The sequence below is a fragment of the Styela clava genome, chromosome 12 (assembly GCF_964204865.1).
Source record: "Styela clava chromosome 12, kaStyClav1.hap1.2, whole genome shotgun sequence".
NCBI lineage: Eukaryota > Metazoa > Chordata > Ascidiacea > Stolidobranchia > Styelidae > Styela > Styela clava.
The window spans coordinates 13,495,873-13,640,051 of NC_135261.1; the positions used below are offsets into that span (position 1 = coordinate 13,495,873).

Genomic DNA, 144,179 nt, shown 5'->3' on the forward strand with positions numbered 1-144,179 from the left:
GGGAGAAAAACCTACTTATCGTCAATACAATTGATATATGGACTGTTACTTTTAGAGGTCGGGATAGCCTCTGAAGATAAATGACCAGTTTAACAGAGTAATAAATCTGTTATGTTTGATAAGACCACACGATGAATAGACAGAGGTAAATTAACAAAAAGATGGCAGCGATAATACGTCCTCGAATATTTTTGATGATTCTTGGAGAACTCGTATTATTATTATGCAACTAATATCTGAAACCAACGTTTCCAGTTTAAGGATTGGCCTATCCATTTTTCGATACTATAAACCCTTATGGCATGAAATGTGAAACTTCGCTCTGTTTGATCCAGTTTGATCCAGTCAAAACGATAAATTACCTCTTTGTAGTCAAAAACCATCTGATGAAATAACATGTTAATATTTGCTGACTCTGGTAAAGGAAACATCATCGACGGCGTAAATAAAGTACAGGAATACATGCCGAATATATGCCCCAACGTTGCAGAAATCTTGAGTTAAAACGTATAAATTGAAAATTGCCATTCAAATTTATTGTCACATCGACTTTAAACGAATTCATTGCAAAAAAAAAACGTTTTTATAACATTGTGTATTTTACAACAGGATTTTGATAGCTAGTTTTACTAATAAGACAGTGGCACTCAGGTATTAGTATACGCTTTGTGACGCAAAGAGATTGGAATTGCTTTCACGTACCAGTTTAACTAAACTAAAAACTCGTTCCGCGGGCACACATTCAAAATTGTCACTGATACGCGGGCCGCAAAATTTTTCTTTGCGGGCCGCAGTTTGCACACCCCTGTTTTAGATAACTGCACAGTCTGGTATTGATTTTCAAAAAAATATTTGTAAAATTGAATCGACAAAACCAAAGCTTGATTTTATTTGGACAGTAGGATAATAAATTTCTAGATGACATTGCGAGCTAAATTGTTGCGGAATGTGTCAAAAGTTAATATTTCTACTGAGATTCTTGGTCTAGGCATTAAATTCCACCAATTTGTATTGGCGATACCGACGGCTATACACGCCATGGCTGACAGCGAGGAAAAAGTAGCAACAGCATAAGGTACAATATTCAGTCAAATATGCTGTATGCTACACAATATGTTGCTGTTGTTGGACACGTATGTGGACATAACGATCGTTTTTCATTTTATGCTGGCACTCTTCTCCTTCTTCTTATTTGAATACTTTTTGGTATCGTTATGAAAAAACCGCTTTTCTCATTGATTACTGGACCATTTGCTTTAAAATTTTCAGTGGTTGAAGATGGAAATTTTCCCTAGAACGCTATCACTTTTATTTATTTTAAATATTTCCGTGAGCTGCACGGAATTCCATTTTTAGTGTTATGACGTCATCCGAACTTGCCACTAGAGGACGCTACGTGTCCATATGTTTGAGCGTAGCTCTCTTGTTAATATTTTTACGCTGCAAGAATTTTCATGTTTTTGATGCCCGATCAAGTGTGATATCAAGACAATGACAATTATCCAACGCATTTCAAGGCAATCGCTCGAACGTCACCTAATTAATGACTAAATAAATATGCCTCCAGACTGTTGCGGCCTGAAAGAACAATAAGAACAATGTTTCCTGTTTGCTAACGTGAATTATTGTGATGCATGCCATATTTTGTGGAAAAAAAAAATTTGGTTCAAATAAACTCAAAATGGTTAATATTGAAAATTATGTAGAATGCAGATGAGTAGAAAATCTTCACTAAAGTATAGTTGTTCTGAAATGTTATTTGTATTACCCATCTAAACACACACACGCATATGACAGTGTACTTCTAGTAACGTTGAGAATTGTATATGATTTATTAATTATTAATATCTTTGATCATTCTTTTTGTAGCAAACTTATGTTCTTTTGAGTAGATCGTAAAACGAAAACTTTCACAGATTAGAATTTAAATTCAATTTAATATATTTTTTTTTGAAGATTTACGTATTAGAGTCGCCACCGATCCTAATAACCACTATAATTAATCAAAGCTTTCTACATCTTTCACGACCCACTAAGATTCCTTTTGCGACCCACCAGTGGATCGCGACACATAGTTTGGCAACCGCTGCCTTAGATTATGATGTTTCAACTATCGCCTTTGGAAAATATTTGGTTACAACGAAGATATTTATATTTATTAGAATAGTTTGTACTTGGAAAATATTATCTTTAAATAAGTAACGATGAATACCTGAAATCAGCAAAGATTAGGACTACATGTGTGTAAAACCAATATAAACAATAATGACATATCGAAACCATGCCATGCAGAGGAATTTTGTATATCTAAGTTTGTTAAAATATTCTATCTAAAAACCATGTGTATATTTCGTGTGTCTCTTGGTGGTCTACATGGGATAAGAACCTACTTATCGTCAATACAATTGATATATGGACTGTTACTTTTAGAGGTCGGGATAGCCTCTGATGATAAATGACCAGTTTGACATAGCAATAAAATTGTTATGTTTGATACGACCACACGGTGAATAGACAGAGGTAAATTAACAAGAAGATACCAGCGATAATACGTCCTCGCATGTTTTTGATGATTCTTGGATAACTCGTATTAATATTATGCAACTAATATCTGAAACCAACGTTTCCAGTTCAATGATTGACCTATCCATTTTCTGATACTATAAACCCTTATGACATGAAATGTCAAACTTCGCTCTGCTTGAAACCATGTGGTGAGGTAACATGTTAATGTTTGCTGACTCTGGTAAAGGAAACATCATCGACGGTGTAAATAAAGTTCCGTAATGCATGCCGAATATATGTCCCAACGTTGCAGAAATCTTGAGTTAAAACGTATAAGTTGAAAACTGCTATTCAAATTTATTGTCACATCGACTTTAAACGAATTGCTTGCAAAAAACGTTTTTATAACATTGTGTATTTTACAACAGGATTTTGCTAGCTAGTTTTACTGATAAGACAGTGGCACTCAGGTATTAGTATACGTTTTGTGACGCAAAGAGATTGAAATTGCTTTCACGTACCAGACTACCAGTATAACTAAACTGAAAACTCGTTTCGCGGGCACACATTCAAAATTGTCACTGCTACGCGGGCCGCAAAATTTTTCTTTGCGGGCCGCAGTTTGCACACCCTTGTTTTAGATAACTGCACAGTCTGGTATTGATTTTCAAAAAACTATTTGTAAAATCGAATCGACAAAACTAAAGCTTTGATTTTATTTGGACAGTAGGATAATAAATTTCTAGATGAAAGTGCGAGCTAAATTGTTGCGGAATGTGTCAAAAGTTAATATTTCTACGTAGATTCTTGGTCTAGGCATCAAATTCCACCAATTTGTATTGGCGATACCGACGGCTATACACGCCATCGCTGAGAGCGAGTAAGAAGTAGCGACAACAAGAGGTACAATATTCAGTCAAATATGCTGTATGCTACACAATATGTTGCTGTTATTTGACACGTAAGTGGACATAACGATGGTTTTACATTTTATGCTGCCACTCTTCTTCTTCTTATTTGAATACTTCTTGGTATCGTTATGAATAAACCGCTTTTCTCATTGATTACTGGACTATTTGCTTCAAAATTTTTAGTAGTTGAAGATGAAAATTTTCCCTAGAAAGCTATCACTTTTATTTATTTTAAATATTTCGGTGAGCTGCATGGAATTCCTTTTTTAAGTGTGATGACGTCATCCGCACTTGCCACTAGATGACGCTACGTGTTCATATGTTTGAGCATAGCTCTCTTTTTAATATTTTTATGCTGGAATAATTTTCATGTTTTGATGCCCGATCAAGTGTGATACCAAGGCAATGACAAGTATCCACCGATTTTCAAAGCAATCGCCCGAACGTCACCTAATGACTGAATGAATATGCCTCCAGACTGTTGCGGTCTGAAAGAACAACAATAAAAACAATGTTTCCTGTTTGCTAACGTGAATTATTGTGATGCATGCCATATTTTGTTGAAAAAATATGGTTCAAATATACTCAAAACGGTTATTATTAAAAATTATTTCGAATGCAGATGAGTAGAAAATCTTCACTAAAGTATAGTTGTTCTGAAATGTTATTTGTATTACCCATCTAAACACACACACGCATATGACAGTGTACTCCTAGTAACGTTGAGAATTGTATATAATTTATCAATTATTAATAACTTTGAAGAAAGAGTATGGCAAAAATTTAGAGTGAGTGGCATTATCTAAATAATTGTATCAAAGAAAACAAGTTCAGAGTAGGACGAGAGGAAACATTGAAATCGCCAACATTTTTTGTCGATAATGCAGACATTTATTGATATCAGCTTATAGATATAGATAGAAGTTAGTTTTGTAATTACCTCTGATATTGCTTGTCAAATCCTTTGTTCTGGTTTATAATAGCTGTAGATACCCCCCAAAAACCTGCTAATTTTACTTCTTTAAATAGTAATCATAAGGAAATAAAAACGATAGGGAATATGCTTCAAATACACAAGTCCTTAGGTATAATTTAAAATGTACAACACAGTAGCGTTATCATGTTATTATAAGTACTTATCCGGAGAACAAAATATATATATAAATTGAATTAATTCAGTCTTAACATTTGGGAGCAGGTTTTGAATTTTCATTTTTCCAACTAAATCACAAGCGAGTTATAACCTATAGGCGTGATAGTTTCCGCAATGTAGGCTGAACTGAAATACTAAATTTTTCGAGATATTACTTGAGCACTTTGATCGAGAACCCTTTTGTCAAATTTTAACATTTTCTATATGATCTGATATGAACACGTAAACATGTTTTAAAACTTTGTACAAATATAGTTGCACAGAAAAGTCTGGAGTTGAATTAGAATGAATTATAATGGAAAAATGTGATGTCAAAATGCATGACACAACTTTTCAGATTTTTAGTTTTTGATGAAAGTCAAATATTGTGAGCTGAAGTGAAATGAAGAAACCAAAGTTAATTTTCATTATGACACTTGTTTTAATAATATCAGATTTTTATTCATGCAAGCATTAAAAATTAAATTAAAATTTGCAACATCAATATATAATTTTAGAGATTCGTGTATTCAGAGACTTTCAAGCCCATCGACTTAATTAGACTTTCCTGATCAAAATTTAGCTAACATTAGTATTCTCTTTACTTATATGCGAATACATTGGTTTAATTTCGTTAGACAAAACCTAATCAAAAAATTTGCACTCAATGATGGAAATTATTACTCATTTCAAATTAAGACGAGCAATCTCTGGTAAATAAGGGGCACTATTTTGAAAAGGACCGAAATCTTCCCAATTTATTACGCCCTGCATTACGTAGAGGACATGAGTTATAAAAGGATATCTGCAACGATTTAAGTTTTTTCTATATGAGTGAAATCATAAAATTATTCATTTCACAAATTTGAGCAAACAGGCGAAATTTGGAAACAGCTAAGAACCATACTCAAAAAAATCTCAACTAAAAATAACCAAGCAGAGGTATTACGTAATATTTTATAGCTACTATTTGACTACTGGAGAAATTGCGTGAAAGATATTATATATATACATATTTTTACTAAATAGTTTTAATCTAACTATGTTCCAAACGATCTGGGTTGTGTTTTTGTGCAACCCTAAAAACTAAATAATAGCCATGAAAATAGTTATGTGATTGAACTAGTTAGATTTGAAAATAAATCAAGTCTCATTGGATATTCTTTGTCTAATAATATCTGATACCAAGTATATTCAGGATTAGTTCTTGACAAGTTTTATTGTGAATAGCTTGATCGTTCAATTTATACTGAGCAATTTTTATTACACATTGATTGAACATCTTATATTTATGTTTCGTAGATTCTTTTTTTGTCGTCTATGTTGGGCCAATACAAAAACTGGTAACGTCCTTTTTTATGGTCTGAAACATTTCTAAATCCTTTTTCAGCATTGATCTTCCATATTGTTTGACTCGGTGCCAGATTGTTTTAATGAAATGCTTGTACACAGCAACATCAGCTTTATTCCACTGATATATTGGGTCGATGTCCCTCGACATCGAACGTCCCACCGTATCCTTTTCTCTCTCCTTTAAAAGACAGATAGACAATATCAATCATTTCCCAGTCAAGAAGATCTTTTAGTAATAACAGAGAAATATCAAAATATTCGGCAATCAAAACTAAATCAAACTTCTTTTCTATTATTGAGATTAATTCCGATATATAATCGTTGTCATCAGAGAGGCTGTTGAATCCAAAATCGAAAAATACATTATTCTCTCCGAAGCCCCAGAATTGCCCATCACTGGGTCCTTCGCAATATCTAAAATAAAATTACAGTAAGATATTCTATTAACAAGATAGAATGATCGTTTTTTGGGAACCGCAATGGGAATATTGAATAAGGAAATTAATAATCGCATTCATTCGCACCGCATCAAAAAACAATCGCTCGAACGTCATTAAATTAATGACTAAATCAATTTGCCTCCAGATCGTTTGCGGCCTGAAAGAACAATAAGAACAATGTTTCCTGTTTGCTAACGTGAATTATTGTGATGCATGCCATATTTTGTGGAAAGAATATGGTTCAAATGAACTCAAAATTGTTATTATTGAAAATTATGTAGAAGGCAGATGAGTAGAAAATCTTCACTAAAGTATAGTTGTTCCGAAATATTAGTTGTATTACCCATCTAAACACACACGCATATTGCAGTGTACTCCTAGTAACGTTGAGAATTGTATATAATTCAATAATTATTAATATCTTTGACTATGAAGAGTATGGCAAAAATTTAGAGTGAGTGGCATTATCTAAAAAATTGTATCAAAGAAAACAAGTTCAGAGTAGGACGAGAGGAAATATTGGAATCGCCAACATTTTTCGTCAATAATGCAGGCATTTATTGATATCAGCTCATAGTTAGAAGTTAGTTTTGTTTTTACCTCTGATATTGCTTTTCAAATCCTTCGGTATGGTTTTTATTAGCTGTAGATACCCCCCAAAAAAAACTGCAAATTTTACTCCTTCAAATAGTAATCATAATGTAATAAAAACGATAGGGAATATGCTTTAAATACACAAGTCATTAGGTATAATGTAAAATGTACAAAACAGTAGCGTCATGATGTAATTATAAGTACAGAAGTACTTATCCGGAGAAAAAAAAATATATAAATTGAATTAAGTCAGTCTTAACATTTGGGAGAACCCTTTTGTCAAATCTTAACATTTTCTATTTGGTCTGATATGGCACGTAAACAAGTTTTAAATCTTTGTAAAAAAATGTTGCATAAAGTTGCAAGTCTGGAGTTGAATTAGAATGAATTATAATGGAAAAATATGATGTCAAAAAGCATGACACAACTTTTCAGATTTTTAGTCTTTGATAAAAGTCAAATATTGTGAGCTGAAGTGAAATGAAGAAACCAAAGTTAATTTTCATTATGACAATTGTTTTAATAATATCAGATTTTTATTCATGCAAGCAATAAAAATTAAATTGAAATTTGCAACATCAATATCTAATTCTAGAGATTCGTGTATTCAGAGACTTTCAAGCACATCGACTTTATTAGACTTTCCTGATAAAAATTTAGCTAACATTAGTATTCTCTTTACTTATATGCGAATACATTTGTTTGATTTTGTTAGACAAAACCTAATCGGAAAATTTTCACTTAGTGATGGAAATTTTAACTCATTTCAAATTAAGACGAGCAATCTCTGGTAAATAAGTGGCACTATTTTGGAAAGGACCGAAATTCTCCTAATTTATTACGCCCTGCATTACGTAGAGGACATGAGTTATAAAAGGATATCTGCAACGATTCATGTTTTTTCTATATGAGTGAAATCATAAAATTATTCATTTCACAAATTTGAGCAAACAGGCAAAATTTGAAAAAAGCTAAGATTCATATTCAAAATTTTTTTTACCTAAAAATAACCAAGCAGAGGTATTGCGCAAAATTTTATAGCTACTATTTGACTACTGTTCTGTATTTAAAAATTGCGTGAAAGATATTATATATATACATATTTTTACTAAATAGTTTTAATCTAACCCATCTGATGATGAATAATCAGAAACATTTTCTACTAAATATTTCGATTTTAACATTGTTTATAATTTCGTTGATTACTACTGAAAAAATGAAGAATCTGTATGATCACCCTTCCAACAGGTAGGTTGTGAAAAAAGTAGGAATAAAAAATTGTACTTTTTGATGAATAAGATAATTTATGTATATATAACTCTATATATACCTATTATAAATAATTTGAATATTGTATTTGTAATATAAGTACTCAATTAATTTTTAATGTATATGTTCTAATTTTGTCATGTTACTTGTCACAAAGGTTACACATTTGTTAAATTGTGGGAGAACATTTGTAAGCTTTCCAATTATAGAAGAAGTGTAAAGATTCAAAGTGTTGTTTATTCATTCAACAAGTACGGATTGTCGTTCTGAGGTTGTTTCATTTGTGAGCAACAAAATTACGTTTGTAGAAAAAAAATGGAAATTTTATATAAAAAACTATTAAAGCTAAAAACATGAATACTTGCACTCAATACGATGCACTATGACGAACATTTTTCTAGTTTAGAGATCAAAGAGAATATTTTTGTTTATCTGTTTTGTACTGCATTACGTTGTATAGCTTACAGAACAGCTTCAATATTTTCAGAGAAACTATTTGCAATCCAGCATGTCAAATGCAATCGTCCAAATCAAATAAAACGAAGCAAAACGTGATGTTTTTGAAAACTCATAAAACAGGGAGCTCTACTCTACAGAACATACTTATTCGTTATGCGTACAAAAATGATCGCTTTGTTGGTCTTCCACAGTTGGGACATATATTCGGCATGTATTCCGGATCTTCATTTACGCCGTCGATGATGTTTCCTTTACCAGAGTCAACAAATATGAACATGTTACTTCATCACATGGTTTTTGACTACACAGAGGTAATTCATCGTTTTGATTGATTATAGGTTCAAACAGAGCGAAGTTGACAGTATTACTGGTCAAGCATTAAACTGAAAACGTTGGTTCCAAATATTAGTTGCATAATATTAATACGAGTTTTCCAAGAGTCATCAGTACGTGATACCGCTGGCGTCTTCTTATCAATTTACAGGCTTGTCCATAGGACATCTTTTTCTGCCCCATTCCCATCCCACGGGATTCCCATTGAAATACAATTCAGTAAAAATTGGTAAATTTAGGTTTAGCGTCTACTAAATAGGACCACATGTACGAAGATACATGCAAAACAACAAAATTTACGGATCTTAATAACCCTATATTCATATATATATATGTGTCCATCAGCCCCTCCTCGAAGTATATTGTTAATACTGAATATATTTTGCTCTTCATAACTATCAAGAGAGCTATGCTCAAATATATGGACACGAAACCTATAACGAAATGTTTTACTAACATTTTTCCCAAAATCATACGGTTTTCGTTTTCCACGTGTCCCATGGAAAATACAAATGTGTGCTGTCCCATCCCATCTTATGGGACGTTTATTGCAAAATTGCAGAAGCATTGTTCAACTTTCAGTCGCGACTAGTTTCAAGATACTAAACCTAGGAGTAATAATATGTATATTTAACTGGCGACACAAGACTATGATATATAAAATTCTAGCGACTTAGTAAGGAATGCGAATGCATCTTCGTTGTAACCAAATAATTTACAAAGGCGATGGATGAAACATCATAATCTAAGCAAAGTCAATTTTTTTTTGGCATTGCAGCCCGGTCGCATGAACTTTTCAAATCAAAATTTTTCTGTTTTAGGTTTCTTCAGTTTTACCACCTGATTCGGTGTTCATCACGATTCTCAGAGAACCCGCAACACAATTTGAATCCGCGTTCCATTATTATAAACATAAAAATGCTGCATTTGGTAGAGTAAACGATAAACACGGAATGAAAGAATATTTATCAAATCCTTCAAGGTAATTGCTAGTCATATTGCAAACAATGCAGATGCCGAATTCAAGTTTAGCACTAAACAAACTTTGAAATCTCTCTTTTGAGAGGAAATACAACAAATCGCTCCAATTTTCTGGCTTTCATATAAATATTTTAAATGTAGCAGAAATTTAATATTTTCCTAATCATTATTCACATTGCGGAAACAAACAAAAAAACTATCATTCGATCTTGTTAATAGAAAATCTTACTGTAATTTTATTTTAGATATTACAAAGGACCCAAGGATGGGCAATTCTGGGGCTTCGGAAAGAATAATGTATTTTTCGATTTGGGATTCAACAGTCTATCTGATGACAACGAATACGTATCGGAATCAATCTCAATAATAGAAAAGCAATTTGACTTAGTTTTGATTGCCGAATATTTTGATATTTCTCTGCTATTACTTAAAGATCTTCTTGGCTGGAAAATGGAGGATATTGTCTATCTGTCTCTGAACGCAAGAGAAAAGGATACGGTGGGACGCTTGACCTCGGAGGACATCGAACTAATATATCAGTGGAATAAAGCTGATGTTGCTGTGTACAAGCATTTCAATAAAACAATCTGGCATCGAGTCAAACAATATGGAAGATCAAGGATGAGAAAGGATTTAGAAATGTTTCAGACCTTAAAAAGGAACGTTACCAGTTTTTGTATTGAACCCCACATACGTGACAGAAAAGAATCTACGGAAAACAAATTTAAGATGTTCAATCCACGTGGAGTAAAAATTGCTCAGTATAAATTGAACGATCAAGCTATTCACAATAAAACTTGTCAAGAACTAGTCTATCCTGAATATACTTGGTATCAGATGTTATTAGACAAAGAATATCCAATGAGACTTGATTTATTTTCAAGACTAACTAGTTCATTCATATAGACTTTTCGTGATTATTATATAGTTTTTTGAGCTACACATAAAAAACAGAACCCATATAATTTATAACATATTCTGGAGAGAATATAACTTTTCCTCTGTAACGACGCACATTAGGTTGTTTACGACTTGCTGTGCCCATTATGGACGGCAATTATTCCATTCGTTCCTTTTAAAGCTTTTATGCAGTAGTAGTTAGGGCGTCACGCCATCAAATCGTCAAGTGAAGTATTGATTTTAAAATTTACGTAAATACAATTGTGAATTTCTCGTAACAATTTTAGCTATAAAATGGTTGTGATATTGTTCCGTTGGTAAATAACAAAAAAAATGATATCATTAAAATTATTTAGTTAAACTTGGTGCTTAACTTTTTACCAGACACAATAAAACTCAAGTTTAGTTTTTTTTTTCTACGATATTTTGGGCATCAGATCGCGTATCTAAAATATCATTCGGTATTCGCATTTTAGCGTCCACTCGCGGAAATGAATTCGCTTTTAAAAAGTCATGAGTGGCGTTTCTGGGCCTAATGGTTCACAAAGAAAAATAATTGAAAGTGACCATACAAAATAACCTTATGAAACTCGGATTTATAGCGCTTCAAGTCACTACCATCATTCACTAATGTTATTTCAGATTTATGTAGTCGTTAATTTGAGTAGCCTACTTTTATTCTTCCTTGTGCGTAATTTACAGATGTTGTAATGAGCTGAACGTTTATGAACGTTCGGCACTTGTTCCTCGAAAAAAAATTTTTATTCCTCAAAATCGGTTGGACTGGCACCATCTGTCTGTCGTTTCACAGCGCCCAAACCCCAATGTCTGGAAGTTTAATTAAAAGCTTGAAAATTGTTTCAAAAAAATTCTAAACTTTAAATATTATATGTAAAATTATATCTCAATAACGAACAGAACGACATTTCCTGAGATCATTAGAAATTGTCACAAAAATAAACTAATTTTTTATGTTCAAGATCGATGCTCTATCAGAAGTTGCGAAAGCAGTGAAGGCAGATGTAAGGTTTACTTGTACGGCGAAATTCGCAAAGGAACTGACTCTCTGAGCGCAAAAGCAGTTTTTGTTGGTAGACAAATATTATGGGGTCTAGCACTTGCTGGAATTTTGTGATTTTTGTGACGGGAAAAACTACCAACATGCGTGTTTTCGCATTTCTTATGATTTAGTGAGACAAGTTGTGTCCGACACATAGCGCATATGAATTTGGATCTCAAAAAACAAATCAGGAATTTTCATGTCAAAATTAAAGTCAAACTGATTATTTCATCCTACCATTACAGGGGAAAAATGTTATAGTGTGATAAAGGTACTGGGAATATTAATAGATGAACTAGTGAATCTATTGGGTAACATTCCAGTTCAAGATGTGGAACATGTTTAAAAAGGTCAACCATTTGGGTACCAACTATAACTAACACAAAATTACAAAAGTACAAAATTACTGTCAAGATTGTAAAAAATTCTAATTGCGTATATAAACATATATTTCATTTTACAAGGCTCAAGTCGCTAGAAAAATTAAGAACAACACCCAATGTGCTGGTGCACAAATCATATTTATCTTACAAATTATGAAAAACGACTAAAAGCGTATTAACTCTGGCAAAAGATGAATATTTTTGATCTCTCTATGTGGCGATATCCTTTTTTTGTTCATTGTTTCGTATGGACTTCTATGACATTTACATCTATACAAGCTGCAATGGGACGAAGACATTGAAATAAAGAGAAAAACTAAAAAAAGCAAAAGTTTAAGTAATAGGATTTAGAAAACATAGTTGTATTATTATTTTTGAAATTTTATTTTGACGGTTAAAGCATATTTCTCAATTCTATATACTTCGCGCTATACTAAAATACGTTATTGCTCGTATTATCGCATCGTTGCTACTTTGAGACCTTGTTGGCGTGTATTCGTCCCATGTCTGGTTTAGCGCATTTTTAATTATTATGCCATTTTTGGGCTTTTTGAAAAAAAAAACGCATGAGTACAATTTTTGTTCGGCGAGCTTATTTAATCACCGTGTTATTGTCGATTTTGTGTATATTTTAAACAGAGAATCGTTTAAATCTTCTAAATCTATTTAATCGAAAAAGTTATATATATAATAACCGACAATTTTTTAATTATTATAAATCTCTAGGAGGGCATTTGAAAAAAAGCATTCAAATATGTTATTCTCAATGAGTTCATAATAATTGTGCGCCGAATTTTAAACTCTGTAGAAATAGAAAAACAATTATACTCCAAGAAAGGAAAATGGATAAGGAGTGTCTGTTTCAATGAGAAGAAAAACCTGTAGACAAGTAGAACGAAATCATGAATCATATTTTTTCATTAGGAGTTCGTGCATTTACCTATTTCCTGCGGGTAATTCGTTTGTTATGTATTTTTATGTCATCATTTTGGTCGGCTTTGATTCGATTTTTCACCTTATGTAATATGTTTTTGTAACGAGTTCATTTTATTTGTTGGTCAGGCGTATAATCATCATTTTATAGTTTTCTAGAGTCCGTGCCCTTTACTGTCTCGTGATATTGTTTTTGATCTGTCAATCCAGGTTTGTCAGCAATTTTTTCCTTCCGTCAGCGTTGTTGTTAGTTAATTTGCACATTGACTCCTCGCTACAATTCTTCTTGGTTTGGCAGTAATTGTTTGGAGCTGTCGGAAGATAGGAAAACTATAAGATTACCAATTATTAAGATCTATAATTGAAAGGAAAGCGATCTTATGCGTCCCCTCTTTTGTCAATCTTGTTGATTGAATTGATGAAATTGTTGCATGTGCCAGTATTTTAAGTATAAATCAGTCTATTTTGACTCCATAATCAGCATGTTGTTGATGATTATCTGAGCAAAATATGTATATAGGTCTTTGCACAATCTTACCTCCGCTCAGAGGTTGTTGTTCTTTGCCTGCGTTACCAAAACTTGCAGGGTTTAGATCTTACAAGGCTTTATCCCGAACTCGTAAACCGATTCCGTTCCAACTATCACTGTCCGTAGGTTAGTCCCAACGTTACTGGGTAGACGATATAACACTCTTATAGATTTGTATTGTAGAGTATTGTATCTTAAGAACAAGAGAACTACGCACAAATATATGGACACGTTAGACCAGAGCGAATCAGTCCTTATCGGTACCTTTGACGCTACCGGTACCCTCAAAAAAGTTCTGAATTTCCAGTAGCAAGAATTTTGCAGAATCAAAACGTACAGCCAGTCATGACACTGACTAAAATCCCTGTTCCCATGGATAAAAAATAATACAGCAAAATTTTAGACGAAATATCAAATTTCATAGAATTCACGCAAAATTTTGAAATAAATAAAAGTAATAGCCTTCTAGCGAAAAAATTAATCTTTAACCACTGAAAATTTCAAAGCAATTGGTCCAGTATTCGAAGAGAAAAGCGACTTTTTAAAAACGTGTCAAAGAACAAGAACAACAACAACAACAACAACATAATATTGAAACGATCGTTATGGCCACTAAACGTGTCCAAAAACAAACGTGATCTCGTGACTCACGCCATCAATAGTATCGTAACAAGAGAGCTGTGCTCGAATATATGGACACGTCACAAGGTGTCGCTATTTTTTATTCTGATACATGAAAAACGAATCACTTGAAGTCCACAGAAATTTTTAAAATAAGTAAAAGTAATATCCTTCTGGCAAAAAATCAATCTTTAACCACTAAAAGTTCCAAAGCAATTGGTTCAGTATTCGATGAGAAAAGCGATTTCATCATGACGAATGAGAAGAATACTAACAAGAACAAGAACAACAAAAAAAATATTGAAACGATCGTTATGTACACTGACGTGTCCAATTATGAGGTATTTAAATGAGTGGTACCGCATGGAACGTAGCTCTAATTAGGTTTTATCTGTGCGACCAGTGAATCTCTGGACAAAAAACATGCTTCTTATTAAAACTTAAATTGAAAAACTGGTTTTATTGTTTTTGTGGATGACGTCATTATAGTTATTTATTTATTTCTTAAATTTTATAGCCATATGAAGTTGAGTAATACCGAAGTTCGAAGCTCGGTACTGGTACCTGATTTCTAAGATGTCTTTAGGGGAATCCCCAGGATTGCAGTGCTCGTCGGTATTGTGCATTTGGCAAAAAGGATAGAGAAATGTGATTACATTCGATTTCAAGGTTGTGTTGCTTGGTAAATTGTATTCAATTATAGTCCTTTCTATGATTCTAGGATTTTGAATGCATAAATAAATAAAATAGCGATTTATTTTCTATTTACATTGCCTGCATTGTTTTTTCGCATGCCCGTTACAATTACATTAGTTCTATAGGTACGGTAGTTTTGCATGGGAATTTGTCTCATCAGACGTGAGACGTTCAGACGTGAGAGGTTGGTCACATTCTAGCGTCATTGTCGTATCAATAATCTATCTTGCTGTCGCAATTTTATTTTTCGGTCACAAACATCTGATTTTTCCAAGTTTATCATCGGCCAATAGTTCAAAAATAGTTATGCTTAGTTTTTGCCAATATCTTGCTTCGTTGTAATTTCGATTTCGAAAGACCCTCCAGCCTTTTTAGATTGCAGACTCATCACAGGTCTGCAGATTATTCTGTTACATTTCTGGTTTTGGAATGGATCTAAGCCAACTAAATATTAAACGTTTTGGATTTGAGGTTTGTTTTCAGATTTGTTTATTAGTATGAGTTCGGAGCTAATATGCATTGCCGATTTTGCAAAAGAGGCGAGGCAGAAACTGTCCCCCGAAGGCTGGGGATACTATGCCTCTGCAGCCATTGGCGAAACAACAGCACAAGAAAATTGTGAAGCATATAAAAAGTGAGTTAATTCACTTCTGTTATTTATACTAAGCTATACTGCTATACAGCTATATGCATAGGTCAAACATCTGAACATTGCCAGGCCCAGCTTGGGACAAATTTATCAAACCAACAACAGCAGTCAAGCATGGCGGAATGAAAAATAGTTAAATTAGTCCATTAGGTGGAGAAAAGAAATAGGAATGAGGAATTTTCCCCCTAACAACATCAATCATGCCAACAAGAATTTAGCAAAGCAAGTGTTATGTCAGTATGTAGGATACGCTTTGTACCCAATACAGCAATAATGGGCTATGTATTAGTTGGCCTACTCCACCATTGTATTGTTGTACTCAAAGGAAAAAATCAAGTGTTGGAGTGTTATGCAGCTTGCTTTACACTGAAGTGTTATTGGACATTAATTAAGTGAACCCAGGGATCATTTTGCCAAATTGTTTAGTTTGTAAAAAAATGGAGCAATCGATTCCAACTTTTCAATACCTAAAGATGGAAGAAATCACTATAAATGGCTATTATTTTTTATTTGCAAGCTTTATCAAGTTTACGGGCTATTATTGCACCCCTTTAATTTACAGGTACAACTTTAAATGGCATTTGGTATGATTTTTTCAACATGTCACATAACAATTGCTAAAATTCTTGTAACAATTTGCCAAAAGAGCTGATATAATGCATATTTATTATTTCTTGAAAAATAATTTTATGCAATAATCATTGCATCTGAGAAACCATGGCGACAGGAAAAAATTAACAAGCATGTTATGAATTTTTATAGATGGAGGTTTCGACCAGGTTTGCTTAAGAATGTTTCGGATGTCGATATGTCAACAACCGTACTTGGTTCAAACCTACCTTTTCCGATCTGCATCGCACCAACAGCTCATCATGCTATTGGTTGTGCGGAGGGTGAAGTTGCAACAGCTAAAGGTTGTATGTCTAATATTTTCTACTAAAATGACTGAAAGCCATGAAAATATAGAAAAAAACTTTGCTGTGCATACCAGGGCTGCAGCCAGAAATTTTTCAAAGGGGGAGAAAGGTTTTCCTTTAAAAAGGGAGGGGGGTCAACCACCAACCCCTCTCCGCCTGCTATGCCCCTGGCCCTGGTATATACTATATATACCTTGTGAATTCAGTTTTGCTCAAAATCATTAGCGTAAGCAGTTGTTTTGAAACATATTGTTTGTAGGTATATACATTCCTTGGGATGTTCTGGGTTAAAATGAAAACTTCATGTAAGTTCATTCATTATGAAAAAGTTGGTTTGCGCATGAAACTTTGTCGTTAAAAACACATCAACCTGTGTACACCATAATTGGGATTCAACTTTTGATTTGTGATGCTCGAGAAATTTTGTGTTAAAGTTTGCTGCATTTTAACTATATATTTGCTCTGCATTTCAACCGAGAGTTAATCTTGAGTCGTTATATTTCACAGCTGCAGAGTCTTTGGGTGCAGGGATGGCGTTGAGTCTCTTCAGTAACTTTACTATGGAAGAAGTAGCTCAAAAGTCACCCAACTGCATTAGGTGGTGTCATGTTCAAATTGTTCAGGTATATTACTGCTCTAAAGTTAATTTATGTCAATTAACTTTAACAATTAACAATTAATTCATTATCAAATTAACTTGTTCGAATATGAACAACAGTATACATACGAGGTGCGGCTAAAAAGAAACGGGACTGACGTCACAGATTGCGCAACACGATTAAATATCGGTAATCAACACTTTTGCAGTGTTGCATAATATGTGTTCTTTGTTTAACAGCTGTTTTGACACAATATCGCAATTATTTTTGCTTTTCAGGATCCATAAGTGAATGTGATAAATTTCTTGTTGAAAAAAATGCTTTGCGAGGTCTGATTGAGTTTTTTGGCGATAGGGGGTTCAATTGAAGAATGACGATTGAGCAAAGAATTAACATTAAATTTTGTGTCAAACTTGGAAAAATGCATGTCAACTCGGCATGCATTCAATCGTTGAGCTTTCTGCTCCTCAGTCAACTCAAGAGCCTTTGGCATCATTTTGGCACACACCTTTCGCATTCCCAAAGTGTCAACCAAAATGGTTTCTTTGTCTATCCCAATTTCGTTGGCAATGACGCGAATTGTTAAGCGACGGTCACTGCGAACCAACTGTCAAACCTATTCGATGTTGGTATCAGTAGTGGAAGTGCAAGGCCTCCCTGACCTCGGATCATCCTCCACATCCTCCCTGCCTTCCACAAATCGCTTGTGCCATTCAAAAACTCTTGTTCTGGACATGAAAGAATCTCCATAAACATCACGCAACATCTGCAAAGTCTCAGTCGCCGTTTTTCCAAGTTTGACACAAAATTTAATTTTAATTCTTTGCTCAGTCGTCATTCTTTAATTGAACCCCCTATCGCCAAAAAACTCCATCAGACCTCGCACAGCATTTTTTTTTCAACAAGAAATTTATCACATTCACTTATGGATCCTGAAAAGCAAAAATAATTGCGATATTGTGTCCAAACAGCTGTTGAACATAGAACACATATTACGCCACACTGCAAAAGTGTTGATTACCGATGGTTAATCGTGTTGCGCAATCTGTGACGTCAGTCCCGTTTCTTTTTAGCCTTACCTCGTACGTCATAATCTTTGTGTAAAATATGATAACAGCGACTTTAAATTTATTATACAGGGGGTCTCAAAAATAAGTATACACTTTAATTTTCTTTTCAGGTACTCATCATAGAGAGTTCATTTCTTCAGTAAACATAGTATGGATAAGTAGTAAAATCTAGTTATTGTTTGCATTTTGCATCAACCCACCAAATGACAAGGAGATAAACCTAAGAAATGAGATGGAAAATTGCTGTTTGGCAAGAAGCGTATAAATCAGTAATGCAAACCCAGCACCTCTTTAACAGAGAATTTAGAATTACCGTAATTCGGCTCCTACATGACGAACAATTTATGCAATTCATCGTAAATTTATGGAAACTGGATTTGTAGTTTATACACAAAGATCAGGAAGACAAGGAGTGCAGGCTCCGGGGAAAACATTCAGAGTTGAATTAATTCCAAATTTCTTTGTTGGAGAGGAGTTTGCCTTACTGGTTATATGCATCTTGCCAAACATCAATTTTGCACCTAATTTCTTAAGTTAATCTCCTTGTCATTCTGGTTTTGATGAAAAATGCAAACCATACCTAAATTTTTTACTCATTCATACTATGGTTCCTGAAGAAATGAACGCTCCATGATGAGTACCTGAACCCTTACCGTGCGGTGGGCACGTATACGTACCAACGATAAACTCGCTAGATTGCGGCGGGTACTTTAAGTTACCCATTGTTTTATTTAGCAATCGGTCGCAAATTGTTGGTCTAGTTTTTCCGGGTTTTAGTTTATTGATAAGAAGTCTTCTTCAAGATTAACATAAGCACCGGTAAATCTCTCCTTCGTTTACGACATGAATTTTATTTGCGGCGGAACGAGAGAGTGTTTTTGAAATTTATGCAAATTTCTGTGTTTTTTGGGTGGTAATAGAAGACATATTATCCCTTCCATCTACCAAAGTATTTTGAGTTAGATCACGAAATTGCTACAGCAACATTATGCTATTGTTTGCCAACCACGAAGCGGTAACAGTAAAGGATTTAGCGAATCATTCTATTGTTTATCACGGTTTGAAGTTTCAACTCCCAAGAAAAAAAATGCCTTTTTTCTATCCGGTTCGTGACTCAGACCACCACTTTTAGAAAAACTTTTTTTTTCAATCGCCAATTGCAAGCTCTTTAAATAAGCTTTCCAATGAGCCGTCACTGGGCAGCAGAGGATCATTAGTTTTTCGTTAGTCGATCGATTAGTTATGGGGGTACAAATGCATAAAATCGGCGTAGCAAATACGAATATTTAATAAAAAATAAAAATCGCATGGAAAGGGTGAAAAGCAAATCAAGTGTCAATCAAGCCTCAAAAGAAGTGTGTACTTACTTTTGAGGCACCTTGTATATGTCTGTATAATATGGAAATTGCATTTGATACAGAAACAACTAGTATGTTAAAATCATTTCTCAAAATAATAACTTGTCAAATCAATGTCCCGTAGTTAAAATCCATTAGGCAAATTCCGAAGCCGGATCACATATCAATATAATATGATTACTAAATCCACAAGCTCAACAATATTACATTCAATGCATGAGTGATGATGATCATTAGTTCTACAGTATAACTAACTCTTCCCATGGAAAACTTTTGGGCCAATTTTTTTTTCAGGAATACTTGATATATTATGTGAAGAGTATGCCTGTTGGCGTAATTTTAACATGACATGTTCTGTTCAATGTAAACAATAATTATTTTAATTTTTTTTAGAATCCTGATGTCACAGAACATTATATGAAACGAGCAGAGAAAGCTGGATTTACTGGATTCATCGTAACGATTGATCGAGCGGTTTTAGGAAAACGATGTTATAAATATAAAGATGGAGAGCGTTTCACATTCATACCCAAGCATCCGTAAGCCATTGCACCCATGCTGATTCCATTAGTATCAATATATATACTGATAATTCAAAAGTTTTTTGGTGCATTAGGTACGGTTATTTTTTCAGTCTTTTTCATGTTTTTGATCTATGCTGTTCTTTGTTATTAGTTAGTAAGATATGTCATAATTTTTATTTTTTTTTCAATGACACCTTTTAATATACCACTGCGAGAAATTGAATGTAAGATTGCTTTCCACACTTATTCTCAAAAAGATGATGCCAGAAGGACGGCTAATTATAGTGGCAACATCAATCTTTCTTCCAGTTAGCAAGCGATGTTGTTCATAGGAAAAGCTGCAAAGTTTGACTTTGGTTGTACCAACTCTAGGAGCAATGTACTAGGTGTTATCGTACCAATTACACTACAATGTTTTCATAAACAAACTCTCATACAGATGCCCCAACCTCCGAGAGTCAATAAAACATTCAATGCCAAATATGAACGAAATAGAAGCATATCAACAAGTATCTAACAGCACAACAGAATGGGACAGCATAGACTGGCTAAAATCAAGGACTAAACTACCAGTGGCTGTAAAAGGGGTTCTGACAAGTAATATGGTACTGCTGTGAATAAACAATATGTTATGTGTGACTAATTTTTCTTTCAATGAAATTTAAACTGAAATTTACCTTTCCACATTTGACATGATTTATTTTATTTTATTCATGCGGTTAGAAAATGGCCATCTTTGTTTTTAGGAGAAATGGCTTTGAAAGCAATTGAGCATAAGGTGGACGGTATAATAGTATCTAATCATGGTGGTCGACAATTAGATGGAACTTTTGCCACGGTAAGGAGAATCCAATCAAGTTTTCACAAAGGTAGTCCCAGTTATTTATGTTACCGGGTCAGTGTTTTTATGCATCAAATATGCCATGTGGCTGTAGGATTTACATATTCATAAGCCGATAAGACGGCTTAACCATATGGCGAACTACGGCTTCTCGTCCGGTTACCATTCCATGTCGGGTATGGGATTAGTTAGGTATTTGTTTTCGGAAGCATGGACTTGATGGTGGAGGAAGCCGCAACTGACCAGTGGTTACGCGAACCACACCTAAAAAGATAAATAGCATATCTTCAGTTTATACATATTCCTTGAGCGAATCTTTCTTAGACCTTTCTAAATATGAATGAACAAAAATGCCATGCACCCCATTTATATAAGGAGGTATTATATGATACATGAGTCGATACTTCGAAAACCAGTTATTGTCGAAGAATAGGCTACCATTTTTTTTCCGTAGATGCATACCTCAAATTGTTTTTTTAGATTGATGCGCTCCCAGAGGTGGTCAAAGCAGTGAATGGCAGATGTGATGTATACCTAGATGGTGGAATCCGCAAAGGAACTGACATTGCGAAAGCAATTGCGCTTGGTGCAAAAGCAGTTTTTGTGGGAAGACCAATACTCTGGGGCCTGGCTTGTGGGGTATGAAATAACTTTGATATGGTGCTCCAGAAGTATGTGTACCAATATGGAGGTAACTAATTTTGTTCGCCTACTTTACATTAGGTTGTGTAAAGGGACGGAAGCCAATGGACAGGGGGTATATTCACTTGGCTATCACAAACAGTCCCCGAACTCCTAATAGAACTAAAATGAGGAGAATCTGAATAAAATCACGGCCTAACCTGGTACCCATACTACCGGAGTACCCTTTGATCAATGTAAACAGTAATTTGTTAATTAGCTTTCGGTGTGAACCTAGCCCTACATGGTGGTGAATTGTATATTTTTGGGAATGATGATGGTGAATATTCAGTGTTATCTTATTGTTGAAAATATCATGCATTCTTCCATAAATGGCAACTTAAGACAATACTTCGTATTTTAATGTCGATTTAAGGAAATTAGTAAATTGTACCAAATTTTCTGTATCTCGCAAACTTTAGAATGACAGCGACAGTCATTCGAAGAACTCGGCAGTGTATCTAGACTAGAAAGTAAGCATCAAGTTAATTCTCTCCATCATTCACTACTTCAAGAGTTCTGAAACATGAAGCTGTTCTTGTCCACAGTTAAGAAAACTCTGTTCTCTAAGCATTTTTTTGATTGCAGTTGTGATCCAATACGCACCAAATAATAACATAACTTTATGTGGCAGGGAACAGAGGGTGTGCAGAAAGTATTGGAAATTCTAAGAGATGAATTGATGAACACCATGCAGCTTTTAGGTGGGGATAATTTATTCTGCTCTATACTATGAATTTTGGCACTGATCTTTCTATGTTCTTAGTAGTTGTCAAGTTTCCCTCTAGGGTGCGCCATTGCGCAGTACAAACCAAAGTGACTATAAACCAAGTGAGGACATGCATTGGTAACGTTATGAGCGGTCGTGTGACGTCACACCAGCCATTTTGTGTCCAGAGTTCTATCGCGGTATGCTCCTAAGTGATTTAAACCTGCGATCGTTAAACAGATGAATAAAAAAAAAATACGATGCTCAATAATTCGGTCCAAACTTTCGCAGCGGCAAAACGAATGAACATTCCTTTGGAAAATTAATTATCCGCAGATGTTTCTCGGATAACTCGGCTCGGCGGTATTATATGGTCAGCATGTAACTATATACTGTCACCAACTTCACTCGATAAATCAACACCCAATATCCAATAAGACCAAAATATTAAACAAAAAGATACACGTTTTATTATAAAATTGAGTGATGCAAATGAGTTGATGTCATATTAGGTTAAAACAAGAACAAATCGAAGTTTTTGTTATTTAATTCAAAAGCTTTTCAAAAACATTTCACGCTTTTCAATTTTGCTGATTTTTGTATGATAATTGCGACATTTTATTTCCATCTCATAATTATAATTAGTCTCCTAGATTGTCTCTTAAACAATATAAAATCTGCATATAATATGATGTTCGTGAGATATGAGGTTTCAAAGTTGCATAACTCACACGGGATGATAAGATGACTATCGCAACTTTCACGAAACCGCACGATACCAGTATAATTCTACGAGGCAAATAGCAAAAGAAAAATAATGAAATCACCCGAATAAAATGCAAAACAGTAAAAAATCTTCAAACAAATTGACGAGCGAGACCTTCTGATGAAGCTAAAACAAACCGACGCTGCCGCGTTCCCCAGATTCGCTGGACACAAAATGGCGTCCGATATGCATCATTGCACTCGGTGTCTCCACTTGGTTTTTAGAGCAGTATAATCTCGTTCTCGCGCACTTGCGCAACACAAAGTTTCCAATGTGTGGGTCGGACAAATATTTTCTAACGTCAAGCTAGAATGTTCTTTCCATTTGATTGTTCATTGTGATGTCACATACGTGTCTGTTACATCCAAGTACCTTGATTTTTCTGAAATCATTTGAAACGGGCTAGTTTTATCCGAGCCTACAATGCCACGCGCATTCTGATAATATATTATATTATTGTAGCATTTCACATACTTTGTAAATCGATTAGGACTCTGCTCAGCTTTAAAATATTCATTCCCAACAAAACATATATTTGCTCAGTGTAACATTTTCATAGAGGGAACACTGGTAGTAGTTGTGTTCATTTTTACAACAATTATCACAGCATCAATATGACTACGCTGCTTGATTTTCGTTAATATATATATATCAGCTTTTTAATGATATATTTACAGGGGTCAGATCTCTACAAGAACTACAAACAACCCCAAACCTGGTAGTGCATGAATCGTATCTATTTTCAAAACTATGATGAAATTAATCGACGGGGATAATATTTCATTCACATCTGTTATCGCATCCTTTGGTTTACCGTGTAAACAGGAGGTGCTTTAGACTCATTTAGAGCAACTATACAACAGGAGGTAGATCGACATCTGAGCTGACATTGGCCTATCCGAGAAAGCTAAAAACAAATTACAATACAGTACTGTATATCGTACAGCAGGGGTGTCAAACTCGTGAGTTTCCGAAGGCCGCATTGCATTTTGGGAATTGTGCAAAGGGCCGCAAACAGTTTTTGATATATTTTGATAATGTATACTTAAAGCATATTTTTAGATAGGTGTAGTTCGTGACATATATTGTGATGCAATTGAACAGCCGAATGAAGTTTTGGTATTTTCTTAAATTTCAAATGCCATTTACACATTAATTTTTGCATTTTACTATTATTTTAATTTACTGCATTTATCGCAAAAAATCATAAACTTGTACAACTATCCAAAAAATTTTTGAACAGAGTTTCGATAAGCATAAGGAAACAATAATACATATACGGAAAATGACTTAATCCATATATATAGACCTAATATTTATAAGAATACTACAGATATACTCAATGTTTTTTTTTACTATTTATGTACTGACGTTTGGCATCTCTTTTGTGCCACCAGCTTACTAATATCAGGCTGAAATGATTTTACAGTACCAACTCTAATTAACGAGGTCACATGATCATCGGTTAATCTGGATCGTTGAGAATGTTTTATTTAATTACAGTAATGCAAAAATATTACGTTCATCATTTGTAAAATGACAACTTCCATACCAGAATGACTGACTTCCATACCAGACATTTCCTACCTTTACGTGGCATAAAATCGTTTGGGTTATGATAAATATTAATTTTTAGTAACTAGGTAGTTGTATAATTATGATAATATACAACACTTGAAAAATTTCAGTTCGAATTGTCTTAAAATTTGCCATATTGACTTCTGAGCTTATTCTGATAATGTCTACTTATATATATTGATTCTTTGTACTGATGGAAATGTGACAAATTAAACAATGTGCTTTAGAATTTTGAGAAATATTGCAACTCCCATTTTTCTTCAAAAATGCCATCTTCTCCATGTACTTTGCGTTTCATTTAAATCCTGAAGTTTTTTTTTTCAAGTATTCTTTTGCTAGTTTAAGGTGTATCCATAATTGGGTCAGATTGAAAACAAAAAAATTTTAATTTTTCAAATCTACTTTCAGTAAATTGTCGTTTTCTGTGTGAATAATCAATTTCACTTCAAAATGTTAGAAAAATGTATTACATTTGGATAATAAAAATACGTGCAAAATACTACAATTATTGTTGAGCGTTCGAGGGCCGCATTGGAAGCTCTCTGGGGCCGCATGCGCCCCGCGGGCCGCAAGTTTGACACCCCTGTCGTACAGTATATTTTATTTTTTTCAAAAATCTTATCTTGTCAATAAATCTTGTGATGAATATTCTTTTTTAACCCTAACGCAATATAATCAAAATTCCTATTCCTACTACAGTGCTGGCGTCAAAATTAACGAAAAAAGTTGGTTGGCATAAAAGCCAGTATACAGTTATGACGCGTATCGCTTTTGACGATCATTTTTGTCTTTTGGCCATGTAATAGCAAAGTTTGACACCCCTGTCGTACAGTATATTTTATTTTTTTCAAAAATCTTATCTTGTCAATAAATCTTGTGATGAATATTCTTTTTTAACCCTAACGCAATATAATCAAAATTCCTATCTACAGTGCTGGCGTCAAAATTAACGATAAAAAGTTGGTGGGCATAAAAGCCAGTATACAGTTAGGACGCGTATCGCTTTTGACGATCATTTCTGTCTTGTGGCCAAGTAAGAGCAAAAATATAGAACATGCTTCCTAAAATAGTTCAGGATCTTCGTTAGGCTAGAACGGTGAGTCTCCAACCCTTTGTTTTCAGCAGCACCATTGTGAAACATTAGGGATGCTGGAGGAACCCTGTACAATAGTTTAATTGTCTGTATTGTGTAAACTAAAAATATACACAAAAGTAAACCTAATACAGTACTGGTGAAACTCTGTTGGCAACCATTTGGGCTGGAAGGATGCGATCCACGAGCACATTGTTGCACAGCATTACAAAAACGTCCGATTTGCCCAATACGACAAACTAGTCCGCTCATCCATTTTTTCGTGCAATTACTCTGTTCATAGGCGGTGTGACGAGTCGTGCTCAGCGTTACGAATAAGCTTGCCACGACAGACGGCACCTTTGATTACATTGCGTCGGTTCGAATCCCGTGGGGATAATTATGGGAGAGAAGATGGCTGGACTCCTCGCCGTCGTAGGGTGGTCCACGTAAGCGCTGGTCGGTTATGGCTTTCTCCACCATCAAATCCATGCATCTGAAAACAACGTAGCTGGCTGACTAATCTCATACCCTACGCCAGGGTCGGCAACCTACGGCCCGCGGATCAGTATAATCCGGCCCGCGACGCTTCACTCAATTATGGTTACAAAACAGCTGTTTTGACGACTATATTCTTTACGTAACAGAATTCATTTTGAGATACGTGTAGACTAAATTATATTATATCCTAACAAGTATATAATTCACAATTGCGCGTTTAATCAATTTAATTATAGTTAGAAAAATGGCAGCAAAACGCAGAAAAGTTGATGCTGAGTGCAAATGGTTTAATAGCGCAGAAAATATTCAAATGGTCAGTCCTCGCGCGTTGCTTAAAATTTAACTTCTGATCTGTGTGAAAAAGTGTGATTCATCGCTCATCCGTTCGGTTTTTACCTTTATAAAAATATGTGCAGCCCGCCAATGACTTGCAACCTTTAGGTTTGGCCCGCGAGTGACAAAAGGTTGCCGACCCCTGCCCTACGCCTACATGGACCGGTAACCGGACGAGTGGCCGTGTTTCGCCATGTGAATAAACCCCTTATGCTTGATGATAGAAAGCAATTAAGCAGTCAAGCAATTAAGTCTTCTGCAACAGCTCTCAATTGAAACGTCTACGTCACAATTAGTTACTAAGTCCCATCCTGCAAAATCGAACATTTCACGATGTAAGTGTTGAATAGTGGCCGGGCTTGGGGCTTGTTTTTGTACTATGTCGACTGAAAATGGTTATATATATATGTATTGAAATGGTGTGAATGAAAAGAACTATCAAAGAGATTTACGAACAAAGCAGTTCGAATCGTAACTTATTACATCACCACGATGTGTGTGTGAAAAGCACACCCGTGAACGTACACAAAAACTCTCGAGTGAGTTTCATGAAGCCAAAACACCATTCATTACCAGCCCGGTTATGTAGAGCAGGGTTCCCAACCAGTAGTTCGCCTAACATGTTCTTGGGTCGCTTATTTGTTTTTTTGTTCAAAAAAAAATAAAAGTTATTAATTTTATTTTCTAGTAAATGCTATTGTTTATTTTATATTTGGTATCGAAGTGGTTGGTACGCAATAGGTATTGTATACGTGGGAAGTATCACAGCGTTAAAACAGCATTTGTTTTGCTTAAGTAAGACCACGCCACGATTTCAAAACCTCGCTGAGGGCAATCTAGCGCATCTTTTTTTATATTAGCCATTCAGTTTTGCGGTCATTAATGTACTAGCCTAAATGCCATTCAGTATTTAAGCATTTCCTCGAGTCGCGAGATTTTACAAAATTTATTTCTTAGAAAATTTGGGTCGCTTGAAATCTTTTTTTGAAACATTCCAATCATTATTAAATATTTTTTTGTTCTATAGTTTGGGAAAATCTGCTTCGCGCTCTCGGGAGCGTTCAAAAATATGTCGTTGAAGGAAGTCTTATAATAAATTGCCAGGACGTCATTTTCAACGTACAAAAAGTAGCCTATTATTTCGATTTGCATTAGTTTTCTCTTATTTGATCGCCACGGTATTTTAAAAATCCGACAGTCTCTGATCTGAATATTTGTTTTCACTTTCTGCTTGTATGTGTTTGTAGAAGCGTATATGATATAGCGTTCGAGTTAAGCTTGGTCAGCGGTATTGTTCTTACCGCTCACCTGAATAAATTCTTCAAAGTGGGTAATACCCGTATTTGAGAATATATTCACCATCGTGTCTCCGTTATAACAACATTCGATAGCTGAAGTATCCCAAAGAAGACTTTAGAAGCAAAAGGGTCAGTAACACTCTGAACTATATTGTTACTAAGGAAAGTATATGCGCGTTAATGAACGGTAACTGGGTAGTATATATCTAAATGAGAACAATTTAAGACATATAGGAAAACAAAATTACACAAGGGTTTGAATGGTAAATATGAACTTTTTAATGCATTGGCATAAAGAGATTTTAAAATGGGAATCGAGAAAGAACCAACAGTTCAGTTTATTCCAGTAGTCACACTTCTTAATACACTAATCAATCTCCCTTCTTCAAAATTTCATTCTAATCGGTGTCAATAGACGTTTGGAAATCTTTGGAAGGTAAGCCTACTTTCGAATTTGATCCAGACTGCGGTTGGTGAGTGATTCTGGACCATTAGTTCGGGCAGATTTGTCTTTGTTTATGACATTAATTACTCACAAAAACATAATATAAACTGACACGCTTATTGCCTGCAAATCGCTCATATGTTGAGTAAACTCCTACTGACTCATTTTGAGCGAGCGAGCGAACGACAGGAAATCAATCGGCATTTTCAAATAATGTCCTACAATCTAACTGCAACCTCGGCGAATTTGTAATGTAATATAATCAGTGAGTAGCAAGCATCCTTCCTACTTGTGTCGGTTGGTGAACACTAAATAATTGAACACGTCACTAAAAATAGAGAATATTGTTTGCTTGACGAAATTTCCGATATATTATTTCACTTTGTTGTGCCTCAGAATTGATTTGAGCACGTATTTGCAAGTTTTGATAAAATTTAGTTTTTTCTCATGATAGTTCATTTGTCATTTTATAGGGTAATAATCATTGTTATTAGTTGTTGGGGTTTATCATGAACCAGAGCAAAATTAGTATTTATATATGTGGTGCTCACTGTTCTGGGAAAACTACATTGCAACAAAGTTTGCAAAAACATCCAGAATTTAAGCGTTTTCATTTCAAAACCCAAGATGAAATTGCCAGGGCTCTGATGAAAAGAAAGGGATATACAAAGGTATGAAATAAATATTCACCATCCCAGTTTTTTATTTTGATAAAGTCACATCTTCGATTAAGCGAGACGGGTACGAAAGCGAGACTGGTAGTTATGGAAAGAAAGTAATTTGTATAGCTTATTTTCTCATTTGCAGGAAGACTTGAAAAACAAACATCTATACTTCAAATTTGAGCACGATTTATTGTATCTTCAAACGACAGCAGAACACAATGAGATTTCAGGTGAATTAAACAATAGGATAAATACTTCTGTAGAGCAGTCATCAAAATCTATCTTATCAATCATCATAAAAAGCCGATAGGGTAGTTCGTTTCGATCTGTTTGGTATCTCTATCCCATAGGTTATTAAAAAGTTTTGCTGACTTAACTGAGGCTAAGATAGCTTCAATGTAATATTTCCATGGGACTCGTATTTTTGTAAGCGACCTAATCCTATTCAAGACTTGGCTGTAAAGTCTTTTATTGCTCTATCAAAAATTTTATATATGATTTCTAATTTTGGTTAAACTTCAGTCAAGAATGACTTGTGATTTGACTCGACCAATAAGAATATATTATCATTGTTGCGACTATATCCGAGCTGAATTTGATATGATTCGATCATGTAAATGACTTTTCAGACAAGACTTGGGCTCCATAAATCGGTTCAAACCCCCACTGAATAAATGCAATATAAAGACGTAGTCAATGGAAATTGCCGTAAAATTTTCAGAATTTCTTCTATTAAAAATTACCCACACAAATTTTTTTTTGAATGTGACAGAGTGCAATGGTGAATATCGTCGCTTTTTGTGGGACCGAGGTGTAATAGATCCGATTGTATATATGAAAGAAATAATTGGCGAAGATGAAGCTACAAAATGTATGGAACTTCAATCTGTGACTGAAGCGTTAAAGAGGTGACGAATCAAATATTAGACCGTACTCAAACTTCGGAGATTTGATAAGTTTAATTCTCTTTCTAATGGATTAAACATTGACATGCAACACTCTGAATCTCAGCTTTTCAGACTATGCTGTCTACGATAGTTTTTTGGCTGTGAATCACTAAGATCGGGATCTCAAACTTTCATTTTTATGTATTTTGGACCTTCTTATACATGGGAGCATTTCTTTCACGTAGCGCGATTTCAATCTTCAATTAAACCTTTCCATTGGAAACTTAATAGCCTGACTCAAATTGTACGCAACCTTTCTACACCGAAAGACCGGTAATATTAAATAAAAGGTGCTCACGGACCAGAAACAAATAATCGAAATGAATGGATCAGAAAATAATCCCTGTGTTTACGGGATATAATGCGACGGTTTTGATCAGACTATACTTCTAGATTGAAACAAAAACTGTAAATGTAAAACTGTAAATCAAACACCTAAAAATGTTTAAAACAAGTCATTAAAATGGATCTGATACATTTTTACATTCACGTATTCGGGGAGAATTTGTGTGCAATTTTGAAATATTTGAATGCGAGCGGACGATGACGTTTTACTGGAGTTTCGAAATTCTCCACAGGATTTTGATTAAGCTTACAAATGTCTGTCCAAATGTCTGGCCAAAATCTGATGAGAGATAGAGTAAGCGGCGTCACCATGCAACCCAAGAATAATATATAGCCTATAAATGCGGAAGGCTTTTGTGAGACATTGATTCGATGAAATTTGAAAAAAAATAAACTCTTTGGTTTTCAGCTTTTGTTTGTATTCGAATGAAAGTTTATTTGCTTGCTTTATTTGCCACAAAACTTGCTTGTGCGTCTCTCATTTAAAGTTATATAATTTTGCCACTCAAATCGAACCAAAAAACAGCGACTGGGACATTTTTACCGCGTAACATTTTTTGTTATTAATCAAATTCTTCTGATCAGTACTGATAGGTGCAGCCGTTGCACAGTTTGCAACGATATATACTATTTGTGCCTACGCTCATTTGTTAATTTTTACCAATAACTGTCAGGTCATTATAATGTATATCAAGTTTAGTGACAACGTAGACTCTCTAATGATGGGATTTACAGTTTTGTTTACTGAAACCATACCAGTTTGTTAGTGTTCTGTAGTTCAAGAAAGAATTTGTATTACCCTAAGATCCAAAATTGCCTATATTTAAAATGTTTGGTTGTATTGTTAGTGAAGGTGGGCCAGAACTTGTCCAATATATAAAGCCACAAATGATTCTGGAATTGCTGCTATTTTAGAGCATTTATTTTGTTTTTTGAGCGGTGTTAGTCTTGCAAAATTGCATAGCTATTTATTTGTGGAGTCAAAACTTGTTACTGGCACTAGAAGTTTGGAAGGCAATTGCCTAAATATTGTGACAATAATATCTAATACAACCACATTATGTTTTTAGATGGAAATGTGGAAAAAACGTTCTTATTATTGTGACCAAACCTGATAAAACATTTTTGGAGGAAGATGATATCAGGATGGATGGTGATTTTGAAAGCATTATGAACATTCATGAATCGACAATAAATCTATTAAATGACATTGGTATTAGTCATAAAGTAATCAACGAACTAGACCTGAAAAAACGGACTCAAATCGTTGTGAATGAGGTTAAAGGAAAATGGCCTGAATTTTTCTTGTAATAATGATTGTGAAAGTTTTTATGTCTCTACTGTGATTTCGAAATAAAAAAACTAACTATGCTTTGTATATTGGTGAAAACACTTATATATATTTTCAAAACACTTATGAATATTTTCAAAGTTAAATAGATATATATATACAGAATTATGCAAAACAATCTTGATGATTTTTTTATATTTAAAATAAAATATGTTTGTATAAGAAAGATTAAATGTAATACAATCAGATGATTTCGAGTCAAACTTTATTATCATACCAATGTCGATAATTTAAGACAAATCCAGTGTTTCGATTGCAATTTGCCGAGTTTACTAGAAGGTATTAATGACTTTGTGATATACTAATAATGTGGTTGGTATTTTCTACCGATCGCCAACTCTTATTTCACACGCTCATCACGCGAGAAGATGGTCTAATTGTTCAAAAATGACGTCATCGGTACAGTAGTGTTTCCCTAATAACAACACCCCAACTCCAACAAAAACTATCACCCACAATTATTGAACACGATACTTGTCCGCTAATCCTTTCTACAAACTCGGTGCTATCAAATCAGAGCCATTATATAGCGATCAGGTCTTACGGTCGCTGTAGCCATATTCGTGCCCGTATATTTTAGCCTTGCACTCTTGTTGAAAGAAAGTACACGATCACAAAGAGATTGAGGTGCAATAGTTGTAGCGCAGGGGTCGGCAAACTACGGCCCGTGGGTGTTCAAGTGTTCAACGGCGCCAAAAATATTCAAATGAATTTTTTTGAAATGCAATGACGAAATAAATCTATATTTCATTCGAGAGATGTATCACTGCTTGATTTTTATCATAAAAAGTATCATTCGTTCGGTTTTCAACTTTCTAAAAATACGTGCGGCCCGCCAATGACTTGCTACCCTTAATTTTGGCCCGCGATCGACAAAAGGTTGCCGACCCTTGTATGTAGCGTATAAAATATGTGTGTTTCAGTTATGATTAGAGAGGAATGCTTTTTCTGTATATAAATAAATCTGGCCATAGCACCATTGAATTTATTCGAGAAATCGAGTAAACATAAACATGAAATGCATTGAAATTTCATTTTTCTAATAATAATACGCTCCAGTTTTGAGTATCCACATGAGTTCAAAAATTTTGACTCTTTGCACATCCACAATCATGCGCGGGGAAATTTGAAGTTTTGAAGTTTGTCGAAATAGCAAATTGGCGCGTGATCTGACTTCGGCATTGGCAAGGGCTCTAGGGGTAAAATGGTGCGGAGGATAAATATAATCTTTCTCTCATCTTCATGTCGTCTGGTATAGAAAAATGAGTTTAACTCCGGATTGGAAGGTTGGGAACGGAATGGATTTTGAGAGAGCTATTCGAAGACGACCAAAGAGATTTCGGTTAGTGCAGTACCGGTAGATTGGCCTCGTCTAGCCATCGCGTTACCGTAACTTTAGTCGGTTGTGGTTTTACCCACACCACGAGAAGACTAGCATAATAATCATCAAGACATGATTGATCGAATAAGCTAAATCGAACGTAAGGTTTCCATTGCTACTGTCAGTCTGCAGGCTAGATCGTGGTAAAATAGTGCCGTACGGTTCTACTACTGACTTGTAGGTAAAGATAGAGGATTAGCTTGTTTCCATCGCTAGAAAAATCGTGGTCTAACTTATTTACTCTAAATATGGAAGTGACCAAATGATCTAAGTTTCAATTCTATTCCAAATATCTTATGACATAAACCTGCAATGTTGTGTAAGTAGTCCAGCTTACTGTACTTTTGTTCCCGGTATTACTACTCTACTGACTTTATGATTATGTTTAACTTTTGTTAGATCAGTAGGCATGGAATATATAAAATTACGCAATTAGGCCTAGCCTACTTGTTTACCGGCATCTGCTGTAAAATGTTTACAAAACAAGACAACGTCAGAACGTAGTGCAGTAGTCGTGTCTTAGTGCGGCGGCGCGGCGGTGTGGCTCAACGGGCTAAGCGTTAGGAATACGCTCGCCACCGCACCTCTAACTACCATGCGTGGGTTCGCAGGTTCGAATCCCATGCAGGGATGGTTATGTGCGAGAGGATTGCTGGACTCCTCGCCGTCGTTGGGTGGTTCACGTAACCGCTGGTCGGTTACGGCTTCCTCCACCTCCAAGTCCATGCTTCCGAAAACAAACAATACAGTAAAACTAATCCCATACCCGACTTGGAATGGTAACCGGACGAGAGGCCGTGGTTCGCCATACAGATAAGCCGTCTTATCGGCTTTCCTCTCCCCCGGGATAAATATGTAAATCCTATCCTAGTGGATTTGAACCATTCTAGAACAGTCTATTATAAATAACGGATGTTCCCGACGCTTGTTCCCAAACTTTATTATTGCGGAAGCTTTGATGCTTATTTTATTTTGATCGTTTACGCGAGTTAGAACTTACAAACTGGTTTATCGTACTTGTTTCATATCGATCATTTTGATTCAAAATATTCATGTTACATGTCATTTAAAAAGACATACTAATCGCTAATTTCAGTCTACAGATGGCGCTATAGAGCAAAAAAATCGTCGCCATTAACATAAATCGGAATAAACTTCTGTTGTCGTAATATTAGATATTATTTTTGCAGATCAGAAAAACTATTGGAAGCAGAATCTCAATCCACTACATATCCGCTTGTTAAAAGATCAAAATCCATCACGCAACAATCATGTCTAATCGTCAAATGTGACGAAGTTGTCCGATTTTTCACACTTTTAGGTAATTTTGTCACATTTTAATGAAGCTGTATTTAAATGTGATCTACTCTTTGCCATATCAAAATCCTTGTCAATATCGATTAGAATTTAGATACCAGTTTCGAAACCCTGACATCGTTGTCAGCGGTTATGTTGAATCGTTCAGAGCTTATAAAAGATTCCTAGATATTTTGAAATCTAACTGCGGCTATGAAGCTGCATTGGCAATAACTTTATCACCGCTTCTGAGATAACGTAAATTCAACGGTGAAATTTTAGCGTTGGCTAACCTTGTTTTGAATTCTCTCATAATTTTTATTTTCTAGTGCGGCATTATGAAGCCGAATGCCACGAATTAAGAATTTCGACCTACAGCTCAACAGGCACGAATATATAATGTATTTTGTGCGTGTTTTTCTACATGGCTACCATATATATTTAATTTCTTCTTTCAACTACATTAATAAGCTATGTACTGCCAATCAATTCAAATGTCTATGAAAATAATTGTTCGTCATGAAATTCTCGTCTCCGATTCAACAATATTGCTTGGCATCGCACCATGCATATGGTTGCCATTCGAATTCTCAAAATCATTTTTTACGTTTTCCACAGATCAACAGTAATCGTGTCAATAATGATTTTACGTAACCTAATCCAAATTATGATTAAAGATTGTGAATAGTAGATAATGAATTTTGAAAGTTTTTTGTTTCTGATGCTGTATACGTCAATTACACACAGAAATAACTGTCATGAGATAGTCAGAAACTATTATCATTTATTGGGAGGAAATCCATTACCTGCTGAGATAAAAACACTCAAATGAATTTTTGACACAGCCGTTATTCAAGCCCATAGGTGGTAGTTACCGTACTTACAATAAGTAATAATCGTATCGTAATATTTTTTCAGACGATCCAATTATTCAAGATTTCTTGGTACACGACATATGTTATAGAGTTTCAGATAGATATCTTCTCGCAATGGTTTTTACATATTTTAAAAGAGCTCATTTATCAACTGATGAATATAACAGACATAATTTCTTTATTGCACTGTGAGTTGGTCTTTTTATTCGGTGACCATATTGTTTTAAAAGTAATATTATGCGATAGAAGTACTAGGTGTTGAATACCAATAAATGTGGTTATAAAGTCAGTCTCTCATTTTCAAAATTAATATTTCCACCAGACAATGCTTGTTTGATGTTTGGTCACAATTAATTCCAAACAAATTTATTTATCGCCATATTTAAATTGCATGATTGTTCTTTTCTTGTCTTTGTTGTAAACTGCGTGTCTGAGGAAGTCTGATTTTCGTCAGATGAAACGTAGCAGAAATATATTTGTGTTAGTGTGCAGCATGACTCTTGAATTGCATAAAACCATGGTTGTTGTAATTTAGACTTGCTCCTGCCTGTTACAAAAGTCTCTTGGGTATCCCTTTCTTGTCTCGAGCTCGATTAAAATTTATAGTATCCAATAATCGTTATTAATTATATAACTGTTAATTAAGATATGTATTGTACTAATAGTTATCTTGCTAACGACATGGAGGAAGACGAGGAAGATTTTAAATACGAAATATTTCCCTGGACACTGGGAAAAACATGGAGAGATCTGTTTCCTAACTTTTTGGCGAAACGAGACATATTTTGGTCGAGAATGAACTTCAGAGCAGCTGTCAGTAGGAAGTGTTGTGAAGAGGTACAACTTTTGTCAAGTATTTATAGAAGTCCGCTGCAAGCAAAATATTTCACTTTATACTACGATTTTTCGTGCATATCACTGGGAATACAGACCACAATCAGATACTATTTTTGACATGATCGGAATCCTTCTGATTAGGCCTTATCTACACAATTTATTACACCCGGAACAGTAAAATAGTTGAGTACATCAAGCTAGCCCAGTCCTCAACATATTTATCCTTGTGGACCCACTGATATGCTATTGGGTTCATCACGGAACCCCTATTAAGTATTAACCATTTGTTGAAAATACCCTCGCACATGCACACTACTCAAGCGACTTCTGTTTATATTATTAATGATTGTTAAAATAGAAAATACTGTTTCGCACGGTAGTAATGGTAAACCGACACACAATTGACACGGTTCACTCAAAGAGAAATTCTCACCGAATGCTACAGAATCTCCCAAACTCACGGAATCCAAATAAATGATTTGCATAACCCCGATTGAAAAATTTTTTCTAATAACCAATTTATTTGCGTTTTTATATGATATATTTATGTTTCGGTGATCATTTGGATCTCGCTCTGGGCCTCTGGCCATTTGGACACACAGACGAATGTTCGCCCGAAGATTTTAGCATCATACCATAAATAATTACTCAAATTTATAGGCGTAATAATTTTTAACGCACCAAGATTCGCATTATACTCTATGTATTTCCACTTAAAAAGTTAATTTTATTTTATTCAATTATTATTTATTTTGATAATTTATTTTACCATTGAAAAAATATTACATTTATTACTTATCGATCTTGATCGGTAAGTATGTTGTTAGGTTTTTGTCTGTTTGTTTGTCTGTTAGATATCGACGATATCTCACGAAAGCGAGATTGAATCTGCACCAAATTTTGCAAGTGCATTCATCATATCTCGGAACAGAAGCCTATTGACCTATTGATTTTGGATGAATTTTGTTGTATAATTAGCGAGCTATTCATTAATTAGTGATGGGACACACGGTGTCGCTATGGAGTAATAACTTTCGATCGATAAGTCTTCGGTCTCTGACCGATGTTCTCGTTTTATCATTGAAAGGTAATGCAGATTAAGCCAGATCATTACGCTTGGAAAAGAGAGAGAAGTCAGTATCACGCCGGTGCGTTGAGAAGTTATTTGAAAACACCTTCAGAAAAAGAACCTTTTCCTCGTGGACCCGGATCTTCCCCTATTCCATGTAATAAGTGTAGAAGAATGTTCATGAGCAGCGGGTGAGGCGAATCTCATAGAATTAATATTCACTTATATGCATTGACGGTAAAGACGATACTATTTGGTCGCTACTATTTTAAATACAAGAATGAAATTTGGTGCGAAAAGGAATATTTCTATTTAGAGTTAACGATGGATAAATATTTGTATAATTATTGCATGAACATTAAATAGAATTTTAAGCTTTCAATATGCTCCGTTAGCAATAAGCTCCCGTATAGTTATGTTTCTCCTACTCATTGCCCCAGAAATATTCTTTCCCACTTTACCGTTGCTAACTTATTTTTACCTATTTTGAGAGTTCGTTCACGAGTTAGTCTATCATCAAAACATCATCATAAAAACAAGCCAATATTTATACCCATGCTTGAAAATCTGATATAAAGTATTCAAGTTTTAATAGTTACATCATGTTAACTTGTTGCTGCGGTTGGTAATTGTTACGGATATATTCAGAGAAGTTGAATCCATTTGATTTTATAATTGGATATATCTTTTTGCCAATCTTACAAGCTAATTAAATCATATGCATGATTACTTTAGATACATTTCTGATGAGAGTGACGATACGACTGACTCGTATATGACTGTTTCACCACAAGAGAGTCCTTGTTCGAGCTCAGAGGTATTGTATTAACACAATAATAAAAGAGCAAATTTCCAAACAATACATTTCACTTGATTAGCAATATTTGTCTTGAATAGCTACCTAAAAATCAGACTCGCCGACTATATATAGTCCCAACATGTCCTATACGGAGGAGGCAATTCAAATGGCCACTGGCTCCCTATATTCATCAGTACGCTCATTTTATTATTGGACATGAGGTGGACCTATGTATCGTTTTGTTAATATGTTGTTGCTGAGAAAAAAAATCGCCTTTTTCTTGAAAAACTGGACCAATTGCGTTGAAATTTTCAGTGCTGAAAGCGTGTTGTTGTCGCTATTTTATTTCAACAATATTTGTGGGATATATTTTATATAGGATCTGTTTTTCACTTCGAAGTTTTGTGTGGTGACATCACCAAAATTTAAACTTGCGGGCCGTGGTTCCGTGATCACATCATAGTGATCTGATAGTCAGACTACCGCTAATGTAAAAGATTTGATAGAGGCCTACTACTTCGTTTTGCCATTCGTGTCTATATATTTGAGCTTTGCTGCCTTGTTTATTTTAAAATTTATATATGATTAAGTAAGCTGCCCATGCAATGTACTTTCGAGTTAATGTCTGTCGAAAACGAAATGATTTCTTCGCAGGATAGAGCATGCGAAACAGCTATGATTTTATACGAGAAGGAAGCCGAAAATAACACAGGTTCATTGGAAGTTGATGATACAGGAAATCATGACATGGAAGAGAGCGATTCTGATTCCAGCTTTGGCATGGAAGGTAATTGTTGTAGTTAAGCGATTAATCGATTAAATTTTGTTTGGTGTCAATGGCGCGAATGAGCGTTTTATAAAAAAAAACAAAAATTCCTGTGGAGAGTTTGTGATTAGTAGGCATAGTAGTTTTTTTTCACTTATTGCATATTGGATGGTAGTATCATCTCTTACCATATGCTTAGAACAACGTCCGTACCTCTGACTAAAAGTTGGTAAGTACTGATAGAAGAGTGGCGGGCAACTTCTAACGCGTCCATATTCTCATCTTGTGAGCCGAATACCTTGAAAATTGCCAGCCTGTTACTTATCAGTGACCGCTGATACAGAGCCTTAGTCGGAGTCACTGCGTAAACACACGGTATAAAAAATATGCATCGTGTAAGTAAGTCAATCCTATAAATAACAGCATCTTTTTATGTATATATTCCGAGCTTTGGTACATCGGTATCTTTTTAATAAATTTGCTTTCTGATTACACTTTACACAAAACTCTTAAATAGGTTTTTTCATCCATAAACTCAGTTATCTATTTCAAATTCTCAATATAATTTTTCGATAAATCTTTATTTAGGGTTCTTTCAAATCATGTTCACAACGATGTTTTACTATAGATTAGTAGATCACGACCATAAGTCTATTATGGTTCCATTACATTTGAACCCACGTACATTTGAACCCATGGCAATTGCACCTGTATGCTATTGCAGCTATGAAATTTTTTTTGTTTTTCGGATAGTTAAACCCATACTAACCCTAACCCATGGGTTTTAGCACCCGCATATAGATTGAACCCGTGGATATACACATGGGTTCAAATGTACGTGGGTTCAAATGTACGGTCACCGTCTATTATACTATGGGATTGGTGTAATATGTTATGGGGTTCCAATAGTTACACCTTAGTTCAATTTTTTTCGATTTTAGAGTTTTGGGAATCATTAAGCTGAAGAAATAAAAATGAACGCGGTTGTCAGTGTAAATCTTCACCCCCGAGGTTTGAGCTGGTATCACAGACCTAATTCACAATGTTCTATTCATGAAAGTCATGTCTTGTAAATAAGTTCCACTATCTTGTTTTTGCTGCATGGTTGTGTTCTGGCAATTTGTGGTATACGCAAGTTTGTTAGTTTATTTTATTCGATCTCAATATGGAGCGGTAAATGTGAGATTCAAGTCTTGATTTTTTCATCAGACCAGTCCCTGGTTTGTCTGAGGTTAACACTTCATACTGACCGTGCTTAACCAAACTTTTGTGAAACAAGAAAGTCTCCAGTTCTTGGTAATGAGATACCTCATTACACTCGAATGATGCTGAGACGAAATCTTTTCAAAAAAATCGCTTTAACAATATGAAATTTTGGATAGGCAATAAATAATTCGTTGGATGAATTTTTACCTCCCTCAATGTAGTTGTCATAGGGCAGTATTACTAAAATATACCTAGCTTATTGTCGTGGGAGCTGTAAAGACTATGTAGCTAGCGACTTTATATAGAATCTAATCAGTTCTGCCATTTTCTAATGAAATGTTTCTGCTTAAAGAAGTAGTGTGCTGTTCGTGGCGTGTCACAGTGATAATGATAGTTCCCAAACTTTCCTACGTAGAAAAGTTCGTTGTTCCATTGTGCTATTCTATCCTACTTCTCGTTGTTTATTCTTTTTTTCTCCCGTTTTTTTGGTTCAGTATATATTGATGAACAGAATGAATAAAAAAAATTTAACTTTGACTAATTAAAGTTAAATGCGAATATAGTAAAATCTGTTGTTATTTGACAGTATTCGACAGCCAATTTGTAACACTCGGTAGGCAGTTCGTTGTATTTTGTTTACAGTAAATCATTACCACAAAATGAATTTACATATGTGGCGTTCTTTTTATGGATACGGAAGGTTTAATTTTCAGTTGGACCGGTTGAATTTGTTACGTCACGTCACACAGTATTTCATTGTTCATTTATATGATGTTGTTGAGAAACGTGTAATTAATTATACGAAAATAAATAAACGAGCCTTCAAAGTTTCATAATATTATTTCAAGGAGCGAAAAGATATGCGTGGCCCCGGAATGTAGTATATGACACACAAGCCAGTAAGAAAAGTCGCGCACGTACAAAAAAGAATGATTTCAAAAACATGGTAACGCTGAAAATTTAACTTGAGCAGTCACTTGAAAACAGGTTTTATGAAGCTAGAGTTTCATTACCTAATGCTCTGAAGGATAGGCCACTAGGTAAAAATCAAATAAATATTTGTTCAATGCTTTTCGCTTCTATTCAAACTTTTTGAGTGTCTCAAAAATGTCGTGTCCACCGTGTGTCTCACTTGTCCCAGGGCAAGGAGGACACGACATTTTTCAGACACCGCTTTTTTATGTATTGTGTTTCTACAATTTGGACCGACTTTTCAGTAACCAACCCATTTCTTTATGAATATATATATTCCAAAGTTTCATAGCTTTTCCCTACTTGCAAACACTCCCGGGATGGTTTGAAAATAAATATAACACAACATTCGTAATCGCAATTTTTCTCCTATTATGGAGCACATGGTTGCGCTTGCACATAAATCGATTGACTATATGTGCATATATATAATACTTGTTTGCTTGACTGTATATGTGTGCCCATTCGGCTATATATGCATATCACGTTACCAAAAAGTTAATCTTGACCACAAACGAAATCCAGCCACAGAGTTTGTGAATATCACATTCACGTAATTTTTGGGTTAGTTTGCAAGTTTCTAGTTATGTTTCTCATATAAATCAAATAATTTAGATCTCATTTTGTCCTTGAGATAGGTTGAACCTGGTTGCAACAGAATGCCAAAAATATTCGCTCGCAATTTAGGGTAAAAATCTTACAATGCTATGATATGGCAAAGGGTCAAAGTTCAAGAAAATAGTCGATGAAACAGTGAAAAAAATTTCGTTCTTTTTGTTTGACACATAGGTCCGAAATACTTAACAATCGAATTATAGGTACTTCCTTGTCCCACTTTGAAATAATATGTGGATCGCTGACACATCATTTAAGGGTAATGTTCGGATTTAAAATTTGCGCACCTTGTGGCTGTTCCGCGAACGAATATCAGCGGAACTCGAATGCCGGCAAAAGTGCGAAGTTTTTAATAGGAAACAGTAGACTGCGGTACCAGATCTCGTAATACACAGGGCTGGGCATTTCGAATCGAATAGTAAATTATAATTTCGAATCGCCGCCATCTTTTTTTTTTCTTTCCACTAATGGTCGAGGTAAATTTCTCAATTTTTTTATTGGAGCCATATTTTTTCAACGCAATTATGACTCTTTTCTGTAGTGAGTTATTGATGAAAACGTGCTTTTTATTGCGTGTGAACGCTCAGCAATCTGCATGAGTGATTGATGTATTCTATGTTTGCACATCCCTAGTAATACAGAAGTGACTTGGATCAGTTGGTATTTCAATTCACGCTGAAACTGAATCATGTAGAATGAATCATTGTCTCAGGACCTGGAAAAGCTATGACAGTCCATGTACTGTTACCGGTACCCTGGGTAGTCGAGTTGTCTGCCTCCCGAGTTTTGCCCTCCATATCCACGTATTTGAGCATAGCTGTCATGTTTGAATTGAAATCCATATTTTTACTTCACTGGTTTTTGATTGTCGGATTGATTTTTCTACTTCATTTCTATGAACGGAAACTTGTAAACAAAATCAGGCAACATCATATTTTATACATATAAAACATTTATAAAATATTCAGTGCTACAAAGAAAAACTAATCAGTGCCGTATTTTTCACAATAAAGAAAATATAAAAATCAGTGTGAACATATACTAACATTAATACAAAAAACTACACTGAAATCATATATGTATATATTTTTTATATGTAGAGCGATATTTCATCCAAAGCCTATCGAAATATAATAATACGTGCAACATATTTGCTATACTAAGTGTGGTAAATTCACACGTGAAATAATGACTATTTTCACGATATCATAAAATGGAACTCATCTATGTTCGTTATAAAGATGTAATAGTATATTCCTTTGTGGCGAGATTACTCGCACCACACCTAAATGAATCAAATTTTCAACTCGGATAAAATTGCAACCAGTTTTGAACTCCTTACGGAAAAATACTGTACTCGTATACTTGTATAGACGAGAAGTAATAATTATTGTACAACACCCATAATACAATAATATTCAGCAGGAACTTAATATAATTAATTATAAAATAGCAATCACTTGAAAATTGAAGAAGTATAAAATACAGTAATGAAACAAAAAACATAGCCTAACATACAGTTGAAAACAAAATTTGTTTACATCGAACTCATCGTTGTTGACTTTTCTGTGGCATAACAGGTTACTTCATGCCGTTTTAACTGTCTAAGTGCCATGCAAAAGTGACCAACTCTCGTTCGTTTGAATGGTGATCGGAGGGCCTCAAGCCGTATTGATGTTTTTCACGGCACACAGCTTCAAAGCATATAACTTACTAGCAATTAAATTACAAAATTAAGAGCAAAAAAGGCAGGCGATTCGTATTGTTTATCCATAATTATTCAAACGAAACAAGTATTCTGCTGAAATATCACTTCAGGATCTGAGTGTTTTGCAACCAGTCGTGACTTTTTTGGAACTTTCTTATTCTATTATCTGTTTCCCTAAATAGCCTACTAGAAATTTTCTGCGAGAGCATGTTGCGGAGAATACTTCTTGAGCATTCCCTTCTTTCAAGCATTTCATTTCGGTTTCATGCCCAATGAAATTCTGACGTTTTGAAGGGCGCATTCCAAGTTCGAGTTGACTCTGTTTGATATATGAGGTATTCGATGAGCTGTCCAGCAAAGTCAATATGCTAAATTAGCGTCACAGATCTCTGGTTTCCCCATTTGGACCGTGGAATTGTGATGTTTCCGCGTATGTAATAGATGAATTTCCTACATTTGTTGTCATGGTGCTGCGGAAGCTCCGAGGTGGTTGAGTCTCCCGTTTCTTGAATATAAAAGTATTTTTATTCGAGTGAGATTCGGAAAATTGCAATAAATCTTTCTTAATAAAATAAGAAACAAGAAAATTTGAAAAGCATTCACACAATAGCCATGGATCGGAGAGGTAGTGACTAACGTACACAAGCAAAATTTTATATACCAAAAGTCCAAATACAGACGAATAAGGGGCATGAAACAGCTTTCTGAATGAAATTGGATAAATATTACACGAAAATGAATGTAGCAGTGATTCTCTCACATTACTTCCGCAAAAGAAAGCTTGCTTCAATTCTCCGAGTAGGTGTCCACTGAATCCCATATATACCCATGGATTCACGCACGAGTTGAGTGATGCCAGAATATGAATAACTTGACTGGTTATACCTGAAAGTTATTAAAATTATTCAGAACGCAGTCAATTTATAACAATATGTATACGATACGTAGGGAATGCCTAATTAAAAAAATAATGGCAAATATTATCAGAATATATTCATCGTAAAAATGTGCAAAAAATACGATATGAGGATAATATAAAAATTTCAATGCTTGTGTCTGTCCTGCTTCTAGTCGTGTTCGAGCTTAATCTTGATAAATTGGTTTGATTAAAATTTTGATCATATTTCAAGATTTAAAAATATTTTTCCGATTATGTCTACTGAGGATTCCGAATACCAGGAGGAACCGCATTTTTTCCCGCGTTATACGTGACATATGTGATGTTTTCTAAGTCATTCTGTTGACCGTTTTTGGCAACCCAACATTTCATAGAGGGAGCATGAATGAAGGTTAGTTTTAGTTGTTCTTGTTTGAAAATCCATATATATAAGGTATATTTTACCAAACAATAAGCCAATTAGTAAAAGATTAGTAGAACATGTCTTTTTAGAAGAGAATATACTATAAAATATTCGTAGGTTTTGTATATCCAACAATTTTTTGAAAAATATTCCAAATGAGATTCATTGCGACCCAACTATAAATCATACTTGGCAAAATCCTAAAAATAATCTTGGATTAGTGATGTGTTATCCTCAAAACAAAGCCCAAAATATATTGGTCCCCTGACTATATCAAATTGCTCTGAACATTACCTGTAATATAAATCAAGTTGGTTGATAAACAGTCGTTATTATCTTTTTAGGGGGTAAAAAGCTTCCTTGAAATTCATCGGCAGCGAATAGGCAAAAAAATTAGGCCCGGTCGATACCCTGACACTGACGTCTATTTTAGGCGCATTTGCCCGATTAAAAGACAGATTTGAATTTTTAAAAATGCGTCGCTGACGAAGTAATCGATATTATACCGACGCAAGTCTAGATTTTGGACAGATAATCCGATCGTAAATAAATAAGATTATTCTTTTCCTTCATCAGAGTTGGTCGGTAGAAAATTCAGTGATACTTCAATTTTTTAAAGCGTTTTTGGTTTAAATGATTCGACATATACGTAATTGAAATCTGGTAGTAAACAAATAGCTTTCCGTCGTCTTCGATCATATTTGCTTTTTTGAATGGCATCGTTCGAAACTAAATTGGCAGAATTTGCAAACGGTGGAGATAATTATCTTTTTAATTGGCAATTTGAATACTACGGAAATGGTAATAACCCAGAGAGGGTCGATACAACATTGTGCACACACAATACGGAATAAATCGAAGTACTTCACAGGAGGTAAATATATGAATTAATTGGCCCTTACACAACGCCAAATTGATTTTAACATATGTTAGTTGTTCATTTCAGTTGTATGGCGCCGTTGTTATTTATCGTTTTTTGTTCTGACAATTCAGCATGAAAAAATGTCGTGAATATGACCTTGAATATTTTTTAAAAATAAGGCGTTGTTGAACCAAGGAAATCATTGGTTGAAGACGATAAAACCACGGAAAACTTTGGTTTGGCATGTGTTAGTGAATCACAGTTTTCTGCATTAGTAAAGATGATTTAATATATTGAGGTGCGTATTACAAGTATAAATCGATATTTTCGAAAATTTTCCAGAGTTTCAGACACATTTTGACAATTGCACGTAGGTTCGTGATTGTGAAGAATGAAATTTTAATTTAATATCCACAATTTTTTCTGACTTGTAGATGATTTTTATTTTGTTGACATAACACGAGATTTTTATTTCCAATTTAAAGCAAGATCCTTGGGGATTAGAGCTCCGAAAACAGTATTGTCAGTTTTTCGTCAACGCTTTGTTATCGAAAAATTAAACATTTTCAGTGAGATGATGCAATCGTTGTGTTTAATTGTGTTCCATAGTTTATGATAAACTCTTCGTTGCCGACAGGCTTTTTTGGTAACATATTATGCTTATCTCCTTATTGTTATTATCGGGAGTTACGAAAAAAATGAAATTCAATTTTAAACCACGGAAATTTCTCAATTTCTTTGGTATGAAATGTACGAAATATACAAAACTTAAAAATAATAACTAAGAATTATGTGAATTTTACAATACATAAAACCAACAAAAAACATATTGTGGATCTGAATATTGAAAAAACACACTTAGAACACAAATATATATTTATTGAGAGTCATATGTTTTTAAATATGAGTTTTGCGTGCTCACCATTTCTGTTTATTAGATTCCATTGACTCAGAAGCTGAACTGTGAAAAACGGTGTGTAGCAGAGAGCAAATAATATTACAATTACAAATGTCATTTTCACTGTTTTTATTTTCGCTTGAGACACTATTTTTACGTTGCTGGCTCGAGGCGCAAATTCTGTATTAAGAAAAGACAAAATGAACAATATCTAAACTTTAGAAAATACAAAATAAGAAATTGGATTCTGAAAATTTTTCAAGGCCGATGAAGACCTTCGACTTTCGCCCAAATTCACGCCTCCAGTTTCCTTCTCCTACAGACCTACAGCGTTTACCTCCGTAGCGTATATACTTGATTATTTTATGGTATATTTTAACAACAAAAACATGTATTTTCCCAAGTACTTTTGAATAAAATCAAGATTTTATTATTTTGTCTGGGACTTGAATGCAATACTCGTTAAAATCTCATATTATATAAAAATTAAATTAGCTTACCTCCGTTCCCTCGTATCAAAGTTCTACTGTTCGGTGCTGCTGCTTTCCTTTTTTGACGCAAGTTTTTGAATATTATGAAAGCAATCATCCCATAGAAAAACGTCAGCAAAGTTACTGGCAGTGCCTGTCACAAAAATAATTAAGGATGTTCAGTAGCCATCTGTATTTTTTTGATATCAATAAAAAAATATAGTGCACGAGAAACATGCACATTATATAATTTGAAAAATGTTGACATGATAGTGATTCACCGTTCACTCCAACACGGAATTTTTATTTCAGTGAAAACACCTTTTTAAACAAAGTCCACTGATAAGTAGAAATATATTATTGAATCTGCTTTTACATTTTGAAAAGAAGTTTTGTTTTGGCATGGTCAACTCATTTTATAATAGCTCGGGCGACTTGACGAGCAATGTATTCAAACCCCTCATTTCATTCGGTGATTCTATTAATTAAGGCCAACGCGTTTACCACTATAAATGTCTTTACGACAAATGAAACCAGTTGAAAACGAAACATTTAATATGCTTTAACTTGTATATAACCGCATTACTGTTTAATATTTTTAGTCATCAGTGCAGATCGAAATAGATCTCGTCCAGTCAGATTACTAGGTCCCGACTTTTCTTGATGCCGTTGATAGATTGGCTACCTAATTTATTGCACACTTCGCAGCCAATATTGGACTTTATGTCATAATTGGATTACAATATTCCCGGCAGCTCGATGGCAAAATTTCAGGAAAATAAATGTTATATGCCTGTACATCATAGTGACCATATTGTGTAATCAGATAAATGAACCCCACCGGCAATTTTTCCTTTATTACTTTTTGCAACCCATGAATTGCCAGCATTAAATTAAAGTTTTGTTTGAAATTGCAACTCTTGAAGACATTTTAAATACCGGGAAATATTAGTAGACATACGTTTTTTACTATTTTACTCGGAATGTCCGGTCTAACCGGGACGTCTGATGAAAGAAGTGTAACGCTACAAATCTATACGGCTGTTGTTATGCATTGTTGCTTGTGATTCATACGAAGGTCATTCCGGTTATAAGAATAGCCTTTACAGTTTACACAATTGAACGTGTGCCAAACGTATGTCTACGAGTTATACAAAATGTATTAAAAGGATTAATTCGGCATCTCATAAAGTTAAAGGCTCATTTCTATACATTACGATCATTTGACAAATAGAAAAAATTTAAATTAGGAAATAGCCTACTGATGAGCACTATCTCGTTATCAGAGAACATAACTAAAAAGACTCATTTCGTGATAATCATTGGCCACTGCCACTAAAAAAAATGTTTTTCGTATGTGGGGGTGGGTATCTGTACTGTGCTATCGAATAAGTCAGAGCTAACAAGCCGTTATTATTTCTTCATCTCGATATTTCAATCTGTGAAAGGATTTTATACCACATGCAAAAAATATTTAAGAGTTAGGGTGGCTGAAGCACAACAAAAATAAGCAACATGATAATGCCGTATTTTTTCTTAGTACATATATTGGGAGATTCGAAATATCGAACATCAGTGACGCGTACTGGTTTACGTGCTGCTAGCTTTCATATATATTCGGCGCTGTGCATATCACAAATTTACTATAGTAGGTTGCGACATGTTTGCTTTTGAACTAACCACTAAGAGATAGGAGTAATTGAATCGAAGTCAAAGTCAATTCATCTTTAGTCTCTCGAGACTTTGCTCAAGTCATTCAATGGTATGAATACTTATTCTGATTTCAGATGCTGGCTCTTACAAAACAGTTCGTCCATTATTAAAAAGGGAAGCACATGATTATACTATGGAAGCCAAATTTTTTTTTTATCAGTAATGGTTTGCACCATTATAAGAAAATGACCTATTCGCGACAAATATAAATAGGCGCTACATTATACTCCGGGGACGTCTCAAAGTTGGCAATGACCAATGTGCCATAGACGTAAACACTTGGTGAAAAACGAACGAGTAGACGTCAAATATGAATGTTTTTGTATGAATGTGAATAAAACACGCTGTCCTGTCGCGATCTATAAATACATTTAATTATGTACCGACCAAAAATTTATAAAGGGAAAAGCATATTAAATGGGCAAAAATATGGTACTCGTAAACCCATAAAATGGGCAGAATTACAGGCCGAACTACAAGTAATATAATATTCGAGTATATACTAGTATTCCGTTTTAGTGAAGGGTATGCATGTAAGATAATAGTCTGGCTATTTTTTAATTCAATATCAGTACTGATAATTGACTCCGTGCACCTCTGAAATATTGATCACAACCGGGATGACCTTAACGTTTTAAAATATGTTTTATTTTTTTTATAGATTGACGTTAGCTTGTTAAAAGCTGTGTCGTTGCATTTGTTGTCATGGTTACCATATAGCTTTCGACCATAAACTATTGTGACATAACGCACGTACCATATGTCCTGATTCGATAATAAGTTATAAAAATCATAAAAATTGAAAAATCGTCTTTTTACAAACTATATTTGCGTTTGAACAAATATATTACTAAAGAATTATCCAATAACGACGAATATAAACCATATTATAAAAAATTAAAATGTCAAGGATCAACCAGCCCATCTGGGGATGTTTATTATCCGGCGGTGTTGGGTCACAATTAAAAAATCCGGTTAATAAAACGCAACCAGTAGGTAAATTGATTTTTTTTATATTCATTGCAAAAGGACCGCTTTTATTCGATGGGTATATTATATTTTCCCTTTTAATGTGGGAAATGCCATTGTCGAATACAATATCAGCTTAAATATTTTTTATTGTTTGCGGTGGCCCCAGAATGACGCATGAACATACTGTTGATTGGGGAAAGAAAAAATTAAATGGGATCAATATAAATATTTAGACATTTTGACAATATAATAATTTCAATTAAAAATTGTGGTGACCGACATCACATAACCAGATGAGCCACATCTTTTTACACGATACTCAAATGTTCCGTTTTAACCACCAGTATAATATTTACAATTCGCTCTAGTCTTCTCTATATCGCAATTCCTTTAATTCCCAGCAAGGCCACAAGTCAAGTTCGTAGTAAACACATAATTACATTAATTTGTATCATAATATTCGTGGTATCTATTCTGCTAAAATTCCCTCGAGAGAAAGTCGTGTAACGTCACATACGAAAGTGTACTATAAGCAATGTATATACCTGATATATATATATATATACCATCGGATATATAATTATTTAATTAGGAATTTTCCGTAATGGAAAGTTTCCATGTGAGTGTGTCACTGTTGATTGATGGAGCACATATATTACCGTTTGCTCGATTGGTCACAAGTAACTACCTGGTCACAACTTTTGAGATTTGAAATTCTAATTTCAGGTCTGTCTGGAAATAGCTAGGTGTTCGGTAACCCAATTTACGAGGATGCTTGTACAAAGCCCTCAAATTGTTATTAAGACTAAGAGAAAGCATGGCCGTCTAAGTCTCGAGATTTTCAGGACGGTTCTTCTGTGCCTTGACTACAAGAAATATCTCGTGACTATGGTTGTAATACGTGATCTAATTTTGGAGATGATAATATGAAAAATCATGGCGATGACAGTTACATGAAACGTGCCTTGTTGTTGGAATTTGCATATACGGTATGAATTCTAGTGGGAGAAAGTTCATGATGGACGATTGCTTATTAGCTTAAAAAATCTGATATATCAGATTACTCAATATATTTCGAGCGAATTAATAATTTGGGTTCTTATAAACTTCTTTTTGATTCAGTCAATTAATCACAAAACGCAATGACCACATGTCAATGAAAACAGTCGTGCGGAAACACAGGAAAGATTTGTGAAAATTGTATGCAAATGGTATTAAGATATATTCCGTTACGCCCGAGTATTCTGGCGACGACCGGTAAATACTATTGATTTAAAACCCGCCCTGTCACCGTATCCGAAGTTTATTATCCTGTATAGGGCGTTTCGAACTGAAGAATTACAGTGCCTTTAAAATCAAAACTGCTCTTTACATATTAGGTACTGATTGCTTTATTATTACTTTGTTGGGAGCGATGGCGTGGGAAACTGCAAAAATATTTATATACCTTAACAATTCAAACTCTAACGTTAGGCTACTGACCCTACCATAAATTTTTGTTGGCGATGTATATATAATTGATCAATTTTGGGCCAAACGAAAAAGGAATGCGAGCCTTAAATAAAGATCTATTCTATGGTTACCATTAACCAGTTAATTCTGATCACCTCATGTAGTAAGAAATTATCAAAAACATGCCTAAATCGGTAAGGTTTTAATTTTTCTCGTATTTTGACATTTTTTTTTAATTACTATTTATACCGTAATCTGGTATGTACTGGATATATTTAATTTAATTCTTCGTGATATTTCTGACAACATCATTTTCTACTCAATTAATTTAATAACTAATTAATTTTATATATTATTTTATAGATTACATTACTTTAAATCAATTTTTAAAAACGATTGGATAAGATCGTCGATTCAATTTTGTTATCCCATTTCCAAGGGAATTGCGAATTTGTTTCACCCATTTTAAATTCTATATTAGAATTGATTTTTTGTTTTCTGTTTACCTAAAATGCAATTTCGATTCTCAGTAAAAAAAAACTGATATTTCTATTCTTTCATTTTTACTCGCGGTCATAGAGCAGCTCAAAAACAAGGCCTAATTTAAATAAGAGAAAATCAGCTCCATTTATTTATATTTCCCCCAACAGCTGCATACCATAGATGATTATCTATTTGTGTTTTTTGTTTATACATCTGGCACTTTTCTTGCAAGTGATTCCCAATCTAAAAGTGATTGCAACTTACCAGTACCGATATAAAATACCAGGTGACATAGATTTTCTTGCCGACTGTTGATATTCCGTACATTCTGCAGTATGGAAGATGTTCGTCAATTCCGAAGAAAAACAACTGCGTAGAAAAATTTGAATTTATTATCAGTTTATTGATGCTCATCGGCATACTATTTAAATAATTCTATTTTCATATTTCAATAATGTATAATATTAGGCTTTGAAGTTTTCCATATTGGCTTTGCAGAACGGATTCAATATAGTAATTTCGGACTGGTAAGATCCGATTTTCACAATTCACAGGTGTTCCATGGCCGAACCCAGATCGGTCATAAAATATGCAAACAAAAATATAGCGCCAGAACTTCGATTGACAAAGTCTTGTTCCCAATGGTGTGACACAAACCCCGTAACAGCAATACAAAACTTTGTAAAGCTGTATTTTAAAAAATGGGTAGACATACGTTTGATGATTTTGATATAGTTGCCAAGGCGACCTATTAATGTTATTAAAACCTGAAAGATTCAATCTCCTAAACAAAATCATGAAAACTTGCTTATTTGCTGTTTAGCCATTCTATTTTGAATTGTGGCTTGAATGCCTTTCTTAGAAACAGCTAAACGGATAAGAAAATTAGATTATTTAGAGCTTGTATCTTGACGTTAATCGCCATCCACAATAAACAGACAAATTTAATCCTTTCTGCATAATCAAGCAAGGTGGATTAAAGTCAGTTATAAATTTTGTCGAATTTTTAATATAGAAAATTTCCCGACGGTGTTTACTGCAAAAAAACCTTCTTTTTTTAAATTATATTTTGATTTTCATAACAATAAACAAATATGTATAACTACATTCTATAAGCTGATAATGTGACTTGGCATTTCAAGCATTATGTAGATTAAAGGTTTAATTACCGCGAGAGACGTCTCATCTAGAGGTGTGGTTCACCTAGTTTTTGCCACGAAATCCGTGGTTCACACTCTATCGACATTTTCTCATTCCCTGGATAAGTATGAAAATCACATTTACCTGAGGTGTGCTGAGTATCATAGACAACAGCCAGGCCATGCAAATAGCGACATGAACTCTTTTTTTCGACTGCTTGAACGTTTGCATCGGATATCGAATAGCTAAATACCGATCCATGGCTGTACATACCAGAACATATGTACTGCCGTACATTCCAACAATCTGAAGATACTTCACCAACCTTTAAAAACGGATATTTTATGTCAGTATAGCCATGTTCTTGGATCAAAATAAATCTGGACGTTTTTAAGCCTTTATGGAATTATAATGAAGCTGCATTGAATTTAAATTGTGGCATACGAGACTTTAACCAATAATAACATCCCCCCACAAAAGCATTTGATGTGATAATACACCTCATCTTGTACTGCTTAAAAAGAAGAATCGTGCACGCATCCTTCTTACCATTAGAATTCAAGTTAAAATATACAATTTTTCTGCGTGCGCTAACCAAAAAAAGATTCGTTGATAAACACGCAGAATTTATTTTTACACAGCACTGTTATCACGTGTAAAATCGTTGGACTACATTCCACGCGGAATTAGGCTGACAACACGCATGTGTAAAAATAAATTGGTCCTGCAATCTCAGAATAAAATCTTCACCCATGGCTTATTCTCAAATATATATCATCGACAATATGCTAACTACCCAACCCAGGGTCTCAAGATTGAATTTTCATGCTCAATAAACGAGGGGAAAACGAATTAAATTTGTTTTGTCAATTTGTTTGGATCGATACTGAAAACGTTTTAAAACTATTAGCATTTAGAAAAGAACAAATTTTATTCATTTTTCGATTATTATTTCATACGAAATTCGGAAGATGATTAGTACGGTATTTATATCATCAGTTTTCATATTTTTGCCACTTATTTGAAACTAGTTAAACAAATTTAATGAATATTTTGAAATTTACCGGCAAGCTGCATCCCCTGCATGAAATCCACAAAGTAATCGCATCAAAATTTCAGGCAAAACCTGAAACAAGGCGACTATAATGTCCGCAACAGCAAGGTGAACAATGAACAGATGCATACGAGTGCTTTTTGCACGACGTCGATAAACAGCCAGCAAAACGCAGGAATTTCCAAACTGAAAATATTGAAAGTTTCAGTTATTCATGTAATTTCATCATTAATTTTTTTCATTGATATGATATTTTTTATATATAATCTTCTAAGTTGTGTCTTCCTTAATAAGTTTCCGTAGCCATTATCCTCAGTTGGCTATTAGCTACCATACTTTCACTGTCAGTGTACCAACCAGACGCAAAACAAGTAAACAACATGATAGATTTTTTTTCAATAACTTCAGATATATATAAGAAGTTCTCTACTTCCAAGCTGTTTTTTGGAATTCCTTGAACTGCGTTAAGCCTCGAGTTAATCAGTAATTACAACCACCTTAATTAACCGATATTTATATCTTCCACCGATTTTATAACCTCGGTAACACTATACACTTCAGTGGTCGTCTATACTTAGAGATCAAACATCTACTTTTGTGTGAGTGTTGGTGACCTCGCTTTGGTCAAATTTTATTATAGAAAATTTTTTCTATCTACATTTAAAATGCAATACATTTATTTATTATATGGTTTAGTGAGTATCAATGGGACATAATCCATGTGCAAATATGATCATGTTGCGCATAATACGAATTTTTTGTTGTGTGAATTTGATATTGCTCGTTATTATTTTTCGGTCATTTTTAGCATACAATTTATCGCAGGTTAGAGGTCACAGTTATGTGAATATTGTTACCACATAACTGTTCTCCCAATCATATTGACTTTTAAACCGCTTCAAGCCTGACGTCACACGATATTTACCAGTGTGTATGGATATGTTGAAAATCTAGAATGCAAAATTCTTCGTAAACAAACGTTAAACCTTTTAGTACTAGAATATTCATTATTTTTATCAAATTAAGGTGATTGATCAACTAACCATGCTCCAGGGACAAATTCTGAGTTGAACCCTTTGGTATGTAACCAATATTTCCCTTTTCAACCTTTAAATTCAATTTCATTCTTTTGTGTAAAACCGAATAAAATCTAGTCTTTGTCGAATATCAATCATATCCCTTTTAAATGCTATTTTGATTTCAAATTTTTTTTCAAACATATATCTCTTGGATATGAATAAAGAAAAATCTTATATATTGAAAAAGTATTTCCACCCATGCATGGTGCATTGATAACCTGTAACTTTGAAGCCGTGCTTTTCATTAAGACATGTTCGGCGGAGTGTAGTTTTTGTGGGCAAACCTGAGTTGTAATAAAATAACACATGAATAATTAAAGCAGGTCGCAGCGATGATTTATTGGCAATTAGAGCGGAACCAAACGAAAGTTTTCGAGTGAAATTAATTCAGCGAAAATAGAAATGTGACATAAAATGATTACTCGATGAAAAAAATCTTTCGACGAAAGAAAAATCCGATACTCTGTCCCGAGACAACATTTATCGATTTCCAGTTTTCTTTTTACCTCGCAATGCCGGAAACAAATTTTTGTGTTTAAACGCACGGATTTTGTTTTGTGGCCGATTGTTTTGAAAACAAAATAGCAAGAATTTGAAAACATTGCTTCTAATTAGGATATTGTATATTTCATATGAGTTGCACTTAACACCCGAATCCAACGTGGTAAAACAGTACAACCAAAATAGTATTAAAAAAGTTATTTTACAGCGATTAGAAAGTTGTCAAATTTGTCAAAACTTAGTGAAATTAGAGAAATTATACTGAAAAGTATATTCAAAAGCAATTAGGTTCTTATTCATTTTACGATTCGTTTAAAGAAAAAGAGATTCCCAAAATGAAGCCTAATCACAAAATGCTGGAAACAATTCAAACAACCTTTGTTAGCCTGACATAATGTTGGACTGTAAATCAAAATATACAGGAGCTTAATTTTTATTGAAAGACTCCGGTAAAATAGGTGGTTTTTAATCTGGATGATGCCATGATTAAAATTCAAGTAAAATCCAACGCATCGTTTATTGATTCACATTATTTCTGAAAAATATTTCGATATCCCTCAAGATTTTACTTCAAGATGATTTTCTCTTATTTTGACTGAGTGTGTCCGGTTGAATTGAGATCGTGAGAACAGTTAAGCCTTTCATTTGTTTTCGGGTTACACACTTTTGGTGACGTTATAGTAAATTATAAATAACCCTGCCGGCACTCCACAGTGCTGTCAGACGGACAAACTGAAAGCGTACTGTCAAAGACTAATTCAATAAACATGTATAAAGGTTCGTTTGCTTTTCAATTAATCATTTATTTATTTGAATGATTTTACGTAAATGATTTTATCATCGATTTTGGTTTTAGAGTTTCATGAAAAATTTGCCATCATCGAACACGCGCCACAATAAAGAGTCGTTTAGGGTTAAAAAGGATAATTAGATAAAAGAAAAAGTAGAAAAACATTTCAATAAAAATCGATATTGTATCTACGAAACGAACGCTCGAGTCATGTTTGAAGGGTCGTAAGTTACTTATAGTAACCATGACGTAGCCTAAACTTGAATGCAAGAATTGAACATTTTCAAGTAGCAAAACATCTCCATAGTTTATATAAATATCATCAATAGTTGTAACGTAGGATTAGTTTTGGCTGTTTGTTTTACACTTTTACTATTTTTTCTATTTCAACATATATGTGCTAAAGCTTATTAATGTTATTAAAATTGCTGGTCAGATTACAACATTATGTCTGTCTGTTCGGGCTATCCAAGCGAAAGAGAGACACTGATTAGGGCTTGTTTTAGACATAAGCACTTACAAACTAGAATAAATGTTTCAAATTTTTCGCCAGGATGAAGCCTATAAAATATTTGATCCAAAGTCTGGAAATGAGGGTGTAGTATGCATTTAATCAGTGAAACAATGGGAACATTGTTAATTGCTTTACATTAGATCGGTTAATTATCCAGTACAATTAGAAACCTTAAAAGCAGACAGGTAAATGAAGAAGGGAACTGAATTCGGAATGATCAAAATTTTATAGGTTTGTCCCAGAATGCCAAACTGTTCGCACTCTGCATTAATTAAACCGCCGATATGTTTTTTTTCTTTTTAAACGTTTACTTATATATCATTTAACAAAAAATCACAAAGAAAATTTCGCTTGTGTGACATATCGGTTTTGATGTTCACCGATTCTAAAACCTCATTTTGAAACTATGACATGATGAATACGAAAACCTATGAAACAATTGAATACAAAGCTAATAATAATAACGACTAACACATGGGATATGTTGTTCACCAATGTTCATTTCAGAATGTAAATTTTCAAATATTTTGAACTTGAGTCGATGAATAGGGCGAGCCGCCATACGTAAATATTTCTCGAAAGGACTCCTGTGACAAATAAACACTAAAAGGCCTCATCTAGTATAGGCATGATCCCAGCATGGAAATCGATAAAGCGACGTTAGCATAGCATTATTGGTAGTTACGATCCAATTATTTTTTATGGTAGAGGCGTCCAACTGGTATTATTATAGAGTCGAAATATTATACTAAAAAATAAGCGTATCGTTCTTTCACAATATCGAAACAGTAATTATTCGCGTGAAATACATCACCATGTTCCAACAGTCAACTCAAAAATCAATATTATGCAACCAAATCCCTTTTATGAAACGATGGTTATATGGTAAAGTGTTTTGTGATCATTTTAGGTAGAAATTATATTTATTTCAGCGTGGCTATCTGTATTTTTGTTTTCTGTAATACTGCGGGCATGATAGAAAGTTTATCTAGATAGGCGTTTTTGTTAGAATGAGATCCTCACAGGATCCTATTTCAGGCATGGAATTGAATGCAGCAAACAGAAGGGGGTTCAACGCATACTTGAAGACCGTCCCTGATATGAATTAAGACATGACTAATCACGTCAAAAATATGGATCAACTTTTTCGTTGTCGTTGCTTATCGGCGCACTTGATACTGCACGCAAAGTGTAGTCACTCGCACGCATGCCTTTATATCATAATGGAAATAAAAACACGAAACTAAGTAATAAACATTTGACGATTTTATTCAATTCAGAATAAATATAATTTATATACTTAAAACAAACGTCAGCTCTATTCATGTATATCCGTGGATCAATAGATTTTTAATTTGGTTCCGTTATTAGCATTTCCGAAGGTAATTATGCGTTTTCTAGTACTTTGGCTTTAATATTTCACTTGTTTGAAGATTTTAAAAAAACTTATTGAAATGAAATGAACATTAAACAGAAAATTTTACAATAAACTGATGACAATATTTTTTGGCGTGCCGGATAGTTTCAAAATTTTTGCTGGATATCCGTTTTCTTGATATTATCCAAAACTTGAAAAAAATAGTCATTTAATTAAAGTAGTTTGCATTGGAATTTTTTTTTTTCAATGGTTCTTTCGTTTGGTGACTATTTTATTGAAAATATTCCAGTTTACTAGAAAAATAATAAAAATACATACATAAATAAAATTTTGATTTAATAATGATTACTTGTTTAGAAGAGACAATCATTCATATTGAACTAATTACACGAAAACGTCAAGTGTGTAAGTGGATTACATGGCTTATACACGGTACAAAACTTGTAACATTAAATATTAATATATTTCGAAGATAATCTAGCCTTGAGATTGTTCCCTTAAAATTGAAGTACTTTCAAGTTTCTGTCTTTCTGATGGACGTGAACTAGAACTTGAATACCTGAATATGTCTTTTTAGACAGATATGACAGATATGTCTTTATGAATTACATAGTGAAATATTTTGTAAGACAAGGATCGAAATTCTTATATTCTTTTGATATTTAATTCAAACCAATCAAAGAATATGGTATAAAAGTAAAGCAGCCTAATAAGTGTCAATATTTTCAATAAATTAAGGTGTGTTTTCTAAGTCTTGCGTTTTGCATCTCCGTCATTGAAGTAAATGACTCATTTTATTGATTAATTAATATAATTCTTTTCAATGTTATCACTTCTTGTCTCTGGACAAGGTTCCAAAAAAGCATAAACACAAAATAAATATGAATGCCTATCGGCGGTCAGTCATGTCGTCATATCCAATGCTGTCATTGGCTTGAGAAGAAACACTCGCGGTTTTGCTTTGGGCAAGATTTCAAAAAAAAGTCCGTTTGATGTCGGTCATTGCTAAAAGGATCTTTATTTGCGATGTGAAATCAACAATTCTAAATCAATTATCATCGTGTGATTAGGTTGGGAGCATCACATTGCATTCCACCTCATTTACTCAGCATATTGTTCGCTTTGCGCAGTCTGCCGAATCAAGAAATTAAAAATCGACAATTTATGAACCGCGACCAGTACAACTTCAACGATTCAATTTTTTCAGAAATTCGATAACTAGTATTGACAGAATTCCGCCACGAAATAAGTTCAAAGCATTTTCAGCATAGAAATATACATGAGGAGGAATTGTCTTCCGCTGCAGTAATTTACCATATCCATCTCATTTTCTCAATACTGTACAACAAAATGAGAAATGATATCTAGTAAAAAATATTCGTTATTCGATAAAAATCTTCGATATTTCTATATTTTAACGCTTGTGCAAAATTTCACCTATGGCCCTGTTGGCGATTAAATTAATTATTGCACACAATAGACCTTTTTACACATACCATTGCACAAATGAAGATTGCAGTCAGTACAGCTATTTCTATGTAGTACGCTGTCAATACCCTCTGCGGCAATCCTGGAGGAGGACATGATTTTTGCTGGATCACCACAGGCGAGCTGGTTGAATCCAAATAGATTTCGTTGAATGTTGTGTTTGGTTCGACTTGAGACATTCTTTCATCAAACATTTCAGTATACGTTTGAATGGTAGCCATTGTTTGTGTGGCAACTTCCGACCAGAAAACGGATTGAAACTAAATTGAAATTGAACACAATAGAATGTGTACAACTTAGTATAATTCTGTGAAAAATTAAATTCATAAATAGTTAGTTGTTAGTTAGTCTTTATCAATAAAACGCTCAAAATACCGAGCTGCATTTAAATATTGTGGAGAACGCACAAGTTATAACAATCTGACTGATATAATGCATGCTATCAATATACATATGCATATATATCATTCGACTGTTATTCAAATATTACGGTAGTAAGCAATAATTGAATTAGGGTCCATAGCGTTTATGACTCAGGAATCAGAATCAGCCGTCTCAACTACCGTATGTTCAAAGAAAGATATCATGAATATTAATACCAACAGTCTCGTCTAAATCCATTATTGACTTAGATTTATTTGTGATTTTGGCAGCCCAACTATAGCACAATTTGAAGATAGCAACTTGAAACTGACTTTTTTATGCGGCTGCAAGTTGCAGTAGGTGGCAGCGCTTGGTATGGTCGGAATGCCACTGGGCGGTAATTAGCGGTATCAGTTCCGCCACTTTGTTTACGAAGGTCAGTTTACCGCCCTGGCTTTAGCAGCATTTTCTTCTGATTCCCATACAACATGCAGTTATTAGTCCATTTTGCGAAAATACCCGACTTTCGTGCTTCATAGTAATCAGATGAAGGAACTGGCAAAGTTGACTACCATCAATATAAAGAAAGACACAACCTAAAACCGGTCAGCAAGAATCTCTCTTCCATATTCAAATACAGTTAAAATATGCAGTCCTCATGTTACTAGTATGACCTAATTCACGTTCTGAGATACAGAATGAAAATAAATGATACGACCAAATGTTATCGACTAACTGTCCTAATTTCACCACTGACCACTAAACAACCTCGTTCTAACTTTTTGTCTTGACAGTTATAGTTTAAGACTATACTGAAAATTCTATAATCTTATTCTAACTTCCAAGTATTACAAAATTGTCTGATTTGGTCCTACAGCTTACATGTTCGTCGACATTGGCTAGATATGGAATCGAGCACTGGACTTGAATTGGCTAGACAAAACAAACATCCATCTTCTATCGCGTAATATATTATACCTAATCCTTCATCAAGTCCTTCAAGTTTTCGATTTTTTAATATAACGCTAAAATCAATTATGAATTTCTCTTGCATTGATCGCGGAGGCGTTTGATGCTTGCATAGGATTATAAGTAAGATTTTAGAGTTAAGATAGGTTAATTTATGCCGGAATATCATATACCGAGAAAAATGGAAGCTTGGCTAGAGCTGTGTCTCGCAATCTACCCCTTTAGCAAATATTCACCGTCTTTATGTGCAGTATCTTCCCTATGGATACTCATATTAACGACTCACAATGTAACACAAGAAATTTACACCAAACACTAAATTTTTCCATGGCAACCGATGTTTCCTTCTGTCTTTTTCAAGAATACACTAGCACTATCAAGCTCAAAACGTACTCATGCACTGTCAATAAAGCCAGAAAGAAATTCAAATCTCATTTATTCATATATCGTGTTTAACGAATAAACTGTATCCAACATTTAGCCCACTATTGAATAAAATTGAAGGTACGAACTCTACCTGCAAATTTAGTTAACCTATCGATTATTAAGTATCGACCGAGTATCTGCATGTCAATTCTCGAACCATTACTGCAATTTCAATATTGATATATTAAATTTCGAAGTATCGACCCAATTTATAGAAGTGAATCCTTAAAACACTATTGCAACAATATGAAACATAAAATCGAAGGCTTCAGTGAAAGCAAATCGTATATGATACAACTGTCTTATTGAAAGATTGGAATACCGCGGGGAAAACTAATTAAAATTACTTTTCCATTGAAATGACGTTAACAAGTATATTCTCAATTTCATTTACTACTTCAAAAAAACGTCCTAACATTTCGAAAAATTAATGTTATAATAGTTACTTCCTCGCCGCTGTATAATTTCTACACCATATCATTTCGGTACCTCTCCTGCTGTGTTACATATTAATTTATTATTTTTGTTTGTTTTGAACATACTTTTACATCTCAATAATTTCATGGCCAATCTGCGACTCTGTGTCGTATACTATACTCAAAATACGCAAAATTTGTTGCGCCCGCGGGGTTGACGTTCAAAATTGGATAAATATAGTTGATGTGATAAAACTATAAATTCTGTGTGTGTATCTTAAGAAAATTATTTATAGGCCAACGCGTGTAAATATTTTTACTTGTAATCGGGCCCAATTTCCTAGAATAACAGCACTAAAATTTTATCAAACAGCATTTTAGAATTATACTTACTGTTTACACTAATATAATCATCTGAAATTTTCAAATGCAAATGATATTCTATGATATAATGAAGTTAGAATATCTTTTCAATTTTCGCAAACTCTTTTTTTCGAAATCTCAAAAATTTTCTTTTAGGCGTTCGAATTTTTCCTAAAAAGCTTATTCATTATCGACAATACTGACTGCAACATTTGAGTTTGATCTATTCAAAAAAAATTAAAATTTTCTTCTAGATGCATTGCAAAAATAACGAACATATTCGAGCCACCCTTTTTTGATTTTTGCGCTTGATACTGTTGCTCAGTCTGTTGTGAGCGAAAGATCCTCGAGAAAGACGGATAAGCCGTTTTTAATGACCCTCAACCGTCGCCTTCTTCCCATTTAACCAAGATAGAAAAACGCACATCGCTTAAATACGGTGATTAGCGCAAGCTTTAGGCGCATTTGAGAAGATTAAAGAATAAATATATCGAACTTTTTATGCTCAATTAGACCTATGATAACGTTGGCCATACGTTCTAAAACAGATATAGATATGTCATTTTTTAACTGATAGTTTCCGTGCAAATAAAATCAATCAATTAATTAAAGCTCACTTGTAGCAATGGTATATTTAGGTGCTCTGATAAATACATTTTATAAATCGCGACTCTAGAATAACGAAATATGAAAGTAAGTCTAATACTGTTCTAGTCCACAGAATGAATTTATTCTAAATATATGAACTGGTTGTTGCCACAAAAAATAAGTTGAAAAAAAAGAGAACAAAATGTTTATGTATTTTTTAATGACAACGAAATGATTAAATATCAAGTCAAAACTTTAATCTGGCATATAAAACAACTGAAAGCGGCCTCACTTCAGTATTATGAACTCATCTGAATGCTATTAATGAAGGAAATGTGCTGCTGCCCATTACTCGTCCGTATTTTAGATCCAGAACTAATGAGCGGCATGCCTGTCAGAGCTTTGAATCAATTCTAGCAGATATAGATTAGACAGATTCCCAATCGCGTATTATTATTTTAGATTATGCAAACAAACGTAAGATAAATAAACCTCATTAGAAATTATTATGCATAATTAACTCACACACTAATGATCCCGATCAAATATTTGTAAACGACGTGCATTTTGGAGAAGGGAATTATGTTATAATAATCCCAGCACGTCTGTATATGTGATCCATTTGAAAGATGCAGTTTGAACAATTTTTAAATATAGAGTATTTCTGCTCTTCAAATATACCTACCTGTGTGTCTTTGACTTGCTCGCTAATGCGAATCGTCTCATTACTATTGAATAATATTCAGTTACAGAATTACCCTGATTTAAAGTCGTATGGCTCCCAACGAAGCCAGTGATGTAAGAAGAGTAACAATATTTTACCAATTAACGATTGAAAATACACTATTTACATAAAAGATACAAATGCGAAACATTTCCGCTGTGCTTCCGAGTATCCTCCCTGTATCGCCTTTAGAGACCAACACGCTTTGGGCCGTCCCAACCATCTGATGCCGCGTACCAGTGAAATCAATAGAAAATATGATTTTTAAAACTAAGAATAATAATCTTATTTAGTGTTATGGTTGAACAAAAATTGTGAATGCCGATTTACTGTTTTCATCAAGTCTTCTAATTCAACACGTCCAAGAAGATTGGGAAATATATTCGAAAAAGCTTACTTATCAAATTGCATGTCGTGTTCTGCAGCGAAATCACTCTATCGACCAAAATTCACTCTTTCAAATGATATACGCAATCGTAAATTGATGTAGCATAACATATACTTTGTTTTGTTTGCCAAGGAGACCTCGTATATTTATCTTGGCACGAATTATATAAACGTATGAAAAGGTATGATAAGTAAATAGCTGTATTTAGTTTGTAAATAGCTGTATTCTTTATAATAGAAAGGTAGGCATGTTAGAGCATCTAAATATCGACATTCATATATACTCAACACTAGCATTCGCTGAATATATAGTGTACTAACAATTGGGTATACCAGTAAATATTTTGTTGTTTAAAAACATTTTGCAATTCTGTTACTGTGCGGAACGCGTCTATAAAGTCCGAAGTTATTTTTGTCATTAACGGCATCTGGGTTGATGGCTTTCCCGGCAACTAACATCACATAAATTGAATTAAGAGATTACTTACGCTCTTTTAATACCATAAATAGCATATGTTGATTTTGGGATATTAATTTGCATCCGGTCAACATAATGTTCATCGAGTAGCAATTCGCAAACTATTTTGAGAAATCAAAAACTTTCAGTTATTGGAAATATTTTTTTTAATAATTAAAAGACACACGAATTTTCAGTTTTTTTTTAATATAGTATAAATTTTATAGAAAGGACGTGAACAAGTATGCACCAAAGAGATAGAAAAATATAAAACAAGTTTGATATAAAACGAAGAAATACATGCATTGTGGCAAAAATAGTAAATAAAATAAGAAAAGGCAGTATTCAAAGCTAACTAAAGAAATTTGTCTTTAAACACACATAATTGAAATAGCCTTAGAATATATAGATTTTAAACTTAAGAAGATAGGGAAGAATTATAATAAACCCCGTTAAGTGACAAACCTTGAATTACTAACCAACTTTTTGTTGAATTTACGCTTTAAGTGCGAAGGATTGAAAATCTTTTTATGACGTTATACATTGTTCGGAATTATGGAACAAAGAAATGAGACTCCGTGATTTTGAGAAAACAAAGACTAATTTCGCTTTTAATTATGGTTTATATAATTTTCCCCCATTTCTCGTTTGATAATAAAAAGAATGCAATAAAGATGAAAAATCCAGCATTGTACTGGTAAAAAACATTTTTTGCTCTTTTATAAAGCTAAATAAAAGCATTTTTTTTAAAAAGTTTTTGATGATTAAAAAATGGAAATAAAAAATAAAATTTTTATATATTCGAGCTATGCTGTCAAAAATAAGGAAAAATGCACGAATTTCAGCGTTATTATAACCACATATCATCAAGTTTAATACTACATAAATTGTTGAGTAATTTCTTCAGCGTTGTTCATATTATGTTTGTCAATACGGTAAAATTTTGATTTGTTATAGATTTGATTTCTGGTATGTTACTATCGCCAGCGATAATTGTTTCGGAAAGTCCCTTTCTTGGGTTAACCATATCCATGATACCGGTTGTGACGTCATCTTGTGACGTCAACATATGCATATTCCGACCATAAGGTTGAAATTCTTGTCTAAGATCGGAGTTGTTCATTTTTTGGATGAAGGGACCAATTTGGGGTGAATTTCGTGCGCCACCTCGCGACAGGAAAACGTGGCAATTTTCTAGTCGCGCCCGTTTTGTTGGTTGGTTGGTATACGGAGGCGGTGGATGTATATTAGAATGCCCGGAATGGTTGATTGACGTGATCTCCTCATAAGTGCGTTTGTAACAACGTGTCATCTCATTGGCCTGAGAATCTCTCATTTGATGTTGACCACCTTTGATTGCGTTAGGAGGGATCATACTCTCCCTCATATCATTCTGGTCTGGAATATTTTCATAAGGGTTCATTTCACAACCAACTGGATATTGGTAAACCGAATCGGCATTTTGCAAATGTGCTGTCGCTTGCCCGTATGTAAGATGCCCCGACGACTTATAGTACGCATGTTGCGGCTGTGTGTAAACGTTATTTTGAGCCAATTGCTGTGCGTGATTTTGACGATAGTTCGCTCGTTTTGCCACGCCCATATTTGATTTGGCGGACTTCTGCGAAGTTTTGTCTCCGGATTTTCCTCCTGATTTTTTCCTCGATGTACTGAATTGTTCTAATGCGGTGGTGCGAACACAATGATTTGTATATCGTTTGGAAAGTTTTGCAGCAACTAAAAAAAAATGGCTTTGATTATTTGTAAGCCTAACAGTATGTGCATTTTAAAGCAGAGCTATGATTATCTGAAGCCGTGAATCGAGACCAATGATTGAAATATATCTGAAGCAAGCTATAACTAACAATATTGCCACTTAAGCCAGCAAACGGAAATAATGAAACGTAAAATTCTCCAAACGGTCGGGCAGTAGACTTTTATTAATTTCGCCATGCAAGCCCCAAAGCACACCAATAATAATGTCAGGAAATATCATCGTCGCATACCTGAAATATTTGCCATCATTTGCTGCAGAGCTTTCTCGCCGATCGGCGCTTTACCATACCACATGGGAGAAGTTGGAGTCGATTTTCTACGAGGTTGTTGAAATAATCGACCTTGAAGCGGGTGGAGTTTTTGCAAATATGCTTGATAACTATGTACAGGACAAAGCTCACCCCCTGTTTCGTACATTCGAATCTGGAAAAAGGGGAGATTTTCACATTTAGATTTAACAAAGTGTGCGTTGAGGAAATATAAATGGCAAAATAGTTTGACAGAAGTACATTTAAACCATCCACGATAAATAAACGTAACAAGGTCACCAGACATCACCTCAGATGCCGCGATCAATGCAAATTTTGTCAAATAACTTAATTTATCCAAACAATCACATTATTGCTGGCATCTGTAAAGCAGGTGACAATTAACTAGCTAGCATATACCAAATAGAAAAAGACTCAAGCCCATTGACCTTGATTGACAGGGTTTGTTGAGGATGTCGTTTTACCACAAGTTGTAGCATGAATGCAAAACACAACCCTACAAGTAGTAGTCAATGCCGCGGGCCATCTCGTTTAGGTAAAATAAATAGGCAACTACAAATGGCATGGTTGAATAGTACATGAGCGGAAAGGGCGTATGACATTTCTGAAGAACCTCGTTATATAGTTTCAATCATGTTTAAAACTCGTGGCCAACAAATATTTCACATGATCAGAGCACCGATGCATCCGCTGATACGAAAAAAGAGGACATGAATCAAGCGAAGGAGAATGGTAGTAAACAGAGAAATTCTCTTTTTATCCCTTTTTTTCTATATATTCTATCGTTTATGTATATACTTCATCTGACCAAATAAAATAAATATTGAATATGCTGAACTAATAGTATTCTGTTCCGTTACTCCTGCTTACAAATGCTTTTTGTGAAGCGAAGGCGTTAAACTCGCGATATTTTGTGATCACGTCAATCACTTCTATGAACAACTTTGTTAGAAATCACGACACCCCAAAAGTCTCCTTCCTACACATACGGTCGGTCTCTTATACAAAAGTGAACTCTAAAATATGATGTAGGCTTGTCTATTTCCATGTTTGCTGAAGTTTCTCTTGCAAACTGCATTCAACAATATATGTACCTGTTATATAACGATCGCTTCATCATATATATATTTATTTTAATCTTACCTCATCTGTATCGTTTCCGGGTTTTGCGTTGGGAGCTCTTGATATATACGCTCTGTAATTATGATCTCGAAATATGTGAAAAGAGCTCCTAGTTAACTTTTCTTGTGGCTCAGAACCTTTGTGACAAAAATGAAGCGTGATTTCAAACCAGACCTGAAAAATTCATAAAATGAAAGTTTAATGTATCGAAAACGCAATAATATAAAAACTAGAATTCAGTTGGAAACCGAAGACTTATCGATCGAAGGTTAGGGGATCCCCCAAAACAGTTGTCTTACTCTATAGTGACACCGTGTGTCCCATCACTAATTAATTAATAACTCGCTAATTATACGACATAATCCATCCAAAATCGATAGGCTTCTGATCCGAGCTAAAATGAATGCACATGCAAAATTTGGAGCAGATTGAAACTCGCTTTCGTGAGATATCGCGTGCATCTAACACACAGACAAATGCCTATCAACATACTTACCGACCAAGATCGATAAGTAATGAGTTTGGTTAGCGTCGATCTTTTGTTGATGACAATGTATGCACTTAACGAGATTTTGATTTAGAATCAATTGGTGTTCTGTTTTAGCTCAAAAATATCAGATTTGAACCAATTAACGCTCTAGTAGAAGCACTGAGCTTGCTTTAATAACTTAATGTGTGTTGTACGTTTTTATGCAGTTACATCTACGTCACAAACGAAGTTCTATACACAAAGAAGAAACCGAATGTGAGGCGTAGGGAATTTTTCCTGAAGAGCAGGAAACACACATATTCCAAGCACATATATAAAAACACACATATTCCAATCCAGTGTCAAATTTTAATACCTTTCTTAGCAAGGCTAAAGGACTTCCCGTTCCCAACACATTGGAATCGTACATTTTTCTTAGATCTGCTATCGAAATGGGTTGTTTGTGTGTTATTGTCTTCCCGATACCTTTGAGAATTTTCAGCTGTTTTTCTAAAGTATCGTTGGATGACCTAGAGAAATAAATAGAATAAATCAAATATATGCATTACTTGGTAGTTAATAGAACTGACAATCAGAACCAGCCATCCCCAAATGTTACAGAAGGCATGCAAGTTGTCTTATACACGAATCTAAGTTAATCATATTCATAAAATGCTTCAAAGTTGTCCACCCAAGAATGGATACTAATCTAGCAAAATTTTAACATTTACAATAATGTCAGTATCGAACTAAAAATTTCAAGTTTTACGTACCTGAATCTTTCATCTGTCACGATATCAAAATCTGCACAAAATGGCTTTCCTTTGAGATGTTTATTTATCATGGCACGTAAATTGAAAAGACTGTTTCTTCCATAGTAATCCCCATTTGACTTTCTCACTTCAGACCAAAATCTGCACAGTAATTCATTCAATTGCTCTGGTGTCAGCCTCTCAAACTTCTCGTTGATGGACATATCCACACACCAAGCTGAACACAAATCATCATACGCATATTACAATGCAATATTGTATTTAGATTAAATATATTGTGCACGTATATTACGAATAACAACGTTATTACCGTAAAGTGAAGTAATTCCCATGATACACAATTAGAATAAGTTCTACGATTTAATTTTAAGAATTCATGTGATGATTACTAAAATATATTTAACGTATAATTTTATAAATCTATACCGAAATGGAGTATCAGATATAAATTGAATTGAAAGTTTAAGTTGCTTGTGATATAGATTCAACTGGAACCTGTAGTTTTAAGTGTACATAAACAGGAGGCAATTTCATTTCTATCAGTTCATAATGAAGTATAGGATTATGTCAGCTGTATGAACGAGTTATTTAAACGAGGGCCAGTGACATTTTATTCTTGTTACCATTAATCTTGTGCAAATTAGGCAGTCACGTTGCGAAATTACATTTATTTATATTATTTACTCTATGCTTCCAACTTGCGGCAAAAGCAAATGGGAATATTTATGCAACGTTTTGCCCGCAGGCGAAGACTATCATTACCGCGAAAGCGTCTCAAGATTCAACCCCTAATCTGTGTCGACAATAATACCAGGTGTACAAGAGCCATCTAAAATAGACAGCATGATTAGCGTTTCTCAAAAAATTACGAAACCCGATTAGAAGGCATGAAAAATAACAACTAAACAAAAGGTTGCTTAACTGAGTAATTGTCGAATCTGAAGGAGCGTATTATAAATGTACAAAACGGTAAGGCCTTTGTTGCAAAAATAAACTGCCAAAATGCAAAGGGCAGTATAACTCCGTTAGGTTATATACATATATATATTTTAACAGTAACCATGATAAACTTACTTCCCAAAATCTACGTTTTCGAAAAAAAAAAACATGAAGCACTTCAAGTGCAATACAAACTCGAAGAACTCTGCATTGGGGTATAAGACAGAAAATTATCATTACGTATGTATATATATAGATACAAAACATATGCGTTTTAAATCATATATTCGGCTAAGTAAATGCTTTTGGATGTATGGTATAGAACCAGTGGAAAATTGGATTGAATTTACTGAAATGGAATGACGACAAATGTCTTTTTCATGGTTGATAGCGATTTATAAATAAACATTTCACTGCACATCCGTCAGTGTATTGTCATCACGTTGCAAGTCATAAGACTAACGACGACAGATAAGTAAACAAAACACGCTTACTAATGCATAGATGACAAATAAATAAACGATGCTAGTTTGTGAATAAGTGCTTGCGTTTATTATGTCAATTTCGTGTGTACATAGAAATCGCAAATTGTTTTTCAATATTGATTTGACTAACAGATTGGTTTTAACTAAAAAGTAGAGTTTGTTGAAAAATTCTATATAGTTTCTCCAATTTTGTGGTATATGTTTAATTTGCTATATTTACAAATATCTTGTCATTGAATAATAAAAAAAAAAGAATTACCTTTAAAAACTTTGACTCCCCATTTTTCATTGTATGCCGTTTTCTTGCTCGACACTTTTTCATCTGCACCAGGTATTTGTCCGTTTTCATGTGAAAGTTCAGCAAGCAGTAAATCATCATGCAGATCTTCTCCGTGCCTAGAAAGATCACTTACGTGTGACGGAAATCTTTCATTTTTCATTGCCGAGTTTGGTAGTACAGATTCCTTCAAATTTCGAGAGAAAGTCAGGACATCCTGCGGCGCATCTTCTATGCTGCTGCCTGACCGCTCTGCAGACTGATTTGATGGAGACGTTGTCAAATCCATCAGAATTGAGCTTCCAACACCACTGTCGCTGCTGACGCTGTAATCTCTGTTTCGCCCTACGTTACCACATATTGGAAAAGTCTGCGAAATGCCACTGTCCACCTCAGCCATGTCCCCTCGTAACAAATCAGAAAACGTGCGATTTCGAATTTCTTGAAAGGAGGGTTGGGTAGTTGGTTGCCCAGCATTCACAAACGGCTGTAATTTAGCCACATTTTGAGCTTCGTCTTCATTCAACATCACGCGAAGAAAATCTTGTTCTCCATTCGCAACAGGTTGACAAGTTGAGACGCGAGTGTAAGATCTATCATCACCAAAAGTTTGAAAAACGACTTTTCGTTGTTCCCATTTTCCTTCGCCTAAACTGGGTTTTAATTGATTACTCAGCATGAATTCGTCAAGACTGAAGGCATCGTCAAACATGCTGTCTGGTGTATCAAAAACATTCGCAGGCATTGGGGGTTCTCCATAAAAATTAAACGCTGCCAGATCAGGAGACTTTGTTTTTGTATATGTCGTCAAATCTTTAGCTTTCACCATTTCTGTTTGGAACAAGGTGAAACATAGTTACATTTTTGTCCTAAACCAAATAGTTACTTCTAGAGAACCAAAGTTGCCAGACACATATGTACGGTTTACTCTATCAAATGATAAACTAATTTTAGAAAATGAAATTTACAAATGAGGTTATCGTATTTAGATTCACAGATGGGAAACTATAATTGATTTGAATGATGTGCTCAACTTGATTTTTACATACCTGCTGAATTGAAGTTTTTATTTTTACTCTCCGTAAGATCTATTGGAGCACAAAAATTTTCTTCGTCAATATATTCAGTAACTGTAAAAAGAAGTAAAATTTTGAGTTTGGATTGTAAATTATAAAGTCTAGTCTGCTGATCTATCGAAGCATTAAATATCAACTATTTTTACTTTGGTGAATTAATGGCGTCAGTTATTGATGTTAAAGAATCATCCCCGGGGATTCGAAATTGACATTTTGACTAAATCAGAGTTTTTTTTGGGTGCATTTTGGTTCATTAAAAGTCGTATTTCGATCTTCTGCCATTTTCCTTTATTTGTTATTATAGAGTTCATCTATGTACATTAGCATCGTACACGGTGATAAAAACTGTTCTTGCAAGGTTACTAATGAAAATGACAACAGGTCAGTACTAAGTAGTATTAAGTTGTCAATTTTTTTGAATCAAAATTCGAATGGTGATTTGAAGGTTGAAAACCAATAGTACAAAAGGACATTGGTTTGTTTATACTATAATTAATCTAAAACTACTCGTTTCATATTGTAGGTTACCAGTGCCCTATAAAAAACTAGTATTCTTGAGTAAAAAGTGATATTATGCTAGTAAGAGGCGCACAACTACTATAATACCAGAGTTGTAAGCGGTTTCTGTGTTTTTAATAAATTTTGGCTAAATTTTACTTGTTTTGTAGATTATTTATTCTCATACCTTGATTGCTCGTTGAACCTAGCTCAGCTAAATTAACTTTGCAGTCATTATCGAATGAAGCTGTTCCAGAATCTTCAGATTGAGTATCACTTTTTATAGCTGAGATTTTAAAATATTCTGAAATATCGTTCTCTTCGTCAATTTGATCGTTTGCACGAATTCGTTGAAGAACCTCGTCTGATTCCGACTCCACCCCACCGAAGCAAGATTTCAGTCCTGTTTTGTTCAAGTGAGTATCACGCGATTCAGGATTTGTTGTCGGTGACGAATTGTCGACTGATCTCACAGATTCAATCATGTCTCTTGATTGCTTCAATCAACGTTTAATTTTGCTAATTATTTTGCTGTCATTACAACAAAACAGGTTGTATTTAAAACTGTAAAAATGCATATTTTCCCTGTTAGTTTGCGCTGAGCCGTGCTTTGCTAGACATATATATATATATTTCTTTGGATCTAAGTTTCCATGTTTTTCAGCCTTAAAACTGAAAAATTAGACTAGCTCTGTGCTCTTATCTTAACTACAGTAGTTTATTATTATATTTTGATCAACCACATCATATCAGAGACAACCGTGGATAACCGTACGATGCTACCTGCAGCTCACGCACCAGACAAAGACATCTGACAAGAGATAAGTTACTACATGTGTAATCGTTTGAGCTTTCCACGAAAGTGCATTTTTACCTGACAACTAAAAAGTAAAGAGAGAGAGAGAGACGGCTATGACCAATTGCCAAAATCGTTTTTGTTTATCTTTCTTTTGTCATGGTTTCTTCTTCTTGCGTTGATGACCATTTAGCTAGAAATGACCGGCAATTGTTAGAATATCCCGAGGGCAGTTAGCTGAAATATGCATGTGAAAGGGTAAGAGAGAAAGAAAACCTAGACAATAGAACGTTTGAAGTAATTAGACAATAAAAGTTCCAGATCCTTGCTGCAATTTTTTATTCATATACTTTGATATCAAATTATTGAGATGTTTAAACAATTAAACATAATATCAGTAATGATAAATAATAATTACAGTCAAAACAAAAACAACGTGATGAATATCGGCGGCAACTAGGCGAAAATACAAATAATGAAATGATATACCAGATTTAATACACCAAACGTGAAGAGTGAAAGGTAAATGATGTAGGTATATATGATGATAAGGTAAATGATGTAGGTTGAATATATTTTGCAAACGTGTGCAACAAATCTCTGACGACACAGTATTTCAGGTTGTTTCCAGTCGCGTTTTCAAAATTTTGAAAATTAGTGGCAAGTTTCTGATCTAGCTGTTCTGGTCTGAACTACTGCCTGGTTTTTCGAGATAAAATTTGAAATGCTTGATCTTTACAGCACGCAGTAATTTCCATAATCTTTCAAATATTCAGTGTTATTTAGTCTTGAAAATCACGATCAGAGACGAAACACTTAAAAACTTATTTTTAGTAATGTGTTAATGTTGGAATTTATAAAAATCTAGTTGGATTTCCCTTCTATCGATTTTTTTTTTCAGGGGATGGCTGAAGAACACCATACCAAAGAAGTTGATGAGGGTGACATTGCTGTACATCTGCTTTATGAAGATTAAAAATATATTTGCAAGTAATTTGCTATCGAGTTTCGTTTATACCGAATGAAATTTTAAACTTGGCGCCTACTTCTTTAATTAATTAACTTAACTAATTACTGATTGAAATGAAGTACATGTATTTGAAAATAAACTTCGTAAGGTTATCTACGTAATATTGTTATCTTTATTTTATCACGCATTGTGTTACGAAGGCCCACGCCTGGAGTCAAATGCTGTGTAATGTTTTAGCGTACGCTGCCCCGAGGTTTAGCTGAACACTCGCTTTCGCGGAACGTAGCTCAGTATATTGCGGAATACACTTTAGTCGTAAAACGCTTAATTTTTACCAGAAAGCACATGGTGTAAAGTTTGTTGAGATAACTGTTATAAATACCAACCAATAACCATTCCCAGGAATTTTAATTCATAGAAACCAATAAAAAAGATCTATAAATGTGAATCGCAATAATTGGTATAAACTTTATGAATGCTTATTTTAGAAACCTTATTTTGCTAATTGTAAACCATGCATTTGATTGATGACCGGGCCCTAAAGTTTATTCACATCTTTGACATATATTTATATATATGTGTTTAGATTATAAAAAAACTCACAAATTTAACCATATTTTACAGTTATCTGAGATTATAATATATATTTTGGTGATTAAAACTAAAGAAAACTCAATAGTTAATTTTTTTGATAATTTAATACAGTTTTTGAGAAATCCGAAGGAATAACATGTATTAAGTAAAATTAAAAAACATTTCATCGTGTATATGTATATATTACCAAGATTGGCGAATTCAAAAACGTTTTTTTGTTACCCAAAGTCTATGTCCCTTGTCAACGCAAAGATTAAAATTGTTATGAACACACAAACTTTAGTTTTTCTGCAGTATTCGTAATATATTTTAAAACGTTGGTCCATATGACATATTCTTTATAATTCTTTTCAGTCGGAATTCATATATGTTTCAATTAATCAACAATTTCCTTTTACTCACCCTAGATTCTAGAATAAAGTGTAAAGGAAAATTCGAGTAGACCGCACGTTACTAAAATCCTTGAAGTACTTGTGTATGAAACGTTTCCCTTTACTTTCTAAGATTTATCGCTTATCCTCTTATAATTTCATAAGTCCAAGTGATGACTGGCGCCCCGAATACACTCCTGTCTGATAAGTAAATAAGATGAGAAATGAAAGGGAAGACGGTGAAAATGTTAAAAATAAACGAAAAAGTTAATTAAATAATCATAGTAAGTTCAATTTCAATACTCTTTCAATGTAGATTATTTTTTGTCTATTTCCACGGAATTGTCGATGCGACGTAAAATACTTTTGTGTAATAATATTTTATGTTTATATGGTAACAACTTAAAAAAATGATAACTATGAAATTCAAGAAAATTCACGGATTGTTTTCTTAGCAAAGGGATAATATGAATGCTTAGTGTCAAAGTAGTTAATTGGTAGTGTTGTCTCCGACAACGTTTTATAATTCCCATCTTGCACAATGCGCCAACGTGATAATTGTACGGAACGAAAGGGGTTATGCTTATTTGTAAGAAGTAGCTTATTTATTTCAAGAGATTTTATACCATGTAGTTCAGGTTCCCACACAAAAATTTGTTTGTTTTATTTATTAAAACGTTGATGTTTTGAAAGATTATGCAATGCATTTTGCTTGCTTAAGAGTTTGTTGTTCATAATATTGCTTTAGTTATGAATAATCCTGAACTTTTTTAACGACCAGCCACAATTTTTATAAAATTAATTTTTTGATGTAAGGATTCAGGTAAAAGTAACGGGGTTAAACTTTGACCCCTAGTAGGCTTCCATTGCAAAGTATTGCATAAATCAGATATCAGAGGAATGCGATTTCTTCGCCGTTTGAAGATGATAGAATCACAATTAATTTTCACAGATACAACAATTTATTGATACAATTTTTATTTTTATGTAAAAAATAAACACCACGCAGACACCTGAGAAATTAAAAAATTAACCAAAATGAAACGCGAAAATAAATTTGATTCATAATTCAAAAAAATAAAATAGTAGAACGTGAATATAATAAATAAAATGTCGCATTACCACGAGGTAGTTCTAGAAAGTTGACCAATAACTCTCCTTGCCTTGTTCATTTCCTTTGAAAAAAAATGAACATCGCAAACCCGTTATAAGCGGAACTGTAAACAACATTCCGATTTCTAAGTTTGATGAGAGGAGTTATTTTCAAGCCAAAAATCTTTTTTTTTCATTCAGTAAGTTTATAGCTAAACAAACATTCACTGAGTTTGCTTGGAAATCAAAAACGGGTATTTTCGGTAAAAAATTTTTTCGATGCTTCAGAATATTACTGAGTAAGATGTCAAATTGCTATAAACGTTTGGAGAAATCCCATTGAAGTCTGGATTAGACTGGTAATTCATTATATTAAAGATTGTGTATACAAAACAAATGTATGCGCAATGAAAAGCGTCTCCGTTTTCATTGCTTTACAAATAAAAAAATTTATATTATTTAAAATTCAATTTGAAATCATTAAAGTATGTGGAAGCAACATATTGAAAATATACTTTCTTTTCAAAGATTGGTACACCGTGATGAATAACTTATGGCCGTGTATAATTCAACCAGTCAGAATGATTTACATATTCAATAAAACAAATGAGGTCTTCATTTCTATGACTCTGGATTGTCAGCGTTTTGTTCGTCAGGGTTTCCAGCTATGACATGGAATCGGATTGGTGATTTTTCGGCCTCGCCGCCCCCAGAAGCTGAAATAAGGAATTATAAATGAATAAAAAAAATCTCCGAATCTGCAAATTTAAAAATTAAATACTGTAAGTCTAGTTTAATTAATCTCTCTTACGCGGGTCACTACTGTGTTTTTCTATTTAAGAAATTTGAAAATCACGAGTATCCTTAAATCAGCCTGAACAAACACTCAATCGAATGGCGAACTTTCGGTCAGAGTAAAGAGCGAAACTGTATGCGCGTCCAACTACAATTTTGTTTCTCAACAAGTGTAGCACTTTGAAATATAAATTGATGGAATTGTTTTGAAACACTTGCAAAAAGGAAAAAAATATTTACAAGTGCTTCGCAGTAAATTTTTCAGTACCATTGCCAAATCATCCTCGTCCACGCTTCTCCCAAAGATGTGGAAACCAACATGCGCTCGAGCCATTTATAGATTGTACTTGGTCTGAGATTAGTATGAGGAAGTTGCAAATTCAGCGTTGTGCCCTTCAAATTACGATATCAGATTCTCGAGAGGCGATTGTATGTTACAAATGTAACTATTCCAAACCAACTCTTCACATTTATATATAAATGTCAATAGCTACGGTCAAGACGTTCTTGACATTTTATCTTGACTTTATAAATTGAAGGATTTTAATCTCAGAATATACGCTGATCTCCTAAAGATAACCGCACACCTAAAATGTCTATGCTCAAATCAAACGAGCTCTAAAGCATGCAGAATACGATGAAATACCGTTATTCCTTTACCGAAAGGTCGATCAATTCAGCGTTAGCGACGAGCGGTTTGTTACAAGATACGGACACGTTAATAATTGACCTCGTCATTTGAAACACTCCGCCATTTTGTTTATAATCCGTTAATACGCCATTTTCGCACCTTGACTTTCTCAACATGTAAAACTTACCAAGACCAATTATTAAACCGAATATTATGGCGACCAATAAAAGAATTAAGATGAGTCCCAAAATGAATGCGATGCATTTCTTCCTTGTTATTGGTTCATCGTCTGTTTCGTCGCCAAGATATTTCCAAATAAATTGCGGTGCCACACAATATGATGTACCCAGTCCTTCCAAAAGACTTCGTTTGTCTTCATCTCTAAAAAATGTTGTAATCGCAAATAACTCGATAATTATATCATATCTTCCATGAATAGCGTTATGGTTTTGTTGAAATAGATTTATGTTGTTTTGGCGTTGTAAAAGGCCACACCATTTACAAAAATTTTCAAAGAATCTTACTTATTCTCTCCCCATCCTTCTTCAGCAGGTGGACATTCATCTCCGTCGTGAGATCTCTGAGACTGTTAAAATAAAGAGTGTGTCACATTAAATGCATTGCTTTATTTGCGTATTAAATTCAATATTCAAAGACACTCAAAATCTATACAGTACTACTATAATTTGGATGCTTTGCATATATTCCTATGTTATGTAACCAAAGAATCACCCATAGAGTAATCGTGTATTACACATTAATATGCATATTATTGCCTAAAGAAAATGTTTATTTCCCGCGCCGATTTCTTTTTTTATTAACGTAATATTCAATAAAAAAATCGATATATATATAAATTTCGTCAACAATGAAATGAAAAAAAAAGTTTAGGAACGCTTCTGAATATTTCAATTCTTGTAGAATAAGTTGAAACAGACTGAAAAACCGTAATAACTAAGTTTGAATTGCTCAGAATTATTAGCAATTTTCAACCAAATGTGAGAATTTGACTTTCCAATATTGTACAATATTTTCATCTACTCCTGAAATAAGATATATATATGCATGTACATCCCAATATATAAATGTAGATTTCAAAGCGTTGTCACCAAGAATTCAGTCAAACAGAATAACAATGAGAGTGAAAAGGTTTGTGACTTGAAAAGTATAAACCAAATTATATGACTATGTTTTAATAGAAAAGCCGTGATAGTTACATTTTTTTTCGACAAGGTTGACTTGTATTTTCATATTTGGTACAAATTAATAAAACCGCTACAACAATATTTCATTCTGTTAAGATTATTTTTCTGTTATGTGAAAACAGCTGTCATTTTGTTATTTTAACCCTTCCAACAAACATCTGCCGTTTGTTATTTTATACTCACTGAATCTCCTACTTTCCCGGAATGTATTCTACTCCGCCGTTTTAAAGAATTAGCAGAATCTCTCCCATTTTTAACACCGTTTTTCGTTCCGTTTCTATGGCCTGTTTCTACATCATTTATAGAGTTCTTCGAATGCATTTTTGCAGAAAATTCAAAATAAATATCGTCTGTATCTTCGCCAGACGATGTTTTACTTTTGGTCATTTCAAATAGAAGTTTATTACCATACCCAAAGAGGATATAAGCTACGACTACATCTCTGTAAGAGCTTTATGCTGATTTGTAAACGGCTAAAAAAGCAATTTTAAACTGAAAATTCGTGATGTTTTACTGGTATTGTATTTGAATATAAAATATTTCTACCCTTTCTCATACAACATAACTTTCTTTTTGATATAGTTAATACAATGACGTCTTACTTTCTCTCCTAATCTTTATATTGAACCGGCATTTGAAATATGAAATGATAGCTTAATACACAGCTACAAAACATTTTGTTAATAAGTGATTATTGCTCGTATGAATTTAATTGAGAAAACGAGGAGTCACTTGAAACAAACTAACTCAAATGCGAAACACTGAAATATGGGTGGCTGGCGAAAAAAACAGCAGTATGATTGAACTGAACAATAGACACACAAGCATTACAATGAGCTGCTCTGAGCTAGAAAACTTTGATACATTCTGTCTTTGATGCTAGGAACCAACTGGTGTACCACTGCTCAAACAAACAGTCCTTTGTGTCTTAAGTGTCGTTTACTAAGCGACCACAATGGCAAACGGCACCCTGGAGTGGGTTTCAGAAAACAAGCAACGTCCAAAAACTACTTCTTGTACCCTGTTTGCGTCACTTGAGTACGCTCAGATACAATGGCATTTTGTACGTACATTTTTAAGGGCCTGAGTGATAATAAAGGGTATTAACCTTTCAGAAAGCTCATTTCAAGATTTAATTGTTTGCGACTTGTTTTGCCTAACAACAATGTGTGTTTGTTAAATTTCTTCTATTTAGAAAATTCCGTTAGAGGGCGTATGTATATACAAGCAACTATTTGGAAGTACTATAAGTGTTATAAAATAGGTACAACCAAATTATGCAACGAAAGTAAAATCGAAATCTTTAGTTTGTCTTTGAAGAACTATAAATTCCGCAGATCTCTTTAATTAACAAATATAGGATATGTGCACATCCTAGATAACACGTTGATAGCAATAGATTAAACTCTCTTAAACTGTACATTACAAGTACATTGAAAATTATTACTACCTACAGCCCGAACTGAATACATTGCTTGGAATTGAATTGGACGTAATCATTTTTTTAAGTGATTACTTAATTACTTAAAAACCTTGCGTGGAATACGTTTTATGCAAAATATTTTGCATTATCTGGATTACAAAAAACTTTGTCAAAAATATGTGCATAGCTTTTATATTTTATTTGAAGCTTACAAAAGTTATTCTTCTTATTGGGTAGCGTTACGCCCAATTGAAACAAATGAATATAAATATCTGATTATATTTAAATGTGTACCTGTAGCTGATTGAACTCATCTTCTTCATCAGATAATCTTGAATGTATCTGGAAGGTTATGAACAAATTTTAAACCGTTATCTGGTGATTACGTATCAAGAAATTGTATGGTATGGTATGGAATATCAGATTTTAAACAAAATCTGAAAAGAAGATATGAAGTTTTATTGCCTAAAAGAGTGGATGAAAGTGTTTACACAGATACTTAAAAATAGGTTTAATAATATATTCTAGAATTTTCAATACCCTTGAAAGGTGCATTCATAGCAAGTCACCATTTATTGCACTTTATATAGCTATATGATAGTAAGGCAATGAAGTTATTAAAGGTTTTAAAATATTGATTTTTTGGAATTGAAATTCTACAAATATTGCAATATATAGTAAAAATATAAATTTACTGTGATGGATGACTTTTCTCTTTTGCTGCTACCACCAAAACGAAATTTAGAACTTTTCTCTGCGCTGGACTTTTTCAAGGAAGGCGTACTGACATCAAGTTCATCGATGTCATCTTCTTGTGAATAATCCAATACTAATGGTTTAGTTTTATCTGTCGTGGCGAGAACATCGTCAATAGGTTCCCTTGATGTCGACTCTTTAGCTGACGACTTCATCCATCGAAATTTCAATGAACTCCATTTCTTGAAAGTGAATTATAAGAAACGATGTAAAGAACACTAGCACGAAAGAAGAAAGTATAACAAAAAACTCATTCATACGAACAGGCCAAACTCATTGACTCACTACTAATCGAGCTTTAGCGCAATGCTTACAAAATAATTGTAAAATATAATATAACAAACAATATACCGTATCTGTAAAGGACAAAACGATTTACCGATTTCGAATCCTCCGCTGCACTACTTGCTCTACTGCTGTCATTTTCTGGAAAAACCTTAAAAATGATGTTAAAAATGTATAGGTGCGGTTAGCGTTACAATATTACTAAAATCATTAGTGAGTTTGCAAAATCTGGAATTCATTATTTGAAGTATTTTCTTTATAAGTTTATATTTTTATAGCTACAAGCAGAATCTTATCAGTTGATGGTCAGTACGAGTAAAAATAGTTCTACTGTTTAACCGTTTGAGATATTTCTGTATACCCACCTAGCTTTTTTGTCACATATAAACATATATAGCCGAAGTATTGGACACGCATTGAATTTCTGCATTGTTTTGCTGAATTCTTGTCGTTGTTGGGGTGATTTAGGTTACTGGAAAAATCGCCCTTTTCGCAACTATTGGGCCAAATCATGACATGTCTACCCGAGATTAAGGCGATTATGTTTTGTACAAAATTTAAAATTTACCTTCTGCGAACGCATAGATGGTGAAATTTTGTTCATGGGAATATTTTCGACTCCTTTTCGTTGATCCTGGTCAAGAAATATGAAAAATGTAACAGTTTTCAACTCATACTATTATAACGATAATTTTATTCAGCAAATTTACGGTATTAATTTATTTCGGTACTTTGGTAAGTATTCATATTGTATTTATCCTGTCGTCGATGACGAAGTGATTACTAGACAGGTGTAGGATAGGATAGGATTTACATATTTATCCCGGGGGAGAGGAAAGCCGATAAGACGGCTTATCCATATGGCGAACCACGGCCTCTCGTCCGGTTACCATTCCAAGTCGGGTATAGGATTAGTTTTTACTGTATTGTTTGTTTTCGGAAGCATGGACTTGGTGGTGGAGGAAGCCGTAACCGACCAGCGGTTACGTGAACCACCCAACGATGGCGAGGAGTCCAGCAATCCTCTCGCACATAACCATCCCTTCGTGGGATTCGAACCTGCGAACCCACGCAGAGTAATTAGAGGTGCGGTGGCGAGCGTATTCCTAACGCTTAGCCCGTTGACCCCATCAACTTTATACTAATTCAGGCAAGGAACCAACCCGTTGAAAATTATGTAGCGTATCAACTACATATAAAAACACAAATGACTGTTGCTGTTCATTCTTACCTGTGGTGATTTACCACTTGTTGTAGCTGACTCTGTGTTTCGGCTTCGGCGCTGAAAAAAATAATCATATATATATATATTAATCACGACTACAATTGTATTATCTTATTTTGTAATAGTACAAAATAATAACAAGATATATATATTAAATAAACAAATATATATATTCAATATTTATCAAAATATGGTAATAGACCTGAAAAACATGAACGGAAATTACTTATTTTTCTCATATACAAGTTCAGATTGACAATCCATCCATTACCACTATATTTCTCTATACTTCTACTAATACTTTGCAACTTATCTCGTAAATGTTATGTAATGATATTGTGAGTACTTTCCTGTACATGAACTATGACGTAAGAAAGATACATTATGCAATACTGATATACAAAAAAATAATAAATTTATTAACAAAATGATACAAAACTACTCGACAATATATTTTTCATAATATATTATTCAAATGACATCAGCGATATTCTGAATAATGTGCATGAACAACTAAAACACGCAAAGGGAGCATAGGCGGTACAGATAACGGAAGTGGATGGAACAAAGCCTCTTCGTACAGCTTGTATCTTGTATGCAATTCTTTTAGCTTCTAGAAAAACTAGTCACATAAATATATCAATTTCTGTTTTCGGAAATTGATCTAATCTGCGTTACCAATAAAAATTACCGCCGAATAAAACAAATTGAATAAATCGAAAACTAAACAGGGATGTAAAAATATTGCATCTCGATTTATTCAGGAAAAACAAGCCTGCTGCAAAGGAATGAAGAATGAGAGAGTACTAATATCTGTAAAATATGAATTATCATGTGTAAATTTACATACATACATGTAATATATAAATATTCTCTACGAATTCGTGATGTCACTTACTTTTTGTCTATGTAATTTTCCCTATCTAACATTAACACCATATCAATCTAAGTAAATCACCCGCTAACTATGACAACAAATCTAACACATTTCACCAAAAAACTATGGTGCGCTGGTATTGTTTTTCTACTTTAAGCCACCTTGAAGAAACGGTGTAAAAGACTCGTCTTCACTGTCTCATTTCGACTTTCCACAGTCGGTATCTCATCTATGCTTTGCTCATCGCTGATGTGATCATCAACAATGTCGTCCGAAATCAATGCAGTTGCTACTGTTTCAGATTTCTCAGATTTTTTGAAAAATGACAAAAAACTTTTTGTTTTTCTTTCGGTAGTTTCTTGTTCTTGCTCATCATTATCGTCAGCATCCTCATCATCATTATTATTATCATCATGAGCATCAGTTGGGATTGTCATTTTCTTCTTTCGAGGTATTAATGAACTTATTAGGCCTTTAAATGCATCAGCCATTGTAGGTGCCGGTGCTGAAGAAATGTTGTCAGCACTTTGACTTCCACCTTCATTTGATATCACTGAATCAGCTCTTGGAAATCTCACCCCGACGCCTGGCACGTTAAGTTTTACACTCTGATGAAACAGATGTTAATATTTTTTTTATTTAGATATAAAATAATATGACATTTTTGAGAATTTGAAAGATGTTATCTAACCTTAGAACGCGAAAAACTGGGAAAATCGACCCTGCTTGATGATTTGCTTGAAATTGACAACTGAAAACAAATTTTTATTTTGTAATAAATGTAAGCGCGGATAACCTAACAAAATCGAATAAATTCTTGCCTTCTGATGTGGGGTTGATTCAACTTCTGCGGATGACAATGATAATTCTCTGGTAAACTTGAAACTTCTTTGACCAGCCATATTACTAGATCTTAAAAGGAAATCCGAAGTGCCAGGTAGCTGAGTTTTATGAATATCAGAAACAGATTCAGCAGAAAGATCTTGCACAAACTCGTCGACGTTATCAGTGTTTATTGATCGCAAGCTAGCTTCCGAGGGACTCAATAATTGTGGAGATTTATCATCTTCCAAATTGTGCAAATTGATTGAATCACGCTCGATGGAGACATCTAAAAGTTCGTCTTTGCTAATTTTAGGTGAAATATTTGCTGATTGTTCAACACAGAAGCTTTGGTGAGAAATTGATGAAATGCTATCACTTCTTACATCATTATCATGTGAATATGATTTATTTTGAACAAATTCTATCGCGTCACCTGGCACGGACAAAGAAATGTCTTTGCTTACTTCAGATTCTGGAATTATTTCCTTTTCATTGCGTGACGCTGTAGCTGAAACAGGAGATACCGTTGTCAACGTTTCTTCTTGCTGTGCTTCGTTTGTTATGTTTTCTTCTTTGCTGATAATGTCATCCAAAGAAGTTTGACTTATAACATAAGATGTGGGGATGTTCTGACTAGCTTCTTCAGTGTTGTCATTCTCTTTGTCAATGCAGGATGCTGCAGTGTTTGACGACTCAACTCCGGACAGCATCATCGGTGATTCTTCATTTCTATTATCTGAAGCAATAGCATTGAATTCGTCCAACACATCATTAAGTAAATGTTCATGCATGTCAGATTTGTTTGGAGATGGTAATTCTTCGTCATGTTTTACTGAAGACTGACTTAGAGATTCTTTTTCGTTAACAAAAATAACCTGTGTCTCATTTTGTTTCACTAGAGTGCTCTGGGACTGATCACAATCATTGGCGTCTTCTATTCCTTTTACATTTGAGTCTTCTTCCTCTTTAAAAGTTTGGTTTTCAACTCCTGTCAATGACAAATGTGAGTTTTCTCGAAGACTTTGCTCAACCCTGCTCTGGGACTGATAACATTCATTGTTATCTTCTATTTCCGTTACCTTCGAAGCTTCTTTTTCTTTAAAAGTTTGGTTCCTAACTCTTGGCAATGACGAATGGGAGCTTTCATGAGGACTTTGCTCAGCCCTTAGAATATTCGGTGTTTTATTGTCACTTTCTTCGCAACTTTTAAAATCACTGTACACTTCCATCGGCTGTGTCCTGCCATCTTGAACGTTTGGTAATAGGTGCACAGATTCATTTTTATTTTCCACAGATAAACATACACTTTCAGAGTCTATTTCATTAGCTTGTGTTGTTTCACATTGGCGATTTGCTTCAAAGTTTGAGGTAACATTATAAAGATTTTCCGATTGTTCCGATTGTTCCAGCTGATTATCCATATTGCCGAGGCATGGTTCTTTTTTGTCTTCTCCTTCTGGTGACGTTCGCTCTCCTCTCTTTTTGTGTGGGGGAACGAACATTGAAAATACGAATAAAAAATGCCACATTTTTAAAACATTGTCGCATTTAAAACAAAACCAAAATAATTGGGGGTTTTCAATCAATTATTAATTTGAAAAATCTAACAAATCATATATACCTGCAATGCCGGCGAAACTATAAATATTGAAGCATCCTTCAAGATTGAATCTCTCTCTGCAGAATCTTCTATAATTGCAGGAGTGCCGTATTCTGATATTTTTGAAATTGGGCTTCCTTTTCTTGCAGATTGGGGAGTACTTGAATATAAAACAAAAATAAAGAATATAAAACATCACATAATTTTCATTACATAATCGCAACCAAACTCAATGAAAAATGATAATAATGAGTGATTACTGAATTTTGATTTTAAAGTGCTTGTAGTGCATGGCACTTCAATTTCAAATTCTTCTTTTACAGAAAAAAATTGAAAAGTCAAACATAAATACAATGACGCCAAGTCAGTATGCAAAAAATATTATTTATAAAAGCAATGGTATTTTTCGCAATGTGTGGGTATAGAATACAGCCGCCCAAAATTTCTAAGCCTCTGTTCTGTAATTGATTCAACACTACTCTAGCTCAATTCAAAAAGTCACATTTACTTAGAATTGACTGACATTGCCATTACCTGTAATCTGAATTGATGTGACGTCTTGATGGTCGAGGAGTGTCACTTTTTAGCATGGAACTTGGGGTCACCGAATTCCCATTAAAGTTTTTATGTTCTATTCTGACACTTCGGGGAGATTTTGACGTGGAAGAATTAGTAGTATGTGACGCATTGGCGTGTCGTTGCTCTGTGTTTCGAGCTTTATCAGCCGCACTTTCTTCTCGAGCCTCTCGTTCTTTTTCCAATCTTTCATGCCATTCTTCACGTTCTTTTTTAAGCTAGTAAGTGAGATATTCCGATTAGTTTAAAACGCTAACTTAATTGTAACCCAATGCATTTTAGTTTATCTGAAATAAAACTTTGTCCTGTTCCGAGTAAAATATTGTTATGTAATATATATGTTAAAACGACATGGGTGAAAATATTAAATGATTAATTCATATTTCATCTCACGGCATCTTCCCGCTTCTTTTTATCTTCCATTGCTCTCCTTATTGCAGAATCCGAATCGCGTATTTTGCTGTTCATTTCTTCTATTTGTTTTTCAAGATTGGTTACACGTTCATCAATGATCTACGCATAAGTATTGTTTACTTTTAAAATCATTTCATTTGAAATATACGGTTATTTTTATGAACCTTTTCAGTACCTGTTGTCATTGTGATCATTTGCAGAGTATGATTATGTATTTTAGATTTTAGTATACTGGATACTTTTATCATACATATTGATAATGTATGCTCATTGTTACATTTATTTACAAGTATTCGTACGTAAGAATGTTGCGTTTATAGCGGCAATGAATAAATGATTCTCAAAAAGATGTCATATTTTGTAACATAGACTTTGTTCATGGGCATTCAAAGGAGCAAGTGAACAAGATTTTGGATAAACCTACTTTTCCATTTTCTTCTTTCATGTGTTCCGCACTGTCTTGCAGTTGTTCTTCTAATTTTGTTTTCAATGCTACCATCTGTTTTTCAAGCGCGGACTAAAATGAGATTTGCGTTACATTGATGATTGAATGTATTTAATTTAACTTTGCACAGTTAGTTGTTGGTATGAGTATATTCATAGTAAGTAAGTATTTGTGGGATCTCGTGCGATTGATTAGAAAATATTGAGACGTAAGTAAGATGGCCGGCCAGTTAGTGAACTTCTGCAACTGCCGGGTGATTCAAGTTTGTAACAAAACGTTGATGTAGATACACATCGTTTTAATAATAAAACATATTTATTATACATTGCGAAACTGATGATTCAAGATTAATTTATCACTCAAGCTAGCTACTCTCGTCTAGTTGACTGTAGGATGGCAGCCTATCTTGAATGAGGTTGGTGGTGAAAATAACAAACGCCTACATATGTGATTGCAACTTAGATCATTATAAAAGAATCTGATGTAATGTATATAGGTAATTTGGATAGTTCTTTAGTAGGGTATGGCAATACCTACATTAACTAAAAATTGTGAAATAAATCGCACCTTGAATTCCATTTCACGTTGTGCTTGTTCCTCTAGTTCAGCTTGTTGTTGTTCAAGCAAATACTGTTGGTGGTGATCTTGGGCGTCTTGATATGAAACGCTGGGTTCGTAAAAAACTGAATCCCCCGATATCCCAACGCTGGACGGTTCCTGTAATTAAAATAATATAACCAGAGGATGTATTTGTAATTTTTATTTTATATAACTAAGCCAGTATCATTAATTTTTCCATATGGTGCACGCCAGCAATTTTTGTTTAATTAGAGTTGCATTTGATAGAAAGCATGTTCAAATGGAAATACTTTTGGCTGTTGTCTGATGCTATTCCTATCTGTGTGAGTAACTTCTCATCACTAAAACTAATACAGAAATAGAACAAGTACAAATATATGCCACTTACGCAACGAAATTCGCATAATTTATGACTTACTTAACTTATTTATTTACTTCATTCAATAAATAAAGAAATATGATTTGTCTAAAATCAATAGAATTACTATAGTAATAATAAAGACATTTTTACAAATATCTGTTTTCGCTAGTTCATTGCAATGTTTATTGAAACACAGGTTTCTTCACAATTATTACGGGTCATTTACCTGTACGTGTGAATCTGCCATATATCTCGACGGTGCCACAGCAGCAGCCGTCCCGTTGTTAGGATCCCCGATGATAAAGAGAGGTGAGCGAGGCATTTCTTCAGAGCCATACTTCGAACTTGCAGTATCAGACAAAACTTGCTATAATTTCCAAACATATATTTAGCCAATTTGATATTTTTGACATATTTTTTAAGCAATTCTTCTTGTGATATATAATTACCAGATTTTGATTTTTGCAAGCACGATAAATGATAAACAAGATTTTTAATTTGTCTTGATTTCATCAAAATATAGAATAATATCTCATATATCAGGTTCCTCAAAAAATAAAAATAAAAAAAGGTCATTTGGACTATATTCTATGGATTCCGTTTGTTCGGGGTCATCTTTTATTATATGAAATGTAATATGTAATTAGTCTTACCCTAGTATTAATATTTTGGCGTTCCGCTTCGCTGCGCAATAATTTTTCATCAGTTTCGCTCAATTTCTCATTGAGTTCAGAAATCTGTTGTTCTATATTCCCGATTTTTTCATTTGTTTCGGATTCAAGTTCAGGCGAATCTGTTTGTCGTTGAAGTTCAGCTCCTAACTTATGGCGGAGCAAAGAAAGTTCGGCTTCCATCTATAAATGCAAATTTAGTCATTAGTAAATCGAAGATAGAGACAGGTAGAGCTGTTTTTTTTAGTTTAGCTTAGTTGACATCAACAGGACTCACAAAAACATCACAAAATATATCACTTTTTGTGTTTTGATTTTGCTGTCATAATTTAAACAGCTAAACTGGATGAAAATTTATTAAATACCCGAGCAACATATACCAAAATAAAATATGTTAATAATTTACTTAAAACAACGCTATTTAACTGTTGAAAGTGACTGAAAAAATTTGAGAAAATACGATATCTTTGGCAATGCACCTGCAACATCTCATTACGACATCATTTACTCATTACGAGACAACATGGACAAATAATTAAACGTGTTGAGATCTTTCGCGCAAAATGGGTTTCTGAGGTTGATATTTGGAATACTATTCAAAACTACTCATTCGTCTAACATAAAAATTACGACATGAAAATCAATTTAAAAAAACATCACTGTTTCAAAATTATTGAAGCCAATGATTAAATAATACTTCTTTTTGTTCTTCTTGTAATTGTATTATTGTATCTTCATTTTTCTTACGTTCATCAGCAAGTTTCATCTGCTCTTCGTAGTACATCTGTCAAAATATAATCGAATTCTTCAAAATTGTTATGTAATTATATGAAGAGTATTTACCCCAGTATAGTTATCCCTCAATCTGCTGTATGAATTTTACAACAAATCGAATTTTCAAAAAAATGACCAGATACCATTGTATCTGAGAATATTTCTTTACATTGACATTTACCGGTATTTATTTTTTCATCAACTGTAATAATAACAGCATCTTTTAAAAATTACATGAAATATAACTATCACTTCACCAGCAAATTTTATAAATGACCTAAATTTGACTCTAATATAAAAAAAGTGATTAGTAATCTATCTTTACATGTATGTGTAGGTAAGCATAGTATATCTCAAAATTGGTAGTTTATATATTAGAAGACTATACCACTACCATGTCATAACAAAGCAAAATGAGCAAACTACAAGTTACCACCAAATGAAATAAAGTAACCAGATAATTGGACCCTCAAGTTTCTAGATTGACATTCATTGACTATAATAGTCCTTTAAAATGGAAAATGCTATTGTTTCACTAGATCTATAATAATGTCCACATGGCACCAATTTGAAAAGCCGTTTTTCAAATGGTCTTTGACGTAAATTGCTATTGTGCTACCACACTCGAGTGTCGTTACGAAAGACCTTGGCATTTTGTGCCTCTTTTCTGACTACTTCGTCAAAATCTTCAGCCATCGGTTCATGTTGACTAACACAAGAAACGACAATTGTCGTATTTTCATGTTGTTCAGTGTATGATTCAAAACTATTGATGCTTGTACTTCGAGAAAGTGGATTAGCGGACAACTCTCTCTTCTCGACATCGAACTTAGGTATTGATTCAGTAATCAACAAAAATGGTTCATCAGCATTTAGAGAAATTTTCGACTCACGAATGTCTTTGTTATTAATGTCTTCGTTTTGTTCAAATAAATTTTGCCTTTCCGTTTGTAATATGTCTTCAAAGACTGGGTTAATATGACTACCGTCAGAAATACGTGATTCTTTCGATTCTGGTCGAGGTATATTTGTTGGCGAGGATTTATTCATCAATGGTGAATAATCATTGTTCAAGTTATCGCCATCTTGCGATTGATCATTTGGAGTTTTTACACAAATGTTGTCATCTGGCGTGATATTTTTTTCATCCTCTTCCCGGTTTCTCGCTTCCTGCTTTTCAATAGTTACGCTATCCGCATTTTCACTTTGACCTTCTTTTGATTCTGTGCTTTTACCTATTTGGTCTTTCTCTTTGTATAAATGTAATTTTGTGCCAACCCTTTGCAAAGCTTTTGTTAATTTCCAAATAGCACTGCGAGATTTTTCGGGTTGTAGAACAGGTGGTGTAATTTTTGAAGAAGTTCTCATATTGTGTTCAATTGGTTCTGTATCTTTTAAATTGGTCATAGAAATAATTGCTTCGACTTTTTCGTCGTCAGTGTTTCCAGTAATAGGAATAGTAATTGTAGGATTGTTCTGTAAAAAATATATATTCAGATATGCGAATTTTGTCAGTTAGATATCATCTCGAACGTTTTGTTCCAATTGGCGACTTCAAATATTATATGCTTGACGCATATTTCGAAACACAAACGATTATTTTTACAAAGTTTTACTTAACAGATTCATCCGAGTCCGGCAAAGGTATGAAATCGACAATTGTCTTGCTGAACCCTGATAGAAATATATTTCAGTAACGTTTAACTGACTAAAGTTAGACTTACTGAGACAAACAAAAACATACTATTCCAATAAAAGTTTTTACAGGAATAAACAAATAATGACTATGATTATACCATGTCGATTACGGATGTTTAAATCAATATATTAAGGAGATTTTTAAATACGTTTGTCTGAAAAAAATTGAATTTGATTACACAAAATGTTACCTAAACACGTTTGTGTTATTGTGCGGCATTATTTTGTATTACTCATAATAGTGATCTTCACTCTTGCATTATCAGCTGTGCATTATACGCGTATATGAATCGATATCGAAGAAGTATGGATAGTTAGCCCCACTTAAACTTGACTGTAATTTCAATTTTTGAGATCGCTCATATCAAATGATGCAAACGAAGCGATTTTTTGTGCTTGTTGAAGCTAAAATGAACTCACTTCATTACTTTCCACCTTCCTTTCAACGCCATCGTCTTGGGACTCGTAATCTTTGCTAATTACGCTTGGCGATGTCATTCTCTGCTCAGCGAAAGAGACCTTCTTTGCATCGAATTGTTTTTCTTGTTCTTGGAACGTAAAGCTTTCTGATTGTGGCAGATCCGATGGTGACTGTATATTGTCTTGCGTCTGCAAATCATCAGGCGGTGGATCAGGCGTGCTGTGATGTCGTAAACCCTCAAATGCAATAGGAGGAAGCCGGCGTTGCCGTTTTTGATCTCCGACCTCACCTCTTTCGCTTCTTCTACTTTTTAGAGAAGATCTTCTTGAAGATTCTGGGGATGTTTGTTGGGTCGGTGACCGAATCGGCGACTTACGCTCATAATTATTAGTTTCTTCATGGTTTATTTCAGGAAATGCATATTTTCCTTTTGGGCTTGAGTGATTACGACGGTCTGAGCAAGACGAAGTCAAAGGCTTGCCGGTAGGTGATATGTTTTCTTCCGTGTCATTGCGACTCGGCTGACGAGAAACTTGCTGCTGCTGCGTTGAAGGTCGTCGTTGGATAGCCGAAGAAGAAACAACGTTGGAAGCCCAGCGATCTCTACTTCCGGGATATGGAGCCGTTCGCGAGGAGTTGAGTCGACTAACACTAGAATCTTCAAATACACTGTCGTTTTCGTCGTCTATACCACGTGATCGACGTGAGCCTGATCGCGTCAACGTTATTCTATTCATATTATTATTCCCTGGTGTTGACCCAGAATGTGAAGCGGTTCCACCACGTCTTGGAGTGCGCTAAATTCAGGGGAATAAGTTTTTTTTAATATATATTTGCAATTCTCATATCCATATTAACGTATTTATCCACCACCGCTACCACCACAAGTATTCTATTTACCAAAGAAGTTTCAGTAGCACTGGCTACAGGACTGTCAGCTCCAATAAATTCTGCATGAACAACATGTTTTGGTGACTTTGCCGGTGGACCCTCAACCATTCCGTCTTCGACAGATTTGCTGATATTGTAGGATGACATACCACTCGGAGTATCTAAGTCCTTTGCATTATTATGTACAATAGATATATATATTAGTAAAAAACATAACTGGTTAACAATCCAGTTAACGTTAATGAATTTACAGTACATTTATGTTGTCTAAAATTCACCTTCAAACCGTAATCCGGTTTATCATATGCATAATTCTTCATTTCCCAAGGTGCCGGTTGTCTGTAAGCTTGTTTAGTTCGGTGATATTGTCTTGCTGGGTCCTGTGCAACAAATGTCTGTAAAATGATTTTAAGGTGAAATATTCTTTAATCTGTATTATATGATTAGTCCTTCATATTAAACCACTAACCTTATCATGCATAGGCATATTTTGATGCGGATGATTTTGAAGCGTAGGGTATTGTGGTGGGGGTTGTTGGGGCATCGGATAATCCGGAACATATCCGTAATTTGAGTATTCACCAGGAACTTCGTGGTAGGGTTCTCTTCTGTCCCAATATGCATCTGGATTTCTATACAATCCATGTGCCTGAGGTTGCTGAAAATAAATGTAGCCTACATGAAAAATCATGAAGTTATGCGCACAAATATTTCTTACAAAATAATGAAATAACATCTAAATGAAACTAAGCTTCTTAAATTGCAAAATTCACAAAATGTATCTTGAACGGAATCAGTCAATATTAATTATGTATTTCATGAAATGCGCGTATTTCAATAGTGATAAAATGAGTCGATAGAAAATGAAATCTGTTGAAAATCGGGAGCGGATCGCAAACCCAGCTATTTGTATAGTGAGTGATGTGACGTATATATTTGATGTGAATGAATAAAAAGCGCATTCATCTTTAAAGATAAAAACGCAGCAGTGAGTGTTCTAGAACCTGGCCACGAGATAGGGATTCTGTTTCATATGCACTTCTGCCTCTTCCGGGATAGGAGTTATAAACATTTTGTCTTGGCCATCCCCGATTGGCGCCATTTTGATACAGGCTGTTTGGGAACGCTTCGTACCCGCCATAAGCATGACGGGACCAACGATCATTAGCAGGAGGCTGGCGATGTCGGGAAGAGTTCCGATAGTAAGGTTGTTGCTGAAATTTGAGTTATGTCCAGTTATTAGTAATGAGTTAGATTCGACTGGAAATAAAATTTTAAATGCATTTGGTCACCATTTCACCATCACTACCTTTGATCTACCACCGTTCCACGAGGGAAGAGCAAGAGTGTGACACGAAGGCCAAAAGATCGATCTTAGAAAAAGAGAGTCATGCGTATGATTTGAACAAAATCGGCTTTATATTTGGCTATTGTTTCTTGTCTGTGAAATTTTCATTTTATATAATATATTATAATTTTATAAATATCATAACGGGTTTTTTGTCTTGAGTTTATTTCCTCAGCCTTTCCGGAAAGGAATTGAACAGATCGACTAGATTAGTCCCTAGTACTGATTTGTACACTGTTGAGCTTCTCGCTTGTCAAATTTTATGCTGAACGTTTTTGTTCGTTGAACGTTTTTGTTTGTGAAATTTACTTTGTACCATCTATTTGTCTGGAAGTGTTGAATTAAATTGTTGAGTCAAGTTTTGAGTATGGTATCCGGTAACCTGCGAAATCGGACGCGAATGTAAACCGGCACGAATAGGCGCACAGTCCTTAGCTCTTCAGTGGTCGATGGCAGGTATTTTTCCGTACTTGGTGATCAATTTAGGTCCGGAGTCCTTATTTCGACCAAGCTTATATTAAATAAATAAATGAATATAGGATAGAAGTTGAAATGAGAAAAAACAGAAAGGAAATATTATTGGACTAAAAAGTATTCTGACGATGTAGAAATAGTTTGCTATGATACAAATGTTGATAACATTTGCTGAAGTTGGAAAAATATTTTTCCAAGGGAGACTCTAAACTTAGATTCAAGACTCTACGATAATCTGCCTCTCTCACATCTCGTGATACACGTCTACTAGGATGTCGTCTGTGTTCGTCAGTCTCGGGATAATTTGGTTCATCACTATATTTATTGCGTTTCTGATAATCGTCAGCCTTTTTCCATCGATCGTAAAAGAAATTATGAAGATCCTTGATAGTAAGGGATTATTTGTACATTAGCAATTAGTTGATACCACTGCAGATTCAAAAATCAATCGACGGTATCTCAACTACCTCTTGCATCTTTTGTCTCGATTCAGCTCTTGAACGAGCTCTTGATTCCGCGTCGTTTGAATAAATTTCTTCTTCGATTGTAGATGTCTTTCAAATTTTAAACAAGTTGAGGAAATCAAATTAAATTTCTATATTTCAAATAAGGCATACGTTTCGATGAATTCTCTAATTACCCTCGAAATTTTCTCAAATTAGCATCGAACATTACAGTAACGCAAAATATTATGTATCATACAATATACATTATGAATACTTACGTCATAGCCAGGTGTTCTTCTACGTGCTCTCGACATTTTTTGCCATTTCCAGTGAAGGGAAGTCAAGTGCTAAAATATACATATCAACATAAAATATATAAACTACGTGGAAGTAAAACATAGAAAATGATTATATAGAATCTTTTCTGTTATGAATTCGCATTCACCAATGAAATACATTAATAAAAGCTGTTGCATCTTGCAATGACAGCACAAGTTTCGGGGCACAAGATTGCGACTTGTAAAATGTTTGCAGGATATTTCATCAAAATGATATGTGAATGCCTTAAAGTAAATCTATTGTTACGCTTTGAGTACATTGTAAAAAATCGTATATACTTCAAATAATATAATATCGATGTCAATCTCACCCTTTCATTTCTTTCCATGACAAACAAATCTAAATTTCCTCTGACTTTTCTCCAGCGATATTTAGAATCAGAATGTGAGTACATTCCACCAAACTGTTGAACGAATATCGGTTGTTAAAGATTTAGATATAAATTGGCCAATATTGAATTGTTTGAAGCAAATGTATGGGCTGTTAGTTGAAAAACTTGTTCAAAATATTTTAGTGTTTGAGAGTTGAATTTAAAGTTTGAATTTATACGAATTTAAAATAAAACACAATTCGTTAATACCAGAAAACTTCAAACATCAATATCACATATGTGCTCTGTTGAGAAAAAAAAATTATAAAATATTATAATTTCTAACATTTAATTTTTCTTAAAATACGAATCAGATATAAAACGTGATGCCATAGCAAAGTTTTTTCATATTTTTATGTTACTCACCGATGAGTCTCCATTTTCCGGAGTCTGTCTTGGACTCTGAACAAAGAGACAACAGCATAAAAATTATTTTATTCATGAAACTCCCATAGGTACACCACGATTCGACGACGTGTCATTAATTTGGAGTTGGTGTATCTGAATATGTGTTTTAGTTTTAGGCCAACGATGAATTCCTTGACTTACCATTGCGAATCTTGGAGAATAATCGTAATTTCTTTCCCGGGGATCTTCGTACAGACCACCGTGATAATTCGAATATTTTGGGTATTTCTAAATAGAAAAATGAATTCTGATTTTAGATTTAGGAAAAGGTCGTGCAAAAACTCAATTCGTCACCGATATTTTACTTTAAATCTCATATTTATTATAGACAAACTTGAAAGTTTCATAAAAGTTTGGTTTCAAGAAATGATAACAAATACCCAGAAAAAAACATTCGCATCAAAGCTATTGCGATTTCTTTATAAAACAACTCACATTAGTAGCTACTGTACTTTCTGGGTCGCGTCGGTTTTCATTTGGTTCAAATGCTACTCCAGGAAGACGGGAATCTCGGTGTTCTGGATGTCTTGACCGCAGATGAGGAGGAGAAGATGATTCATAAATATTTCTACGCCGGCCATTTTGCCCTCCGTGAATATCCGGAATGTACTCGCCAGAATTACCGTTTGGCATGTTTTTACTAGCTACTCGAAAACTTCAGAAATCTCTTCATCATCTACAAGACAGTTTATTCTTTTCAGTTTTAGAGCTGTTATAATTGTAGTTATGATTATTGATTATAACCTCCCGCGCATCTGGAATTTATGAACAAAGTAATATTATATCATGAAATTTTCTAAATCTTATATCAAGCTTGTTCCAAATTGCGATACCAACGTCATTATTTAATTCAACTTGGATATACGACCCCCAAACACGAACTCAGAATTTATTTTATTACAAGTCAGAATTAAAACAAAATGACAAATTATCCCAATCAATCAAGCAATATTAATACTTGTTGAAATGATAGTATGCACCTATTTCATACAACCCTATTCTGATTGTAACAAAACAGCATCTCATCTACGACTAAAATTTCTAAATAAAGACATTTAAATCTTGTTCTGCTATATAGTATCCGTATAGATTTTAGTCCTTCACACCGAGTGACGTTCTGGTATTTACCTACCGCGAAAACATGTTTACAACATTAATACAAAATTTATTGGATTTTTTCTCTCTCGTTTTTAAAAAATATTACACTTTTTATTTAGGTAACTTTAAATTGAACCTCTTATTTTGCAACCAGCGTGAATAAAATAAAATTAGAAAACAGGGAAAACAAAGCGATTTTATTGAAATAATTCTTTCGAAAAGTTTTAAAATGGCATCGAACCATCATTTTTTCATACTTGAATATGTCATCAACAAACGCGAATTATACGCGGCCCGTGACTGAACCAAGAGCCTAAATGAGTGTATTGTATAAAATTAGTTGGTTAGTTTTTCGTCCTTTTTAAAGCAGCTATTCCTTATATTATTTTATAAGAGCTTTCAGAATAAACTTTTTCATATATGAATCCGTGATAAATTCAATCCTATACGTCAATTTGTATATTCACTAAGCATGGTACGATTGTAAAAGTTTGAATTACATTCCCATTGTGTCGGATTAGGGAAGAAAAAATACTTCAAGAATTACTTATCCATTAAAGTGTTATTCTATTACTTGAAAAGCGATTTGAAACTGGCTACCAATCCGTCTCAGCTAATTTAATTTGAAGTGAAGTATACTTGAGACAAATAAAAATCGAACCCCCACTGTCGACATAATCACAACGACCCCGAAAAGTGAAAATTTTCTCATAGACTTTGTGGGCATGGCTATGAGTCAAATTGTTGTTTTATTATTTTGAATTGAAGTATCAATTTGGAATCAACAGTCCTTATAACGACATTGATACAGTGAATGTAATTTTGGCCCTTTGTTTTCAACCACTTTTGACTTCCTGTTAGGCGCCACAAAATATGTGATTCATTTTTTATGGCTAATTTCAGCCAATGACACTAAGGAGCATGGCATTTAAGTGTTGCCACAAGTTGTTAAGAAACAATTAACATTTTAACTAACGAGATAATGACGCCATTTTGTATCCGATTTTTTGTTGAGCAAAAAAAAATGACATAGCTTCCAAAATGTCCAATTTCAGTATTAAAATTGCAATCAAAGATGCCAAATTGTTAAATTATAATTAAAACATTTACTGTATTGGTATACGTAAATAGTACTATCACTTTCTCTTTTAAAATTACGAGCAAAGAATTATCGATTGCTGGACATATTCTGCTTTTGTGCATGATGCTATGCAAAGGAAGGATAAATAAAAAATTAACGAGTACATAAACGCTCAAATAAGAGAATTTACAAAAAGATAATATAGACGTTAACCAAAAATGTTTGCTTTACCGTTACAATTGATATACCTTAGTCATACGTCAATGAAATATGTTCAATATGTTTTATTGAACTCAAAAGAAATTTTGGGTCAAAAATTAATTGTTGTTAAAAAACTCATAACGCTGATATCTATTCAATTAATTGAACTCTGTTTCGTGGGCGATATGGCCAAGTTGTTAAAGAGTTTAAACTTTAAATCATGGGTCACTTGCGGGCCAAAATTAAGGTTGCAAGTCATTGGCGGACCGCACATATTTTTAGAAAGTTGAAAAACCGAACGGATGGTACTTTTTATAATAAATACATCTCTCAAATAGAATATAGATTTATTTCCTCATTGCATCTCATAAAATTTCATTTAAATATTTTCAGCGCCATTGAATCCTCTGCACTTAACATCAACTTTTCTGCGTTTTGTTGCCATTTGCTTCATTATAATTAAATTATAACCCCATTAAACGAGTAATTGTTAAATATATAATTGTTAGGTTATAATATAATTTAGTCTAAGGAATATATTCGTCAAAACGGATGTTTTGTTACTATAGTTTAGTGAAGCGTCGCGGGCCGGATTATAGTGCTCCACGAGCCGGATCCGGCCCGAGGGCCGTAGGTTGCCGACCCCTGCTTTAAATGATATGTTACGATCTAGGGTTTACATCACAGGATATAAGACATTGGGTAGGTAATTCCTGAAAAAAATTCTGGTTCTTTTAAAAGTAATAGATCGTTAGATATATTTAGATATTAGTGGGTGCCTGTACGCGGCCGTTTTTTGTATATAAAAATAGGTAAGCGATTCGTAAAAGTCCTCCGCCTTGGTGTTACTGTATGCCAAATTAAACTAGTATCGGTGGTTGCAAACCCAATAGCTCCGTCAATCTAATTTATTTTTCGAACAGGATTTAATTAAGTCCATGTCGATTCTCATTTCCGCTGGAAATTAATTTTGAAGAACGTGTTAGAAACATTGTAATCATATAATACTTGATTCGTGAAATTATTGCAAATGTTAATATTTATTTACCGCCAATATTATAATTTATATAAAAACTTTAGCAAAGATATTTTATTTTAGGAATTGGTAAGTTATTCTTATATTTGAATATTTGTATTCATCGTGCTGTGTGAATGATCAAAATATAATAATATATTCGATGGCACTTGAAAATCTGATTTATCTAATACATTTAACCACATGGCTGGGTGTAGCGTTGGCATTAATCTAAATCTTCATATTGTTATTCGTAGGTTATTTTGGTCCAAATTTTTGACGTTCTATGATATTTTCAAACCACACAAAATTTATGTGACGTTGGAAACACGGTAATTTAAAAAAAATATATTTAATTTTTAAAGAAAATGCTTTTGATTGAGTGCTTCATATTATTAAAAAATTATATATATTTTTTTATATCATGTGTCATACTTTGACCATATACTTGAGGTAGTTTTGACATGTGGCAATCCATTATCAAAGCGTGTTTACGACCAAAAAATATAGCATTCAATATCCCCGGAAACCCGCAAGTTGTGTTTTGAGTTTGTGAAAGTGTCCTCATTCAAGTGTTTGGCGTCAACAGTAGCGTACCCGCTGAACCAATACTCGATGAAACGCGCTACTTGTTGATAGTGAGCGCAAAAATTTTTAATACCAGAAAATCAATAAGCGACATACCATATTATGTATTTAATATGATGCTTCCAACGCCAAAAACCCAATACATAATTTTCGACTTTGCCACGAATAAATTTATAAATTGCGTTAATACCTGCAGACCTGCGTACAACTGTTGCAGTTCCTGAATCTAAACGGCGCAGTTTTTCTATTTTCCATAGCCTATGCAATAATACTATGATGATTGTGCCGTTGTGACATGGGATGGAACTTGAACTAACATGAACATGGGTCCGAGCCTATTTCAAAACTTTGAGTTGGGACCTCAGGCTATAATTATTCTTGTTTTACATGCACATTACAAAATAAACGAAGCTGTTTGAGATTGCCAGACTTGTCCATGGGAATCCCATGGGATGGGACAGCACACATTTGTATTTCCCACGGGACACGTGGGGAACAAAAACCATGGTAAAACATTTCGTTATGGATTTCGTGTCCATACATTTGAGCACAGCTCTCTTGTTAGTTATAGAGAGCAAAATATATTCAGCCTTAACAATATACTTCGTGAAGGGGCTGATGGACACATGCATAATAGTTATAAATATAAAGTTAGCAAAGTCCGTGAATTATGTTGTTTTACATGCTTATGCGTACATGTAGTCCTATTTAGTAGACGCTAAACCTAAATTTATCAATTTGTATTGATTTTTATTTCAATGGGAATCCCATGGGATGGGAAGGTATAGGCATAATTGCTATGGGATGGGAATGGGACGGAAAATGTGTCCCATGGACAAGCCTGGAGATCACACTTTTTTGGCCTAATATACTATTAACTCTATAGTATTAATTAATAATAAGTAATAAATGTCAGTAAAATAATTTAAAATAAATATGCAAATAGAAACTTCATATTATCTTAAAAAGGTAAAATTTCATGAATATATCTGGTTCTGAACTAATTCTTGTATGGTTCTGAGCTGATTATTATTCTATGACAAAAAAAATCGATGATCAGTAAGAGCATATCTGAGGAATTCTATTTGCATAATTTTGTATATTGTAACCTAAATAACTAAATCAATTATTACGTCAGCATAACCTGTGACCCTTTTGCTTGTCCTCCAGCCTAAATATTGAAAATGAATGGGCTTCGATTATTTTTATTTTATTCAAGAGTCACCTACGCTTGCAAAGTAGCATTTGAATTTTTTCTGGATTCGATTCTGGATCAAATAAAAAGTATATCATGAATATATAGTATGAATATATCAGTAAACATTTTTTTTATATTTGATAAAATACAAATCAAACTTTATTTCTCAGTAGCAATTTAAATCTTTTATATAATATTTAAATCGTTGAATTTCTATTGAAACTACTTAAATTTTGATCGACAATACTACCAACTCAAAATTTTCTGAAAAGTAACTCCACACCAACGATTATGTGACTCTTCAATGTAAATGTTTTCAGTATTTACGTCCTATAACTGTTTATGGTGAGTAGTCGATATCTTTCAACTAGAGCTAACGATAGGCAAAGTTTAAGAAAGTTTTATTTTTTATTCTCCCCTGTTTTTTTTATCAAAATTTATAGATATACAACAGAACAACATCAATAAAGTTAAACTCGTTTAATTTCACAGAATAATTTATCCAAGAACGATGCATGACTGGTTCAACTTATCTGGTACTGGTAAACTAATTGATGAGGTGACCGTACATTTGAACCCATGTGCATTTGAACCCATGCGTATATCCACGGGTTCAATCTATATGCGGGTGCTAAAACCCATGGGTTAGGGTTAGTATGGGTTTAACTATCCGTGAAACAAAAAAAAATCCATAGGTGCAATAGCATACAGGTGCAATTGTCATGGGTTCAAATGTACGTGGGTTCAAATGTAATGGAACCAATTGATGATGTTATATTTAGATCTGTTCCTTCAGATCAAATAGCGCCAAAGACAATCTTCAATCCTCTAATTAATTACAGTGAACTCTTTCTTACCCAGCTAATCCTTTTGACAAGTTCACATTTAACTACCCCTACCTCGTGTCAAGAGCATTCAAAAATTTAGTATAAAACAAACGATCGATATCAGCAACTTACTTCTTTGAGATTTTTTGAAATTCCTTTTGCCTCAAGTCTGCTAATTTATCTGGTTCACGATAAGTTGTCACCCAAGAGTCGAGAGGCTCTCGTCGCGAAACAGCGGTCTCATTTAACGCTGGTTTGTTTGCCCACCAAACTCTTCATATGCGCGCATGCCAATTTATCAGTTTATTCACCAAGCCATACCCTCAATTTTGGGTGCGAAATGATCACAATGTGCGGTTGCGTTGAAGCTTAAACAACCTTACGGCCGCAAACTGTTTAAACATTATTGACTGGTATAGGTTCTTATTCGCACACATTCCCTTTGAAAGCATGTTGAATATTTCATATTGTTATCAACTTGAACATAAATCACAATGGCACATTAGAGATTAAATGAATAAAGTAAATGTTATGCATAGTGTCGGAGGAATAAAAAGTTTCAAAATAGTCGAAGGGAGGAATTTAAGGAAAAAAGTTAGAACCGCAAGACTCTAGCTAGTAGCTCTTTGGAGCGATGCGTACATATATACAGCTCATTCCTCCTAAGGCCTAGGCCTTTGTGTTGGTGGATCCATATACACTGACGGCAAGGATATGACAACAAAAATCAAATCAAATATATAGAGTGCTTCAAAAGTATTGCAATATACTTAAACAAATTTTATTCCATAGCGTTTATCAAGTTTTTGAAAGTAGGCTTGCACTTGTAATGTACTGCGTAGAATAGAAGACACAATTTTTCGTGCGCTTTGTTGAAAAGGGGGAGAGGACAGAAAACAATATTTTTAAATGAATTATACGAAGTCTAAATTGCCTAATGAGCCACGCATTTATAATGCGAACCATTCAAGTATCTCGTTGTTTGCATCCCACACCACACAAGGGGGTCCTACATCAATCCATCATGAAGATTTGGATAATGCAAGACAGGGGGAAAGTCCGATTTAAGTGAAGTAAATACAAGATTTGATATTTCATAGTCTCCGGCGAGATGCTGTCGTTTCTTCACTAACTGCCTTGAATTACAATATCACAAAGCAATACAGCATATTTTTGACTGAATTTTCCTGCATATCGATAGAAAGTGCGGTTAGCGGAAAGTGAGTGTTCAAAGGGAATACTTTTGTCAAATGGAAGAATGGATTGGAAAATGTGAAGCTTCACCCCTCTACATATTCGTTTCAGCATGCGATTAAATTTTGAACCATTACCATTAAATTTTAAATATATCACAAGCAAAATAATCCATTTCAATAAATATTAAACACTTATGTTCTTGTTTCACACGAAAAAAAGATATTAATAATGTAGATTTTGTGCATTTAAATAAACGGTTATTGTTTTCGATTCCCATATACAGTGATAACAACAATAGATTTATTCACATCATAGAGTGAATGCTTAATCTGAATACTGGGTTATATTTATGAGATGGCATTACAGTGTGAAAGGTGGCGCGAGAAACCGATACTTGCTAACGAGCAGCAACACCCAGGGATGCTAAATTAAGATTGACGCATATCCTTTCCAGAAAATGATCAAATTTTAAATCTAACGAAATCATTTTCAATAAATACCACAGAAACAAATACAACATACCCATTTAACAAAACAATGCATGGACGAATGAGTGATTGGTTCAAGTGAATTGTGCAGCGCGTGGCAAATATCATCGGGAACGGTAAAGAGATTTGACTTTCATTAGCGCGTTTTGAGCTACTGACGTTATATATTCATTCCAACTCAAATATTTGGATATACTGAGTCCAGCCTGACGAAACTTGAATGATTCCTTTGGTATTAACTCAGGGATTACAATAAAATAGCAGGGCATCCGGATTAGTATAACGATTGATTGACAATTATTTGAGTTGAGAGAGTGCCCCACTGATCACCTCAGCCTTAAATCCAAATGAAGTCCGTTTCCAAAGATTTGGCAGGTTCCAAACGACTTTGTTTGTCGTACTTCTCATCAAAACAAGAATGAAGAGTAATGTCGTCAGATGTTGGCATTTTTCAAAATAATATAAGGTCAATCTGTCATTGCTCAGAATGCCATTTCAAAGGGACGATTTTGCTGCATTTATCGTACTTTTCAAGGAAGAAAAAGTTAGATTTGACGAATCAAAATGCAAAAAAAAATTTCGGTGACGCTAATGTAATAATATTTCACCTGTACCGAGCACTAATACGTCTTCGGTGTATTGTTGTCACTCTTCGGCATTCCTATCAAGACTATAACCTACTGATGTTGTAAAACAGTGTTTCCCAAACTTTTTTCCAGCAGCGCCCCTTGGACGCCTTTTTCATTAACAAATTCCCCCATTAGTGAAAAGTCGACATAAATTTATTCTCCATTTATCATTAGTCTTATGCAGAGGTGAGCAACCACTGGCACGGGTGACAAAATTGACACGTGAACAAAAATATAGTACTGAAATATGTAGTGTAACTGAGAAAAAAATAAATCTCTATTCTCTGTTTCGAAACGATTCATTGTAGAAAAACAAAACCCGCAGCGGATTTTCTTACAGATATTTATAAACAACACTGATTTATCCATTTAGTCTTTTTAATAACATACACCAACGCATTTTGCCGATTTGAATGGTAATTATTTGCGGCTATTTGATCCGTTGAGTTAAATAAATAAAAGTAGACTTTATGTTAAATTTCACTTTAAAATTTCGAGTTTAAAATTTCATCGAGCTATTGTGTCTTGAAGGGTAATCACTAGAAATAGATTCGCCAATTCGATCCAGAGTCTAGAGCAGGGGTCTCAAACTCAATTTGCCTGAGGGCCGCCGAGATGGAGCCTTAGTGAGTCCGGGCCGCATCAGTTTTTTCACAATAAAAGCATTCAACTTAAAAAGTTAAATCTTTTCCTCTGTTTTTTCTATACGCAAAACATGTCAAAAACATAAATGTAAGTAATTTCGCGATGAACTTTTCCCAGAGCATCTACTTCCTTGTTTATTCCGTAACATTGGCTAATCACCAAGACGCAAATGTGGCGTAACAATAGACTTTTTCGCAAACGCTCAGACACTTGTCAACCAGGAAGATTTTCAGGCATGTTTGTAAACATTACCTCGTTTTTGCATGCTATTTGTTAGTTTTGGGTTGTGTTTCAGAAATTCAAGTATGAATCAAAGAACTCAATGATCATTCTGATTGCGGGCGTCGTAGCTTAATTGCCGTAATCAAAAATAAGTCTAGAAATAGCTGTGATAGACTAGGCTAAACTTCTCTACCGGTACTGTTGAAAAACAGGTTGTTGAATGTTTTGAATCAATATGATGACGTGAAACATATACCCCAGTTTATAGGCTTCAACTCGCGAAGCCACCTCTAAAATGAGCACCAAGAATTAGCAATGGTAAAGTAAAAGAAAATTTTCTTCGGGGTCAAAGGTCCATCGAATACCCTGCCTGCAGGTACGGTACTAGTAGGTTACCGCATATTCCTTTCGGGGGATAGATTATAAAATATTTTGTTTTGCTCTACGTGTTCTGATCATAATTAGATGTAATATTCATTCGAACTGAGCTGAGTGACTTAGGGTCCGCACTAACATTAAACTTTCATACCGAGGCGGGGGCCGCAAATTATCGTCTTGCGGGCCGCAATTGGCCCGCGGGCCGCGAGTTTGAGACCCCTGGTCTAGAGTCTACGGATTGAGTTAATGATAAATTGAAAAATGAACGTTATGATTCGTGCGAAACCATTCAAATGGATTCACCTGGTAATGCTGATGATGCTAAAACAGATAAAACAAACTAACCTTCCATATCTTACACTTCAATTATCTGTCTTCCATTTTTTATCTTACAGACGGAGTCGACTATAGACGTTACTGCATGCGATGGATGACGATCCTGTGACATTGTCAATGCAGAGAAAGACGGTGTGAGCCCAATTTTGGTTCTTCTGAAATATTTGATGATTCAATTATTCCCTTGTCAACAACACTATGTTTTTTGCCAGATTCAATTTTATGCTTTATACAAATTATGGTTTTGACAACTGGTGTTGGGCGCCTGTAATAATAATAATATTATTCAATTATATTTTTTTTTAAATTTTACTGATTTATGCTTTACATAACTAAGCGTATAAGCAAGTTCAATAAGAGTTTCTGTGTGTTTTGGGTCGTGTGTCAAACCAATGACATTAAACAACATGATGCGCAACTCCGGCATTTTTGTCCGAAGATCGTATTCGATACCACGCTCCAATGCACATACTTGACGAGACGAAAACGAGCGGATGTGTGCTGCTTTCAAGACATAGCACGAATGGTGTTCGTGCCTGCTTTGACAGTTGTTGTCGATTTTAATGATATTTTGGAAAGTTAAGGTAAAAAGAAATCGGAAAAAGGTAAGGTAAATACTATTGTTGTATATCACACCCGGGCATCGCACTGTTAAGTACATGTGGGAAAGCCAGCCTTTGTCAAATACTACGAAGTTATTAATTCAGTACGGTACGTAGTTGCCCATTTGCCGAAATTACATATTTACTTACCCCTTATAGTTTCAAATAGTTCACGCACCTCCAGTTAGATTTTTTTAATCAGTGAGAATATATACTCATTGTTGATTGCTGCTTATTGTAACATACTATTGCGCATTCACTTTTATTTGCGTATTGAATCAAAGTGTTAACAAGTTCTCCTAACATTTCACTCATACCGGTCAATATTGTATAGTCTGATCTCTCAAGTATTTGGAGCCACGAATGCTTGTAATTTTCTGACTAAACCCTTTTATTAGTTGGTTTATATACCAAATTCAGTAAAATATTTTTTACATAAAACATGAGATATTGGATTTGTTAGCTTTTCCATTCTAAATCATATAGACTGCTTTATTTATTCTTAACGAAAAACAATAAATCTCCTGTCTTTCTTCAGATGTGAAAGTTGTAGACAAACCTGTCTAAGCATTGTGAGACTCCTGCAGCACAAGAGGCATATCAATCAAGAAATTAAGCCGACATAAATCAAAACTTTCAACTATTCGTCTAATCTCAATTTCCTATTATTTATTCACAGGACACCTATAGCAGAAGGGGAGATATCAGAAGTCTGGCGACATATCAGTGACAATGTGATTCCAATAAATATAATTAGAGTACTCCATAAATGTTTGCAATAGAAAAACAACCTGTGGAGGCATGCAAAGACATTTGACCCTCCGGTAGAGTTGTGTATGGCCCCCACATCCTGCAGGACTTGAGGAAAATAACTAAAAATTCCAAAGCGTAAGATTGCATAAGCGGTTTATTTGTAAAAAGGCACAAAACACGTCAGACATACTTAAAACAGCTTTGGAATATGAGAATTACGGGTAACTCACTGCACCTGTGTTATATTTGGTTCATCAACTTTTGGTAGTACTATAGAAGAAATTCCTTAAGGGGTATAATCATCATTCATGATAAAATACTATCATATATTTTTGAACAACTTCAATCTAGACCAGGGATCTCAAACTCGCGGCCCCAGAAAACTTCCAGTGCGTCCCTCGAACGCTTAACAATAATTGTAATCGTATTTTGGATTTTTTTTTATCTAAATGTAATAGATTTTTCAAACCTTTTAAAGTGAAATTGATTATTCACACAAAAAACAATTTACTGAAAGTAGTTTTGGAATATTCATTTTTTTTGTCCACATTTTGACCCAATTAGGAATACACATCAAGCTAGCAAAAGAATACTTGAATAAAACACTTGAGTGATTAAATTAAACGCAAAGTACATGAAGAATGTGGCATTTTCGAAGAAAATGAGAGTTGCAACATTTCTGCTTTTCACAAAATTCTGAAGCACATTGCTTAATTCGTCATATTTCCATCAATACAATGAAAAAACACAATAAGCTCAGCAGTCAATATGACAAATTCGAAGACCAACTTCGAACAGAAAATTTCCATGTGCTTGTATATTAATATAATTATACAACGACTTAGTTACTAAAAATCAATATCAATAATAATTCAAGCAATCCTATGCCACTGCGAAATGTCTTGTCGAAAAAATCTGTGATTTGTTTTTTTACTGATCTATACATGAAATGATAAAAGTAACTTTTTTGCATTACTGGAATTAATTAAACATTCGCAAAGATCCAGATTAACCCATGATCATGTGGCCTCGTTAGTTAGAGTTGGTACTATAAAATCATTTCAGCCTGGCCTTAGTATGCTGGTGACACAAAAAAGATGCCAAACGTCAGGACAAATGTAATTATTAAAACATTGAGTTTATGTTGTAGTATTTTTGTTAATTTTAGGTTCATATATTAAAATTAAGTATTATTCTTTCCTTATTCAAATCTTGTTCAAAAATGATTTTGATGGTTGTACATAGAATTTTATGATTTTTTATAATAAATACAGTAACTTGCAAATGTTGCAATAATAGTGGAATGCAAATATTATTATGTAATTGCATTTGAAATTGAAGAAAATAATAAAACTTAATCCAACTGTTTAGTTGCATCACAATATATGTCACAAACTAAAATTATCTTAAAAATATCTTTTAAGTATACATTATCATAAACTGTTTGCTGCTCTTTTTACAATTTCTAAAATGCAATTCGGCTCTCGAAATCCCACGAGTTTGACACCACTGATCTATTCTAGACGATTCAAGCATTGCTTTGGGAAATAATATCACTTCAATTAAATTGAAATAATCTTGCTATATTAAATACAAAATCGTTGCTATCATAAAGATAAACCAATTCAGCCACTCGAAATATATTGGCCTTCACAAAGCAATGGAGGCAAAATTGAGAGTTCATGAGCTATGAACATTTGTACTTTTCTTTGTCTTGAACTTTTCATACTCCACAGCCCCTACTAATTTTTTTTAATTTTAATTACTATGTGATGGTCATACATATCTTTAACTTGTATTTTCTGTCATGATGTATTAACAGGAATTATAAACATCCAACAATCAATGAGAATTATATGCGGAATCCCTCAGAATAAATTTGTCTAAAATCGGAGGAAGGCAAAAAATATAAGTAGTTTCCATCCACACAAGCATTTCAAGAAGACTTGCTCGAGCCAAACTAAATGAGCATCGTCAGGTGATCGGTAAGGCTGCAAGTAGAATTCAGCCCTGCAAACTCCTGCATAGAAGATAATATTAATTAGTGGTCTATGAGCTAAATTCCCAAATTTAAACAAACCTATCTACGATGCATTGTTTACCAGCAATGTTACCTACGATTAAATGAATATGTAATAGGCTATGTCTAATAAACTCACCTACAAAAGCAAGTTTAATAGGTGCAAACTTTGTGTTATGGAATTGTATCACAGCACAGTTTTGTATGACACCCTCTTTAAAGGAAATTTTAATGATTAAGCGCAAACATTAAAATTACTAACTTTGAATTTTGTCATTATCCGCAAAATGTTCCACACAAATCTTTCCGCTATCGCGTTTGTAATCTTCTCTGATAAAAAAAAACGTCTATGATGTCCAGAATTGCTCTTTACAGCTTGCCCGCCATTCCAGCTTTCCAAGTGAGCAAAACTTCTTAGATATAGAGATTATTTTGATTCGTTACAGGCGCAAAAAGGCAGGTACTACTCGTAAAAAAGACGCCGAGTAGCAAAAGCGAGCGGAAAACGGACGCGAAAGGCGACGAGAAATATGTGCATTGGAGCGTATCATGAAATACAATCTTTCGCCTGTAGTCTTATGGAGTGACGTCAGAGTTGCCTATCATGTTGTTTAATGTCATTGGTCAAACGTACATTTACCACGTAAATCTGCACTACATTTTTGGTATTTCTTATTTATTTAATTGTGTTATTTTATCCGTTTATCTTATTTTTTCTTTGCTATATACGGTTAACATCGTAAGAGATGATGACTACACGGCGCCAATATTATTGCAAGTATTCCTATTTAATGTGAATAATTAGCCCGCGACTCTTTCTAATGGCTCTGTTGAGGAATCCAAATTTTAAACACGGATTTGAGAATGTGCATATTTCTACAGGGTTTCGAACCTTAATTATTTTACTAAAATGTCAGATGGAAAGAGTGACTTTTTTCGATATCAATGATACATTCATCTCGTAATGGTAAGAAATATATATACATTGTTGAGCTGACGTGAATGTGTGGTGTTCACCCCTCCATAGTTAACATGGATCTTACCAATCCCCATGTACCTTCATACTATGTGCAGGCACCAAATTTGACTATAAATGCGCTGGCCACCAACTCGACTAAACTAAAGAAATTGGTCAATAAATTGGCGCTATACCCACATTTGCAAAATCGAATGAATGTATCGCAGTCAGTTCATTAAGGTAATTAAAAAGATCAGGAAGTTTAGTTTTGGAACTATTTTTTTGACTTTGAATTAAAAAAATTGATCAACTAATATATTTAGGGATAGATAAATGTTTTATATTATATTAGAGAGCCGTGAGACCATAAAAATGTTGGGATATTCCCCACGTTTGCTACTTTGAAGGTGACCTGGGTCAGTAGGTAGGCGTATAGCCACATGGTTGCAATGGTAGAGTGTTGGACATTGAGAACTAATTGAATACGTCAGCTTTTATAATAATGAATAGTGTTATTTGATCACTGTATGTATGTACTAACGTACCGTACACTGTGGCGACGATAACCGGTACGGTAACGTAGCTTGTGCTGATGAAGATAGCCTAGATAGGACAGGATGTACCTACATATATCCGGTTACCCATATAATTGGGAGAAAAGGTTTTCAAGTCGCATCTAAGCAGATCCACAACATATTGCCATTGTTTGAAAACTAAATGGCTAGAATTTCGAATGTAAATGTGGGTTGGAATTTAATTAAAAAAAATTTCTTAGCATTAGTATAAATCATATAACATCAATTGGGAAAAATATCACTGGTCTCCGAACACTGGTAATAAAAATTCAACATATAATATTAATGAAAATACAATGAAGAGACACATCCTTTTCATGAGCCATTTACTAATAAAGTGATCCGCCATTTTACGACAACGCCGAATCACGAATTAATGTGGAAGACACACATACTAGCATTTCATCATAAACATCGATTATAAAAGCCCTTTATTTCAATCTAAAAATAGGCTGAAGTAGTTGTGACTGCAGTACTGGTGCAATACAGCTCGTGAATAATCAGGAATGAACAGAAGGCTTGGCCAGGAAGAAGAAAAAAAATCACATTTAATGCTCCGGCTACTCTTGTTTTTTGCCAACAATATCTTCAACGTCTGTTGAAATAACAAAACTTAAAGGTGTTGGTGAAGGCCTACTGATAACAAGACAGATATGCTCAAATATATGGGCACGGACAGCAAAACAAAAAATTATATCATCATTTTCCTGAAAATCTTGCGCGGTAACTTACCAGTACATGTACATGTAGGCCTATTGGGGTAACGATACAGGGACTATCCCAGTTTATCCAGTAGGAATGTTACAAAACGCGCATCTTCGCGCCAAAATATGTACGTATCACATCTCCAAGGTACCGTTACAACTGCTAATTGCCCGCGGTAGCTTATCGTTACATCAAATCTTGATATAGTTCAGACGAAATACAGGACTATAATCTCATTATTGAATTTTTTCACAGTGCAAATATTTCCTACCATGCGAACTTTTGCTACAGCATCCGTGCATTATATTCATGCGGATCCACCGGATTAGCCAAACCAAATCATTAGCGCAAGGAGGCTTTGGAAATAACGATTTTAGACATTTACGATATTATTCTGCAAAAACGGTAAAGTTTGAAATTACTTATGCTGTATGTGAACCATTGGAGTCCTAGGAATTTAACTTTTTATGTAGCTGAACAGGATATGTTTCAATCTTAATTTAGCATCTCTTAAAATATATATAACTCAGTATCCAGATAAAACATTCACTTTATGATGGATAAATGTATTGTTCTTATAACTGTATATATAGACCTAGAACAATAACTGTTTATTAAATGCATAAAATCTTCACTATTAATATCTTCTTTTGTGTGAATAAAAAACATAGGCGTTTCATGAAGTTGAAATTAATAATATTACTTGTAGTCTTTAAAATATACTGGCATGCTGACGCGAGCATGTAGAAGGGTGAAGCTTTATATTTTCCCATCCATTCTTCCACTCTGCGAAAGTATTGTGGACATATAGTGCATCTTCAGCAGTCGATTTTGAACTCCCTTTGAACACTCTAACTCCTCTTCCTATCAATATGCAAATAAAATCATTTTTCTGTTTCGGCATATTCAAGTTAAATGCATAATGAACACGACGAAATCACTGAATGAAAATGTTGAACACGATCTCTGTCTCCTTAAGTTAGTCAACGATTGTTTGAATACTGTTATGAACATTCAAGTTGTCATGTCCTTACCGTTTTCATTGCACCAAACATGAATGAGCACCTTTCCATCGCATGAGTAGAAGACTTGATCGTTATCCAGGAATGAATCGAATTCTAAATTAAGTTCAAATGCATTTGTATTAGTTGGTTTTTTATTCAAACATCGCGTTTTGAAACAAGGGCTTGTTTTCGATATCATTTTTTTTCGTACCTACGTAAGTTCGAATTTGGGGGGATTGCTGAACGTCCCGCCGTCGAAGAATCGTTCTGCAGTACTGACCTGGCCACGTTTGTGGGCCTATACGGATAAAGCATCGATATATGTGGCGTAGGCTTGCACGTAATTGACAAAAATCAATTCCGTAATTACGGCAAAATCAATTACGTAATGACCCCGTAATTGTGATATTTTTCCACGCATTTAAACCTATCATAACAACCAATTGAATCCACTTCTTTTCCGAATGGGACATTGAAGTTGGGTTTTCATATTCTTGGCAGTACTACACGCCATCGGCAGATGTTAAAGACAAATATCAAGGAGTGAATTCAAATTAATTTTATCCTGATTTTTATCTTTTGTGTTAGCTTTGATTTCCTTTATCACCTTCGCAAATTAACCGTCCCATTTTTATGCGATCAATTTTATTTTATCATTACCGACACTGGTATACGGTTATTTATGGAAACGATAGTTTTTTAAAACCACCTTAGTACTGAATAAAAATTAAGGGTTTCTAATTTATTAACCAACGACGAGCGTATTCACTCATTTGATTATACTTGCGATTTCCTTGCGACGAAGACTTGTTTTTGCAGCGTCTTCTGCATTATCCGACATTACTGCCTTGTTAGCATTTTATAATAATAATTATTGATGTCGACTTATTGACGATATTCCGATTACCATGCTTCATTTTACATTTAATCATTTCGCGGACTGAATGTTTAAAACATTATTTGCGATAAATTTAGATTAAATATTATTTATTTGAGTATAGTTTAAATATCGAACTTATATGATATGCCTTCTCCGAAAATACAAAAGTTATATCGCAAAACAATGCATTTTGTGACATTTATTTTACACGCACGACATTAATTTGCTAACTCAAGTCGGCGATCCTATCGGCCAAGATTGACACAAGTTTGGTCGAGTGCCGGTGGTATTCAAGTAGACGATAAATCAAAATAAGTTGCCGCATTTGGTAAGACAGTTAATCATACATGGCCGAAATATTGAGAGGAATTGTGAAAAACATCATGCGCAAGGCCAAGTCTGGACTGATATATAACGATAAAACCGTTAACAGAACATCAAGATTTTGTAATAGAAAATGGATCTCGCACAGAATAAACACACTGGCCCATATTTGATTATATATGATAGCAGTTAAATTTTTTTGCGGTCCGCGAGGAATCCGTCGTTTTGCTGTTTCTCTGCCGTCTCAATCGCTTTACCGATGCCGAGAAGACGAAGTTGCGTTGGTTCATTACGCAATCTCTCTTTTGTCGTCATATTGCTATTTGATAAGCGCGACATTAATTATCACGGCGAGGTATTGGCGCGAGTGATCAATCGCTCTTTTGGCTTATTTGGTTCCAATTCGTCGCGAAAGCTCTTTGTTAAATTTCACAAAATCGTCGTGTTGAAAGGTTATGGATATTTTCCTGTTTATACCCTAAGTATGAAATAAAACAGCCAAAAACAGTATGATATTCCATGTTCATATATCAAGTGTTGATATTAACATTAAAGAATGGTTAAGCATTGCTAATCCACACTTGGTGGGGAATTCCCACTATTTAAACGCGTGACTATAAAATAAAATGAAATAGAAACGGAACATATATACCATAAGTAACGGAAAACTGGAACAAGTAAATAATAAATAAAAGTAAAATGGATACAAATGTTTGATAGACCATGGTTGAAAGATTGATCTCCTGCGTTCATTAGTCATTTCACCCGAAGAAGTTGAAACCGGGCGTGTTAGCGTCCATCGGTCTTAACACAATTCTTCCCCCTATCTACGGTTATTATGTACATTGGCCATGGCCATGCTAGATAAGATGCGAGAGAAGTTGAAACCAGGTGTGTTGGCGTCAATCGGTCTTAACGCAATTCTATCCCTTATCTACGGTTAAGTTACGGGAGAAGTTAAAACCAGGTGTGTTGGCGTCAAACGGTCTTAACGCAATTCTATCCCCTATCTACGGTTAAGTTACGGGAGAAGTTAAAACCAGGTGTGTTAGCGTCAATCGGTCTCAACGCAATTCTATCTCTTATCTACGGTTAAGTTACGGGAGAAGTTAAAACCAGGCGTGTTGGCGTCAAACGGCCCTACTCAGTTCTTCCCCCTTAACTACGTTAATAATTTACATTGGCCATGCCAGAGAAATTGATAATAGGTTAGTGAATGGCAACGCGTCATGCCCTCCTTCACCTACGTAACAAGAGAGAGAAAAACGGCTGCGAATACCGGAACTCTAACTTCTACTTGTTGAGCTTTCATTTTTCGCAATCGACGAAATTGACTGCTTTGAAGAAAGCTCGTTTCAATGCAATAATTACGACTTTACGGAATTCGTAACTTCCCTTCCGTAACTCAAAATAATTACGTAATTCCGTAAATCCGTAAATTACGTGCAAGCCTAATGTGGCGTTTCGAAAAATATGTTGACGATAAGAATCGATTAGGTAAATTGTAACATTCACTTTTCTTGTTTTAACATATTTAATACATAAGGAAACAAATAAAACAGCCATTAAAACAAGTCAAGAAATCCGACTAGTTCAACAACGTTTTTGTCGCAATACTTGTGCACAACTCACAGATAACAATAATGGCTTTCTAATTATACGTAAATTATACGTCTCCTCACCGCACTTCTTTAGAAACGATGTGTTGAGGAACTTTGCCGTCAACTACGGTTTCGCCCACCAACCAATTTCAGGCAATTGGAGAAGTGTTACCAAATTTACTTTAGAAAAATGACTTGGTTGTCGCGAGTTTTTAATCCTAAATAATATATAGTGAATTTTTTAATTTCAATAACAGCACCTTTAACAGGATCCTCGGCGTTCTCTGTTTTCTTAACTTCAGCAACGAATTTGCCATGAAGTATTACGTCTAACGCAGAAGTTTTAGAAGAAGTTATAATAATATGAAATCTATAATACTGATAAATTATTAGTATACAATACAGGATAAAACATATTTTATCCATTGCATCATCTACGGAAAATTCTTCTGCCGCTGTATACTTCATGTATATGTGTCACATATATATGTGCAAGGACATAGAAAATATTATGAAACCAATTTAACAATATGAATAGAATAGGAAATTATTTTAACCCGGGTGGGAAGAAAGTTGCTGCGACAGATCAATCACATGGAAAAGACCGGCGACAATCAGATAACTTGACAATAATTAAAATTTGTTCTATGCGTAATAATGCTGTAGAAACAGCAAATTACTCTGATAAATATTTGTCTTCTGACAAACAATAGGTCAGGCCATGCATTTAATCATCAGCTACTTTATACTACTATTATACTTGTCTACTACTATTCCACTCTATAGCCTACTACTTGTTCGAACTAGACTAGACAATCAAGGTCGCTTTTATACCTTCGCGAGCTTCTTCCGATAGGATTAATTTGTAGGTGCCCGTGTCTTTCTTTTGATAAATGCCTTTGAAAGGGCCCTGACCAAACGTCTCACTGGAATGTTGAAAATATTCAATTTATACGTTTCAAGTACCTTACCATGCAAATATACATTATAATTTTTCTAACATTTAATCACATATCGCTAATTAGTCATCTTCTGTACACGGTAAAATATATAATACCATATAACAAAATAAGGCATTTTTTTGTATGAATGACTATGGAAATTCCTATAAAAAGTTTTGCAAATTATAATAAACTTACGAGTAACTCGTAAAATTTATTTTCATCTGCTGTGTGTTGAATATAGATTGTATCTTCGTCATAGTTCGACATGACGTTACTTCGTTAAACGGATCATTGTCGCCAAATACCTGGTACAACTTGACTGGCATCTGAACGGAAGAAATATAACATCTTACTTCGTGCATTATATCTGAAAACAAATATCCAAAGATGGCATATTCTACCTATTTTTCACAAAGATTTTTTAAAACGCAACATAGGATAATTGAATAATTAAATGAAAGGGCATCATATCAATAAATCGCAGAAATGCGAAACTGGGGACAATGAAGTAGAATTGATTGTGAAAAATTAGTTTAAGCCGTCAAAATCGGGCTTAAAAGAATTAATGCGACTATTCGTTCAAAAATATTCTTTTTAATTCTGAGACTCTTCTTCTTCATATTGGCAGTACATAAGTCAAAAATGTCTCCAATGAATAAAAATCCAGCCCACAGAATTTGCAAAACGTACAAATTTTTATTTAGTATCATGAGTTTCTTATCACCCTTTCCCCATTAAAAGTTTGCATTGAAATCGAGACAGTAATGATTTAGTGACAGGTTCATTGGGAATATAACAGAAAGCGAGAACCAGCGATTACAACGAGAGCAAAAAATATCCAAATAATAGGAAGATGATGTGATTAGTATCCTCCTGGACGAAAGTAAGAACTTTCGACTACCTTTATGATTAGTGTGAATACCAAACTTTATGGAGATGTATATCTTCGACAAAGTTGCATTTTTGGTTACATCCGCCAAGAACCGTTCGCGAAGCGATTCTTAATTATGAACGATGGGACGATGACAAATTGACAATGTCAATGTGTAAAATGGTTTAAAAGAGAAACGGTACATGAAGGTTTGAGAACCACCGCTAGCAATCTACCACGTTTGACATCTCCGGCTTTGTGATTGGCGGGATAGGAACAAGCTGAATTGGTCTATATCACCTTCTCGACATCATTGGAACAGCAGACTACACAATTTGATTTCGAATTCGACCGGGTAGAAATAAAATGCTTTCTGGCGAAACTTGTCACAAGACCACTACACAATACTAGGCTTGCCGGCAATTTATTGGTATCATTGTATAAAATATATCATTTAGTATTGGTCTGAATAAACAATGTAACACATGAACTGATTGACACAAGGTCCAGCCGTTGAAATAATCGTTTCACCTATAGCTGGCGACACGCTTCTCAGAATTGAGCACAATGTTTGAAATGGTGACCGTATATTTGAATCCACGTACATTTGAACCCATACATTTGTACCCGTGTATCCGCGGGCTCAATCTATAGGAGGGGGGGGGGGGTAAAATACATGGGTTAGGGTTAGTATGTGTTCAAATATTCGTAAAAAAAAATTTCAAATGGGTTCAAATGTAATGGAACTGTTTGAAATTGCATTTTCAAAATATTTCACAAATTCAGAGAGTACAAAACACTGCTTGTTTTTGATAACTTTAAGTCTAAAAGATTTCCTATAATGCATGAAGTTTCAGAGGTACTGTTGAAATGTTGGTCACAAATAAGTATTTATCTGTCTATTTTACTTTAATGCCTGTTTTCAATCATTTTTCCGGTCATTGCGGTTTTGTTGAAAAATGCTATAACCAAATATTATTATCGTATGCGCTTCCGCACGATTGTTCCTTCAACCGCACAAGACATTATAATGTAAAACCGCGTAAAAAGCTTCGCGAAACACACCCGGACGCCCGCCCGTAAATGATGAGGTGACGAATCGAAAGGAGACGTGTCGTATGCATGGAGAGTGCACCTACAGCTTTGGAAGGCCATCAGAACATAAGAAATTTCATAAGGTTCAGACAAAACCTCACTGATATTGCCAGAGCACAATGAACGTTAAAGATCTCGAGCAATACCAATTTAACATATATATTTTATACTAGTGTCAAATTGCTCGTCATATTATTTTTAAAAAAATGGTTTCGAGGGTTTGTCAAAACTAAAAGTAGCATGATCACGTTTTGCTGTAAGGTTTTGAACGTATCCAATCTTATTTAATATCTCAGATACCAAACATGATTGTACATACATGCACATTATTTCATATATAATATGTATGCGTAAAACTTGAGTAATGAGTAAGCTATTCATTCTTATACGACTGGCAATATATGCATTTTATTCACTTGCCATACATATGAATTAGCTGTACATGCATGTCATGTTACAAATGGCATCAGATCCGGCCGAGTGAGTTTAATCCAATATGCATGTATATATCAAATTGTCTCGTCTGTGACTTCTCTTTTTCTTTTTTTTCATACTTGTAGATTATGTTCTCTTATCGGTGATGAATTATGCACCGAAGCAGTGATTAACTTTATCCTAGTTTTGGCCCCAGTCATAAAGGCATTAATCACGTTATTTATAACATTACTCACTTGCTCCCATGCTGTTTCACATGTTATTTCCGGCAACGTACATGTACTTGCACAATTTGTTACAGCGATTGCAGCAACATTTACAAGAAGGATAAACATCATGAAGCAATCCCAACGCTGATTTGCTGAAAGACTATACTCACAGAATATTTACGTCTGTTCAAACGGTTTCTTCTTCTTGAATGAAAATCGCCGCAAATCGTTCTGATTTCATACGTGTGTATACGTATATTTTTGTGTATGTTGAGAAATTGCAAACAATGTTTCATGACACGTTGTGCATGCGCACGCCTTGGTTTTGCCTCATGGACTCTTCGATTGACAAGCTGTAGATAGGATGTATGTGCAATTGATTTGTTCGCCCCTTCCTGATCTGATAAATTCCAAGACACAGAAGAGCACTTTAAAGGCTGATGGCAGCTATTAAATTTGCAACCGTTCTGGCCAATGTAGTAAGATCAAGTGATGTGACATGGGCTGATTCTTGGTTTGAATGTTATTGCAAATCCAATGCATTGCATTTAATTAAGTATAATTCAATTTCTATATAATTTTGACGTTTGATATCTTCTATCATGATGCAAATGACTTTCTTGGTTTAAATTGGCACAAATTTACAATTCACTGTGAGGTGACGAGTAGTCGAGAAATTCAATCACACTGATTGCGATTTTGTAGTATGTTAAAAATTGTGTTAAAAAATAGACAAGTTTCTTCCTAAGCTGTAGCTTTTTCAATTACTATGACGTCATTATAGAAGGTATTCTGTCAACTGTGATATTTTGGGCATTAATTTCACTAACAAAACTACTATTTATATACTTGAGGAAACTTTGACTTCAATGATTAATTTAATGTTTCCAAACTCTTCCACATAACATGCAACAATGCACTTGTTTTCGGTACACTGTTTTTAATTAGTTGTAGCTGAAAACGTGGCTTATTGCAAAAAATAATCATCATGATACGTCCAGTACTTTCAATAAAATAGTATTTTCCCGGTCTATAATTTTGATAAAAAAGTATCTGTTGGTAACCATTTGCTGCTGGTCTCAAGCATATATTTTATATTTTCTAGTCCTGGTCATGTCGTCACATTTTGACATACAACGCAGGGAAGATAGTGTCACATGAATTGTTTCTTTCATCGTGACAGGAAATGCGGTTCAAGTGTTCCCACGGAGTTTAAAGTCAACTGCTGAAGATGCACCTTATGTTCACAATACTTACCTTTCAACATGCTCACAATAGCAAGCCGTTATTAAAAGAATCCTATTAAATGTTTTATCAGAATACAAGTGTTTGACTGTATCAGATGCTAAATTAAGATTGAAATCCATATTTTGAAAGGCTAGGCAGCTACATGAAAAGTTGAGTTCAGGTGGCAAATTTTGTAAAAAGTTTATGGCAATTTGAAACTTCGCAGATGACCCAGCAGACCATTTTGGGGCCCAGAACCATTATATTGAAAAAAGCTGCATTTCCGATATTGAAAACAATAAGTATGCGCATTCAAATCATCTGAGAACAGTATATGAAACGTCAGTCCCCCAACTATGCGCGTACGCACACTGGTGTGCCGCGAGATGTCTTCAGGTCCACTGAAAAAATAGTAGTCAGGCCAACCGAAAGTATAGTTTGTAAAGTTCCACGCTATCAAAGATATTCACACGCGAAACAGTGTTACGACTAACCTCCAGAAGTCTAAAAAAGGGTTGAGGGCCCGAAGTTAAATTTAAACATTCAAAGCCTTTAAAAATTCACATGCAAAGGTTCCTGAATATGACCGCTGGAAAAACCACAAGATCTGGTATAAAATCTAAACGAGTACTGCCGCTGGGCTCCCAATACATAATTTATTTTATTTTATTTTTAGTTTTTTTTAATACCGTGTTGAAGATGATTTCTTTTTTTCGTTTAAAGGTTCCAGATACTCTTGATCCACTTTGATGGCTCTTACTCGATTGAGATAATATTTTGTGATTGAGATAATAATTTGTGATCTAGTGACCTTTCTTTTAAAAGTCCTTTGTGCATATTATGGCAACCAGTTGTTGGGACAGTCTTCTTGTTTTCCAGTATTTGGTGAAAGAGCTGTAGTTTTTTGTGTTGTGAAACTAGTGTTAACTTATAGGAAAGGATTGTATTTCACGCAGAGATGGTTTAGGATACTATTTGAGTCATTAGGTTTATACCTTAAACTGCATTTATTGTACATTTAGTTATATATGTATCTGACTAAATAGGATTTGGAAGCGTTGTAGTCCTGACCTCACACGGCCACAATATCATTTTATATGTTGAATGGAGTGAACAAAGCAAGTTCATTTTGGAACTTTGTCTGGTTGTGTGCATGAAAAATTCAGCGGCTGTCAGGTTGAGCGTATCCAAGCCCAGAAGGCAAGCTCACCATTAGTCCCTCATCAGAAATGAACTCTTCGCAGGGGTGTCTTGCTTGGCGTGAAAATAACAATGGTCATAACTAACCATTAACGAAGTCTCAAATTGTTGAGACAGTTAGTCTTTTTATTTCATCAATGCAAAAAAAAAATTTCAGCACATAAATATTGTTTCAGTGCCAAGCAACAGAAAAAGGAAAAGCAGAATATTCCGAGAAATTCTACAATGAAAAAATTTGGAAAATCGAAAAAAAATAAAAATAGTTCTTATGAGGTATAAAGATTTTTTGTGTTTTTATGGTTGCTTTGAAAGATTAGAAATCAGATTGTTGGAACAAGTTTTGCTGATAAGCGGCAGCATAAAAAACAACGCAAAATATGAGAGCGTCAAACAAAAACTCAAATAGGTATTTCAAAATAAGAGCATCAACAAAACTCTAGGTAAAAACAGTTTAACGCTAATCTTGACATTTGCTTTGACTTTTGATTCTAAGTCTGAAAAAGCGAGACGCATTCATGATGGATGCATTCTCCAGCAATATATATATATATTTAATAATAACTAGCATTCTATTTTCATAATCATATTAACTTCAATTTAAGCGTACTTTTCTTCCCAATCACATGTATAAAGAGTGCGAGCTTTTATGAAGGTTTTCTTGACAAACTGATAACTGAATATTTTGTTCAAAAAAATCTAAACTTTGCCCAGTGTACGGAATAGCCTGCTTGTGACTACTGGGAACAATGAAATCATTGTACTGAAACGTAGGCAAAACATTAGGGGAAAAACACTATGACATCATGATTAAAAGTTGAAAATGTGCACCCAAAGCGACTAATAGCTGCGATGACATCAGTTCATCTGCTGCATTTCAGTCTTTTAGCCAGTTACAGGTCGACTACAGTAGTTGTAATACCGCGCAATACGAATGATAAAGCCATGAAATGATACGAATGATAACCACGAATGATAAAGCTCATGAAAACTACAAATATATCGTTTCTGGAGACATTGATTAAACTTTTGTGACCCAATGTCTCTTTTTCATGATAAAACAAAAATTTTGATCTATTCATCAAACAAAGTTCGCCATACCAGTGGTCATGGCACTCAAATGTGAGCTATGAAAGGCACGTGAGGACATTTCAATCTGATATAATTCAAAACAATTAGTACGAAACAATGGAACTTCGGTTTGAGTTCAAAATCGCCTTGTAATGTGACACAACGTTCTCCCACAAAAATTCTATGTTTGTAAATATTATTGAATTAACCATTTCGGAATCTCTAATTTGAATACATCCTTAAAATGAAACTTTTTGTGTAATTTTTTTGGTACTCCTGAAGTATGCGCACCAAGATGTCGCATAACCTGAACCCTAAACTGGTACACAACCTGAGTTCAGGTTGCTGTACTACGACATTAGATATGCCTATGTCGCCAGTAACAAGTTGTTGCAAACTTGAGAATTAGAGAAATTCTTGTTTAGTTAGGTTCGGTTTTATCAGATTAATTTGGGTGGGTAATTATCTTCAATTTGCATATCTGTCAATTAAGCGATATCGTTTCTCAATAGTAACATCTTTCGCAAAATTCAGTTGTACTACATCATTCGCATTTCACAATTGTTTAAATAAGAGAGTGTTTAGCGGACGGGCTTTTATTTTCTTTACTGCCTTGATGATTGTCGTCAAAAATAATAAGATGACCTGCAAATATCTTGGCCATAAATTATACGATGAATTACGCAGCGCTTCGTCAACATATATCAGTTTGCTTCTTCAGGGCAGGGGCGCCAATAGTATGGTATGCTGCTTGCCTTTTCTTGCTATCATGAAATACTTGTAAGATCAAAGTAGACCATCACTGTTTTCCTAAAAATAAATTTCAAAGCGTTGTACCAATGGCGTTTTAAAATCGTACCAAAGTGCCTGCAAATATATAACATTTTTGCCTGCTTTATCCGGATGGAAATTTGTAAAATGTTGAAGAATTCTAGACGGGTTCACCGCTCATTAGGAAATAGTTCTTTGCGGGGCCAATCAGATTTCGGACTGGAAGAAGTTCACATCATTGGTAATATCTACTACAATTCCTACATTTTCGCTTCAAACAACCCAATCAACGAAACCCGATTGCCTAGGCGACGCGCTAGATAAATACAAAACAATACAATGGATTAAAAAAGTCATATATTTCAAGTTTTAACCAAATCAAACCAAATCATGATATGATATTGGAGTAAATAAAATGTCATGTATTATTACATTCCTTGTAACTGCCCGATTTGTTGCCACTGCCGCTCAATTGCCCAATCTGACAGGCAGTGGCCTCCAATTGTCCAGACGGCTAACGGCGTATTGTTTCATATTATGATAGCCTACAGAAAGATACGTTTATATTTTACAAAATTATCAGTTTTGATTAATATTGCGATGGATTAGCGCATTTTTGCATAATTTGAGAATATAATTCGTTATATGGTATGGTGTGTGCTTCTTGAGAATATTGAAATTATTAGCATGTACACAAAAAGTGTGAAAAGTTTTGCCGAAGTGTTTTTTGCAATTTGTCGTTGTTGTTGATGTATGTGTCAATTCAGACATGAGCATTCTCTCATTGTCAAAAATTGTTCAAAAAAAAGTTTTTGTTGGTCAGGTTGTGTACTCCTACTCGGCCTGTTATTTTCGTCTCGTCTCATATTAGTTCAATCACTACCAAATTTTTTGCATAAATCAGAACTTTTCTTCTGCACTTTCTTAACAACATGATATCAATTGCGTCCATTCCATCAAAATTGATCAGGAGTTTTCGAATATAATGTAGCCTTTTGTGAAGTGTGTCTGAGCAGCGGTGTTCCCATGGAAAATGAAAAAGCGAAATTTTGAATGAAATATCAGATATCATAGTAACAAATAAAAACCATAGCCTTCTAGAGACAACAATAATCTTTAACCAATGCATATTTCAAAGCAATTGTTCCAGTTGATGAAGATAAATGCAACCTCTTCCACAGCAATAGAAACAAGAAGAAAACAGCAATAACATTATAATCAACCGTTCCATAGGTCTAATTCGTGTCCAATAAATTTGAATAGATTACGTGTTCAGTACAAATATATTCAGAAGTTAAGTCATATCTGAACTGGAATCATGCATTCTATTCATGTGATTCTCAAGAAAAGATTCTTACATATGTATGGTGAAACAAAAATGTTGAAGACTTGCTGATTACTAACCTCAAAATAATGTGGAAGTTCGAGCCAAACATAGTTATTTAAAAATATCATGTTTCTTTTAGGAACAGCATATTGTTACCTTCAGTTCTTTTCTAACAACTCACCCTATCGTCTCGTGATGGAGCCTATATATATATTAATTTGGTAAAATTTTATATTAAAATGCTTCACATTATTTTATTTGAATTTAAAAATGAATGCCAGTTTTTTTTTTTCAATAAACAGTTGTATGCAAACTATTAGCAATAACTGGATTAGCACTGGTCTGCTATAACTTATCATTATTGAACACGAAATGTATATATGGAACGCTTTGTTGTCATCTTATTCTTAGTATTGCTTTTCTTCGTCTTTTCGCTAAAATTTTATTACTTTTATTTATTTTTAAACATTCTATGCTCACATATATGGACACGGAAGCCAAAACAAAATATTCCCCAATCAATTCTTCTAAAATCATACATTATCCGGTACAAAACTGGAATTGTGGAACCAGTACGGTAACTTATTAGTAACTGTATCGGGTTACCGCTAACGGTACTTAGACTGCCCTAGCTTTTCCAGGTCTTGTGAAGATGACCTATGCTTCATGGTTGAGTTTCAACGTGAAGTACTGATCCGAGTATCTACTGTATTATCAGATCCGAGACCGCAGTCTACCGTTTCAAAAGAGCGATGCTCAAATATATGAACACAAAAGCCAAAACGAAGAAGTGCGGGTATGCACTCTGTCACAGTAGATATTGGTACAACAATCTTCCCGACTCACGCGAAAACGCAACCGCCACAAGGTGCGCAATTTCTGATGATCGCACACGAAAAACGAAGCCCACAGAAAATTTTAAAATAATATAAAAAATAATAGTCTTTTAGTTAAAAATGCAATTTTAAACTACTAAAAATTTCAAAGCAATTGGTTCAGTAGTTAATGGGAAAAGCGATTTTTTCATAACAACGAGACGAAAAATACCAACAAAAACAATACCACGAGAACTATGCCAAAAATTAATGAAAACGAACGCCGAACAGGAAGCAGTAGTCTGTCTACCTTACCGTATATTCGACTTCCGACTTTCTCGTAGCACTTGGGATGATAGCAGACCGTTACAAATAATTTTTATTACTATTGAAGACGTCATTACACCAAATTTAGAAGTCGAATCACATTGAAATAAATAAAAGTAATAGCCTTGTAGCGAAAATACAATCTTGAATCACTGAAAATTTCAAAGAAATTGATTCAGTAATTAATGAAAAAAAACATTTTTCACAACAAAAAGAAAAAAGGTAATACAAACAAGAGAGCTTTGCTCGAATATGTGGACACGGAGGGCAAAACTATATATGATCCGACTCACTTATGTATTACCAGATCAGGTATCAAAGTTTACCATTCCCCATAAGAAAACTTCCCAAAAACATGCGGTATACTTATACCAGTACCTGTATCTGGGTAACAGTACGGGGACTGCCATAGCTTTTCCAGGTTCTGTGACGATGATCTATTTCTTTTAATTCAGTTTCACCATGAATTTAAGTACTAACTGATTGCACACAAAAACGAATGCCATAGAGCCCACAGAATTATTTGAAATGAATAAAAGTAATAGCTGCCTAGCAAAAAATACAATCTTTAACAACTTAAAATTTCAAAGTAAGTGGTCCTCAAAGCAAACGATCCATACCACCCCATGTCCAAAAACGAACCATAGGTCCACTCCGTGTCCAAAAATGTCTGTGGGCTTTAAGGATTCGTGTTCACTCTAACATTTTGTGTGATGAAGTCATCAAAATTAAAATGACACGTAATGGTCAGCTTGCCATGCTTAGCGAAAGTCGAAAGATTTTTTATGAGGTACGGTAGACTACGGGATTGGTAGTGTAAAAGACTGGATAATTTCTCCGTTTCACGATCCGTTTCTCAAATTGTCACATTTCTAATTCTAACACGATATTCGGATAATCCATCGTCTCAGTTCTCCATTTTTGTTTCGTGCATTCATCTGCCTTCGTTCCCCCAATTTCTGCTTAACCCCATTTTGATACTTCGGACCATGTTTTGTTGCAGCTTCAGTTAATTTAACAAAATCCGTTCCATGTCACGAGTCGTCCTTCCTCCGAACCTCTTATAATTATGAAAATAGTGACTCCAGCGAACTTATTCGTGATATGCCACGGATTTACATATATTAACTACCCGGTTATCCTGCGCTCCAGAAATTGCATATTCAGTTAATCAAGCAAGACCATTACTAACATGATTGCATATCCAGAATACGGTGATAGATTAAAAACATAATTCAAAATGTTTGGGAATTTTTGAGACGGTTTATGTATTTTTCTATATACCGTTTTTTGTAGTAGACAAAATTGTTGTCGATATTCGAAATGCGGCACAAAAAGTGAATAGAGGCTTTGAAAACAAGAGAGCTATGCTCAAATATAAGGACACGTTGCGCCTCATAGTGGCAAATTTTGATGACGTCATAAAACTCAAACATTAAAAAATAGCCCTTAGCGAAAAATATAATCTTTACTCACTGAAAATTTCAAAGCAATTGGTACAGTATTCGAAGAGAAAAGCGACTTTATAATGATGACGAAAAATAACAACAAGAACAACAACAAGATATTGAAACGAACGTGTCCAATAACGGTTTTAGCCATCTACGGCAGCGTTTTCCAAACTGGGGTCCGCGGAACCCTGGGGGTCATTGACAACTGCACAGGGGTCCGCAACGATATGAAAAGAGTCTGAAACGTATACATTTCAACGTATATACATTGTCACATAATCATTCGTATATGAGATAAAGTCATAAGTTTACACAATCGCAAATCCTTATTGTTACGAAACCTTAACAATGGGAGTTAAAAAGCTGTTGTAGAACGATTCTTGCTTTTGGCGTCTGTAAGGTAGACCTTCGTCACAGAGCTACATCGTCGTAATAATTGATTGTATGGGTTACTGAGTTATCACCAGTCTATAACTGGTGCGACTTTGCCAAGGTCATTTGAGCCCGTTACCGTTGTTGCAAGAAAGGGACATGAAACGAAATTAAATCAGATTTTTATGCGTTTTATTTTGTCAAAGAAAACATTATCTTTTCTCGTTGTTTAGGCACAGAAACTGTTTATTGAATGCATTAAATCTTCACTATTAATATCTTTTTTTGTGTGAATCAAAAGCATGGGCGTTTCATACTAGTTGAAATTGATAATGTTACTTGTAATCTTTAAAATTTACTGGCATGCTGAAGCGAGCATGTGGAAGGGTGAAGCTTTATATTTTCCCATCCATTCTTCCACTTGGCGAAAGTATTGTGGACATGGAGTGCATCGTCAGCAGTCGACTTTGAACTCCCTTTGAACACTTGAACCGCTCTCCCTATTAATATGCAAGAGAATTTAACTGAAAATATTCTGTATTGCTATATGCTATTGTAACTCTAGGCAGTAATTCAAGAGACGACAGTATCTCGTTGGGGACTATAAAATATCAATCTTGTATTACTTAAAGAATGAAACATATAAGATATTTTTTAGCAGCGCTCAAAGTGAAGTTATAAAACATACTACCTTCACTTTTACTGGACCTAGTTTAGAATTTCAGATGAAAAATTAAAATAAAACAGACTTTTTCATTGAAAATTCTACGCCTGACCAGCATGAATCACTGATAAATTTTCTGTCATTATTATATATATCACATGCGAAATAGCCCGTATAATATTACTCTGTACATCCATTTTCATCAAACAAATAGGGATCAGAAAATGTTCTCTCATTGTCAATTTATTTTACTAAAAGAGGGTATTTCAAAATAATTCCAATGTATCATTTTTTTCTGTTTCGGCATATTCAAGTTAATTGCATGATAGACAAGATGAAATCACTGTTTACTGAATGGAAATTTTGAACAACATCGTTCTCTCCCTACGATTTTTTGAATAGATAGATGGGTAGATGTAAAATGTATTGCTCAGGTAGCTAGATAAGCAACTTACCCCTAAATGCAGTTCTAAACAAATCTCAATCAATGACAGGTACTTACTATTATAGCGGTATCAGGGCAATCAATCTGTTCTGACCTTTAATTTCTGAGCACCAACCTTTACTGAAATGGCAAAAAGGCTGGAAGAATTTCCCTGTCACAGGAACTACTACACAACACTCACTTCAGATTTTGACATACAACGCATGGAAGATAGTGTCACATGAATTGATTGTTACATCCTGACAGGAAGTGCGGTTCAAGTGTTCAAATGGAGTTGAAAGTCAACAGTTAAAGATGCACCTTATGTTCACAATACTTAACTTTCACAATAGCAAGACGTTATTATGAGAATACTATATTTACCCATCTTAAAGTGGATGTTTTATTTGAATACAAGATTATGACTGTATCAGATGCTATATAAGATTGAAATCCATATCCTAAAAGGCTAGGCAGCTACACGGAAAGTTGAGTTTAGTTGGCAAATTTTGTAAAACGTTTAAGGCAATTTGAAACTTCGCAGATGATCCACAGACCACTTTGGTCTATGTATACACTATGTATATTGGTGATAGTAACATACGCGATACAGTGTTACGGCAGTGTTACACCATGATTTTCAAAAGGGGTTGAAGGCTTAAATTTACACATTCAAAGCCTTAGAAATTCACATGCAAAGGTTTCCTGAATATGTCCGTTGAAAAGATCTGGTATAAAATTTGAACGAGTACTACCGCTGGGCTCTCAAAACAAAATTTATGTTGTTTTTCTTTTTCTTGTTAGTTTTTTTTATAATAGCGTGTTGGGAATGATTGTTTTTGTCATTTAAAGGTTCCAGGTAGTTATGGCTCTCATTTTCTTCAACTAATTCTGCTAGGCGACAACATGGAAACAATTACCCTTTTTTGTGTATAACAAAGCACATTGGTTTACAGTGTTCCCACATATTGTTTTTCCTATGTACATATTTTGATGTATCTTTTCACTGCACATTGGTATTTGCATATTATTTCACGTATTGAGAATTGTGTTAGGTATAAGCTTATGATCCACTTTGATGACTCGATTGAGATAATAATTTGTGATTGCGATCTAGCGCCTTTCTCAATTATTCCTTTGTGCATATTTTTGCAAACAGTTGTTGGGACAGTCACCTTGTTCTCCAGTATTTGGTTAAAGAGTCTTTTGTATTGTATCTTTTGTATTGTAGATTTAGTGTTAACTTAGTAATTAGGTTTGTAACCTAAACTGCATTTATTGTGCATTTAGTTATATATGTATCTGATTAAATAAGGTTTGGAAGCGTTGTGTTCCAAACTATTTTAAATCACATGACCTCACACGACTACATACGATTGGCCACAATATCACTTTATATGTTGAATGGAGTCAACGAAGCAAGTTCATTTCAGAGCTTTGTCTGGTTGATTGTGTGCATGAGTAATTCAGCGTCTGTCAGGCTAAGCATATCCAAACCCAGAAGGCAAGCTTCAACAAGCTTCCAAATTGTTGATTGAGAGAACTAGTCTTTTTATTTCACCAGTGCAAAAAACAAATTCAGCACATAAATATTGTTTCAGTGCCAAGCAATTGAAAAAGGAAAGGAGGAGTATTCCGTGAAATTTTTGAACGTTTCACAATGAAAAATTCAATAAATCAAAAAAAATTATCATGAGGTGTAAGGATTTTTTGTGTTTTTATGGTAGCCTCAAAAGATTAGAAATCAGATTGATGGAAAATTTTTTGCTTATAAGCAGCAGCAAGATAAAAGACAACGCATAGTATAAGAGCGTCAAATAAAAATTCAAGTATGCATTTCAAAAGAACAGCATCAACAAAACTCCTGGTAAAAACAGTTCAACACTAAACTTGACATTTGCTTTGACTTCGACTAACCCGATATCCGGATAACCCATAGCATTCTCCATTTGTGTTTCGTGCATGATTCTGCCTTGGTTTTCCTAATTTTTGATCAACTTCCTTTTGATAATTTGGACGAGTCACGAGTCTTCCTTCAACCGAACCTCTTATGATTCTGGAAAACTGACTAAGACTCATACAGCGAACTTATTCGTTATATGCCACGGACTTATATATTTTTGCTACCCGCTGGTCCGGCGCTTAAGAGATTGCAGATAGGATTCTAGAAGCTATCAATCTACATCTGCTGCATGAACGGCAAAGTTTTGAATTACGTATACTGTATGAAAACAAATGTAGTCTTCGTGTAAATTTACCTTTCTATGTAGCATGTAACAAATTTTCGATTGTTACCTGCAAATTCTCGAAAATGCACTGAATTAATTTTGATAGTGGACTTTAACCTTTGAAGGAACGCAGGTATTTTTCCACCTGCATAAAACAATGATCTCATCGATATATCCACGAAATCTATGCTATTCCAATCTATTTTGCTATATATTTACAATACATTCGACGTTGATTACTGCGCCGATGCTATAAACCGGAAACAATACTAATATTGCTCGACCAAAATTCCTTCTATCAAAAACGAAACGAACTAGTTTCTAATTGGTCAAAAATAACCTTTCCGAAAAAGTGATAAATAAAGATAGAGGATTTATTCACAAAACGGACAAATTCCAAAAGCCTTCAAATGGAATAACTTAACCCAAAATGTAAGGCGGAGAGCGAAAAGGGGAGAAAAGGTAGGAATATGATAGGGGGCAACCCGCAACTATCCCATCCAAGGTACAGTTTATACTTTATGTCGTATCTTGTACTTTCTACACTTTGATTGTTGAGTTATTGTTTGTTTATTTAAACGGAGCAATGAAAATTGACAGATTGCAAAAAGGTTGTTTAACCGTTATACCAAATTAACAGGATTCCCCATTGAACACGTATAACTTCTGATTAATATATTGCTTTATATTGGAGTCCAGATTTTCGAAGTCTAATAAATACGTAAGGTCGCAAAGTAGCCAACAGGATATCGGATAAGTTCGCAGATAGAAGACAATTCATAGCAGCAACACAACTTTCTACGTTACAAGCTGGGCAGGATATGTTTCAATCTTAATTTAGCATTTCATAAAATCAAACTTATTATCCAGATTAAACATTCATTTTATGAGGGATAAATGTATTGTTGTTATAACTCTATATAGGGATCGAAAACAATAACCGTTTACTAAATGCACAAAATCTTTATTAATAATATCTTCTGTTGTGTGAATCAAAAACGTAGGTTTTTCATAATAATTGAAATTGATAATGTTGCTCTTTTTTCAAATTTATTTGCATGTAGAACGGTAAAGCTCTACATTTTCCCATCCATGCTTCCACTTGGCGAAAGTATTGTGGACATAGAGAGCATCTTCAGCAGTCGACTTTGTACTCCCTTTGAACACTTCAACCGCTCTTCCTATCAATATGCAAAAAGAGTTATTATGTATTGCTTTGTGCTATTCTATTCAAGGCAGTAAGTAATTCAAGAGACAGTGTCTCGTCGGGGACTTTAATATATCGAATTTTGTATTTACTTCATTTACCTTGAGATATTTTCTAGCAACGCTCAAAGTGAAGTTATAAATCATGCTCTCGTCGGTTTTACGGAGCCAAGTTCGATGAAATTTCGCATAAAAATAATATTCGGCTACAACTATCTTTGCTTGATATTGAAAATCCTATGTATGAGCAGCATGATTCACTGATGAATCTATTGTTGTTATATATCGACCTTGAAAAATAGCAGGTATGGCATTGCTCTTTACATCGATTTTCATTGAACAAAAAGTGACGTGAAAATATCTCCATGCATCATTTTCTCTTTTGGTATATTCAAGTTAATTGCACAATAGACGATATGAAATCACAGTTTACTTAATGGAAATTTTTGAAACAATCTTTCTCCCCTCAAGTTTGTCTACTTGAATACTTTCCTGATCATATACAAGTTGTCAAGCCCTTACCATTTCCATTGCACCAAACATGGATGATCACATTTCCATCACACGAATAAAAGACATGGTCCATATCCAAGAATGAATTGAATTCTAAATTAAGTTCAAATGCATTTATTTTAGTTGGATTTTTCCAAAATACCGTGTTTTAAAACAAGGGCTTGTTTTTCATAGCAATTTTCTCCGTATTGTTTTTTATTATTTATTGAAATACCCTTTGGAATGACGCAAAATACGCCCTGCTAAACACAATCCAAAATCAGGTGGATTGTAAACCGCTCACCGCATAAATTTGGTGAAGTTTTCGTCATTGTGGTAACACAACAAGAGAGCAGGCTCAAATATGTGAACACAAAGATCAAAACAAAGTAGTAAACAAAGTAGTAGTAGTAATCTACTACAGTATTGGTAGTCTGACCACCAGTTCACCGAGATGTGGTCACGAAATCACGACACTCAATGTTTATTTTGATGACGTCACCACACAAATCTTCTAAGGTAAAACAAATTCCATGGAGCCAACAGATATCCTCGAATTCAATTTGAATACTTTCCTAGCGACAACAAACTTCAACCACTGAAAACTTCAAAGAAATTGGTCAAGTGGTTGAAGAAATAAGTGTTGTTGTTTTTTTACAATAATAACCAAACAACAGAGCAATGCTCAAATACATGGATACAAAAGACAAAATTAGGCAGTATCAAATCCTTTACAGTACAGGTAGTCTGACCACCATGTCACTGAGATGTGACCACGAAACCCTGGCGCAGTGCGCAATTTTCAATTCTGATGACAACATCGCATACGAAAAACGAACCCTATATGGAGACCACAGACATTTTTGAAAGAAATCAAAATAATAATACTAATAGGGAAATATACAATCTTTCACCACTGAAAATTTCATTGGTCAATTTCATTACAAGTCATTATCAAGTAGTTAAAAAGGATAAAAAAAATTCTCCTAACGATGAAAAGAAAAATACCAACAAAAAAACAAAAAGAACAACAACAACATATTAACAAAACGATTGATATGTTCGCTTCGAGTTCAATGAAAAATGATTTCATACGTCCACTATGTTCAAATTCGAGAAAAGTTCACGCCGTGAAAGAGTGGTTCACGTAATAATTTGTCAAAAGCTTGTGGTCATATACGGACAAGTAGTGCTTGATATCTGTAGCGTTTCGAGGGATATATTGACGATAAGAATTGATTAGGCAAGTTTTAACATTCACTTTTGTTAACATCCGATCAAAAATCCAACCAGACAATGTCATGGCGGGTTAATCTTGAAATATATAGTGCACTTTTCCAATTTTAATAAAAAAAAAGTTTGTTAATAAACAGCACCTTTATTAAAATCAACGCCGTTCCCTGTTTTCTTCCCTTCAATAATGAATTTGTCATGTTGTTTTACGTCTAACGAAAGAGTTTTACAGAAAAGCAAATATAAGTTTCATTGTTATGATAATCTATAATACTGATTATTAGTATACGATAAGATTTATATTATCCATTGCATCATCTCCAAAAATTTCTTTCGCCACTGTATACTTCATGAATATATGTTTCACATATGCAAGGACATAAAAAAAAATAAAACAATTTTAGTCATAAGAATATAACAAGAACACATATTTACGCGGGTCGGGAGAGAGACGATGAGACGGATAAATTATACATGTAGAAAAAGTGGGCGACAATCAGATAGCTTGACAATAGTTAAAATTTGGCCCATGCGCATAATGCAAAGAAATACTGTATTAAAAAAACTATATTATAACGAACAGCGAATTACTGAGCTCTATATTATTTTCTGACAAACAGCAGATCATCAGCTATACTACTGCTCAACTAGTCTACTACTATTTCACTCTATAGTACTTGTTCAAACAAGAGGATCCAAATCGTTTTTACCTTCACGAGCTTCTTCTGATATGATTATTCTGTAGATGCCTGTATTTTGTTTTTGAAAAACGCCATTGAAAGAGGCGTGACCAAACGTTTCCCTAGAATTCGAAAAAAATTCAAATTATTCGTTTTAAATAGCTCATCATGCAAATATAAATCATAATTTTCTTTAACATTTCATTACATATTGCTACACTTAGTTGTTTTCACTATGCATGATAAAATATATAACATAACACAATAAGTTATTTTTCGCTCCCAGGAGTTAAGCTACTACTATTTCTGAATTGACTACTTCTGTCCAAATGAAGTAGAAGAGATCAATAAACAGTCTCATGTCACTCAAAATTGCCTCAACCCTACACCGAACATTAGCAGTCCTTGACATGTTACAATAATTGTTGTATTTTATTTTTTAAGTTGTGTCTACAAATGGTTTTACAAATTATTTTAGAAAAACTCATTCGAGTCTATATAATACCGACCGTATGAAATGATCTTACAATTCAAAACTTGTATATTTTCAGGGATGTCCCATTATATTTGTTGTGCATATTTATGATATTGAATATCGTGCATATTAATATTTAACTGTTATAGTCTAACCAATATTCGATATGATATTTGCATTTCGTTATATGTATATCTTCATGTATCTTGCAAATCAAAAACTATCAGAAATCCATAATAAAAGTTTGACAATTTATAATGAACTTACGAGTAACTCGTAAAATTTATTTTCATCTGCTGTGTGTTGCCTATAGATCGTATATTCGTTAGAGTTCGACATGATGTTACTTCGTTAAACGGATCATTGTCGCCAAATACCTGGTATAACTTGTCCGGCATCTGAACAGAAGAAATATAGGATCATACTGCTTAACTTGTATCTGAGGAAAATAAAGGTCCGAAGATGGCATATTCTTTTTTTCACAAAGAATTGTTTCAAATTTAAGATGAATAAATAAATAATATAACAACATCGCAATAAATCGCATCAATGCGATACGGGTACCCATGCGAAAATGTATTGCTCAGGTAGCTGAATAAGCGAGCAACTCACCTCTGAATGCAGTTCTGAAAAAAACTCAACTAATGACAGGTACTTACTTTCAGTATCAGGGTAATCACCCTGACCACACCTCTAATTTTTAAGCATCAACCTTTCTAAAATGGAAAATTGTCCATTTTTCGCAATTAATCATTTTTCGGTCATTGCGGTTTCGTTGGAAAATGCTGTTATTATCACATGCGCTTCCCTCGTGATTGTTCCTTCAAGCGCACAAGACCTTATTGTGTAAACCGCATTATAAGCTTTCGCAAACCATATACGGACCTGGTAGCCCGTAGATGATGAGGTGACTTAAGGAGTTTGCTAAGTTCTGTTATTGCCAAAACACAATGAACGTTGAAGATCTTGAGCCACACCAATTTAATATATCCATTTTGCACTAGTGTCAAGTTGCTTGTCATATCATTTTAAAAATTCGTTTCGAGGATTTGACGAGAATAAAAGTAACATGATTATGTTTTGCTATACAGTGTTTAATTTTTTGGAACATCATAAATCTTATTCAATATCTCTGATAAAAAACACATGTAAATGTTGTACATGATTTCATGGAATAAGTATACATAGCCCATAAATTGAGTAATGAGTTAGCTATTTATTCATATACGACTGGCAATATATGCATATGAATTCATTGAATTGACTATATTTGCATATCATGTTGCAAATGGCATCAGATCAGGCATATGAGTTTTCCCCAACATGCATGTATATATCAAATTATCTATTTTTTACTCATAATTATAGATTATATTCTCTCATCGGTGATGAAATATGCACCAATGCAATGATTACCTTTATGCTAGTTTTAGCCCCAGTCATAAAGGCGATTTATCACATTATTTTTAATACTTTCGGTGTATAAACACGACTGAAATCTTGGATTTATATGACCTCACTAACTTTAATTTACGTTTGTTTTTAAATTACCATAAATTACTCACTTGTTCCCATGCTGTTTCACATGTTATCTCCGGCAATATACAAGTACTTGCACATTTTGTCACAGCGAGGGCAGAAACAATTGCAAGAAGGATAAACATCATGGAGCGATCGCAACGCTGATTTGCTGAAAGACTATATTCAGAATATTTACGTCTGTTCAAGCGGTCTCTCCTTCTCGAATGAAAATCGCCGCAAATCGTTCTGATTTCATGTTGGTGTGTTGTATACCTTTATTTTTGTGTATGGTGAGAAATCGCACACAATGATTCATGACACGTTGTGCATGCGCACGTCTCGTCTCTGCGTCGTGGCCTCTTCGATTGATAATCTGGGAAAATGTGGAATCGTTTTTTCCGCCTCTTTCCTGATCTGATGAATTTCGAGACACAGAAGAGCACTTAAAGGCTGGTGACAGCTAATAAATTTGCAACAGTTCTGTCCAATGTAGTATTAGGCAGTATTATTCTTAGTTTGAATGTTATTGCAAATCTAATGCATTGCATTTAAATAAGTATACATCATATTTTATATAATTTGCAACGTTAGATATCTTAGGTAAATCATAATACAAATAAGTTTCTCTCAAATTTACCATTCACTGTGAAGTGACGAATAGTCGAACAATTCAATCGCACCTATTGCAATTATGTAGTATGTTAAAAATTGTGTTGAAAAATAGTCAGGTTTCGCCCAACCTAAGCTGTAGCTATATCAATTACGATGACGTCATTACCCAAGATTTTTGTAGCCTCGAGTTCGACCGGGTAGATGTAAAATGTATTGCTCTGGTAGCTTGATAAGCAACTTACTCCTAAATGCAGTTATAAACAAATCTCAACCAATGACTGGTACTTACTATTATAGCGGTATCAGGGCAATCAAACTGTTCTGACCTTCAATTTCTGAGCACCAACCCTTACTGAAATGGCAAAACGGCTGGAAGAACTTCCCTGTCACAAAGACTACTACACAACACTCACTTCAGATTTTGACATACAACGCATGGAAGATAGTGTCACATGAATTGATTGTTACATCTTGACAGGAAGTGCGGTTCAAGAGTTCAAATGGAGTTTAAAGTCAACAGCTAAAGATGTTCACAATACTTAACTTTCAACATGCTCACAATAGCAAGCCGTTATTAGGAGAATACTACATTTACCCATCCTAAAGTGAATGTTTTATTTGAATACAAGATTATGACTGTATCAGGTGCTATATATGATTGAAACCCACATCCTAAAAGGCTCGGCAGCTACACGGAAAGTTGAGTTTAGTTGGCAAATTTTGTAAAATGTTTAAGGCAATTTGAAACTTCGCAGAGGATCCACCAGACCACTTTAGGTCCAGAGCCTTTATTTTGGAAAAAGCTGCATTTCCAATATTGAAAACAATATTTATGCACGTCCAAATCATCTAAGAACAGTATATATATTTGAAACGTTAGTCCCCCAAGTATGCGTAAAGGTACACTGGCGTGCCGCGAGTTGTCTTCAGGTCCACCGAAAAAGTAGTAGTCAGGCCAACCGAAAGTATAGTTTGAAAAGTCCCTTGCTATAATAGTTATTCAAGACGACACACTATGTATATTGGTGATATTAACATACGTGACACAGTGTTACCAGTGTTACGACTAGCCACCATAATTTTCAAAAGGGGTTGAAGGCTCGAATTTACACATTCAAAGTCTTAGAAATTCACATGCAAAGGTTTTCTGAATATGACCGTTGAAAAAATCGAGAGATCTGGTATAAAATCTGAACGAGTACTCCCGCTGGGCTCCCAAAACAAAATTTATGTTGTTTTTCTTTTTCTTGTTAGTTTTTTTATATTAGCGTGTTGAGGATGATTGGTTTTGTCATTTAAAGGTTCCGGGTAGTTATGGCTCTCATTTTTTCAACTAATTCTGCTAGGCGACAACATAGAAACAATTACCTTTTTTTATGTATAACAAAGCACATTGGTTTACAGTGTTCCTACATATTGTTTTTCCTATGTACATATTTTGATGTATCTTGTCACTGCACATTGGTATTTGCATATTATTTCACGTATTGAGAATTAGGTATAGGCTTATGATCCACTTTGATGACTCTTACTCGATTGAGATAATAATTTGTGATTGCGATCTGGTGTCTTTCTCAATTATCCCTTTGTGCATATTTTTGCAAACAGTTGTTGGGACAGCACCTTGTTCTCCAGTATTTGGTGAAATGGTCTTTTGTATTGTAGATTTAGTGTTAACTTATAGAGATGGGTTAGGATAGGAATTAAGTAATTAGGTTTATAACCTAACCTGCATTTATTGTGCATTTAGGTATATATGTATCTGATTAAATAAGGTGTGGAAGCGTTGTAGTCCAAACTATTTTAAATCACATGACCTCACACGACTACATACGATTGGCCACAATATCACTTTATATGTTGAATGGAGTCAACAAAGCAAGTTTATTTCAGAGCTTTGTCTGGTTGATTGTGTGCAAGAGAAATTCAGCGTCTGTCAGGGTATTCCAACCCAGAAGGCAAGCTTCCCATTAGTGATTCAACAGAAGAATTCTTGACACCACAAATACTTGCTAATTGAAGTCAGGGAGTGTGTGCTATAGAACTTTTAGTTCCATGTGATCCTTTATTTCAGCCCTGATTTTGCCCCTCTATTTTATACATCGAAGCACCATTATATTCCGTCACCCTTGTTTGTTGTTTAATTCAATAAACTTTTTGCGGGGGTGTCCTGCATGGCGTGATAAAAACAATGGACACAACTATTCAATAACGAAGTCCCAAATTGTTGAGAGAGCTAGTCTTTTTATTTCACCAATGTAATGATTGTTGGAAAATTTTTGCTTATAAGCAGCAGCAAGATAAAAGACAACGCATAGTATAAGAGCGTCAAATTAAAACTCAAGTATGCATTTCAAAAAAACAACATCAACAAAACTCTTGGTATAAACAGTTTAACACTAAACTTGACATTTGCTTTGACTTCGACTAACCCAATATCCGGATAACCCATAGCATTCTCCATCTGTGTTTCGCGCATGATTCTGCCTTGGTTTACTTAATTTTTGCTCAACTTCCTTTTGATAATTTGGACGAGTCAGGAGTCTTCCTTCAACCGAACTTCTTATGATTCTGGAAAACTGACTAAGACTCATACAGCGAACTTATTCGTGATATGCCACGGATATTTTCGCTACCCGCTGGTCCTGCGCCTAAGAGATTGCAGATAGGATTCTAGAAGCTATCAATCTACATCTGCTGCATGAACGGCAAAGTTTTGAATTACGTATACTGTATGAAAACAAATATAGTCTTCGTGTAAATTTACCTTTCTATGTAGCATGTAAGAAATTTTCAATTGTTACTTGCAAATTCTCGAAAACGCACTGAAGTAATTTTGATAGTGGACTTCAACCTTTGAAGGAACGCAGGTATTTTTCCACCTGCATAAAACAATGATCTCATGTTCTTAAAACAAAGATATCATCGATATATCCACGAAATCTATGCTATTCTAATCTATTTTGCTATATATTTACAATACATTCGACGTCGACGTTGCGCCGATGCTATAAACCGGAAACAATATTAATATTGCTCGACCAAAATTTCTTCTATCAAAAACGAAACGAACTAGATTCTAATTGGTCAAAAATAACCTTTCCGAAAAAGTGATAAATAAAGATAGAGGATTTATCCACAAAACGGACAAATTCCAAAAGCCTTCAAATGGAATAACTTAACCCAAAATGTAAGGCGGAGAGCGAAAAGGGGAGAGAAGGTAGGAATATGATAGGGGACAACCCGCAACTATCCCATCCAAGGTACAGTTTATACTTTATGTCGTATCTTGTACTTTCTACACTTTGATTGTTGAGTTATTGTTTGTTTATTTAAACGGAGCAATGAAAATTGACAGATTGCAAAAAGGTTGTTTAACCGTTATACCAAATTAACAGGATTCCCAATTGAACACGTATAACTTCTGATTAATATATTGCTTTATATTGGAGTCCAGATTTTCGAAGTCTAATAAATACCAAAGGTCGCAAAGTAGCCAACAGGATATCGGATAAGTTCGCAGATAGAAGACAATTCATAGCAGCAACACAACTTTCTACGTTACAAGCTGGGCAGGATATGTTTCAATCTTAATTTAGCATTTCATAAAATCAAACTTATTATCCAGATTAAACATTCATTTTATGAGGGATAAATGTATTGTTGTTATAACTCTATATAGGGATCGAAAACAATAACCGGTTATTAAATGCACAAAATCTTTATTAATAATATCTTCTTTTGTGTGAATAAAAAACGTAGGTTATTCATAATAATTGAAATTGATAATGTTGCTCTTTTTTCAAATTTATTTGCATGTAGAAAGGTAAAGCTCTTCATTTTCCCATCCATGCTTCCATTTGGCGAAAGTATTGTGGACATAGAGAGCATCTTCAGCAGTCGACTTTGTACTCCCTTTGAACACTTCAACCGCTCTTCCTATCAATATGCAATGGGAGTTATGTATTGCTTTGCGCTATTCTAACTCAAGGCAGTAAGTCATTCAAGAGACAGTGTCTCGTCGGGGACTATAAAATATCGAATCTTCTATTTACTTCATTTACCGAATACAACATATTGAGATATTTTTAGCAGCGCTCAAAGTAAAGTTATAAAACATGCTCTCATCGAGTTTACGGGGCCTAGTTTGATGAAATTTCGCATAAAAATAATATTCGGCTACAATAGTCTTTGCTCGATATTGAAAATCCTATGTATGACCAGCATGATTCACTGATGAATCTATTGTTGTTATATATCGACCTTGAAAAATAGCAGCTATGGCATTGCTCTTTACATCGATTTTCATTGAACAAAAAGTGACGTGAAAATATCTCCATGCATCATTTTTTTTCTCTTTTGGTATATTCAAGTTAGTTGCACAATAGACGAGATGAAATCACAGTTTACTGAATGGAAATTTTGGAAACAATCTTTCTCCCCTCAAGTTTGTCTACTTGAATACTTTCCTGATCATATACAAGTTGTAAAGCCCTTACCATTTTCATTGCACCAAACATGGATGATCACATTTCCATCACACGAATAAAAGACATGGTCCATATCCACGAATGAATTGAATTCTAAATTAAGTTCAAATGCATTTATTTTAGTTGGATTTTTCCAAAACACCGTAAAACAAGGACTTGTTTTTCATAGCAATTTTCTCCGTATTGTTTTTTATTATTTATTGAAATACCCGTTGGAATGACGCAAAATACGCCAAAATGGTTTGTTTTGGCGGCCCTGCTAAACACAATTCAAAATCAGGTGGATTGTAAACCGCTCACCGCATAAATCTGGTGAAGTTTTCGTCATTGTGGTAACACAACAAGAGAGCAGGCTCAAATATGTGAACACAAAGATCAAAACAAAGTAGTAGTAGTAATCTACTACAGTATTGGTAGTCTGACCACCAGTTCACCGAGATGTAGTCATGAAATCCCGACACCCAATGTTTATTTTGATGACGTCACCACACAAATCTTCTAAGGTAAAACAAATTCCATGGAGCCAACAGATATCCTCGAATTCAATTTGAATACTTTCCTAGCGACAACAAACTTCAACCACTGAAAACTTCAAAGAAATTGGTCAAGTGGTTGAAGAAATAAGTGTTGTTGTTTTTTTACAATAATAACCAAACAACAGAGCAATGCTCAAATACATGGATACAAAAGACAAAATTAGGCAGTATCAAATCTTTTACAGTACAGGTAGTCTGACCACCATGCCACTAAGATGTGATCACGAAACCCTGGCGGCTGGCGCAGTGCGCAATTTTCAATTCTGATGACAACATCGCATACGAAAAACGAACCCTATATGGAGACCACAGACATTTTTGAAAGAACTCAAAATAATAATACTAATAGGGAAATATACAATCTTTCACCACTGAAAATTTCATTGGTCAATTTCATTACAAGTCATTATCAAGTAGTTAAAAAGGATAAAAAAAAATTCTCATAACGATGAAAAGAAAAATACCAACCAAAAAACAAAAAGAACAACAACAACATATTAACAAAACGATTGATATGTTCGCTTCGAGTTCAATGAAAAATGATTTCATACGTCATCTTCATGTCCAATAACAAAGAGTATATGGTTGTCTTGGCGGCAACCTGCGTCAAATACCTACTATGTTCAAATTCGAGAAAAGTTCCCGCCGTGAAAGAGTGGTTCACGTAATAATTTGTCAAAAGCTTGTGGTCATATACGGACAAGTAGTGATTGATATCTGTAGCGTTTCGAGGGATATATTGACGATAAGAATTGATTAGGCAAGTTTTAACATTCACTTTTGTTAACATCCGATCAAAAATCCAACCAGACAATGTCATGGCGGGTTAATCTTGAAATATAAAGTGCACTTTTTCAATTTTATTAAAAAAAAAGTTTGTTAATAAACAGCACCTTTAATAGAATCAACGCCGTTCCTTGTTTTCTTCCCTTCAATAATGAATTTGTCATGTTGTATTACGTCTAACGAAAGAGTGTTAGAAAAAAAAGCAAATGTAAGTTATATTGTTATGATAATCTATAATACTGATTTTTAGTATACGATAAGATTTATATTATCCATTGCATCATCTCCAAAAATTTCTTTCGCCACTGTATACTTAATGTATATATGTTTCACATATGCAAGGACATAAAAAAATTATAAAACAATTTCAGCCATATAAATATAACATTTTTATCTAGGTCGGAAGAGAGATGATGAGACGGATAAATTATACATATAGAAAAAGTGGGCGACAGTCAGATAGCTTGACAATAGTTAAAATTGGGTCCATGTGCATAATGCAAAGAAATACTATATTAAAAAAACTATATTATACCTAACAGCAAATTACTGAGCCCTATATTGTCTTCTGACAAACAACAGATCATCAGCTATACTACTGCTCAACTAATCTACTACTATTTCCCTCTAAACTGCTTGTTCAAACTAGAGGATCAAGACCGTTTATACCTTGACGAGCTTCTTCCGATATGATTATTCTGTAGATGCCTGTATTTTGCTTTTGGAAAACGCCATTGAAAGAGGCGTGACCAAACGTCTCACTGAAATTTGAAAAAAATTCAAATTATTCGTTTCAAATAGCTTATCATGCAAATATAAATTATAATTTTCTAAAAATTTCATCACATATTGCTACACTTAGTTGCTTCACTATGCATGATAAAATATACAACATAACACAATAGGTTATTTTTCGCTCCCAGAAGTTAAGCTACTACTATTTCTGAATTGACTACTTCTGTCCAAATGAAGCAGAGGAGATCAATAAACAGTCTCATGTCACTCAAAATTGCCTCAACCCTACATGGAACATTAGCAGTCCTTGACATGTTTCAATAATTGTTGTAATATATTTTTTCAGTTGTGTCTACAAATGGTTTTAAAAATTATTTTAGAAAATTTTATTCGAGTCTATATAATACCGACCTAAGGAAACGATCTTACAATTCAAAACTTGTATATTTTCAGGGATGTGCCAATATATTTGTTGTGTATATTTATGATATTGAATATCGTGCATATTAATATTGAACGGTTATAGTTTAACCAATATTCTATATGATATTTGCATTTCGTTACATGTATATCTTCATGTATCCTGCAAATCAAAAAATATCAGAAATTCATAATAAAAATTTGACAATTTATAATGAACTTACGAGTAACTCGTAAAATTTATTTTCATCTGCTGTGTGTTGCCTATAGATCGTATATTCGTTAGAGTTCGACATGATGTTACTTGGTTAAACGGATCATTGTCGCCAAATACCTGGTATAACTTGTCCGGCATCTGAACAGAAGAAACATAGGATCATACTGCTTAACTTGTATCTGAGGAAAATAAAGATCCGAAGATGGCATATTCTTTTTTTTACAAAGAATTGTTTCAAACTTAAGATGAATAAACAAATAATAGGATAACATCGCAATAAATCGCATCAATGCGATACTACGAACAATGAAGTAGAATATTGGGTGCTTCAAAAGTATGCACACCAAGATGTCGCATAACCTGAACCCTAACCTGGTACACAACCTGAGTTCAGGTTGTGCGCCATCTTGGTGCGCATACTTCAAGAGGTCCGAATATTGTGACAAAATATATTGGATTGAAAATTTAGTTCAATCCGTTCAAAATTTAACTTAATAATAATGCGCCTATGCTTTAAAAATTGTTCTTTTTAACTCCTAGACACTTCCTCTTTAAATCTGCAGTACGTAAGTCAAAAATGACTCAAAAAAATAAATTTCAGCCCGCACAATTTGCAAAA

General features: G+C 34.3%; 12 protein-coding genes and 1 long non-coding RNA gene across 22 annotated transcripts in view; 5 read left to right on the top strand and 8 right to left on the bottom strand.

Annotated features, from left to right (window-relative positions):
• The first annotated feature begins 3,192 nt into the window (after positions 1 to 3,192).
• Positions 3,193 to 13,230, top strand: LOC120330365 (galactosylceramide sulfotransferase-like). Of its 2 annotated transcripts, none has more exons than XM_078118948.1 (4): positions 3,193 to 3,466; positions 8,692 to 8,974; positions 9,818 to 9,978; positions 10,223 to 13,230. In XM_078118948.1, exons 1-4 carry the CDS (start codon positions 3,435 to 3,437, stop codon positions 10,881 to 10,883), a joined length of 1,137 nt encoding a protein of 378 aa, XP_077975074.1. In that variant the 5' UTR covers positions 3,193 to 3,434; the 3' UTR covers positions 10,884 to 13,230. The 2 variants fall into 2 exon arrangements, with proteins under 2 accessions (XP_077975074.1, XP_039253216.2); XM_039397282.2 differs by lacking the exon at positions 3,193 to 3,466 and adding an exon at positions 7,794 to 8,183.
• A 1,570-nt stretch (positions 13,231 to 14,800) lies between these two features.
• On the top strand, positions 14,801 to 25,677 carry LOC120330287 (2-Hydroxyacid oxidase 1-like). Of its 3 annotated transcripts, XR_005567827.2 has the most exons (10): positions 14,801 to 15,733; positions 16,511 to 16,662; positions 17,173 to 17,288; positions 20,086 to 20,231; positions 20,656 to 20,813; positions 20,963 to 21,054; positions 21,538 to 21,696; positions 22,161 to 22,211; positions 22,373 to 22,442; positions 23,891 to 23,925. XR_005567827.2 is itself a non-coding variant. In XM_039397173.2 (9 exons), the coding sequence occupies exons 1-9, from the start codon at positions 15,597 to 15,599 to the stop codon at positions 23,965 to 23,967; spliced, it is 1,107 nt and encodes a 368-aa protein (XP_039253107.2). In that variant the 5' UTR covers positions 14,804 to 15,596; the 3' UTR covers positions 23,968 to 25,677. The 3 variants fall into 3 exon arrangements, 1 of the variants encoding a protein (XP_039253107.2); XR_005567828.2 differs by lacking the exon at positions 22,161 to 22,211 and having other exon boundaries at positions 14,802 to 15,733; positions 21,538 to 21,748; positions 23,891 to 23,960; XM_039397173.2 differs by lacking the exon at positions 22,161 to 22,211 and having other exon boundaries at positions 14,804 to 15,733; positions 23,891 to 25,677.
• A 3,077-nt stretch (positions 25,678 to 28,754) lies between these two features.
• LOC120330184 (uncharacterized) lies at positions 28,755 to 31,880 on the top strand. The gene is made up of 4 exons (XM_039397040.2): positions 28,755 to 29,111; positions 29,248 to 29,335; positions 29,878 to 30,013; positions 31,468 to 31,880. The coding sequence occupies exons 1-4, from the start codon at positions 28,950 to 28,952 to the stop codon at positions 31,706 to 31,708; spliced, it is 627 nt and encodes a 208-aa protein (XP_039252974.2). The 5' UTR covers positions 28,755 to 28,949; the 3' UTR covers positions 31,709 to 31,880.
• Positions 31,881 to 32,897: 1,017 nt separating this feature from the next.
• On the top strand, positions 32,898 to 40,705 carry LOC120329936 (speedy protein 1-B-like). The gene is made up of 8 exons (XM_039396737.2): positions 32,898 to 33,090; positions 34,320 to 34,450; positions 35,344 to 35,488; positions 35,966 to 36,137; positions 37,225 to 37,397; positions 37,942 to 38,023; positions 38,660 to 38,792; positions 39,713 to 40,705. The coding sequence occupies exons 1-8, from the start codon at positions 33,011 to 33,013 to the stop codon at positions 39,733 to 39,735; spliced, it is 939 nt and encodes a 312-aa protein (XP_039252671.2). The 5' UTR covers positions 32,898 to 33,010; the 3' UTR covers positions 39,736 to 40,705.
• A 1,721-nt stretch (positions 40,706 to 42,426) lies between these two features.
• Positions 42,427 to 59,686, bottom strand: LOC120330311 (oxytocin receptor-like). Of its 2 annotated transcripts, none has more exons than XM_039397199.2 (8): positions 59,376 to 59,686; positions 53,628 to 53,803; positions 52,708 to 52,888; positions 51,688 to 51,792; positions 46,834 to 46,957; positions 46,358 to 46,513; positions 43,934 to 44,157; positions 42,427 to 43,777 (listed from the first exon to the last, which is right to left on the bottom strand). In XM_039397199.2, exons 1-8 carry the CDS (start codon positions 59,586 to 59,588, stop codon positions 43,652 to 43,654), a joined length of 1,305 nt encoding a protein of 434 aa, XP_039253133.1. In that variant the 5' UTR covers positions 59,589 to 59,686; the 3' UTR covers positions 42,427 to 43,651. The 2 variants fall into 2 exon arrangements, with proteins under 2 accessions (XP_039253133.1, XP_039253134.1); XM_039397200.2 differs by having other exon boundaries at positions 42,429 to 43,777; positions 44,033 to 44,157.
• A 4,564-nt stretch (positions 59,687 to 64,250) lies between these two features.
• LOC120329565 (uncharacterized) lies at positions 64,251 to 72,333 on the bottom strand. The gene is made up of 8 exons (XM_039396219.2): positions 71,932 to 72,333; positions 71,220 to 71,300; positions 70,153 to 71,001; positions 68,470 to 68,686; positions 68,073 to 68,226; positions 67,249 to 67,401; positions 66,067 to 66,259; positions 64,251 to 65,797 (listed from the first exon to the last, which is right to left on the bottom strand). Exons 1-8 carry the CDS (start codon positions 72,227 to 72,229, stop codon positions 64,974 to 64,976), a joined length of 2,769 nt encoding a protein of 922 aa, XP_039252153.2. The 5' UTR covers positions 72,230 to 72,333; the 3' UTR covers positions 64,251 to 64,973.
• Positions 72,334 to 72,818: 485 nt separating this feature from the next.
• LOC120329566 (uncharacterized) lies at positions 72,819 to 73,671 on the top strand. Its single transcript, XR_013479696.1, has 2 exons — positions 72,819 to 73,062; positions 73,442 to 73,671. It is a non-coding gene; the product is annotated as an uncharacterized LOC120329566 (long non-coding RNA).
• Positions 73,672 to 75,411: 1,740 nt separating this feature from the next.
• LOC120330420 (uncharacterized) lies at positions 75,412 to 96,155 on the bottom strand. 4 transcript variants are annotated; one of them, XM_078118659.1, is made up of 26 exons: positions 95,840 to 96,155; positions 95,546 to 95,632; positions 95,363 to 95,398; positions 94,937 to 95,029; positions 94,566 to 94,634; positions 94,309 to 94,395; positions 94,090 to 94,224; positions 93,024 to 93,233; positions 92,489 to 92,677; positions 92,298 to 92,399; positions 88,933 to 89,019; positions 88,218 to 88,418; positions 87,791 to 87,931; positions 87,192 to 87,341; positions 86,604 to 86,696; positions 86,159 to 86,278; positions 85,724 to 85,983; positions 85,211 to 85,349; positions 81,894 to 81,944; positions 81,231 to 81,296; positions 80,757 to 80,813; positions 80,317 to 80,559; positions 79,916 to 79,963; positions 77,518 to 77,579; positions 77,181 to 77,374; positions 75,412 to 76,283 (listed from the first exon to the last, which is right to left on the bottom strand). In XM_078118659.1, exons 1-26 carry the CDS (start codon positions 96,035 to 96,037, stop codon positions 76,189 to 76,191), a joined length of 3,213 nt encoding a protein of 1,070 aa, XP_077974785.1. In that variant the 5' UTR covers positions 96,038 to 96,155; the 3' UTR covers positions 75,412 to 76,188. The 4 variants fall into 4 exon arrangements, with proteins under 4 accessions (XP_077974785.1, XP_077974784.1, XP_077974786.1 ...); XM_078118658.1 differs by having other exon boundaries at positions 75,413 to 76,283; positions 92,298 to 92,414; XM_078118660.1 differs by lacking the exons at positions 94,090 to 94,224; positions 94,309 to 94,395 and having other exon boundaries at positions 75,415 to 76,283; positions 92,298 to 92,414.
• Positions 83,243 to 85,179, bottom strand: LOC144430648 (uncharacterized). Its single transcript, XM_078118663.1, has 2 exons — positions 83,456 to 85,179; positions 83,243 to 83,372 (listed from the first exon to the last, which is right to left on the bottom strand). The coding sequence occupies exon 1, from the start codon at positions 85,116 to 85,118 to the stop codon at positions 83,457 to 83,459; it is 1,662 nt and encodes a 553-aa protein (XP_077974789.1). The 5' UTR covers positions 85,119 to 85,179; the 3' UTR covers positions 83,243 to 83,372; position 83,456.
• On the bottom strand, positions 89,033 to 92,262 carry LOC144430647 (uncharacterized). Its single transcript, XM_078118662.1, has 3 exons — positions 92,029 to 92,262; positions 91,128 to 91,925; positions 89,033 to 90,485 (listed from the first exon to the last, which is right to left on the bottom strand). The coding sequence occupies exons 1-3, from the start codon at positions 92,164 to 92,166 to the stop codon at positions 89,625 to 89,627; spliced, it is 1,797 nt and encodes a 598-aa protein (XP_077974788.1). The 5' UTR covers positions 92,167 to 92,262; the 3' UTR covers positions 89,033 to 89,624.
• A 14,675-nt stretch (positions 96,156 to 110,830) lies between the features above and the next one.
• LOC120330350 (uncharacterized) lies at positions 110,831 to 119,153 on the bottom strand. Its single transcript, XM_078118248.1, has 6 exons — positions 118,311 to 119,153; positions 115,869 to 115,999; positions 115,564 to 115,655; positions 114,990 to 115,058; positions 111,955 to 112,038; positions 110,831 to 111,784 (listed from the first exon to the last, which is right to left on the bottom strand). The coding sequence occupies exons 1-6, from the start codon at positions 118,410 to 118,412 to the stop codon at positions 111,633 to 111,635; spliced, it is 630 nt and encodes a 209-aa protein (XP_077974374.1). The 5' UTR covers positions 118,413 to 119,153; the 3' UTR covers positions 110,831 to 111,632.
• Positions 119,154 to 130,773: 11,620 nt separating this feature from the next.
• On the bottom strand, positions 130,774 to 135,987 carry LOC120330349 (uncharacterized). The gene is made up of 6 exons (XM_078118909.1): positions 135,809 to 135,987; positions 134,511 to 134,641; positions 133,799 to 133,890; positions 133,232 to 133,300; positions 131,886 to 131,969; positions 130,774 to 131,338 (listed from the first exon to the last, which is right to left on the bottom strand). The coding sequence occupies exons 1-6, from the start codon at positions 135,908 to 135,910 to the stop codon at positions 131,208 to 131,210; spliced, it is 609 nt and encodes a 202-aa protein (XP_077975035.1). The 5' UTR covers positions 135,911 to 135,987; the 3' UTR covers positions 130,774 to 131,207.
• A 3,587-nt stretch (positions 135,988 to 139,574) lies between these two features.
• Positions 139,575 to 144,179, bottom strand: part of LOC144430789 (uncharacterized) — a 7,157-nt gene continuing 2,552 nt past the window's right edge. For 2 of the 3 annotated variants that reach the window (XM_078118893.1, XM_078118895.1), the window contains exons 2-6: positions 143,568 to 143,698; positions 142,858 to 142,949; positions 142,296 to 142,364; positions 140,876 to 140,959; positions 139,575 to 140,315 (exon numbers count right to left, since the gene is read on the bottom strand). In XM_078118893.1, the coding sequence (XP_077975019.1) occupies positions 140,185 to 140,315; positions 140,876 to 140,959; positions 142,296 to 142,364; positions 142,858 to 142,949; positions 143,568 to 143,698 (507 nt within the window). In that variant the 3' untranslated portion in view covers positions 139,575 to 140,184. The remainder of the gene's footprint in view (positions 140,316 to 140,875; positions 140,960 to 142,295; positions 142,365 to 142,857; positions 142,950 to 143,567; positions 143,699 to 144,179) is intronic. The other variant, XM_078118894.1, reaches the window with a different exon arrangement.

What these genes read in the sequence shown, in the direction of transcription:
- LOC120329565 (XM_039396219.2), bottom strand. Translation starts at nt 72,229, where the DNA reads ATGATTGAATCTGTGAGATCAGTCGACAATTCGTCACCGACAACAAAT. An exon ending in GTGACAGATGAAAGATTCAG is followed by an intron (nt 68,227 to 68,469) that starts GTACGTAAAACT and finishes TTATTTCTCTAG; the next exon opens with GTCATCCAACGATACTTTAG. An exon ending in CCGGAAACGATACAGATGAG is followed by an intron (nt 66,260 to 67,248) that starts GTAAGATTAAAA and finishes CCCTTTTTCCAG; the next exon opens with ATTCGAATGTACGAAACAGG.
- LOC120330184 (XM_039397040.2), top strand. Translation starts at nt 28,950, where the DNA reads ATGAACCAGAGCAAAATTAGTATTTATATATGTGGTGCTCACTGTTCT. An exon ending in AAAGAAAGGGATATACAAAG is followed by an intron (nt 29,112 to 29,247) that starts GTATGAAATAAA and finishes TCTCATTTGCAG; the next exon opens with GAAGACTTGAAAAACAAACA. An exon ending in GTGACTGAAGCGTTAAAGAG is followed by an intron (nt 30,014 to 31,467) that starts GTGACGAATCAA and finishes TTATGTTTTTAG; the next exon opens with ATGGAAATGTGGAAAAAACG.
- LOC144430648 (XM_078118663.1), bottom strand. Translation starts at nt 85,118, where the DNA reads ATGTGGCATTTTTTATTCGTATTTTCAATGTTCGTTCCCCCACACAAA.
- LOC144430647 (XM_078118662.1), bottom strand. Translation starts at nt 92,166, where the DNA reads ATGTCATCCTACAATATCAGCAAATCTGTCGAAGACGGAATGGTTGAG. An exon ending in GTGCTACTGAAACTTCTTTG is followed by an intron (nt 91,926 to 92,028) that starts GTAAATAGAATA and finishes CCCTGAATTTAG; the next exon opens with CGCACTCCAAGACGTGGTGG. An exon ending in GGAAGGTGGAAAGTAATGAA is followed by an intron (nt 90,486 to 91,127) that starts GTGAGTTCATTT and finishes TATTTTTTACAG; the next exon opens with AACAATCCTACAATTACTAT.
- LOC120330287 (XM_039397173.2), top strand. Translation starts at nt 15,597, where the DNA reads ATGAGTTCGGAGCTAATATGCATTGCCGATTTTGCAAAAGAGGCGAGG. An exon ending in AATTGTGAAGCATATAAAAA is followed by an intron (nt 15,734 to 16,510) that starts GTGAGTTAATTC and finishes GAATTTTTATAG; the next exon opens with ATGGAGGTTTCGACCAGGTT. An exon ending in TGAAGTTGCAACAGCTAAAG is followed by an intron (nt 16,663 to 17,172) that starts GTTGTATGTCTA and finishes TATATTTCACAG; the next exon opens with CTGCAGAGTCTTTGGGTGCA.
- LOC120330420 (XM_078118658.1), bottom strand. Translation starts at nt 96,037, where the DNA reads ATGCCAAACGGTAATTCTGGCGAGTACATTCCGGATATTCACGGAGGG. An exon ending in TGGCAGATTCACACGTACAG is followed by an intron (nt 87,342 to 87,790) that starts GTAAATGACCCG and finishes TTTTAATTACAG; the next exon opens with GAACCGTCCAGCGTTGGGAT. An exon ending in CATCTATGCGTTCGCAGAAG is followed by an intron (nt 80,814 to 81,230) that starts GTAAATTTTAAA and finishes ATCATTTTTAAG; the next exon opens with GTTTTTCCAGAAAATGACAG.
- LOC120330349 (XM_078118909.1), bottom strand. Translation starts at nt 135,910, where the DNA reads ATGATGTTTATCCTTCTTGCAATTGTTTCTGCCCTCGCTGTGACAAAA. An exon ending in CGGCGTTGATTTTAATAAAG is followed by an intron (nt 131,970 to 133,231) that starts GTGCTGTTTATT and finishes AACTTAATTTAG; the next exon opens with AATTCAATTCATTCTTGGAT. An exon ending in TGTTTGGTGCAATGGAAATG is followed by an intron (nt 131,339 to 131,885) that starts GTAAGGGCTTGA and finishes GCATATTGATAG; the next exon opens with GAAGAGCGGTTGAAGTGTTC.
- LOC120330365 (XM_039397282.2), top strand. Translation starts at nt 8,071, where the DNA reads ATGATGAATAATCAGAAACATTTTCTACTAAATATTTCGATTTTAACA. An exon ending in TGGTTTTTGACTACACAGAG is followed by an intron (nt 8,975 to 9,817) that starts GTAATTCATCGT and finishes TTTCTGTTTTAG; the next exon opens with GTTTCTTCAGTTTTACCACC. An exon ending in TATTTATCAAATCCTTCAAG is followed by an intron (nt 9,979 to 10,222) that starts GTAATTGCTAGT and finishes ATTTTATTTTAG; the next exon opens with ATATTACAAAGGACCCAAGG.
- LOC120330311 (XM_039397199.2), bottom strand. Translation starts at nt 59,588, where the DNA reads ATGGCTACCATTCAAACGTATACTGAAATGTTTGATGAAAGAATGTCT. An exon ending in CAATCTTCATTTGTGCAATG is followed by an intron (nt 53,804 to 59,375) that starts GTATGTGTAAAA and finishes CAATATTTTCAG; the next exon opens with TTTGGAAATTCCTGCGTTTT. An exon ending in GGTATTTTATATCGGTACTG is followed by an intron (nt 46,958 to 51,687) that starts GTAAGTTGCAAT and finishes TTTTTGTGACAG; the next exon opens with GCACTGCCAGTAACTTTGCT.
- LOC120329936 (XM_039396737.2), top strand. Translation starts at nt 33,011, where the DNA reads ATGAGTTTAACTCCGGATTGGAAGGTTGGGAACGGAATGGATTTTGAG. An exon ending in GTCCTTGTTCGAGCTCAGAG is followed by an intron (nt 38,024 to 38,659) that starts GTATTGTATTAA and finishes ATTTCTTCGCAG; the next exon opens with GATAGAGCATGCGAAACAGC. An exon ending in TTCCAGCTTTGGCATGGAAG is followed by an intron (nt 38,793 to 39,712) that starts GTAATTGTTGTA and finishes TTTCGATTTTAG; the next exon opens with AGTTTTGGGAATCATTAAGC.
- LOC120330350 (XM_078118248.1), bottom strand. Translation starts at nt 118,412, where the DNA reads ATGATGTTTATCCTTCTTGTAAATGTTGCTGCAATCGCTGTAACAAAT. An exon ending in ATCGGAAGAAGCTCGCGAAG is followed by an intron (nt 115,059 to 115,563) that starts GTATAAAAGCGA and finishes CTTCTGCGTTAG; the next exon opens with ACGTAATACTTCATGGCAAA. An exon ending in TGTTTGGTGCAATGAAAACG is followed by an intron (nt 111,785 to 111,954) that starts GTAAGGACATGA and finishes GCATATTGATAG; the next exon opens with GAAGAGGAGTTAGAGTGTTC.